Genomic DNA, 144179 nt, shown 5'->3' with positions numbered 1-144179 from the left:
TTAGGATCAAAATACTACCAAAAAAATAACAAGTGTTGGTGAAGATGTGAAGAAGTTTGAAGCTTTGTGTACCATTGGTGGGAATGTAAAATGATACAGCCACTATGGAAAACAGTATAGCATTTCCTCAAAAAAATTAAAAATAGCATTGCCACACATGCAATAATTAATTATGTATGGTGATGAGTGTTAACTAGACTCATTGCTGTGATCATCTCATAATATACACAAATATCAAATCAGTATGTTGTACACCTGAAACTCATGTAATATTGCATGTCGATTATCCCAGTTTACAAAAAACTAACAATATATGGACTGAAAAATTACATGTGGCCTAGCAATTCCGCTCCTGGATATATGCACAAAGTAATTGAAAGCAGGCTCTCAAAGCAATATTAGTGCAAGCACGTTCACAGCATTCGCAATAGCCGAAGTGTGGAAGCTACCCAAATGCCCATCAAAAGATGAACGGATAAACAAAATGTGGTGTATATATACAATGGAATATTATTCAGCCTGATAAAGGAAGGAAATTCTCACACATCTAGAACACAGATGACTCCTGAGGACATAGCACCCTGTGAATAAACCAGTCACAAAAAGACAAGCCCTCTGTGACTCCACTCATCTGAGGTTCCTAGAGCAGTCAGATTCATAGGAATGGAAGGTGGCTGGGTGGTTACCAGGACCTGGGGGGGAGGGAGGATGGGGAGTTGTTGCTTAAAGGATACAGAGTTTCAGTTAGGGTAGCTTTTTAAAGTTCTGGGTAACTACAATTCTGTGATGTCTGTTTTACACAAAATTTATTAAAAAATTAATTTTGTTTAACTTTTTCCATTTAATCATGTAAAATGCTGTTTAATGTAGGGAAATATGAAACACCTAACAGAATTATCTAAATAGTATTTCAGTCTCATATATTTAGGTAAGAAGAAGGTCATAAACTAAAACTCATGCTGTTTTATTTATTACCACTAATAAACACAATAACATGTTTTTTATTTATTTGTTTTATTGAAGTATATAGTTGATTTAGAATGTTGTGTTAGTTTCAAGTGTAGAGCAAAGTGATTCAGTTACACACACATCTATATGCTTTTTCCCATTCTTTTCCAGTATCGGTTATTGCAAGGTATTGAGTATAGTTCCCTATGCTATACAGCAGGTCCTTGTTTATCTATTTTACATATAGTGGTGTGTATAAGTTAATCCCAAAATCCAAATTTATCCCTCTGACCTCCCCCCCCCCAGCCCCTCTGATAACCATCAGTTTGTTTCTATCTCTATGAGTAATAGCAAAATGTTTTCAAAGCCCTGGAGATAGATGGTTGAACAACAGCATGAGTATACTTGTTGTTCGGTTGCTAACTTGTGTCTGACTCTTTGTGACCTCATGGACTGCAGCACGCCAGGCTTCGTTGTCTTTCACTATCTCCCAGAGTTTGCTCAAATTCATGTCCATTGAGCTGGTGATGCCAACCAACCATCATATCCTCTGTCGCCCCCTTCTCCTCCTGCCCTCAATCTTCCCCAGCAGCAGGGTCTTTTCCAGTGAGTCTTCACATTATGTAGTCAAAGTATTGGAGCTTCAGATTCAGCATCCGTCCGTCCAGTGAGCATTCAGGGTTGATTTCCTTTAGGATTGACTGGTTTGATTTCCTTGCTGTCCAAGGGACTCTCAAGAGTCTTCTCCAGCACCACAGTTCAAAAGCATCAATTCTTCGGTGCTCAGGCTTCTTTATGGTCCAACTCTTACATCCATACATGACTACTGAAAAAACCATAGCTTTGACTGTACGGACCTTTGTCAGCAAAGTGATGTCTCTGCTTTTTAATACACTGTCCAGGTTTGTCAAAACTTTTCTTTCAAGGCGCAAGAGTCTTTTAATTTCATGGCTGCAGTCACCATCTGCAATGATTTTTGGAGTCCAAGAAAATAAAATCTGTGCCATTAAATTGGGCACTTCAAAATGGTTAAGATGATAAATTTTGTTATGTGTATTATATCACAATTAGAGTTAGCATAAAGTGAATTAAATGAAATGAATATTTTTCTGATCCCTCTGCCTGCTAAGCAAAGGTCAGGCTCTTCAAGAGGCATTAAACATTGGCAGGACTGGCACCCAGTAATGCCTCCTCCCCTGGGAACTATATCACCTCTCAGGGCTGCAGCACTAACAGGGTTAGTGGGAGGGTAGGTAGGTAAGTTTCTGACAGTATTGACTTTAAGGGGGAGCCTCGCCCAGGCACTGGTGGGCTTTCTCCTTCTCTAAATTCCACTTGGAAAACCAGCAGGGTAGGGCTATGGGAGCTCTGAGCCTCTTCTCCCAGGGTTGCCAGGGGGCAACAGACACCTCTGGGCTCACCTGCAAGCTGGTGGTGGGAGGAGTTGCAGGGCTAAACACCTGAGGTTGCCTAGGGTCCCAGCCACCTGTCACTCCAGAATGACAACTCCCAGAACCATGGAAAAAGCCCTGGGGGAGGAACTGAGGGCTCAGGGAGAAGCAACTTCCAGAATCTGGGATAAAATCTGAAGGAGAAGTCATCCAGGTAAAGAGCTCGGTGGGGTCCCAGTCTGGGGCATTTGAAGGCTGGGGAGGGGCGTATCTTGGCAGAAAAGACAGAGGCCAGTGTGGCTGGACGGAGGGGAGCAGGCAACATGGGCTGCTGCAGGAGGAGGGGCTTAAAATCTGGCTGAGAATTGGGGCTTTTCCCCAAAGAGCTGCTGAGAGATTTCCTGCTTGTTAGCAGAGTCACAGGGACAGATTTGTCTCTTAAACCTCCCACTCCAGCATCAGAGGGAATGATAAATAAAAGCAAAGAACAGAAATGGGGACAGTGGCAGTCTGGACTAGGAGGGGGGAGGGAAATACAGGGAGAGGATGATGCATTTCGGATTCGGGATCCAGGGACGGGACGAGCTGATTGCCTGCGGAGATGAGGAGGAAAGAGGGGGCAGACAGAGACCCAGGGTTCCGATTTGAGCAGGTGCCGCTGCTGCATGGACATGGTGGGCAGGGGTGGAAAGAGAGCTCCAGAAGGCAGTCTGGGGCCAATTGACACCTAGACCTTTATGAGATTAGATCATCTCTGATCCACTTTCTTGATGAAGTCACTGGGAGAAGATGCTATTCAAGGGATTTTGAGCAAGGCTGAGGATCTTGTTACTCTAGCTGACAAAATCCTCTTGCTCCTGGTGAAACTGACTCTTTTCACTGGGGTTGGGCTAGGAGAAAACATTCCAGCCGGCCTGTCTTGGGGAGAGGCATTCAAGGACAGGAACATAAAGGCATCAGTAAATGAGATTGTCAAATGTCTCTGGTGATGGCAGCCTGTCCTCTGCCAGCCTGTCCCTGGGCCCCTATTTGTCCAGCAGCCAGAGAAGCCAAGCCTGCCAGGCTGTGTGCCCCGTGAAGGCTGCCGTCTCTCTACAGCCAGCACTGTGGTTATGAGACCCAGCCAGACTGTCTGGGTCTGTCATCCCAGCTCCAGCTCCTATTCCCTGTATGACCTTGTATCACCATATTCTCACCTCCTAGGCCAAGGCTGGAATCCCTCTCCTCGAGTTTACTCTGGAAATTAGAAACCCTAAAATCCTAGGAAGCTCTTGCCCGTCCCTCTCTAGGCAGGAGTCTTCTTCCGGCCTCCAGAGAGTGAGCACTGGTGCAAACACACACATACACGCACACAGATGTGCACAGTGACACTGAATAAGGCTTATGTAATATGATCAGAAGAGGGATAGAAAAAGGGAAGGGAAAAAGAAGCAAAGGATTGGAGGTACAACCTACATGTGCATCACTCCCACATTTTTTGAGTTCCTATCACACCTATCCTGGAGAAGAGAATGACTACCCACTCTAGTATCATTGCCTGGAGAATCCCCATGGACAGAGAAGCCTGGCGGGCTACAGTCCATAGGATCACAGAGAGTCAGACCTGACTGAGCAACTAACACAACCCAACTCTACCTAAGGACATCCTAGAACATGCTAGAATCATTCCCCCAGTGCAGGTGGGAGACAGACAGGCCTTAAGAGACACAATGCCTTATCCAGGGTGGAGATGAGGCACAAACGAGGAGATGAGTCTGGACCCCAGGTTTCTCCTTGGAGTCACACACAGACCCTCTCTGGGGACTGTGGAGAGGGCTGCGGGTGTAACTATGTGAGATGTGTGTCTGCGTGGAGAAGGGGCTCAGGAGTCTGCAGCCCAGAGGGCTATGTGTAGAGGTGTTGTATGAGGAGGGGATTCCAGCAAGGGGACCCCAGGAAGTGAATTCACTTCCTGACAACAGATTCCAACAGAACTCAGAACCCCTATAACCAGGCACCCACATTCTAGTGACAGCCCCATAGCCAGATCACTTGGCTGGAGACAGTTCATAGAGAAAGATGTTCTCCTGCTGTGTTCTGACTCCCCAGGGGTTCTGCTTCAGGAAACTCTGGAGTGAGAGATTTTTCAGATACTCTGGAAAAAAAATTAATAAATGAAAAGAAAGAAGCATCTAACCTACCTTTCCTCTATGAACTGTTCTGCCAGGTGACCAAACAGTAGATGAAGGGAAGTGTCTCTCTATAAAATTAATCAAGCTGATAAGTGAAAAAGAAATGATGTTGTTAGAATGTCATTTTCACCCCCAACTGGATCAATGACTGTCAGCATTGAACATCATCTCTGCTAACATCTCAAAAAAAGACAAACATGATACACGGACCTTGATGAAAGAGCAGATCAATTCCTAGAGTCTCATCAAAAATCTCTGTCCTGAGCCTGATCAAGCCTCTGAATACACTTGAAAATCTGCAGGAAATGTAGAGAACAGATGGATGTGCTGAACTTCATCCTGAGAACACAGTCTGCAAAATCCTTGCTGGAAAGTTCTATGGGGGCAAAGGCTCAGGTTCTTTCATGGCTACATTGTAAGAAAGGGATGGAGAAGGAACTTACAGACTAAAAGAGATTTAAAAGACATCAATAAAATGAGCAAGTCTCATCCACAGGGTCTAGAGAGCCCATTGGATAACAAAAACTATAAAGAAACTCAAGGAGGTGAATGACCATAAAAGTCAGGACAGTGAGTCTCTTTAGAAGTAGGGAGGTGGTTGAGGTTGGGAGGGGACAGAGGGAGGGTGTTCGGGGGTGGATGGAAAAGTACAATTCTTGGCCTGGATGGTGGGTTACAAGAGTGTTTTTTTTTTATGGAAGTATAGTCTATTTACAATATTATACTGGTCTCAGTATTCAACATAGTGATTCAAAATTTTAGAGATTATACTCCATTTAAAGTTATTTAAAATATTAGCTATATTTCCTACATTGTAGCTTGTTTTTAAATCTCAAAATATTTATGCTAAGTGAAAGCAGCCAGACACAGTAAGAGGTCATTTATATAAAATACAGTGTTATCCTAGTGGAAGAAAGCAGATTAGTGATTGCCTGGGGATGGGAGGGAGAGAGGTGTGGATTACGAAGGGGCATGAGACACTTTTGGGGGTGATAGGTATGTTTTTTATGTTAATTCAGCTGATCCTTTTCTGGGTATATACATATGCCAAACTTCATTGAACTGCACACTTTATAAATATGTGCCAATTTTTGGTACCTCATTTGTACATCCATGAAACTGTGAATAGAGAAGCAGAGAATGAATGATTACAAGCAGTGTTTCCCACTCTTTACCGGTAGCAAGAAGCCCCTGGTGCCCTGGAAAGTCCATCCTCCTGGTCCTGCTGCTGAGTCTGCCATAAAGCACCAGGTGAATTGTGCTTCTCATGATCAGAGAAGCAGGGGAAACACTGGTATGAAGTGAGTGGTAGGGGAGAAGGACCAAACCTCGTGACCAAATCACCATCAGGTGAAGCCAGTTGAAACTACCACCATCAACAGCCAAGGGAAGATGAATCTTTGACTTCCTAGGGTTTCACACAAGTATATAATGGATATCTACCATATAACAAGGATTTGTCCCCAGTCTCTCCTTGAAGAAGCTTTCTCAGCCCCCTGCATCTTATATCATTGGATTAATTGGAGAGAGCTAAGCTTTCTTAGCTCAGCTAAGGCATAAAATGGTGCCTCCCTTAGAACCCATGTGATTGTAATTATCCAATCAAAATCCTGTCTCCTATATGAAAAACACAAAGAGCTGTGCTCAGCATTTCATGTTGAAGAGTATGCTGTAATAGTTTCTGTTGTGAAAGAGGTGCATTTAATGCCAGGTAAAACATGCTATAATTTTGAGATATTTATATAAAAGTGCATGACTGGAAATCACTAAATGCTGTTTTTATTATGACTTGCTAAGGTCAGAGATGTCTTTTGAGACCAGAACATGGCAATTCCTCAGATTTGAGTTTTCTGTTCTGCCTTTCATCAGTTTTCCTATTTTTTTCCCTAAATTTGTGGGATTCTTTGTATGTAATTGATTTTAATTGTTTGTCTTATCTGTGTTGAAAATATATTCTTCCATTTATCACTTACTATAATTTCATTCCTGGTTTCTTTTTTGCTTCATGTTAGCTGTTCGTCTTTTTTTTTTTTTTTTTGTAAAAACCTGAACTTTTTTTTAGCAAGATTGAGATTATACAAGACATGCATTCGAGCTAAGCATTGAAAGCAAACTTTTAAAGATTGGAAATAGTTGAGGAATATAATTTGGAAAATCTAAAATAACCAATTAAAAAGCAAATACTATGCTTGATGAATACAACTAAGTCCTGGTTTCTGGAAAAGCAAAGTATTGGTTTTCTGTTCAGAAGTAGATGAACCCTGTCAAGCCAATAAAAATTAGTTTACTTTTAATAAAACAAGACATACTGTACCAAAAAAAGAATTATTAAAAAAGTCAGTGAACAACTTCCTGCCTATATACTTGACATGTTAGGCTACATGAATAACTTTCTGAAAAACAAAAGTAACAAAAATTCAATGGAGAAAAGACAGAAACTCTGAACAGAACACTTTCTTGAAAGGTGACATACTCACCCAGAAATGGCCCAAGGAGGTGATTCCCTTGAGCTCTTAGAAAGCTTTGCAATTATTTGACAATAGTAGCTTTACTCTAGCCCTGGCATCCAGAAAAATCCCTGCAATACAGGACTTTGTTTAAATTTAAAACATACATATAAAATTCATAACAACACACAGCTTATTTATTTTCCACATACTAGTTTGTGGCTTTTAATCCTTTACCCCTATCCAGTCCCTCCCCTTCCCTCTCTCAACTAGTAACAGCTAGTTTGTTCTCTACATCTGAGTCTGTTTCCATTTTATTATATACAATTGGTTGTTTTATTTTTTAGATTCCACATATAAGTGATAACATACAATGTTTGTCTTTCTCTGTCTGGATTATTTCACTAAGCATAGTCTCTTCCAGGTCATTCCGTGTGGTTACAAATAGCAAAATTTCATTTTTCATGGCTGATTAGTATTCTCTTCTATATAAACATATCTATTTTATTCATTCATCTGTTGCTGGACACTTAGATTGCTTCTATATCTTAGCTATTGTAAATAGTGCTGCTATGAAGATTGGGGTGCATATATCTTTTCAAATTGGCTTTTTCTTTTCTTGAAATATATATTCAGGAGTGAAACTGCTTGATCCTATAGTAGTTTTATGTAATTTTTTGAGGTGCCTCCATACTGGAGAGATTTCTCAGACAATGGTTCCACCCTCAACCCCGATGCCTCGGGTGGTTTACCGGGAGGTCACCTAAGGAAACAGGAGGTGGCCCCGAGCAGGCCAGTCCAAGCCTCACCACCTCGGGGAGCCCTCTCTGGGCAGCTCCACATCCCCTCACCTCCTGTGGGGGAAGGGGGACTGGAGGGGAGTTTCCCCTCTGGACAGGAATGGGTTGGTGAGGCCTTGGTAACAGGTGGTCCTGTCATGGTCACACCCAAGGACAGGGCTGGCAGCGAGGAAAAGATTCCTGAGGTGCCTGTAATCTGTGCCGGTGTGAATGCAAAGCCCCCAGGTCACCAACTTTTTTCCGTCCTTGAGGAGGTCTGTGCAGAGGTGGGGTGTGTCTGTGCAGAGCGGAGATGTCTGGTGGACCTGAGAACCAGCACAGACAGCCGGGCTAGGCTCTGACTGCTGGGCGCTGTGACCACAGGGCTCCACACAGGAGAAGGGACAGGAGTCCGTGCATGGAGCCCCCTGCTCCCTCTCCCCGCAGGAGGTGCCCCACACCAGCCACGGAGCCCAGGGCAGGCTCAGGGTGAGAGCCAGGGAGGAGACTCCTCACCCAGGAAGGCCTGGACCCCAGAGCCACCCCGGCCTCTGGGCTCCCGCCTAGAGTCCCGCTCCCAAAGGACCCTGGGCCCCCCCCTCCTCTCCCCCTGTCTTCACAGCCCAGGCCCTGCCTTGTCCAGATGCCGTCACTGTCCACATAGTTGACAGGATTCCCTTCATATGAAGTCAAAGGTGTTTCTGCATTTTTCTACAGATTATTAACTCCATCCCCAGGTGTCCTTGTTGGCCTGACAATCCTGATCCCTCCCACCCTGGGATCAGCCTCTGTGTTCTTTCCCTGGAATGGTATGTTTTGATAACAATCACAGGGATGATGCAGTTAATACAGGAAGGAGCTCTCACTATTGTGCCACAAATTACCCTGAGAGCCTAATACACTGGATTGGCCTCCTGCCAGTTCCACTGCTGATGCCAGTAGAATTCTGCTGAAGGCACTCCTGTCCCATCTCTTAGCACCAGTCCCTGAGGCTTTAGGGACTTGCCCCAAGCCTCCTGGTGTCCGTGGTGCTGCCTCTGACTCTCAGAGGAGGAGAGTCCACCGCAGGGGGGAAATGCGTCCCCAGTGAACAGACAGAGGACCCGCACGGTGTGGGGCATATCCAGGGACGCAGGCTGGAAAAGCTGGCAGGCAACCTGGAGCCTGCCTTCCTGGGCAGCCACCCCTCCTCCCTCCCCCTGCTCCTGAGCACCTACAGAGCCTTTCAACTACCCAGCAAGTGCTGCTCCTAAGGTGAGCTCTCTGCCCCTCCCGGAACATTGGCCGCCTACTAGCTGTGAGAAGTGGGAATGTCAGCCCACTGTCCGAGCCTCAGCTTGCCCCTCTGCACACCGGGGTGAAGGACCAGCCCCCTAGGGTGCCTGTAGGGACTAAGTGGGTCCTTCATGGAAAGTGCCTCTGGAGACCTGGCCCCGTGGAAAGGTCTGCCGGAGGGGCTACAGTCATGCTAAGTTGTCATTTTCCCGTGAGGGAAATGAGGGAGCCTCTGCCTCATTTGTCACTGAACTATTGACTGAACTTGACTGAGCTATTTTTCCATTTGAGAGGTGAATCCCATTCAAGGTTCCCTGTCCCAAGTGAGTGACAGCAGGAATCCCTGGGGGCAGGTAGTATAGCCCAGACCACTGAGATATGTGTGACGGGGACAGCTGGGCTTATTCATTCTTCAAAGAACTAGGAAGGCCTACTAGGTGCAGGCATTTTTCTAGGAATGACCATCACTAAGGCATGAGCAGAGAGCAGTCCTACCCTCCAGCGCTTCCATCCCCCTGAGGGTCACATTGTCACACTGACCATTACATCCAGGTGTGTCCTCAGCATGGTCCATGTGACACCTTCCTAGCCTCCTCTAGATATGAGTGCACCCTGCCTTACTCTGATGAGGATGGGGGACCCCTGCACCAGCTGAAAATCCAAATGGGCTTTGATTCAAAAGGGGGGGATGCCCTTCCCCAAAGAACTGCATGGAGATGTGGGGTCTATGGATGGACAGGGGCTGACAGAGCCCTGGACTGTGCACATCACCGTAGGGGAAGGATAGGCCAGGCCTCTGACTCTTTTTCCCACCTGCCTCCCCCCAGGACCATGTCCTCCATCTTGGGTAACTAACCGTACTGTGACCCTATGGATTTCCATCAGTCCCTGGAATTTCCCTGCATGAAGAAGCTATTAGCTTCCCTAGAGCTCAGCATGCCTGGCTCAGACCTGGAGCACCATGCCTACCTTCTCCTGGAGCACCTGGAGCCCACTGAAGCAGAGGGTGATGGTGAGGAGGACTCTGGATGGTTGATGGAAGTCAGTGGGTAGGGGAAGGCAGGCACTGGGCCAGACAGAGCAGAGCCTCCCGAGGCTGGGATGGGCCAGGAGCAGCAAGGAGGCTCAGATCACTATTGCCCTGGACTGCAATCTGGAAGACCTCGTGGCATCTTGGATTGAGACTTCATTGATTGGCACTGAGAAATTTCCTGTCTCTGGAAGGCATGTGGAAAAGCAGTCCTATTGATGTTTTCTCTTCTTGGAGCTACCACATCAGCTGCAGAACAAACTCTGGAAGCCCCTCGAGACCTGGAGCACCCCTGCACCTCTACTGCCCACTACAGCTCCAGAGCCAGAGCAAGCTCAAGACACAGCCCTCATTCAAGGTCAAGGGCCAGATCAAGAAAATACACTAGTTCCAATTCCGGAGTGAGAGGGCTTGCTCCTGCCCTTGTTCTCAGTTAGGCTGAAAGCTAGGAAAACACCTACACAGGCTCCAATTCTAGATCCGGACAAGATACCAGCAGCAGTGCTCATTCCGTCCTCAGAGCGTGAATCGTCAGGGAAACCTGACCTCACACTTCCTCTGCAACCTCAGCCAGCTTCCTCAGGAGCCTCAGTTCAGAGCTGAAGTCACCCCAGCTCCAGAGACATCATGGCTTTGGCACCAGCTGTTGGCCCCAAAGGGTCATCCAGCTCGTTTCTGACTCTAGAGACCACAGCAGAGCCAGTTCTGTTTACTCAGGTGCCACAGCCAGCTCCTCCCCTATCATCCCTGGAGCTGCTACCAGATCAGCCAGGAGCACCTCACGTGCAGTCTTTGGGCCCCTGCCCCCATACCAGCAGCAGCCCTGGAGGCTTCCTCCCCTTCCCCTGTTATTCCATTTTTTAAATGGTTTTAAATTACATATACTAAAGGGTTTATTTTATGATATAAAGTACACTTACAATTTAATTCTTCGATCATTTTATATTGTACAAGTAAGTGGTATTAAGTACATTCACAAGGTTATGTAACTCCTTTTCTGTCTATTCCAGAACATTTGTATCCATGGGAAACTCTGTATGTATCAGCCACTCCTCATTCCTCTCACCTTCAGCACTGAGACACCCCCAATAACCCTTAACTGTCTATGGATTTATCGATTCCTGATTTTTCATATCAATGGTGACATATAACTTGTGGCTTGTTGTATCTGGCCAAGTATGTATGAGGAGACTGATGAACATTTGATTTTTTTTTTTTTTTTTGGTTAAATGGAAACGTTAAAAATTTTTTTAATTTATTTAAAGTTTAAAAATTCTAAATTTGGTTGAATAAAAAAGTCAGAGCCATGGCCTTGGATGTATTCCATTCAGGGGAAGTTCTGAGTGGAATTTGTGTAAGCAGAAAGGGTTTTTGTTTGTTTGTTTTTTTATTGGAGGATAATTACAATATTGTGATGGTTTTTGCCATACATCAGAATGAATTGGCCATAAGTATACACGTGAACCCCTCTTGAACCCCTCTCCCACCTCCCTTCCCACCCTATCCCTCTAGGTTAGTACCAGATCCTATGATCCCAGGAGCAGAAAGGGTTTTATCAAAACATAGCAGGTGCTCAAGGAAGCTTCAGAAAAGTCAGAGCCTCAGGTCGGCAAGCTCAGGACCGAGCACAGGCCTCACCCGCCCCGAGGCTCCTGTAGCAATGATCCACTTGCCCACCCCTGTTCTAGCCCCCAGAGCTGAAGGAAACTCCAAGCTCTCCCTTGAGGAGGGAAGACTGAAGCCCTCAGTTAAGCTTGGAGCAGCTGAAGCAGATGAGGGGACCAAGGGAAATGGCTGCTTGGATTGAGGGACCACCATATGGTTTAGAAGCATGGCTCTGTGTTGGTCTGTAGGAAGTGGCCAGGAATCATCTCATCAAAGTCTCTGTACAAAACCAAATTCACCTTCAGAGAATACTGTCACTGCTGAACCCCCAAACATCCCCTAGTCCCTGGAGTCTGTGGAAGCTTGAGATGCTGTCTAGTGAGTGAGCAGACAGGAGGCTTGTGGACGGGATGTCCCACAGAGTTCAAGGTTGTCTGCCTTGGCAAGGAGTGACCACCGTCATCTCAGGCCCATATTTCCCTAATATAGCAGAAAACCCAGAATTCCACAAGCACAGGCAAGAGGAAAATGTCTTCCTTTCTCACGAATGTAAACTATTCCTAGCAGTGTTAGTTACTCAGTCATGTCTGACTCTTGTCGGACTCTACAGTCCATCGACCCCATGGACTGTAGCCTGCCAGGGTCCTCCGTCCATGGGATTCTCCAGTCAAGGATACCAGAGTGGGTTGCCATTCCCTTCTCCAGAGGATCTTCCCGACCTAGGGATCAAAGCTGGGTCTCCTGCATTGCAGGCAGATTCTTTACTGTCTGAGCTACAGGGAAGTCCACTGACCCTCAACTGCATACCACAGTAGTCAGCCCATATCTATCTTTCTGCCCCAGTATTTTTAGCTAGTGCCCAACCTCAAGGCTATCTGTCTCCTTGGCACAAAATGGCTGCTGGAGGACCAGCCTTGACCAGTCACCATGTCTTCATTTCTGAGGCAGGAGAAAGGGAAAATGAAGGGCAAAAAGGCCCATTCAGCTGTGTCTGCTCTAAACAGCCTCCCCAAAGTCCACACAATCATTTTGCTCACTTCCAATCTTCCTAAAGTTCATCTGGCTACTTTTAGCTGCAAAAGAGGTTAAGAACTCAAGCACTGAGTTTGGTAAATTTCTGTCCTAAATTTGACTGCTTTTCTCTTCTTAAGGAAAATATAATGAAAACCACATGGCGATAGCCTGGCTTTTTTCCCTACACTAAACACCAGGATAAAGGGGGAGGAGATGGAGTGATTTCCGGAAGAATTATACATTCATTTCCCCACCACAGACCCTTTTCCTGGTGTCTCTTTATTCCCAGATATTAGAAATGTGGTTCCTCACCACCTTTTGAGTGGGAAAGATTCAATTCCTAGGCAAGTGACTGGATCCACTGCATGGCTTTTTTCTGCCTGTACCTTGAAAGTAGCTCTGAGAACATCCTCTTCTCTTCTCTAATGAGATGGGCAGAATGGGTGGATGTGGAAACTTTGGGGCAAGTGTCCCAAAAGCTGGATCAAAATCAAATCACTGTTTTCTTCTTTTTTTTTTTTTTAATTTTTATTTATTTATTTATTTTTGTCATACATTGATATGAATCAGCGCATACACTGATTGGACACAAACCTTTCAACATTAAGAACACTTGCTCCATTATGGAGATTATTAGTAGAAAAATAATCCACACCATATAAAACTCCACATGGTCAAATGTATTATTGACTTAAGGTTAATGGAAGAAAAAAATCATTTTGAAGATTTTTGATAGCTGATATTTAACTCAGGTCAGTGTACTGAGTACAAATAATGATCACTAAAGAAATCTAACAAAGAGAGACATAATCAGTCATTAAGATTTGATGTGAACAAAAAAAACTGTCTTTTTAAAAAATTGATCCTAACTAAAATACTCTCAGTTAATTGAAAATAAACATAGATAAACTATAGTTCACTGTGCTATATTTTCAAAGCAGGATCAGGGATTTAAAATGTCAAATTGAAATTTTCCCTGTAAAACATTTTCTCAATGCTATTTTTCAAATACTGTTATAATTCTAATTGGAATGTTTTTTAAGCTCAGAATAAAAATTTTTGAGCAATCAAAGTTCTCTAAGGTCAAATGACTAGGTCAGAAGAGCAGGGTTAAACTAGAGGGTGAAATTAATAAGGCAAAATTGATTTTCATAATTTTAAATACACTGGATTGATGCCTATTTAAGTTGATGCTATGATTAAAATTTTGTATATGTATTAGCTCATGCTGAATTACCAAATTACTCCCTAAATTTCAGCAGCACATCTCTCTATTTATTTACCATGTTATAGTTCACACTGGGGAGACTACATACCTTTACCTGGTCAGTCAGGAACCCAGAGTCTCCCATCCTGGATCTCCTCCATCTCTAGGACCTCATCTCCATGTGCATCCAGCAGCACAAATGTGGAGAAATGCACATGGGAGGTGATAATGGGCCGGGTCTGGCCTATCGGTCCCTCTTTTGCTATGCTGGTAATGACATGGTCCTCTGGTCACAAAGGAGGCTGGAAGTATTCCAGAAGTGCACCCCAAAAAGGAGGATGAGTGTTCATGACAGTTCACACTGTCAGCAACAGCAAGTAATTCATTTAGATTTATTGTGTTTTCAGGTTATTTTTTAAGTTTTATTTATTTTATTTTTGGCTGTGTTGTCTCTTCGTTGTTGCACACAGACTTTTCCCTAGTCGTGGCGAGCAGGGGCCATTCTCCAGTTGTAATACACAGGGATCTCACTGCAGTGACATCTCTTGTTGTGGAGCATGGGCTTTAGTAGTTGCAGCTCCCAGGCTCTGGTTCAGTAGTTGAGGTGCACAAGCTTAGTTGCTCCGGGTTGTGTGGGATCATGCCGGATCAGAGATAGAACTCATGTCTCCTGCATGGGCAGGCAGATTCTTTACCACTGAGCCACCATGGAAGCCCTCAATTATTACTGAATATTTACCATATGCAAAGTGCTGTGCTGAGAGTGGCCTGAGAATTGATTGCGCAGCATTTTGGTCTGGGAGAAGCTCTGAGTCCACAGGAGAGAAGACATAGAATGAAGTGCCTTGCCATCCTAGGAGAAAAGGATGACGAGAACCTTCTCTGCAAGTTCAGGGAATGAGTCGAGATTAGGCAGCTTCCTGGGGATGATAGGATTTGGACTCCATTTGCAGACATGAACAAGATACAGCTGTGGAGGAAGCTGGCCACAGGCGCTGTAGAAGCGGGTCCTTTAAGTACAAGAATGCTGAAACTATCGCACAATTGCACTCATCTCACACACTAGTAAAGTAATGCTCAAAATTCTCCAAGCCAGGCTTCAGCAATACGTGAACTGTGAACTTCCAGATGTCCAAGCTGGTTTTAGAAAAGGCAGAGGAACCAGACATCAAACTGCCAACATCCGCTGGATCATCGAAAAAGCAAGAGAGTTCCAGAAAAATATCGATTTCTGCTTTATTGACTATGCCAAAGCCTTTGACTGTGTGGGTCACAATAAACTGTGGAAAATTCTGAAAGAGACGGGAATACCAGACCACCTGACCTGCCTCTTGAGAAACCTATATGCAGGTCGGGAAGCAACAGTTAGAACAGGACATGGAACAACAGACTGGTTCCAAATCGGGAAAGGAGAACATCAAGGCTGTATACTGTCACCCTGCTTATTTAACTTATATGCAGAGTACATCATGAGAAATGCTGGGCTGGATGAAGCACAAGCTGGAATCAAGATTAACAAGAGAAATATCAATAACCTCAGATATGCAGATGACACTATCCTTATGGCAGAAAATGAAGAAGAACTAAAGTGCCTCTTGATGAAAGTGAAAGAGGAGAGTGAAAAATTTGGCTTAAAGCTCAACATTCAGAAAACAAAGATCATGGCAGCCAGTCCTATCAATTCATGACAAATAGATGGGGAAACAGTGGCTGACTTTATTTTGGGGGGCTCCAAAATCACTGCAGATGGTGACTGCAGCCATGAAGTTAAAAGATGCTTACTCCTTGGAAGGAAAGTTATGACCAACCTAGACAGCATATTAAAAAGCAGAGACATTTCTTTGTCAACAAAGGTCCTTCTAGTCAAGGCTATGGTTCTTCCAGTAGTCATGTGTGGATGTGAGAGTGGGACTATAAAGAAAGTTGAGCGCTGAAGAATGGATGCTTTTGAACTGTGTTGTTGGAGAAGACTCTTGAGAGTCCCTTGGACTGCAAGGAGATCCAACCAGTCCATCCTAAAGGAGATCAGTCCTGGGTGTTCATTGGAAGGACTGATGTTGAAGCTGAAACTCCAATACTTTGGCCACCTCATGTGAAGAGCTAACTCATTTGAAAAGACCGTGATGCTGGGTAAGATTGAAGGCAGGAAGAGAAGGGGACAGCAGAGAATGAGATGATTGGATGGCATCACCGACTCAATGGACATGAGTTTGGGTAAACTCCAGGAGTTGGTGATGGACAGGGAGGCCTGGTGTGCTGCAGTCCATGGGGTCCCAAACAGTTGGACACAACTGAGTGAACTGAACTGAAGTACAAGAAATCGTAAAGAATATTATGCAGCCATTAAGTTCATAAATTCTAAAAGTTTAAATGGATGGAATAATTACTCCTATTAAGTGACTGGTAATATAAAGTAATCCCATTTTTTAACTCTGTATAAGTTTGGATGATTTTACACAGATATGTTGAGTTACAATTTTCTAATTTTCTAAAATCTCTTATTGTTAATAAAAACAGAAAAGTGTCATCAACTTCTTTGTGCAGATATACTAGTTTCTCCTCACCAGACACGCAGAACTGGGATGCAGACAAGAGAACCCAGGACATTCCCACCCTCCCACTGCAGGGCCCCTGAGACAGCTACCTCCTGTTTGTTCTCTGCTGCGGACCCAGGGTCTGGTACTCAATCAACACTCCCTGAAATAATGTACTTGGGAAGTGGCCTGTTGTCATAGTCAAGACAATGACTTCCACTAGAAGGTACGTCCAAAACTTCAAGTCTTACAGAATTTGGTTTGCTCTAACAGCAGACTGCGAAAGTCTGCTAAGCTTGCGAGCTGGCTTCTTTGGCCGGCAAAAAGGTGGATCCCAGAAGCACCATGCCATATCTCACAAGGCCACCAGAGGGCAGTGTGTAGCTGCTTATGACAAACACACCAATCCAATCCAAAAGTGGTCCTTTTGAAGTTAACCTTCATCAGAACGTTTCATAAACTTACAATATTTCTTTTAGATATATCCATTTTCTTCTTCCAACTCATTTTGAAGTGAATGAAAATCCACCATAAATAACAAATGTAAAGTCAATGAAGTTCAAGTTCAGTTCAGTTCAGTCGCTCAGTTATGTCTAACTTTTTGCGACCCCATGGACTGCAGCACTCCACGCCTCCCTGTCCATCACCAACTCCCAGAGTTCACCCAAACTCATGTCCATTGAGTCGGTGATGCCATCCAACCAGCTCATCCTCTGTCGTCCCCTTCTCCTCCCGCCCTCAATCTCTCCCAGCATCAGGGTCTTTTCAAAAAGAGTCAGCTCTTCGCATCAGGTGGCCGAAGTATTGGAGTTTCAGCTTCAACATCAGTCCTTCCAATGAATATTCAGGACTGATTTCCTTTAGGATGGACTGGCTGGATCTACTTGCAGTCCAAGGGACTCTCAAGAGTCTTCTCCAACAACACAGTTCAAAAGCATCAATTCTTCAGTGCTCAGCTTTCTTTATAGTCCAACTCTCACAACCATACATGACTACTAGAAAAACCATAGCCTTGACTAGATGGACTTTTGTTGGCAAAATAATATCTCTGCTTTTTAATATGCTGTCTAGCCTGGTCATAACTTTTTTTCCAAGGAGTAAGTGTCTTTTAATTTCAGGGCTGCAGTCACCATCTGCAGTGATTTTGGAGCCCCAAAAAATAAAATCTACCACTGTTTCCCCATCTATTTGCCATGAAATGATGGGACCGGATGCCATGATCTTTGTTTTCTGAATGTTGAGCTTTAAGCAAACTTTTTCACTCTCCTCTTTCACTTTCATCAAGAGGCTCTTTAGTTCTTCTTCACTTTCTGCCATAAGGATGGTGTCATCTGCATATCTGAGGTTATTGAAATTTCTCTTGTCAATCTTGATTCCAGCTTTGCTTCATCCAGCCCAGCATTTCTCATGATGTACTCTGCATATAAGTTAAATAAGCAGGGTGACAGTATACAGCCTTGATGTACTCCTTTTCCTATTTGGAACCAGTCTGTTATTCCATGTCCAGTTAATGAAAATCCACTATAAGTAACAAATGTACGGTGACCCACTGCCTGAGAATTCTCCCTTATGGCATGTAAAGACATGTAAATTTATGCATCCAACCTCTTATCTCTGTGCTCTTTTGTTTCTTCTCTTCCTCCATCCATCTATAAATATCTCTCTGTGTAAAACATCTTTGACAATCTATGCATTGCATGAGATATTTTTTAATCATATTGTCACATCTTTGAGAATTGAATTTTTGGGTGGCAAGGGGTCTGCTCATAAGACAGTAGAAATGACCCTGACTCCCGAGGAGACAAAATGAAGGGGGGCAGTAGGTCTCGGTGGGAGTTGGTAAAGTGAGAGATCTGTGCAGGACAACCAAAGTCTGGACCTCACTGTCTCCTGGCCCTAACTGCTATGGCTAAAACTACCAGTGCTATGTTGCATAGGAGTGGTAAAAACCTAGCATTCTTATATATTTCCTGATTCTCAAAGGAAAACTTGTCACTGTTTAACCACTGAGTGTGACAGCTCTGGGTTTTACATATGGCATTGATTATGTCAAGGTAATTTCCTTCAAACTTGTTGAGTGTTTTTTATCATGAAAGGCTGTTGAATTTTTTCAGTTGCTTTTTCTGCACTAGTTGAAATGGTAGTGCTTTTTCCCTTCATTCTGTTAATGTGGTGTGTTACACCAAAGCGTTTCCCTAGGTTGAAGCATTCTTGCATTCCAGGAATAAATTCCACTTTTTCATGGCTTATAATTCTTTAATGAATAGATATGAATAATTATTATATAAATAGCTGCAATGCACTCCCAACCTCAGTTCAGGCTTTCTGAACCCTGGCAGATTGGCAGGTGATATTCAGGATACAACACTGAACCGCAGAGATTTATGTCTTCTAATCAGTCATGATTATTATTAATAATCCATGATTATTTTACACAGTCAATGACCTGCACTCACTCATTTCCTGCCTCCACATCTCTTTACTCCACTCCTTCCTTCTGGGACTCATTTACTTCTTTAAATACATCCTTCCTCATTCTCAGTGAGAGCGTGAGAGAAGCAAGCACTCTTACTCTTTTTTATCTGAAAAGATTTTTATTTTGTTTCTATTTCTGAGTGATTGTTTAGAATGAAAAACATCTGTTTCCCTTGGTAGCTGAAGATGTCATTCCTTGTGTCCTGCCCTGAACTGTGACTGCTGACTGGTCTGCTGTTTGCTGTCACAGTCAGACTTCCCTCCTCTATGATAAAGTCCTCAACTGTCTTTAATATTCCATAGACCATTACTGTAGGGCAAGGTTCAAGTTTGTATTTATTTTGTCTGCTCAGGACTAGAATCTGCAGATCCCTGGTTTTCAAAAATTCTAAAAACTTCAAATTCTGTCCTTTCACCACTCCACTCATCCTAAAATCCAAAGTACATTAGACTCTTTATATACGTATTTCATGTATCTATTTGCTCTTGCCCTCTCTTTATTTTCCATCACTGTATCTCTCTGCAATATTCTGGGTCACTACTTCTCCCTTCAACCTTATTTAATCTGCTATCTAATCCATCCAGTAGAGTTCTAATTTCCATGGCACTGGTTTTCAGTTTTAGAAATTGTTTTTATCTCACTAATTTTCCTGTGTTTTTTTTCCCATAGTATCCTAATCACTTATGGCTCTCATACGATTTTTAGGCCTTTAACTAATTTCTAGGAATTTCTTTTATAGCTTTATCAACTTATTCTAGCTCATGATGGTCTTGGGGTTCTAATCCTCCCATTTGTAGTGACCGCTGACTCTTGTTCATGGTGAGATCAAGGCACATTTTGGGGACAGTGGATCCTTGCTGGCTTTGCATGCGTGCTCAGTCGTTTCAGCTGTGTCTACCTCTATGTGACCCTGTGGACAGTAACTCACCAGGGTCCAAGAATACTGGAGTGGATATCCATTCCCTTCTCCAGAGAGTCTTCCCAACCCAGGGATCAAACCTGGGTCTCGTGCATTACAGGCAGATTCCTTACTGTCTAAACCATGAGGGAAGCCTATATATATATATATATGGGCTGCTAAGGACATTTTGACTTATGGCCATTTTTTAAAGTGCTGTTTCAGTTTTTAATCAGAAAAGGATATTTGAATTTTCTCCAATACATTTTCAGTCTTTATGGAGATGAACATATAGAATTCTCTGTAAATATTATTTCACTCCTGTTCCTCCCAATATAAAGACTTCACTTATCACCCCAGTTAAAACAAAGTGACCCCCCCCCCCACAACTCTACCCCCTTCCTCTGTTTACTAATATTGATAGCACTTAGAATCAGACACTGACTGCCTGAATCACAGTCTGTCTTACTCTGTTTGGGCAGCAGTAACAAACCACAGACTGGGTGGCATATAAACAACAGAAATTTATTTCTCACAGTTGTAGATGCTGGAAAGTCCAAGATAAGGTGCCTGGAGATCCCCGTCTGGTGAGACCCACTTTCTGGTTCATGGGTTCATACTTCTGGTGTGTCCTCCCCTGTCAGAAGGGACAAGAGGACTCTCTCAGGCCTCTTTTATAAGGACACTCATCCCTTCATGATGACTCTGCCTTCCAACCCAATCGCCTCCCAAAGGCCCACCTCCTAATACCATCACCTCAGGGGTTAAGATGTCAGCATAGGAATTTGGGAGACATAAATATTCAGTCCACAGCACAGACCTAGTGATTATCCCCTCAGAGGCGTCTCTTTCCTCCTCACCCAGAACCTAGATGACAGTTTCCTCAATGAGTGGAATGTTTTCTACTCAACCTTCTATTAGGGGCACAATTCACCAATAGACTTGGCTTTATACGTGTGTGTGTGTGTGTGCATGTGTGTGTGTGTGTGTGTGTGTGTGTGTGTGTGTTGGGGGGTCTCCATTCCTGATCCCTACCTCCTCTCCCATCAAAAGGCAGTGAAACTCAGTCACTCACTGCTCCATGGACAAATGGCAGGACCCCACCCTGGCAGCTGAAACCCTGGATCACAAATTTGTACCTGGTTTTCCCTTCCCCTCTTCACTCACAAGGCCTTTTCCATTCTCTCCTCTGAGCTTGGCCAGGTGATCACACATCTGGGTGTTTACAGCACAAGGGTATTTAGACTGCCTGGTCTACATCCTGTCTGGACCAGGAGCTGTCACATCCCAGGAGTTACAATCTCCCTTGTCAACAGTGAGAGTATGCCTAGGCCTTGAGCAAATAGTACTCTTTTGTTGGTTTTTTTAAAATGTGTTTTTTATTTATTTTTTTTTTTTTTTTTTTTTATAACGGTGGACCAGGATCGATGAGGCCTCATGGAGCTCGGTTCCATCGTAGACCCCGCATCCAGACAGCACCACTGCAACCCTGGGCCCGGGGCGCGGCGCGGAGGCGTGGAGGGCCGCGCGCGAGGAGGGCGCCGGTCCGCCGAAGGGCAGCGGCCATAGGCTGGGACGCGGCGCGAACCCGGGGGTCACCGCCAGCCTGGACGCGGCAAGAGCCCTGAGTGCCGCCATGCTACGCGAGGAGAGCAGGGTCCAAAATGTGTTTTTTAAAATGCTTTCTGTACATAAAAAACAATTCTGGTTCCCCATTTTTTTCTTTTAAAATATCCTTTTTAAAACAAAATAAATTTAAGAATTCTGAAAAGATGGCAGTGTTCATGGAAGTATAATTTTTGTTGACCAGAATCCCCACGTAAACATTGCTGTTTTTCAGTCATTCAGTCGTGTCTGACTCTTTGCAACCCTATGGACTGCAGCATGCCAGACTTCCCTGTCCATCACCATCTCCTGGAGCTTACTCAAACTTATGTCCGTCGAGTCGGTGATGCCATCCAACTATCTCATCCTCTGTCATCCCTTTCTCCTCCTACCTTCAATCTTTCCCATAATCAGGGTCTTTTCCAATGAGTCAGTTCTTCACATCAGGTGGCCAAAGCACTGGAGCTTCAACTTCAGCATCAGTCCTTTCAGTGAATATTCAGGACTGATTTCCTTTAGGACTGACTGGTTGGATCTCCTTGCAGTCCATGGGACTCTCAAGAGTCTTCTCCAACACCACAGTTCAAAGCATCGATTCTTTGGTGCTCAGCCTTCTTTGTGGTCCAACTCTTACATCCATACATGACCATTGGAAAAACCATAGCTTTGACTAGACGGACTTTTGTTATCTTTGCTTTTTAATATGCTGTCTAGGTTTGCCATAGCTTTACTTCCAAGGAGCAAAAACACAGATGGAGCAATGAGATCTTTAAACCACAATCCAGCGGCAGTATTCACAACAAGACTAGATGACAGAGTATCCCCCTGATTCCACAAAATACAAATGGGGGGCACAACAGCCATGACCCTCCCCAGCATCACCATCAGTGCGGGGAAAGTTGAAGGAAGCAGCAGTGAACCTGGACACCTGAGGCCCTGCGCATGCTCAGTACAGGAGGAGAGCGAGCCTGCACCGCCCCTTTCCCAGCAGAGTCCCACGCATGCGCAGGACAGGAGCCAAATGAGGACCTTCGGCAGAGCCTAGAGCTTGTGCTGGGCAGGATCCTGGCCAGGACTTGCAACTGAGCCTGGAGGATTCTGCAAACTCCACCCTGAGTGAGGCAGAGTCTAAGGTAAGGCATGAAAATCTCCGAATTCTCACTGCGCCTTTAGGGCTTTATTGAGACTGAACCCCACAGTAGACATGAACTATAAGGAGTGGAATCAAAATTAAGTAGGATGGGAGCAGTAACGATTAAGGACTGCAGAAGCTCCTCTCCGGGTTGGAACCTGGGAAGGCAGGAAGGGCACTGACATGCCGCACAAAATTTCATGGGCACCAAACCACTCCATTATCAAGATAAATGAGATTTTAATGGAATAATTTTTCAAAAAGCAAAATTAATGCCAAAAACCTTGATGAGCAAAATATCAAAGTTTTAGATAAAGGTAGAATTAATAACAGTTTGATGCTAAACCAACCTGGAGCCTTGAGGCAAAAGGGAAAAAAAATAGTGGTCCCATCTTTATTGCTGTGTTTTGGTAGAGTGTTCCAGAGCCCTTTGAGTCTGCTAAAGAACCAGCTTCAGAAACCAAAGTAACTAAAGAGACATTGCAGCAAGGATTAGTGTGTGCAGTAAATGTATAGTTATTCATAGAACTAAGATTAAATGAGGGTTAAAAAGAGATTATACTGTGCAATTAATAGTGTTTTGGGTCCTTGAACTCATCAATCAACAGAAATTGGTAAGGCACCACAGAAGGAATTCAGGCAAGGCTTTATTGGGACTCATGCTATAGGATGAAGGAGCAAAAACAAGTAACAGGTGCTCTTGTTTGCTCTTTGAGGAGGGCAGACTGATTCTCTAAATGGGTAAGGGTGGGGTGCATTGGTGGGGCAGGCCAGAGGGCTGGCCCAGGGAGTCTGCCCACCACCTTGGCGTTGCTATGTGCAGGGACCATACGCAGTTTCCAGCTTTTGCTGCTGACACCTCAGAAGTGGCAGTTGGCTTGCAACCTTTTTGTATTTTCCTGTTTATAATTGCATATGCATGCAGTTATTTTTCTCCCTTGGAGGTTTTTTGTGTTCTGTTGCTCCAGGAGATGTTTGTTACGGTGCAAGTGCTCAAGTAGTGGGACCCGGGTCCTAGCCGCTCCTGATGTCCTGAGAATGTAGATAATTGTGCAAACAAACAATTGGAAAGGGAGAAGAGAATTGAAATGCCACACAGAAAAAGTTTTGCCTGTTTTCAGAAGTCACAACTAGTTCTGATATTATATTTTTCCTAGGATATCATAGGGTTGTTTTTGTTTTTTTTTTTTTGAGGTATAGTGACATATAACATTGTTAGTTTCAGATGTACAAACATAAGGATCCGATATTTGTATATATTGTGAAGTAATTACCAAAATAAGTCTCGGTAATATTGTCACCATATATAGGAATGAAAACTTTTGTGATAACTTTTAAGGTCAGAAAATCAATTTTCACCCCAGAATGAATTAACATTGAACGTTATCCCGGCTAACATCTCAAAAAAAAAAAAAAAAAAAACACTTGACATTATGTTCACCTCAATGAAAGTGCACTTCAATACCTAAAATTTCTAAGATACCTAAAATGCCAAAAATTTCTTCAAAATTTTTGATCCTGAGTCTGACGAAGCCTCTGAATAGAGTTGAAAATCTGCAGGAACTGTAGAATCCTAATCTACAGAGTCTAAGGGTCACACTTGGGAGACAGAAACAATGAAGAAACTCAAGGAGCGTAAGGAGTATAATAATCAGGACAGTGAGTCCTTTTGGAAGTAGAGAGGCGGGTAAGGTTTGGAAGAGGCACCGGGAGGGCATTCTGGTGTGGATGGAAAAGTACAATTTCTTTGCCTGGATGGTAGTTACAAGGGTATTTTTTTTTTTAAGTATAGTTGATTTACAACTCATTTCTGGTATAAAACATAGTGATTTGAAATTTTATATGTAAAGCAATTACCCTTTAATTAAAAATAAATTATTTAAAATGTTATAGATAATACTCCATTTAAAGTTATTTAAAATATTGTCTATATTCCCTGGCTTGTAAAATGTATCCTTGTTGTTTATTTATTATTTCAATCTCTAAATATGTATACTGAGAGAAAGCAGCCAGATACAGAAATGTTATTCATATGAAATATACACACTGCTATATTGAAAATGGATAACCAACAAGAACCTGCTGTATAGTGCATGGAAAAATGAATACAGTTTAACCTTGGGACAAAAAAAAATTTTTTTTAATGCAGTGTTATTTTTAGTGGAAGAAAGCAGGTTAGTGGTTGCCTGGGGATGGGAGGGGAGGAGGAAAATGTGGATTACAAAGGGGCATGAGGAAATTTTGGGGGGTGATGGATATGTTTATCTTAATTAGGTTGATGCTTTTCTGGGTATATACATATGTCAAACCTCGTTGAATTGTACACTTTCAACACGTGCAGGGTTTTCTACCTCATTTGTGTATCCATGAATCTGTGAATTAAGAAGCACAGAGTGAACAATTAAAATCAGTATTTTCCAGTCTGATAGTAAGAAGCCCTGGCGTGCTATGGAAAGTGTATCCTCCTGGTCTCGCTGCTGAGTCCTCCATGAAGCACTAGGTAAGTTGTGCTCAGGAATGTAGGGAAACCCTGGTATGAAGTGAGTGGTAGCTGACAAAGAGCCTTCCCCCCTCTTAACCAAACCATCATCAGATGAAGCCAAATGAAACTCCTATCAACAACAACCAGGGGAACACAATTCTGTGATATCCTGGTTTCGTACAAGGGCGTGATGGTTAACAAATATATAACGAGGTTTTGTCATCAATCTCTCCTTGAAGAAGCTTTCTCAGCCCCCCAGAATTTTATATCATTGGATTAATTGTGAGAAAGCTAAGCTGGTGAGTGAAATGACTCTCCATAGCATCTTATCCAATCAAGATTCTGTCTGTTAAAGAAACACAAAGGATCTGTGCTTAGCATTTCATCTTGAAGGGTATTTGCTGGTTCCTGTTGTGAAAGAGATATTTAATGCCAGGTAAAGCATGCTGGCATTTTTAGATATTTGTTTAAAAGTAGTGGTGTGATTGGCACTCACTAAAATGCTCTTTTTATTATGACTAGGTAATGTCAGGGATGCCTTTTGAGATTCGCTGAGCATTGCAATCCCTCAGATTGAGTTTTCTGTCATGCCCTGTGTTAGGTTTTCTATTTTTCTTAATTTGTGGTATCCTTTGTATGTTATTGATTTTAACTCTTATTGTGTTATCTATGTCAAAAATATATTCTTCCACTTATCACTTGCTATAACCTGGTTTATAGTGTCTTTTGGTGTCGTTTCTGGTGTTTTTCCCTTTATGGTAGCTGTGCTTTCCATTTTACAGTAAAAACTTGAACTTCTTTTCTTTATTTAGCAAGACTAAAACTGGACAAAGAATTGAAAGTAAAGTTTTAAACATTAGAAATGGAGAAATGGAGAAGGAATTTAATATGGAAAACCTAAATAGCTAAATGGAAGGCAAATGCTGTGCTTAATAGATACAAAAAATAGCTACTGTTTGGAAAGGGAAAGTATTGTCTATTTGGAAATAGATGAACTCTGTCAAGCAATAAGAAATTAGTTTTTGAGTAAGATAAGAAATACTGTTCCAAAAATATATTATAAAAATAATGAACAGCTTCCTGCCCATATACCTAACATGTTAGGCTACATGAATAATTTTCTGGCCAACAAAGGTAAACAAAATTCCGTCGATCAATAGAACAGAAACTCCAAACAGATCACTTTCTTAAAAGAATTTTTAAAGTTGGTCACGTGTTCACCTAGGGATGGCCTGAGACATTGATTGCTTGGAGCTCTCAGAAGGTTTGCAATTATGTGACGAAGGCAACCTTACCCTAGCCCCAGCATCCATAAAAATTCCCACAACAATACAAGGGCCTTAAGTCTAAAACATACACGTGAAATTCCTAACACATACTAATTTTATACATAGTAGTTTGTGTCTCTTAATCCTTTACCCCACCCTGTCCCCCATATCCCTCTCCCTACTACAAACAACCAGTTTATTCTCTATATCTGTGAGTCTGTTTCTGTTTTGTCATATACTTTTGTTTATTTTTTAGATTCCACATATAAATGATAACATACAGTATTTGTCTTTCTGTGAGTTCACTAAGCATAATATCCTTCAGGTTCATCCATGTTGTTCCAAGTGGCAAAATTTAATTCTTTTTATGGCTGAATAGTATTCCCTTATGTATATAAATATATCTATTTTATCGATTCATTGTTGCTGAACACTTAGGTTGCTGCCCTCTTTTGGCTAGTGTAAATAATGTGGCTGTGAACATTGGGGTGCATGTATCTTTTTGAAAGGTTGAATTCAAACCTTTTCTTTGAATATATACCCAGGAGTTTAGTTTATGGCAAATGACCAAACAGCTCCCCAGATTTCAGCAGCATGTTGCAATATATTCCCCACATGGTAGTGCTACCTGGGTGGTCCCACTGGGAAGACTGCACTTCTTCATGTGATTATTCAAGAACTCAGATTCTCCCATCCTGAGTCTCTTCTATCCCTAGGACCTCATGCCCATCTACGTCCATCAGCAGAAGGGGCAAGAATGTGAAGAAATGCTTGTGGGAGGTGATAACAGGCCCAGTCTAGAAGAACACACATCAGCTCCTCTCCTGCTCCATTGGCAGCGACATGGCCCTACCGCCACAAAAGAGGCTGGGAAGTCTTTCAGCTATGCTCCAAGAAGGGGAACAGATTTTCATGGACAATTAACATTATCAGTGCTAAAGTATCATCTCCTAGGAAAAATAAAAATGAAAGAAATCCCCTAGGGAAAGTACATAAAAAATGGACCTGGTGTGACTAACAGAGACCAAAAACAAAGTGGAACCAAGCAGTGATGACAGACCTGGGGCTAAGTGATGTGCTCTGAGTTTTTAGAAAACCACAAAAGCTCTGACTCTTGATTCTTCTAAGGGTCCCACCTGGAAAAGCCCCAGAGGTGAAGTTCCAATGACAGCCAAACATCACAAACTGCGGTCCAGCTGCGAGGACTTATGGTCAGGCTGCAGGGGCCATACAGCCCTCTTACAAGTCTCCCAACTGTGTATTCTGTGGATTTTGCTTTTTAAAATGTCTCACTCCCATCACCTTCTGGGAAACTACTTTCAGTTACAGGCAAAAGATGTGTACCCCAAGATTGCAAACCTGCCAACAATAAACCAGTCTTTGGCCTCAAGACAACCTTGATGTTTTCTGAGATTTATTTCTAATTTTAGGAGGAGATCAGCAGTAGTGAGTAACTCATTTAGATCTCTTTGTGTTTTCAAATCTTTACAGACTATTTGTCATACACCACTCACTGTGTGGAGAAAAGACAGAACTGACTGAGCAGCGTCTAGGTCTGGGAGAAGCTCTGAGGGGGCTCTTCTCCAGTTGTGGTGCACAGGCTTCTCACTGCGGTGACGTCTCTCGTGGCGGAGCATGGGCTCTAGGCTCTCGGGCTTCAGTGGTTGCAGCTCCCGGGCTCTGGTTCAGTAGCTGAGGTGCTCGGGCTTCAGTGGTTGCAGCTCCCGGGCTCTGGTTCAGTAGCTGAGGTGCACAGGCTTCATTGCTCCGCAGTGTGTGGGATCTTCCCGGACCAGGGGTGGAACCCATGTCTCCTGCATGAGCAGACAGATTCTTTACCTCTGAGCCATCACGGAAGCCCCCAGTTATTATTGAATATTTACCATATGCAAAGTGCTGTGCTGAGAGAGGCCTGAGAATTGATTGCGCAGCATTTTGGTCTGTCAGAAGCTCTGAATCCGCAAAAGGATAGAAGACATAGAATGCAGTGCCTTGCCATCCTAGGAGAAAAGGATGATGAGAACCTTCTCTGCAAGTTCAGGGAATGAGTTGAGATTAGGCAGCTTCCTGGGGATGATAGGATTTGGACTCCCTTTGCAGACAGGAACAAGATACAGTTGTGGAGGAAGCTGGCTGCAGGCACTATAGAAGCAGATCCTTTAAGTACAAGAGATCATAAGGAATATTATGGAGCCATTAAATTCATAAATTCTAAAACTAAATAAATGAGATAATTACTCATATTAAGTGATTGTTAATATAAAGTAATCCCATTTTTTTAACTCTATAAATTTGGATGAATTTACACAGATATGTTGAGTTACCATTTTTTTAATTTTCTAAAATCTCTTATTGTAAATATAAACAGAGAAGTGCCATCAACTTCTTCAGTTGGATAAACTAATTTCTCCTCACCAGACACACACCAGCTGGGATGCAGACAAGGGAACCCAGCAGGTTCCTACCCTCCCACTGCAGGGCCCCTGAGACTGCAGCCTCCTGTCTGTCCTCTGCTGTCGACCCAGGGTCTGACTCAGGGCCTCAATCAACATTCCCTGAAACAATGCACTTGGGAAGTGGCCTACTGTGTTATAGTAAAGACAATGAGTTTCACCGGAAGGCACCCCAAACATTGAATCTTGCAGAATTTGGTTTGCTTTAACAGCAGAACTGTGAAAATGTCTAAGTTTAAAAGTTGGTTTCTTTGGGGGACAATGCAACGGAGCCCTGAAGCGCTCATGCCATATCTCACATGGCCATCAGAGGGCAGTGTGTAGCTGCTTATGACCAACACACGGCTCTATTCCAAAAGGGATCCTTTTCAAACTAGCCTTCCTCAGAACATGTTTTATAAACTGACAGGATTTCTTATATTTACTTGCTTTTCTTCTCCAGTCTCCTTTGGAAACTCGTGAAAATCCATTACAAGTAATAACTATAAGTAGAGCCACTGACTGGACGTTGTTCCTTGTGATAACATTGTGGGCATTTAAAACTCTGTGTCCGGTCTTTCCTCCGCTGCCGCTAAGGTGCTCGGTTCTTTCGAGGAAGCTAAGGGCGTTTTGGGGTGAGGCCCTCACTTCATCCGGCGACTAGCACTGCGCCCCGCAGCCCCCCCACCTAGCACTCGCCCGCACCATGGCCTCAGTCTCGGAGCTCGCTTGCATCTACTCTGCCCTCATTCTGCACGACGATGAGGTGACGGTCACGGAGGATAAGATCAATGCCCTCATTAAAGCAGCCGGTGTAAATGTTGAGCCTTTCTGGCCAGGTTTGTTTGCAAAGGCTTTCGCCAGTGTCAACATCGGGAGCCTCATCTGCAATGTGGGGGCTGGGGGACCTGCCCCAGTAGCTGGTGCTGCACCAGCAGGAGGTCCTGCCCCAGCCACCGCTGCCCCAGCTGAGAAGAAAGTAGAAGCAAAGAAAGAAGAATCTGAAGAGTCTAATGATGACATGGGCTTTGGTCTTTTTGAGTAAACAAACCTTTAGTAACACATTCAATAAAAAGCTGAGCTGTTAAAAATAAATAAATAAAACTGTGCGTCCAAACCACACCCCCATCTAAGTGTATAAAACATCTATTGACAAACTAAGTGATGTATTGGAGATATTTTTCAATCATGTTGCCCCTTTTTTGTGATGTGAATCTTTGGGTGGCAAGTGGTCTGCTCATAAGATAGTGGGAACGTCCCTGATGCCCTAGGAGACACTCCTAGGTTGTTTCGTCAGTAGGTCTCAGTGGGAGTTGGTAAAGGGGGAGATCTCCTGCTCAGCACAGCCAAGGTCAGGTCCACACTGTCTCCTGTTCCCAAAGCACTGAGTCTGCTTTCCCCTCCCAGAAACTTTGCTAAAATCCTGTATATTCTGAAGGAGCATCAGGGCCAGAATCACGAACAATGGTTATAATAATTTGGGGAGAGAGATAAGGTTATGTATTTTCAGTTCTTTGCGTTAACGTTTGTAAGCAGTATTTGCAGAGGTCCAGCCTCATTCCTCTCGACGTGGATGTTATGTTCCCCCAGCATATTTTGTGGACCATTCTGTTTTTCCCCCGTTGAATTATCTGCCACTCTTGTCAAAAATCATTGACCACATACATGAAGGCTTGTTTCTGGGTTCTGAATTCTATTCCACTGAGAGATAATTCTGTCTTTATGCCAGTACCAAACTATTTTGATTATTGTAGCTGTGCGATGTTTTGAAACCAGGAAGTGTGTGTCCTCCCAACATGGTTTTTCTTGCTTAAAATTATTTGACTATTTCGGGGTCTATTAGGTGTAAAGTATTTTAGGATAGGCTTTTTGATTTAGGATGGAGTTTTGAAGGGATTGCATCGAATTACAAATTACAATGGGTAGTATTGAGATCTTAGTAGTCAATTGTCTAAACCATGAAAATGAGATTGATCTCATATAATCTCTTAACAAGTTTGGCAAGTTTGTTTTGTAGTCTTCACCTCCTTGGTTAAGTTAATTACTAAGTAGTTTATTCTTTCTGACATATTTGTAAATAAAATTGTCTTAATTTCCTTTTCAAGTTTATCATATTTGTATACAGAAATGCAAATGATATCCAGTGTTGACTTTCATATTATTTGCTGAATTATGATTTATGACATTATTTTTGTGGCATCCTTAGGATTTCTAAATAGGAGATCATGTCATGTGTGAAAAGAGATAATTCTACTACTTTTAAAATTTGAATGTAAGTGATTTATTCATTGATTCTGTTATTGATGTGTTTCCTAACTGCAGTGGCTATAACTACCACTTTTATGTTGCTTAAAAGTAGTAAAACCCAGCATGCTTACATGTTTCCTGATCTCAAAAGACAAGTTTTCAGTCTTTCACCACTGACTGTGAGGCTGACTGTGCATATTGCATACATGGCATTAGTTACGTTGTGGTGATTACCTTCAAACCTAATGTGTTGAGTGTTCTTTTTTTAATCATGAAAGTATTCTTGAATTTCTTCAATTGCTTTCTCAGCATTAATTGTGGCGATCCTGATTTTTTTTCCTTCATTCCATTAATGTGATGTATTACACCAATGCATTTTCCTAGGTTGATGCATCCTCTCATTCCAGGAATAAATTTCACTTGTTCATTATTCTAATTCTTATTATATAAATAGATTCAAGTGATTAATGTCTAAATAAATATATGTGCACTCCCAGCCTCAGCTCAGGCTGTCTGAACCCTGGTATGTTGGCAGACAGTTGCCAGGATTCAACACTGAATCACAGAGGTTTATGTCTAATTCCTGATGGCTGTTTTACACAGTCAATGACTGTCTGACTTAGACCAGCATTCACCCATTTCATGCCTCTGTGTCTCTCACGCTCCATTCCTCCCTTCTGGGATTCATTCACTTCTTCCTTAAATACATCCTTCCTCACTCTCAGTGAGAGCCTGAGAGATACAAACTCTCATAATCTTTTTTATCTGAAAAAGTTAGTATTATACTTTTATTCTTGAATGAGAGTTTAGAATGAAATCTACACAGACATTTTTGTGATGTTTCCCTTAGCATCTGAAGATGTCATTCCTTGTGTCCTGCCCTGAATTGTGACTGCCAGCTGGTCTGCTATTTGCTTTTACTGTCGTCTGACTTCCCTCCTCTGTAATAAAGTCCTCAATTGTCTTTAATTGATTTAATTGACCGTCTTCAATTAAATCAGGAAAGGAGTACATCAAGGCTGAACATTGTCACTCTGCTTTTTTAATTTATATGCAGAGTACATCATGCAAAATGCCAGACTGGATGAACCACAAGCTGGAATCAAGATTGTCAGGAGAAATTTCAATAACCTCAGATATGCAGATGACACCACCCTTATGGCAGAAAGTGAAGAAAAACTAAAGAGCCTCTTGATGAAAGTGAAAGAGGAGAGTGAAAAATTTGGCTTAAAGCTCAACATTCAGAAAACTAAGATCATGGCATCTGGTCCCATCACTTCAGGGCAAATAGATGGGGAAACAGTAGCAGACTTTATTTTTGGGGGCTCCAAAATCACTGCAGATGGTGACTGCAGCCATGAAATTAAAAGACGCTTACTCCTTGGAAAGAAAGCTATGACCAACCTAGACAGCATATTAAAAAGCAGAGACATTACTTTGCCAACAAAGGTCCGTCTAGTCAAGGCTATGGTTTTTCCAGTGGTTATGTATGGATGTGAGAGTTGGACTATAAAGAAAGCTGAGTGCTGAAGAATTGATGCTTTGGAACTGTGGTGTTGGAAAAGACTCTTGAGAGTCCCTTGGACTGCAAGGAGATCCAACCAGTCCATCCTAAAGGAGATCAGTCCTAGGTGTTCATTGGAAGGACTGATGCTGAAGCTGAAACTCCAATATTCTGGCCACCTGATGCCAAGAGCTGACTCATTTGAAAAGACCCCGATGCTGGGGAAGATTGAGGGCAGGAGGAGAAGGGTACGACAGAGGATGAGATGGTTGGATGGCATCACTGATTCGATGGACATGAGTTTGAGTAAACTCCGGGAGTTGGTGATGGACAGAGAAGCCCGACGCGCTGCAATCCACGGAGTGGCAAAGAGTCAGATACGGCTGAGCAACTGAACTGAACTGTCTTCTATAGTCCCTTACTGTAGGGCAAGGCTCGAATTTATTTTTATGTTTCCTGCACAAGACTGGGATCTGCATACTCATGTTTCCAGAAATTCTAAAAATATAAAATCTGTTCCTTCACCAGTCCTCCCCTTTCTCATCCTTCAATCCCGCTTGCATTAGACTCTCTCTCTCTGTGTATGTGTGTGTGTGTGTATATGTGTGTATATGTAAGTGTGTATGTGTGTGTATATGTGTGTATATGTATGTGTGTATATGTGTGTATATGTGTGTGTGTGTGTGTATATTTCATGTGTCTCATTGCCCTCGCCCTCTTTATTTTCTATCACTTTGTATCTCTGCAGTATCCTAGGTCACTAATTCTGTCTTCAGCCCTGGTAATCTGCTATCTGATCCATCCAATAGAGCTCTAAGTTCTCTGGCACTTTTTGTTTGTTTTAGAAGTTATTTTTATCTTGTTTTATTTTTCTAAATTTCCTTTTATTTTTTCATAGTATCTTATTCAGTTATGGTACCAATATAATCTTTTAGGCCTTTAACCAATATACATGAGTGTTTTTTTTATAGTTTTATCAACTGTTCTATTTCATGAAGTTCTTGGGGTTCTAATCCTCCCATTTATAGCATCTCCTGATTCTTGTTCATGGTGAGATCAGGGCACATTTTTTTGATAGTGGATCCTTGCTAGCTTTAGAATATATATATATGTGTGTGTGTGTGTGTGTGTGTGTGTGTTGTCATGTTCAGGACATTTCTACTTATCGACAGTTTTGTAAAGTGTTATTTTGGGGTGTTTTTGTTTTTGTTTTTGTTTGGTTTTTAATCAGAAAAGGATATTAAATTTTCCCCAATGTATTTTCAGACCCTATGGAGATGAACATATAGAATTCTTCTTAAATATCACTTCCTTCATTTTCCTCCCAACACAGAGACTTCACTTATCACCCCGGTTAAAACAAAACATCCCTCACTGTCCACCTCAACCCCCTTCCTCTGTTTACTAATATCAATAGCACTTAGAATCAGACACTGGCTGCCTGAATCACAGTCTGTCTTACTCTGTTTGGGCAGCAGTAACAAACCACACACTGGGTGGCATATAAACAACAGAAATTTATTTCTCACAGTTGTAGATGCTGGAAAGTCCAAGATAAGGTGCCTGGAGATCCCCGTCTGGTGAGACCCACTTTCTGGCTCACGGGTTCATACTTCTGGTGTGTCCTCCCCTGTCAGAAGGGACAAGAGGACTCTCTCAGTCCTCTTTTACAAGGACACTCATCCCTTCATGATGACTCTGCTTTCCGACCCAACCTCCTCCCAAAGGCCCACCTCCTAATACCATCACCTCAGGGGTTAAGATGTCCACATAGGAATTTGGGGGACATAAATATTCAGTCCACAGCACAGGCCTAGTGACTATCCCCTCAGAGGCGTCTCTTTCCTCCTCACCCAGAACCTAGATGACAGTTTCCTCATCTACTCAACCTTCTATTAGGGGCACAATCCACCAGTAGACTTGGCTTTATATGTGTATGTTAAGGGAAGGGGCGTCTCTCCCCTCCCCTTCCTGATCTTTGCTGCCTCTTCCATCAAAAAGCAGTGAAGCTCAGTCACTCACTTTGTTCCGTGGACCAGTGGCAGGACCCACCCTGGCAGCTGGATCACAAACTTGCACCTGGTTTCCCTTGCCCTCTTCGCTCCCAGGGCCTGTTCCGTCCTCTCCTCTGAGGTCGGCCAGGCCATCACACACCTGGGTGTTTGCAGCACAAGGGTCTTTAGACTGCCTGGTCTACATCCTGCGGGGACCAGGAGCTGTCACCTCCCTAACAGTTACCATCTCCCTTGCTAGCAAAGACAACATACTTAGACCTTGAGCCAACAGTACTCTTTTGTGGTTTTTAATGTATTTTTGAAATGCTTTCTGTACACACACAAAAAAAATTTATGGTTTTCCATTGTTTTCTTTTAAAATATTCTTCTTAAAATAAATTCTGGAAAGATGGCAGTGTTCATGGAAGTATAGCTTTTGTCACCCAGAATCTCCACATAAACACAGATGGATCAATCAGATATTAAAACCAAAACCCATGGGCAGTATTCACAAGACTAGATGACAAAGTATTCCCCTGTGACCATAAAATACAAGTGGGTGGACAACAGCCAAGACCCTGCCCAGCATCACCATGAGCGTGGGGCACGTGGAAGAAAGCAAGAGCGGACGCCTGAGAGGCCTGCGCATGCTCAGTACAGGAGTGGCGGGAGCCGGCACTGCGTTCTTCCTGGACAGCCCGAGGCGTGCGCCGTGCAGCAACTGAACGACCCACGGCGGAGCCTGGAACTTGTGCAGTGCGGGGGCCTGGCCAGGACCTGCTGCTGAGCAGGAGCGGGACTCGGCCAACTCCACACCGAGTGAAGCGGAGTCTAAGGTGAGGCATGAAAGTCTTTGAATTTTCACACGCATGCTAAGTCGTTTCAATCGTGTCCAACTCTTTGCGACCCCTTGGACCATAGCCATCCAGGGTTCTCTCCAGGCAACAATACTGGAGTGGGTTGCCAGGCGCTTCTCCAGGGGATCTTCCCAACACAGGGATCAAACCCGTGTCTCTTAGTCTCCTGCATTGGCAGGCGGGCTCTTTACCACTAGTACTACCTGGGAAGCCAGGTGCCAGAAATCCACTGGGACTGGGTTCCCACAAGGGACATCAGCTATAAGAAGTGGAATCAAAATTAAGCAGGATAGGAGCAGTAAAGATAAAGGACAGCAAAACTCCTACTCAGGGCTAGAAGTGGGAGAGACAGGAAAGGCACTGGCAACCTGCACAGGATTTTAGGGACACCAAACAACTCAGATATCAAGATAAATGAGATTTTAATGTAACAACTTTAAAAAAAAAATTTAATGCTCAAAATCCTTGATAAGTCACATATCAAACTTTTAGATAAAGGCAGAATTAGTAACAGTCTGAGGCTGAACTATCCTGGAGTCTTGAGGCAAAAAGAGAAATCTGTAATACTGATCCCTATCTTTATTACAAAAGAGTGTTCCAGAGCCCTCCTTGAGGAATCTAGGAAAGTACCAGCTTCAGAAACCAAAATAACTAAAGAGACATTGCAGTAAGGATTAGTGTGTGCAGTAAACATATAGGTATTTATAAAATTAAGATTGAATTGAGAGTCAAAAGAGATTATACTGTATAACTGATAAGATAAGTCTTTGGATAAGATAACTGAGAACTGATAAGTCCTTGGACTTGTTAATCAACAGAAATTGATAAGATGCCACAGGAGGAATGCAAAGGAGGCTTTATTGGGATTTTAGTTTGCTGCAGCACAAGGGAGCGAATACAAGTAACATGTGCCCTTGCTCACTCTCACAGGAGGGTGGGCTGGTTCCTTAAATGGGATAAGGGTGGGGGCAGATCGTTGACTCAGGCCACAGGTCTGGCTCTGGGAGTCTGCCCACCGCCTTGGTGGTGCTGTGTGCCGGGATCATGTACAGTTCCCTGCTTCTGCTCCTGACACTGCAGAAGTGGCAGTTGGTCTGGGGCCTTTTGTATCTTGTTCCTAATTGCATGTCAGTGCAGCTATTTTCAGTCCCTTGGAGGTTTTTTTGTGTTGTGTTGCTCCAGAAGATATTTGTCCAGATGCAAGTGCTTAGGTTGAGGGTCCAGGTACCAGCATTTCATAATGGCTTCATGTTCAGAGAATGTAACCATAGCACAAAGGAAAAATGAGGGAGAGGGAGGAAAGAATTGAAATAGCATGCAAAAAGTGTTCACTGTTTTCAGAAGCCACAACTAGTTCTGATATATTTTTCCTAGGATATCACAATGGGTTTTTTGAGGTAAGTTGACCTCTAACATGATTAGTTTCAGATGTACAACATAGTATTTTGTTATTTGCATATATTGTGAAATAATCACCACAGTAAATCTAGATGAGATTTGTCACCATGCGTGGGTATGAAAACTTTTCTCTTGTGAGAACTTTTAAGGTCTCTTAGCAACTTTCAAATATGCAACATAGTATTATTGACTATAGTCACCATACTGTGTCTTACATCTCCATGATTTATTTATATTAAAATTATGTTAGTACCTTTTTGCCTTCACTCATTTTGCCATTTCACCTCCTGCCTCTTGTCAACACCAATCTGTTCTCTGTATCTCTGAGCTTGGTTTTTGTTGTTGTTGGGATTTTTTTTTTTTTTTGGAGGGGGGAGGGATGTTGTTTTGTTTTTAAGATTTCACATATAAGTGAGATTATGTAGTATTTACCTTTCTCTGAGTTATTTCACTTAGCATAATGCCCTCAAGGTCCTTCCGTGTTGTCACATGGTGTGATTTCATTCTTTCATTTGGCTGAGTAATATTTAATTGTATACCTATATCAAAATTTCTTTATCCATTCATCTCTCATTGGACACTTGGATTGGTTCCATAGCTTGGCTATTGCAAATAATGCTGCAGTGAGCCTAGGTGTGCATATATCTTTTCTAAGTTAATGTTTTCCTTTTCTTCAGATAAATACCAGAAGTGGAATTGCTATGTCTTGTGGTAGTTCTGTTTTTAATTTTCTGGGTAAACTCCATACTGTTTTCCATAGTGACTGCACCAATTTACATTCCCATTAACAGTGCACAAGGGTTCCTTTGTCGCAACATTCTTTCCAACAGGTGTTATTTGTTGTCCTTTTTGATAATAACCTTTCTGATAGGTGTGAATTGGTGTCTCATTATGGCTTTGATTAGCATTTCCCAGATGATTAGTGATGTTGAGCATGCTTTCATGTACTTTTTGACCATATGGATATCTTCTTCATAAAAATATTTATTCAGACCCTCTGCCCATTTTTTAATTGGAGTGTTCATTTGTTTGTATGCTATTGAGTTGTATGAATTCTTTATATGTTTTGTATATTAGCCACTTATCAGATACATGATTTGCAAATATTTTCTCCCATTCCAAGGGGGCCTTTTTGTATTATTGATTGTTTCCTTTGCTATGCAGAAACTTTGTAGTTTGATAATAGTCGCACTTTTTTATTTTTGCTTTTGTTTCCTTTCATTTTGGAGTAAGACCCAAAAAATCATCACCAAGACTGAGGTCAAGGGGCTTACTATCTGTTTTTTTTCTAGGAGTTTTATAGTTTTAGGTCTTACATTCAAGACTTTAATCCATTTTGAGTTAACTCTTGTGTATGGTGTAAGACAGTGGTCCAGCTTCATTCTTTTACATGTGGATGTCCAGTTTCCCCATTACCACTTCCTGAAGAGACTGTCCTTTCCCCATGCTGTATTCTTCACTGTTTGTCATAAATTAACTGACCATATATGCATGAATTTATTTATAGGCTCTCTGTTCCATTCACCGGTGTGTTTGTTTTTATGACAATATCATACTGTTTTCATATTTACAGTTTTGTAATATAGTTTGAAATTAGGAAGTGCCTCCCTATTTATCCTTCTTGCTCAAGATTGCTTTGGCTATTGAGTGTCTTTTGTGTTTCCTTACAAATTTTAGGATTGTTTGTTCTATTTCTGTGAAAAATGCCATTGGAATTTTGATAAGGATTGCATTCAGTCTGTAAATTGCTTTGGGTAGCTTGGATATTTTACCTAATTCTTCCAATTTATGAGGATGGAATATTTTCCCATTTAGTCCTGTCTTCAATTTCTTTCATCAGTGTTGGCTTTTTTTTTTTTTTTTTTGGTTGCATAGTTTTACTTATTTATTTTTTAATTGAAGGATAATAGCTTTACAGAATTTTGTTGTTTTCTGTCAAACCTCAACATGAATCAGCTATAGGTATACATATATCCCCTCCCTTTTGAACCCCCCTCCCATCTTACCCCTCTAGTTTGATACAGAGACCGTGTTTGAGTTTCCTGAGACATACAGCAAATCATCAGTGCTTTTAATGGCATTATAGATATTGTTAATCTGAACTTATGTGTGCATCAGTTGAGAGGAAAAAATGACTGATTGGGTATTCTAATTCAGTTATTCCCTGTGTCCTTGAGAACACAGTTTGGAAGAAAGGAGATACAGATGTCACAGAAGAGATAAAGTAAAAATCTTACAGTTCTCAATTTGAATTGGATGTATCTGTATAAACTATTAGAGTGTTTTATCCTGTATGTAATATCTAGCTCTCCAGACTGAAAAGACGTAGAAACAATGGCCAAACTAGAAGCAAGGAGCATCCCTAACATTTCAGTGTTCAGTATTTAATATTCAGTATTATTTCCCACTAAAAGAAACCAAGGCTTCTTGGCAAAATTACTGATTCTAGTCCTGGGCAGGAAATATACAAGATGAACTTAAAACATCTGACTAAACCAGATATCAAAAAGCATTCAGACTATTAGGGTCAGTTCAGAATGACGTGAAAGATGGGACAGTTTGAATATCAATATATGTAATAACTGTAATGTATTAAAATCCATCATACATGTTTTAATCCTTGACTTTATCATTTTTAATTAATTTATCATCTTTAAAGGATGACAGGGTAGCAATTCATTCTCTTGATAATGGATAAAGGAAAAGTAGGAAACATCTATCCTGCCCTTCCTCTATAAGCTGTTCTACTAGGTGACCAAATAGTAGATGAAGAGAAGTATGTCTTTATAAAATTAATCCAGGTGATAAATGAAAAAAATGATGTAATTAGACTATCATCATTTTTCACCCCAAGTGGATTAATGAATGTAAGTATTGGACATCATCTCTGGTAGTATCTCAAAAAAAAAAAAAAAAAAACAGACACCTTGAAATATGTGCCCCTCGATAAAAGAGCACATCAATACCTAGAGTGTCATCAAAAATCTTGATTCTGAGCTTGATCAAGCCTCTGAATACACTTGAAAATTTGCAGGAAATGTAGAGAACAGAGGGATGTATTGAACTGCATCTTAGAATACAGTCTGTAAAATCATACTGGAAAGTTCTGTAGGGGGAAGGGCTCAGGTTTTTCCAGGGATACAGTGTAAAGAAAGAGAAGGGGTTGGAGGAGGAACCTACAGACTAAAAGAGATTTAAAAGACATCAACAAAATGGGCAAGCCTAAGCTATAGGCCTGGAGAGCATGATTTGGTGATAAAAACTATAAACTCGGAAAATAATGAGTATAAAAATCAGGATAGAGAATATTTTTGGAAATAGGGAGGTAGTTGGTACAGGGAGGGTATTCTGGGGTGGGTGGAAAAGTACAGTTTCTTGGTCTGGGTGATAGTTACAAGGGTGTTCTTTTTTATTGAGATATGTGCTCAGGATTTCATCTTGAAGGTTTGCTGGTTTCTATTGTAAAAGAGATGCATTTAATGCCAGATAAAGCATGCTACAAATTTTTAATATTTATACAAAAGTACTTGTGTGATTGGAACTCACTAAAATGCTCCTTTTCTTACGAGTTGGTAAGGTCAAGGATATCTTTTGAGATTTAGTGAGCTTTGCAGTTCCTCAGGTGTGAGTTTTTGTTATCCCTTTGTCAGTTTTTCTATTTTTTCCCTTAATTTGTGGTATTCTTTGTATGTTATTGATTTTAGCTCTTTGTTTTATTTATGTTGAAAATATATTCTTCCACCTGTCTCTCACTATTGCCTTGTTTCTGGTGTCTTTTTTCTTTTAGGGCAGCTGTGCTTCTTCTTTTTTTTTTTTTTAGTAAAAACTTGCACTTTTTCTTTATTTACCAAGGTTGAAATTACATAAAGCGTGCATTCAACCTAGGAGTTGAAGACAAAAATTTAAACACTTAGGGAGGAGGAATTTAATATGGAAAACCTAAAACAACCTTGCTCCTTGGAAGAAAAGTTATGGCCAACTTAAACAGCATATTAAAAAGCAGAGACATTTCTTTGTCAACAAAGGTCTGCCTAGTCAAAGCTATGGTTTTTCCAGAAGTCACGTATGGATGTGAGAGTTGGGCTATAAAGAAAACTGAACACTGAAGAATTGATACTTTTGAACTGTGGTGTTGAAGAAGACTCTTGAGAGTCCCTTGGACAGCAAGGAGATCCAACCAGTCCATCCTAAAGGAAATCAGTCCTGAATATTCATTGGAAGGACTGATGCTGAAGCTGAAGTACTTTGGCCACCTGATGTGAAGAACTGACTTATTTGAAAAGCCCCTGATGCTGGGTAACATTGAAGGCAGGAGAAGGGGATGACAGAGAATGAGATGGTTGGATGGCATCACCAACTCAGAGGATGAGATGGTTGGATGGCATCACCGACTCAATGGACATGAGTTTGAGTAAACTCCGGGAGTTGGCAATGGACAGGGAGGCCTGGCCTGCTGCAGTCCATGGGGTCGCAAAGAGTTGGACACAACTGAGTGACTGAACTGAACTGAAAACAACCTTTCCAACTGAAAACAGTTGGAAAGCATACATTATGCTTGATGGATACAACTAAATCCTGGTTTTTGGAAAAGGAAAGTAATGTTTCTATTTGGAAATAGATGAACCCTGTCAAGTCAATTTAAAAAAAATAGTTTATTAGGAGTAAGACAAATACTGTACAAAAAAATAATCATAAATAAGATAACGAACAACTTGATACCTATGTCATTGACATGATACATTAGGCTTCATGAATGAAAGAGAAAGTCACTCTTTGCGACCCCATGGACTTATAGAGTCTGTGATTTTCTCCAGGGCAGCCTTTCCCTTCTGCTGGGGATCTTCCCAACCCAGGGATCAAACCCAGGCCTCTGGCATTGCAGGCAGATTCTTTACCAGCTGAGCCACAAGGGAAGCCCAGGCTTCCTGAATAATTTTCTGGAAAACAAAAGTTACTAAAATTGAAAAAGAACCAAAACTTTGAATAGACCACATCTTAAAAGAATTTTAAAAGTCAGCCTTAGATTCACTTAAAGATGACCTGAAAACCAATTCCTTTAGGCTGTTGGAAAGTTTGCAGTTATTTTACAAAGGTAGCTTTACCCTAGCCCCCGCATTCATTAAAAAACCCCATGACAAAACTGGGGTCTTGATTAAGTGTAAAACATATTTGTAAAAATTTGTAAAGTAATTAGCCTCCAACTAATAAAAATAAATGAAAAAAAAAAATTCCTGACAACACATAGTTTATATTATACATAGCAGTTTGTGTCTCTCAATCTTTTTTCCCCACCTTGTCCCTCCATCCTCTTCCTACTGGTAACAACTAGTTTGTTCTCTACATCTGTGAGTCTGTTTCTCTTTATTATATAAATTCGTTTGTTTCATTTTTTAGATTCCACATACAGTATTTGTCTTGCTCTGACTTATTTTACTAAGCATATCTCCCAAATCTGTCCATCTTCTTGCAAATGGCAAAATTTCATTCTTTTTCATGGTTGAATAGTGCTCTGTGTGTGTGTGTGTGTGTGTGTGTGTGTGTGTGTGTATGTATATAAGGCTTTCCTGGTGGCTCAGATAGTAAAGAATCTGTCTGCAATGCAGGAAACCTGGGTTCAATCCCTGGGTGGGAAAGAGATCCTGGAGAAAGTATGGCTACCTATTCCAGTATTCTTGCCTAGAGAATCCCATGGACAGAGGAGCCTGGCGGGCTACTGTCCATGAGGTCGCAAAGAGTCAGACATGACTGAGCAACTAACACACACACACACACACACACACACATGTCTATATACACACATACATACACACATATGTAGTTTACATATATATTTTATTTATTTATCTGTTGCTGGACACTTAAATTGCCTCCATAGCTTGGCTATTGTAAATAATGCTGCTATGAACATTGGAGTGCATATATCTTTTCAAGTTGATGTTTTTGTATTCTACAAGAGTTTCTTTTTCCCCATATCTTCAAGAACATTTGTTATTTGTTGTCTTTTTGATGATAATCATTCTTGCAGGTGGGAGGTAATATCTCATTGTGGTTTTGATTTGCATTTCTTTGATATATTGTTGAGCATCTTTTCACGTGCCTATTGGCCATCTGTGTGTCTCTTTGGGAAGATATCTATTCACGTCTTATGCATATTTTTAATCAGGTTGTTTGGGTTCTTGATGTTGACTTGTATGAGCTGTTTATGTATTTTGGATATTAACCCCTTATCGATCATATTGTTTGCAAATATTTTCTCCAGTTCAGTAGTTTGTCTTTTTGTTTTGTAGATGGTTTCCTTGGCTATGCAAAAGCTTTTAAGTTTAAGTAGCTCCCATTTGTTTATTTTTTGTTGTACTTCCCTCCTCTTAGGAAAGAAATTATTTTAAAATTGCTACAATTTATGTCAAATTTATGTGTTCTGTTTGCTTTCTTCTAGAAGTTTTATGGTTTCTGGTATAACAATTAGGTCTTTAATTCACTTTGAGTTTATTTTTTTATATAGTGTGAGAAAATGTTCTAATCATTCTTTTACATGTAGCTATCCAGTTTTTCCCAGCACATTTATGAAGAGCCCTCTCTTTTCCCCATTGTATATTCTTGCCTCTTTTGTTGTAGATTAACTGACCATTTATTTATGGGTTTTATTTCTGAGGACACTCTGTTCTTTTTCCATTGATCTATTTGTCTGTTTTTGTGCCAGCATCACACTGGTTTGATTACTGTAGTTTTGTTGTATAAAGTCCAGGAGCATGATACCTCCGTATCTGTTCTTTTCTCTTAAGGTTGCTTTGGCTAGTTGGAGTCTTCGTTTCCATACAAATTTAGAAATATTTGTTCTAGTTCTCTGAAAAATGCTGTTGGTGTTTTGACGTGGATTGGATAGAACCTGTAGTTTGCCTTGGTAGAATGGTCATTGTAACAATATTAATCCTTCCAATCCATGAACACAGTATCTCTCTCCATCTTTTGATATGATCTTCAGTTTCTTTCATCAATGTCATATTCTTTTTGATGTGGTAGCAACTGTGATTGTTTTCTTAATTTCTCTTTCTGATAGGTCTTAGTGTATAGAAATGTGACAGATTTGTGTATGTTAATTTTATATCTTGCAACTTTACTGAATTGATTGACGAGCTGTACTAGTTTTTTGATGATGGCTTTATGATTTTCTATGTATGGTATCATACCATCTGTGAACAGTAACAGATTTACTTCTTCCTTTCCATTTTGGATTCCTTTTATTTTTTGTTTTGTTTTGTTTTTTGTCTGACTGCTGTGGCTAGGATTTCCAATACTGTGTTGAATAATAGTGGCAAGAGTGAGCATCCTTGTCTTGTTCCTGATCTTAGAGGAAATGCTTTCAGCTTTTAACTGTTGAATACAATATTAGTTTGGGCTTATCATATGTGGCCTTTATTGTGTTTAGGTATGTTCTCTTTATACTTACTTTCTGGAGAATTTTTATCATAAATGTATTTTTAATTTTGCCAGAAGTTTTTTCTGCATCTATTGAGTTGAACATATGATTTTAATTCTTCAGTTTGTTAATGTGGTATATATCACATTGACTTGAAGATACTGAACCATACAAGCTTATTCTTTTTGTAATAATTCACTAAGCTTCACATTTATTTTTGTGTCATTTTCTATATATTGGATATTTGATACAGACTAAGAACTTCTAACTCCCTCACCTGAGGATACGCCCACAGAAGCCAAGTCTGTCAGGTAGGAAAAAAAAAAAAAAAAGGCTCCAGGGACCTCTAGTCAAGGCAAGGTTGGGAAATGGCTACCGTGCTGGAAACTCACTGGGGTGCTGTAATCAAGGAAAGGACTGTATTTCTTGGACCTGACCCCTGCAGAGCCCAGAGGCCTCTCCAGTCCAACCCAGAAGTGGAGAGGAGACATGGAGGAGGGCTTTGGAGATCTGAGCCCCGCAGTTGGTTGGCAAGCCCAGGGATCACACCGGCAGGCCTTGGCGCGTGGCCCTGAGCAATCGGAGAACCGGCCCGGCCTGCAGCCCTATGCAAAAGGGTAGAGGCCTGCAGTCCGCTGAGCCCCAGGCAACAATCTGGACCTGGGAGGAGGCGGCCCATTCCGCGTGGCTTGTCCCAGGGACTCCTTATGGCCAACTCCCGTTTCTCTCTGGGCGTCCCCTTGCAGTTGCCCACATTGCGGACTTCCCCAGTGCCCCGCTCACGTGGACCCCAGCCTGACTTGGGCTCTGGAGCTGTTTGCACTGGTTTGGGGTCAGCCTCGCCACCCACCAAGTCACACATTCCAGGCCCAGAAGGAGCTGATCCAGGGCAGTCAATCCAGAGACGATGGGCTTCCCTAGGGACTTCGGGGAGTGAGCGAGATGGATTGGCCCTCCATCCCTTCTCTGAAGGCTGGGAGTGGGCTTGAATCCGGGCACCAGCTGCCTCCTAAGGCGCGCCCTGGTGGTGGCCAGGGGAAGGAGCACGCAGGAAGAGGTTCCTGGAGGCGGTGCCTATGCCAGGACGTGTCACCCCGCGCACCTACTTACCCCAGTGGTGACGCCGGCAAATCCTGGCCCCGCGCCCGCTGGGCCCGGCATGCTGGCGAGAGCCCAGGGAGAGGTCAGACAAGGACAGGCAGACGCAGGAGCCTAAGGCGGCCCTTAGAACCCGCCTGTATCAGATTCCTCTCCAGGTGGTCCTTGGGCAGCGTACTCCTCCTGGGGCCTCCAGTGCCCCGCTGGGTGATGGGAGCTAAGTGGAGCGAACTTCCACCTGGTTGGGCTCAGGGATGAGGTTTCCTCCACCATCCGCTCAGAGGTGCGGGCAGGGACTGGAGCCCTGGATTTGGAGTCGGCCAAGGGCAATCTCCCACCCTCCTTACTGCTACTTGGCAGCTTAGAGCGGGCCTTGGGGGCAGAAGGTTGAGTCAGTCAGCCTGCTCTGCAGCCCTCAGAAGAATTTCCAGTGCTGGGCCTGCGGATGAGAGGGGAGGACACACCAGTATCTGAAGTAAGAACAGAAGAAGCAAGGGCTGGAGCAGGGGATGAAATGCCGGGGGTCCTTGAATGCCTTGGGGAGGTTTTCAGACTCCAGAGGGGATGGGCAGCCACGGCCGGTTGGCGGGTGGGAGAGGGGGAAGTTTCAGAGCTAGGCTGCACACTAATATGTCTGGAAGTTGGGGAAGATAGTTTACCTAAGGGTGAACCTAAAGACTGGTTTGGCATCAGCACAAGAGCCCTAGGGGGACATATATTTCTAAACAAAACCACATTAGAGTCCTGTGAGGAACTTGACAGGCAGATTCTGAAATTTATCTGGAAAAGCAAAGCCCTAAGAAGAGTAAGTAGCCAAGACATAGGGAGGAGGGGGATGAAGGAGGAGGATGCTTTACCAGGATAAATAGTTAAGCTACTGTAATTAACAGGTGGCGCTAGTGGTAAAGAACCCACTTGCCAGTGCAGGAGATGTAAGGGATTGGGGTTTAATCCCTGGGTCACGACGATCCCCTGGAGGAGGGCACGGCAATCCACTTCAGTACTCTTGCCTGGAGAATCCCATGGACGGAGGAGCCTGCTAGGCTGCAGTCCACAGGGTCGGACATGACTGAGCTACTTCACTTTCACTTTCAGTGGAGCAGAATAGAGAGCCTAGAAAGCCTCAGAATAATATGAAACCTTGATATATGACAAAGGTGATGATGAAAACTATATTAGTTCCCATTGGCTGCTGCAGCAAATTAGCAAAGGCTATGTGGCTTAAAGCAACACAGATTGATTATCACATAGCTTCGGAGGTCAGAATTCTAAAGTGTGCCCACGGGGTTTTGTTCCTTTTAGAAGTTCTAGATAAGAATGTGCTGTTAGCCCTTTTCCACTTTCTAAAGACTGCCTACAGACCTCTGCATCTGTCCTAGTATTTCTCTGACTATATGTCTATTCCCCCCTCTTACGAAGATCCTTCTGATTGCATTGGATTCACCCACATAATCCAAGATAATCTCCCATTCTTTTTTTTTTTTTTTAAAGTTCATATTTATTTATTTGGCTGCGCTGGGCCTTAGTGTGGCATGTGGGATCTAGTTTCCCGACCAGGGATCGAACCCAGGGCCCCCGCATTGAGAGCACAGAGTCTTTAGCCACTGGACCACCAGGGGAATCCCTCTCCCATTCTTAAGATCCTTAATCAACACCTGCAAATTCCCTTATGCCATAAAAGATACCACATTCTCAGATTCCAAGAATTAGGAAGTGGACCTCTTTGAGGAACCATTATTCAGCCTACTACAAAGACCCAATAGAGAAGGAAGACCTGTCAAACTAGGACAATTGGTTATTCATATGGAAAAAAAATGAAGTTGACATTTGAAGCACAGAATCAATTCCAAATCAAACACTTAAAATATGAAAGCAAAGTTTAATACTTTTAGAAGGTAATACAGATGAATGTCTTTATCAATTTGAGTAGAGAATTGTTTACTAAATAACATTTTAAAATTCTGGGAGCTCCCTGGCTGTCCAGTGGTTAGGACTCAGTGCTTTCACGGCTGCAGCCCCTCATTCTGTCCCCAGTTGGGAAACTAAGATCCTGCAAGCACGTGGTACAACCAAAAGGAAAAAACTCTAATCATGAAAAAGACTAATAAAGCAACTACTTTAAAATCAAGAACTTCTTTTTGTTAAAAGACAGTGAAGAACGTGAAGAGTCAGTCTACAAGCTGCGGGAACATTTTCATAACATATCTAACCAACAAAGGAATACTATTGAGAATAAATAATTATAACAATAAATAAGGAAAAGATAACCCCAAAATGGACGAAAGACCGGTGGTCCATAAATATGCTCCAGCTCATTAGTAATGAAGAAAATGGAAGTTAAGATGACAATGAGATATCATTTTATACCCATTAAATTAGAAAAAAAATTAATACTTCAGTGTTAGGGGAAGTATGGAGCAATGGGAGTACCTTTAATGCAGGTGGGAGTATAAATTGATACAACCACTTTGGAAAACAATTTGACAGTGTTTTGCAAAACTGAATATGACCACATCCTATGAGCTGTATATTCCACTCTTTTGTACGTACCCTGGAGAAACCCTTGAACAGGTGCACAAGAAGATATTTGCAAGATGGATCCTAACAGCATTCTTTGAAATAAATAAGTACTGAGAACAACCTGTATTTCCATGGGTGGGATAATGCATAAATAAATTGTGAAAAAAGATCATGTAGCAGAATGTTATCCAGCTGTGAAAAATGGATGACCTACAACTACATGCAGAAATAAAGATGAATCTTGGAAACATAAAGTGAGTAGGAGGAAAGAAAAAGAAAGCCTAAGAAGACACACACTATGAGACTGTTTTTATAAATCTCAAAAGCAAGCAAGTGGAGCAACAGGTTGCTTAGAGATATATCCGTATTAGGTAACAGTATTTTTAAAAGTATGAGAGTGATAAACACAAAATTCAAGGCAGGAATTACCTCTGAGGGAGAGGCAGGGAGGGAGTAGTTGACTTCAAGGGTAAGCTGCTCCAAAGCAGGAATCATGTTCTAGATCTGAAATTTGGGGTGGGTTTGCATGTATCCCTTTTATTATTATTGTAATTTATGTATACATCATATTTTTTAAAAATAACTCTTGGATGATTAAAAATAAATATTAATGTCAAGCAAAAGATTTCATTAAGAGGCAAGCCAGAAACTAGGAAAATAAATTTGTAACACATCAATCTGACAAAAGAACACCTACGTAAGAAAAAGTACAAACAACCCAATTAAAAAATGGGCAAAAAACTTGAACAGGCACTTCGTAGGGCTGCCCTGGTGGTCCAGTGGTTAAGAATCTGCCTTGCAATGCAGGGGATACCAGTTCTACCCTGGTTTGGGAGGACCCCCACATGCCTTGGGGCAACTAAGCCCGTGCTCTGGAGCCCGTGAGCCACAGCTACTGAAGCTTGCGTGCCCTAGAGCCTGTACTCCACAACAAGAGAAGCCATTGCAATGAGAAGCCCGCGCACCCCAACCAGAGAGTAGTGCCAGCTCGCCGCAACTGGAGAAACCCTGAGCACAGCGACAAGGACCCAGTGCAGCCAAAAATAATTTTTTTTTTTTTTAAAAAAAGGTCTTGAACAGGCACTTCATAAAGAGACTTCCAAATGGTAAATAAGCATTGAAAAAGTGCTTAACCTCATCACTCATGTGGGAAATGCAAATTAAAACCTCAGTGAGATACCAATTACGTACCAGACAAAACAGCTAAAACATAGAAGTCTGACCATATTAAGTGCTGAAAAGGATACAGAGCACCTTTCATTTTCAGAGTGAGAGTAGATCATCTTATTCTCTTCTGAAACTGTTGGACTTTATCTACTAAAGCTAAATATATGCTCAACCCTATCATTCAGTAATTTCATTACTAGGTATTCACCCAAGAGAAATGAAAGCATATGTCTACAAAAGACATGGATGAAAATGTTCATGGTAGCCTTATTTGTAATAGCCCCAAACTGAAAATGACCTACATGTTCATCAACAATGTATGTAAGTGTTGACATATTTGCATGATAAAAAGAACGAATTACTGATACAACATAGACAAATCTTTGACATTATGTGGAGAAAAAGTCAAATACACACATGCTGCATATTTCCATATGTATGAAGTTCAAGAGCAGGTTAGTTAATCTATGATGATAGAAGTCAGAGTAGTGGTTGCCTCATGGTACCTAAGAAAATACACGAGGGAACCTTTGGAATGATAGAAATGTTCTGGATATTGATCTGAGTGGTGATTGTATGGTGTATACATGGGCATGTTACTACATACACATTTTATATTGTTGAACAATTAAGATTTGTCTATTTACCATATGTAGGTGATATAATTAAAAAAAAAAATTCTTCATGTCCCCTTTCAACCCAGTTTCTCTTCCCCAGAATGCCCTGTATAAGAATTCTGGAGCCCTTGACATTTTGCCTGAGGAAAGCCACTTGAATCGCAGTGAGCAAACACAGCAAATAAATTGAGTATTATTAGGGACACAGTATGGCTCATAGATAAACAAGAAACCAGCTGAACATTCCTCTCAACCAGTTGAAAGGAATGTATTTTTCTGATGGATAGATAAGTAGAACGGGAAAGCTGACTGCCTCATGAATTCATCTGTTTATTCAACAAATACTTTTTTAACTTCTGCCATGTGCAGACGTGGTAGGAAGTTCTCCTCTAAGGATCAGGCCATCTTATTTATCCCTCAGCAACAGAACTAGCTTCATCCTACCCTAGTTTGTTTCCCTCTGTACTTGCCTCAGTCCTTCACCTTTTCACCCTCTTTTCTGTGGATCTTTTATGTCTTGAGTTTAGGTTGCTTGGATTCAACCTTGGCCTATGACTGTTTCCAACTTAGGCTCTTCCCAATAAAGTTCTGTCTCAGTCAGCTATAGCTGTGTAACAAAGTATACTAAAACTTAGTAGCTTCAAACAACAGTTTGTCAGTTATAATTCTGTGGGCCAGAAATTTGAGCAGGGCTCAGTAGGCATGGCTTCTTCTCCATGTTACCGGTATCATCTATGAGTGAAAGTCACTCAGTCGTGTCCAACTCTTTGCGACCCCATGGACTATACAGTCCATGGAAGTCTCCAGGCCAGAATACTGGAGTGGGTAGCCTTTCCTTTCTCCAGGGGATCTTCCCAACCCAGGGATCGAACCCAGGTCTCCTGCATTGCAGGCGGATTCTTTACCAGCTGAGCCACAAGGGAAGACCAAGAATACTGGAGTGGGGAGCCTATCCCTTCTCCAGCTGATCGTCCCAACCCAGGAATAGAACTGGGGTGTCCTGCATTGAAGGCAGATTCTTTACCAACTGAGCTATGAGGGAAGCCCAGTGTCACCTGGGGCAGCTCAAATAAGGGCTTCCTCTTCTTAATATGTCTGCAGGCATTACTTTAATACATCATTTCCTTTCCCATTGAGCTCTTGTGAAAGTTGCAGATAATGGCTGCCACTGTCCCTAAAACAAACATAAAAACATGTTAAACCACAGCCTTGGGCTTTGCACCAGTATGAGGTATCCTCTGTGTGTCTAAGAAAACTTGCTTAAGGAAATACACAGAGGTATCATCCATTCTATAATTGGGAGATTAAGATTTTTTACTTCTTTTACAAAAGGAAACTTTATTTGGGGGTAAACCCATATCTGGACAGTTACGTCAGTCCTCTCTCTTGAAACTGTTCCCCACTACACCTAGCTTTCTCCTGGATATCTCATTCCGGCTACATCTTCAAAAAACCAAAGTATTATAAAAAATGTAGATGGAGCAAAACAAATAAATTGTGAAAGGCTGCACATAAAATATGTCAATCAGTCTTCTAAACCAGTAGATAATTTCAGAAAACACCCATGGAGCTCAAGCAGGGCATAACTTCCCTTCAGAGCTTGCAGACTCAGGGAGCATTGCTGATACAGGGCAGGCTTAGAGAATTGGGTTACAGTACTGACTTAGTCATTATCTGCTAACTGCATTCAGGCTGCAGTTCCTCCTAGTGTGATGATTAATGAGGCACTGCATAAAGCCCCTAGCACCATACAGAGCACCTTGTAGATACACAATAGATGATTGGCTTCTACTGGGACTGCTGGAGCAGCGCAGTCCTGTAGACGGCTGTGCCCAACCACTTTATCAGCTGTCACGGAACCATTCCCTGGTAGGCTGTCCGCACTTGGCACTGTCTTCCAAAAGAATTGTTCATTTTTCTACTACATGAGGCTGTACACTCTTGTGGTCCAGCACTGGTGGGTCATTTGACCACATAGAAGATTTGATGAAAACATCATCATATATTAACTTGATGTACAGAAGAGGGCTACATACTGTTAAATACATCATAAATAATTCATTAACTTCCAAGCAAGGCTGAAAGTAAGCCTCCAATAGCTTTTTACCTTCACACTGCCTAAAAATTTAGTTAAAAATTAGCTTGTTCACACTTTGTAAATTCTTCAAGGATAGATTTAGGACCCCAGAACTGAAACATCAGCTCTTGTGGAAGTATCTAAACATTGAACACTGTGCCAGGCACATCCTAGATGCCCAGTAAAGGTTAGCAGTTTATATTAAAACATCACTCAAAATGTCATCCTAGGTTGGAGAGGCAAGATGAGGTAGTCAGTAGAAAATTAACAGGTGCTTTAAAAATATGGTTTACTTTATTCCATTTTAGTTTCTCTTGTATGATTTTGCCCAGTCACTTACTCCTAAAACCCTAAAAGTAAATGTTGTATTTAATATTAGCCCACTTAAGCTATTTCTGGCTGGTCGCGGTAGGTTGTGCAGTCATTCATGCTTACCGTTTCAGAAACTGTTCAGTGATCCAAAGGTTAAAGGCAGGAAGTGGTTTATTCAGGGTCTGGCACAGATACACTGAGTGTTCAGTATAGGTGAGTTCTTTTTATGAAAATTGTGCTTACATTTTCATCTTGAATGACAGCAGCAAAAATCAGAAAAGGTTGGAGTAGCAGTATGTGCTTAAGTAATATTTGATTTGTGTTGTTTTATTTTCCATGATGTGCTGTATGGCGAGAGTACTAATAACCTCAGTACTGTAACCCCAAACACTTATTTTTGTTTCAGTTTAGTCACCGAAAATTATTTGATGCTCCACATGGCTAATCATGTAGGAATTCATGCTCAAGTACTTCAGAAACTGTTCCATGGTCTAAAGGTTCAACTCAGGATGTGGGTTACACCCTGAAGACAGTGCCAGCTACCACTCACTTTATAATTTAAGTTTTATCTCTATCAAAGTAATATATGTATGTACCTTAAAAGTCAGAAGTTTTACAATGGAAAAGTTTACAGTGAAATAGATCAGTTCCTTTGTCTCTCCTCCAACGCACCCCAACCAGTTCCCCAGAAGCACCCACTTCCTGTTCTTTGAGCTGTTTCTTCTGCCCGTTACCTCCTTATTTCTAAACAATATTCTTGTACTGCTATTTCTGATTTTTTTTCATCAACTGGCCACCCTGGAAGACTGGGATTCCCTCTCCTATGGCCCCCACCCCACACTTAGCCTTCCAACCTACCTATATCACAAGTTTTGGTGAAATCAATATTCAGTATTCAATATTCCTAACTATTATGTAAGTATTATTCCCAGATGAGTTGTATATAATATACCTTTATTTCAATTTTTGTAATCAAGTTCCTGCACAAGAACTTTGGTAACCAAGCTAATAATAATAATTAGCTTGGTTTTCTAAATACCTATCTCTAACTCATCCCAAATTGCCAACTGAAATGTAAATTGCTTCTCAGCACATTCAAACTAATGAGGTATCCAGCAGCCTAATTTTTTTCCTTAACTATGTCCCTCCTAGAGTCCTACTGCTTCTAATTACTGTCTTCCTTAGAACTTTAAATGGTTTCTTCTTTGCTCTAAGAAATCAGAATTTATTTTAGAAATTGGTTGAGATATAAATAGTTATTTTAAGCTAGTTTCATCAGGACCTTGAGCATTCAAACTTAAGTAAGTCGTAGTTCATGCTCTCAATAAACTCAGTCTGAATGAGGAAACCCATGAAACAGAAAGATGGAGACACTTGCAGGGAATAAAAACAAGAGGTCATCCCAGGTAGAACTGGGTGGGTGCTTACCTTTGGGATCAGGCAGATGTGGGTTTGAATCCTGATTCTGCCCCTTGTGGGACCGCTGGTAACCAACTTAACCTCCCAGAGCCTCAATTTATTTCTCAGTGAAATACAGATACCATTCACCTTTCCAGGATGTTGGAGAGATTATATCAGAGAAGAGACATGGGAAAGCACCTATTACTACTTTGGACCATAGCAGTCACAGAAAAACTCTCCAAATAAAATCCAAGGTTCACTTACCTTAGGATTTGTGCCAACATTAATTTCATATTGCAATCATTCTCCCCCAAACCACCATACAAACTTTGGGCTCTTACAGTTTTGTAGCTAGTGGAATGAAAAGCTCAGTTAAAAAATTTTTTCTTGGCCTGTGCCTTGAGGCATGTAGGATCTTAGTTCCCTGACCAGGTATCGAACCTGTACCCCCTGCATTGGAAGCATGGAGTTTTAACCACTGAACTGCCAAGGAAGTCCCAAATGCTGTTTTACTGGATGATAAACCCTTTGTTGTAAGTCATCCCCATTTCAGAGCTCAAGTCAAGTCAAGTCTTGCATGTCAGAAATTCCTTGCAGTGGTTATGAGAAAAATTGCCCCAGTAAAACTTCTGATCTTTCATATTCTAAAAGACTTCTTGCCTGGAGAATTCCATGGACAGAGGAGCCTGGCAGGCTACAGCCCATGGGTTGCAAAGAGTCATACATGACTGAGCAGCTAAAAAATTAGCAGGTTTCAAATCAGTCATCAGGTAGTATTTGTTGTTGTTCGGTCGCTCAGTCATGTCCAACTCTTTGTGACCCCATGGACTGTAGCATGCTGGCCTTCCCTGTCCATCACTATCTCCCGGATTTTGCTCAGATTCATGTCCATTGAGTTGATGATACCATCCATATCACCATTAAGTCTCTTTGCATCCTCTGCAGACAGTGACTAGGTAGCAGTGGCAAAAATACCAACTTTGTGTCTGTTCATTTGATTTTTCTAGCCTTTCAAATCTATTTTTTAATTTATATAAAATGAATAACTTATTTTTTTAAAAACCCAAATGAATACCAATTAAGCAAAATTCACCTTGACATATCCCTTCATCTCATCTTCCCACGGAAAAATCATTTTTATGTGTTTGATTAGTAGCCTTCTAGAGTTTTTCTGTCTACGCATTCTTAAGCATGATTGGGCTTCCCTGGTGGCTCAGATGGTAAAGACTCCACCTGAAATGCAGGAGCCCTGGGTTCAATATGTATATATTGATATATATATATATATATTCCTGGATTCAATTTACTTACATGTTTTAAAGGAATTTAGTGTCACAATAGTTTTCAGTGGGGTAATCCTGCAATTTTCATTTTCCTTGTTGTCCTTGTCTTATTTTGTTACCAATGTCATATGTACTTCATCAAGTGTTTATAGAGGTGTTCCCTCTTTTTCAGTGCTCCAGAAGAATTTGTGTAAAATTAGATTTCTTGAAAGCTTAGTGGAAATAACTTTCAATATATATGTTATGGAATTTTTTAATGCTTTTTTAGAAGTTATAAAGCTCTTTTGCTTTCCATTTCTTTTTGTTCACTTCATTTTTCTAATTTGATAACTTCATTTACATTATCAATTTCTATTAACATATCTATTCAGAGTATTCAATTAATGTCTTTTAAATTTCTATCTCTGTACTTTTTTATTTTTATAGTTCATTTTAAATATGTACTTTTTCCTTCTTGGTCAGTGTCCCCAAAGCTAATTTCCCTTTTCAAAGTCTATTTTAGGCCAATTAAAAAAGTTTTTTCTATTACCTTCTTTCTCCTTATCCAAGGTTTATTGTATTGCTCTTGTTCTATTTTTAAAATGGAGACTTGTCTTTTAGAATTTTCAGCCATTGTTTTTCATATACTAACATTTAAAGTCAAACATTTATCCTTAGTATGGTTTTGATACATCGTAAGACTTTTGTTGTTAGTCCTAATTTTTAAACATTTTCCACCATAACTTCTCTAACCCTTATCAGGTTAGCTTTTAATTTTCTAAACATAAAAGAATTTTTCACTTAACTTTTTGTTATTGTCTTCTAAGTGAACAGTTGTGAATGTTTTCACCTTAGTTTTCTATAAATTTGTGTCAGTTGATTCATGCTATATGTTGTTTATTTGGCTTCTTCCACTCAGCATTAAATATGAGATTTATCCACATTTCTGATTGAATTAGTAGGTCATCCCTTTATTGCTAAATTCTATTGCATAAATACATAGTTTATCCATTGCCTGCTGATGGACAAACATTTGTGCTTCCAGTGTTTGGCTACTATTAATAAAATGGCTATGAACTTTTTTTTTCACAAATTTATTGTGAAAATTTTTTCACAACCATCTGTTGAATGCTTTAATTTTCCCTGCATAAAAAGCAAACGCTGAGTTGAAGGAGAAATGTATCTTTACGTTTACAAGCAACTCCCAAAACTTTGTTCCAAAGTGGTGTTATGATTTTACATTCTCACCAGCAACATTGACAAAGTTCCAACTGCTCATTTTTGCAACATTTAGTGTTACTGGTTAAATTTTGGCTGTTTTGCTGAATAGGTAGTATCTTGTAATTTTTCTTTTTTTTTTTAGTATCTTTTAATTTAAAAGTGCATTTCCATGATCACTAATGATGTGGAGTGTTTTTTAAATGTGTTTATTAGTTACTCATGTATCATCCTTTGCTAAGTACCTATTCAAGTCCATTTAAAAACTGAGCTGTTCTTTATTGAGTCCTTTGTCAAGCAAATTATTTGTGGATAAAGTCCTTTGTCAAGCAAATTATTTGTGAACATTTTCTCCCAGTCAGAATGCTTTTTCACTTTCTTATCATGTATCTTTATGAACATGCATTTTTGATTTTGATAATCAGTTTTGGTTTCTGTATCTTGTCAAAAAAAATGGCCACTCCCCAAATGATGGGAGTGCTTTTAAAATTGATGCTTTTAAAAGCTTTATAGTTTCAGCCTTTACACCTAGATCTATGATTCATCTGGAATTTTTGTGTTTGATTAAGAGGTAGGGTCATTTTTAAAAAATGGGTATCTAGTTGTTTCAGAACAATTTGTTAAAAAAGTACTTCCACATTAAAAATCACTCTGGTGCCTCTGCCAAGAATTATTTGGTGATGTATCATATGTGCATCTGTTTCTAGACTGCTGTACTCATCTGTTTGCCCTTATGCTATTATCACATGGTTTTAACTACTGTAGTTTTGTAGCAGAACTTGAAGTTCAAAAGTGTATGTGAAAGTCGCTCACTGACTCTTTGTGACCCCAAAGAGTCTAACTTGCTAGGCTCCTCTTGTCTGTAGCGTATACCCTTCTTCAAGATTGTCTTGCTCTTTCAGGTCCTTTGCAGTTCCGTGTGACTTTTAGGTCATTTTGCCAAGTCTCCTTAAAAATGTTTGTTTTGCTATTGTAGGAAGTAAGGTATTGTGGACTTAGGCAGCACCTCAGACAGCTCTGAAAAACTGCTCCAAAGAGGTTGGGTGGGGAAAGGACAGTATATATTGATTTTGGTGAAGGGTGAGTACATGCAGTCAGGCACACATTTTTCCAGGTTTCTGCTAGTCTCATGAAGCTTTCTGCTAGTCAAGATGAACGGTTATCGGGTGGAGAGGGAGGTGGGAGGGGGGATCGGGATGGGGATACATGTTAACTCCATGGCTGATTCGTGTCAATGTATGACAAGACCCACTGCAGTGTTGTGAAGTGATTAGCCTCCAACTAGTGAAAATAAATGAAAAAAAAAAGGAAAAAAAAATTTCAGCAGGTAAAAAAAAAAAGATGAACGGTTATCATTGTGAAGGATTTTAGTGCTTTTCTCCATATGAGGAGATACAATTAGGCTAATAAAATCAGCTCCTGAAATATCTATCTGAAGACCTGTTCTGCTAAGGCCCCAGTAGCCCCCACACCAGCACAGAGCGCCTCATTTCTGTGCACCCTGAATTCCTTTTAGTGGGTGTTGAAAATCAGCAGCTGCAACAGCACATGACTTAATCCTTGTAGAGGTAGATTCAAGTGCCAATTTGTAGTTGACATTCTATTTACCCATACCCTCTGTTATACAACTCTGGATAGCAGACAGGTCCCTTTAATCTAGGTGGTATACAGGTATGGTTTTCCATTTTTGTTCCTTAAGCCAGTGCATGACCTTTGGAGTATTCAAATTGCAGACATATAAGCAAAGGAAATAGAGGTTTGATCAAAACATTTAACAGTATTCAATTTTTTCTTCAGTTTAAAGAGTTTCTATATCAAATTACTTATCTATGCATCCTGTATGAGATCATTAACTGACAGTGAACTGTGCAAACCTCTTCTGGTCCTTCTTTCTAGTGTATAAAAACTTGTTTGGAACATTTTAATGATCACTTATTTCGTTTCCCCCTGCTTTGTTAGTTACTACCAAGATATTAATTAGAGATTTCCTGTTAAAGTAATTCAAACCCAATGCCCTCAGTGATATGAAAAGCTATTATCTCAGGTGTTTAAAATTATCACACTATTCTCCTCTGTTCTTTACATTTTAATTTCCTGATGGAGTGAAAATTGTTTGATAAAAGCTACTATTTACCAAGACCTGTTTGAAACACTGCTAATACTTTATGTGTACCATCTTGATCTTCACAGCACTGAGGTTAAGTACTTACTGGGTTGGCAAAAAAAAACCCCATAAAAACCAGAACAAATTTTTTGGCCAACCCAGTACCATCCCCTATTTCTGGTTGAATAAACAGAAAAAAAGTTCAGGAATTTGCTCAAAGTCCATAAACATCAGCAGTAATATTCAAAATTTACACATGTGATTTAAGATATTTCTATCTCTTTAGCCTGCACTCTTAAACATGGTTATATACTTGCCTCTATGTGTATAAGAGGGAAAAGCAGACAGAAGCTCCCAGGACAGATCGTTTCATCTGGGTTTATAGTTAAAAGCATTCAGTAGAGGTTGAGGAACCCACTTGAAAAAGTACAGGAAACTTAAAGGCTGACAACTAACGAGAACCTGAAAAACTAAAAAGCAGCTTTCAAAACGCAAATGCAAAGGTCATATTCAGAGGTGCAAAAGGACTGAAGCAACTTAATAACATACCAAGGGCACAACCACTCAGCCAGAAAACCGCCATCCCTCATGTGTGAGTCGCTGAGTTGCCATTACATTCAGATGAGTGTTATTAAAAACACATAGTGTTTTTATATACATATAAAACATATACATAGTGTCTAACAAAAACTGGTTAAATTTTTATGTGCATTTTCAAAGTGTGAAATTCACTTAAGTGACACATCATGTTTCCCATTAGTCAGCTGTATCAAGTTTGTGTCTTCTTCCTCCAAAATAGTTCAATAGATTTATGTTAAAGACAACATGTGTATTGAAAGTAGCAATTTTATTTGAGTTAAAATTATTTACAAAAACCCAAAGACATACTTCATGAAACTGGTACAAACTATTTTTTTTCCTGCCGTTGGCTTTTGCTCCAAAGATCACAGCTGAGAAATACTGTATAAAATAAAAATAGGATTGGATTCAGAAAAGTACTCTACCTTCTAGTTTCCAATTGGTAGTATTTACAGAAATATTTACAATGGAAAAAAAGGTTACTTTAAAACTTTAGTTAATTTGCAAGTCAGCCTCAAGTACCCTAAAATGCAGAGTTCTCTGAGGGTTAAAAACACACAAATGCACTGCGTTTGGTGAGGTGATTTCTCCCCCACCACTCCCCACCAAAATCTGCATCTCTATCAGTGCTTGACAATTAGTTATTATTTAAAAAACAAAACAAAACAAAAAACTGTTAAACACTGAGGTAAATCAATTCTCAAATGATTACCAGTGTAACAGAAAAATGTAGTTCGCCCTGATTGTTCTTATCCAAATGTTTTATAATATCCCTAACCATTCAACAAGTCAGTTTTACTAAGAATCTCCTCCTTTTCCTAAATCCAATGATTAATAAATATCAATGTATTTTAAAATAATTTAACTAATTCAATTTTATGGATATCATTTACCAATAAGCATTTAAAATAGTTTGCTAAGCTAGCTTGTATACTCAGGGCAAATACAACCTCAATCATTCCCAAGTTACACTGGCATACTATGCTCTTAAAAGGTGATGGGTGGGGGACTGGGGTGGGTAGGAGAAGAAGAAAACAATTTGACTGGAATCAGTTACTTCCTTATAGATTTCCCAACAATCTGCATTATCAAAAATAGGAAGACAATAAAAGGCAGCCACTGCATTAAAAAACATTACAGCTGGCACTGATCCAAGAGCCCCGATTTGTCACTTTATACAAGGAAATAACAAAGTCTAAATGGGTAAAAATTAGACTTTTAGCTATTTCCCCCAATACACACCAAACTAATATTTTTATGGCTTCAAGTTTTACAAATCCAATGAAGAAACATGATATAACTACCTGAAAGGTATTTTAAAGTATTAAATGAAATCTCTGGAAAGCCTGTATTCAGGCCCAATCAGTAAAAAAGAAAAAATGTATAACCAGTGGTTTGAACAATAATACAATAAAAATTTGCAATGTTGTAAAATTAAATATATAAAATATGTTACTGTGTGCTCCAGACAACACAATGTTCTATGAACTAAAAGAATCTGGATGAAGAAAAAGGATCTTCTCTAAACCAACAATTTAAGGCTTTGCGTTTATGCATTTGATCCTGTCACTCTTATAGAAGAATATACATGTTATCTGGAAACATGAATTCCACATTGGTGTTTTAGCTTCCTTATATTTACTGTATTGAACATTAGAAAATATATCTAGAGAGTTCTCCCTCAAAACTTAATCATGTTTCAAGAGTCTTCCCTAACTTTAAGGGTAAACTACCCTGGGTTTGTCTATTTTGCTTCATCCTTTAACAGGGCACATCATCTTATATTCCCTCAAACTGTTATTTGTTTTCTTGCATCTATAGCTATGACTTACTATGGTATGATAATGAATATGGTCATGGTCTCAAAGGTGAAAAATACTTCAACAACCCAAACCAAATCAAGAATAAAAAAATATACTAATCCCTTGTGTCTTTGGATTCCATCTAATTTTAAATATAGACAGTAGTTCAGGGAACAACAACAAAAAAAATTCACAAAATTATTAAAAGCTTTATTTACGATTGGAATCATTCAACAAAAAAGCAAAAGCAAATGAGCCTGAAAAAGGAACTAAGCTGTTGTCTAGAATGTCCTCAGAACATTCAATACCTCAGTAGCTAAGCTGCCTCTGCACCTGGCTGGCATGACAACAGTGGCTCAACATACACAGCAGTTGCACTAACAGCAGCACAAGTTTCCCCTGAAAACTTGCCCAGAATGAAGCAAGAGGACGAGGGGAGCGTATAAATTCTGCCAAAGTGTGTTTAAATACTGCGTGGAACTGTTAACAGCCTGAACCTTTTCCCTCATTTTTGATAGTTGCAGATTGATGTAGTAACTGTCATTTAGCAAATGCAGAATGCATGACGAAGAAATCAGGTGGCCTTAAAAATCCAAATATGAATGATACTGATGAATGTTCTTGGTATATCTTCAAGGGCTTCTCTCGTGACTTTTCTTTGTCTAAGTATAGCTCCAGCATTACCGAGCACCTGAAGCAAAGGTAAAGCAGCTAGCAGTGTTCCAAGTATTCAATCACTCTAGAGATAGACTTCTGGCCTGTGGTTCCAACAGCACACTGGAAAGGGAGGAGTGGAGGTGGGAGGCGAGAGGGGGTGGGAGTGGAGAGGGAGTAACAGTTAATTTTCCAAAGCACTGAATCAGAGCTTAAACTATTTAGCCTTATTAAACCAAACATTATGAATCAAAACAAGGTGAGATTAAACTACGGCTTTCATAATACTATCAATATATTTGGCCCTAATAATTCAGTTACCTTAAAGAAACCACACAATTATTAAAAGAAAATCATTTTTTTTGCTTCTATTCATGATGGCCATGGTACTTGTATTTCTACCGTCATTTCTTAAAAAGTATTTATTGAAAATTTTTTTTAATTACAGTATTGTTTATGTTTTGGTTTTTTGGTTGCAAATCATGTGGGATCTTAGTTCCCTGCCCAGGGATTGAACTTGCACACCCTACACTGAAGGTGCCGTCTTAATCACTGGACTGCCAGAGAAGTCCTGTACTTCTACTGTCATTAATGTGTCATATGCAAAACCACAGAAGCTGCAATGGAAGTTACTTACGGTAAGATTCATGAAGCTCAGGAATTTTTTGAGCATCTCTGTCATTATTGAAAAGTCCCCTTCTGGCAGATACTCCCGCACAGTGGTCACATTGATCTAAGGAAACAAATCAAAGGAACACTGGTCAGGTGGCAGAAAACATGAGTTTGAACCTTGCACTGTGTTGTTGGTTTTGGCACACATCCTATTTCAAACTTCTACAGGGTCCTTAAACTCCTTGGTTAATATGCAATTTCCCTTTCCACACTCTAACTTTTGTGACCCTGTGAATCCATTCCCTACCCCACCCTATCCCATCCTCAGAAAGAAGGGAAAAAGATAAAGCTGCCAAAGACTACAAAGAAACATTTATGTGCATATTTGCTTTTGTAAATGCACAGAAAAATGCCTGAAATAACAAAATGCATTGTTGGGGGGTGGGGCGGGGTGGGTGAGGATAAGAATAGCAAGGAAATGCAGACTGAGAATGTATCCAAAAAGCTGATTAGGAATATAAAGAAAAAGATCAAGGAAAATTCTTCATGTAGGCTAGGAATTAACTGTATCTTTCCAAAGGAAATCTAGTATCATCTATAGAAAGAAAATGTAGGCAATGTCAGGACAGAAGATTAGGATGTTTCCCTCCATTATTAGCAAGAAGCAGCTAAACTGTATATAAACCAGTTTATTGTAAGAAAAATACATGGCCTGCTTAAAATGTTGTTCTATTTCAATATGTATTTAAAATGCTTTAAAGATTCATAAAGAATAAAAGGAAAACCTCTTCTAAGGAGGCTCACCTATAATAAAAAGCACATACCAAAAAAAAAAAAACAAACAGCACAGGAAGAGGGACGCTTTTGGTTTCATTTTTGTTGATGAAGACATGGAAGAGTACATGTTACCCTCTTAGGAAATTTGCAACCAATCCCCTCTCTCCCACTTTTATGGCTACTCAGTAAAACCTTGCAGCTAAAATCCTGAGAGATTTTACAATCTTTAAATACTTGTATTTTAAAAATATACTGAGAATATACTGAAGAATACATCGTGAGGGCAATAGCTATGGTAACTAACTGCAGAGGTAAAGGAATGCTGGATTTAAAAACATCTTTATCCAACTGCAAGGAAAAGGACATGACAGCACAGTGGTGGGAAGAATAGTATGTTGTCTACGAAGATAGCTCAATAGAAAAGTGTACTTCTCTCATTCAGAATAATTAGATCCTAGGTTTCAGGTGAAAGCTTCTCAACAACTCAAATCAAATCCTTTTCTATCAACACATTACAGAGAACAACAAAATAAGGAGCCGAGGCATAGGAAGGAGGGTCAGAGCATTTATTTTAAAACAGTGTGCAATAAATGGTAATGTACAGGAGGTAAGAAAAGGTGTGAAATGGCATGGCCTATTTCAGAAATTTAGAAAAGTAACCAAGGGGTATGACAGATTTTAATACTGGATCAACTATACTTCAATAAAATAAAATATTGGAGAAGCATAAGTTTGGAGTCTTACAGCAGTAAACGAAGCTATCATTTCCTAAATGACAGTGAGTTAAGAAAGATTGGCGAGAGTGAGACTGACGAGAGTTAACATGATCAGATGTGCTCTCAAGGAAGTTAGCTGTGGTGGTGGTATGCAGGATTTCAGGAATGGAGAGTTAAGAGCAGCAAGAACAGAAAGACCAGAGAGAAGACTGACCATTAAAATGCACCAGATGTATCCTGGGTAATGGAAAATAACACGAGTCTCCTGGGCTTCCTAAACATGCTGCACTTTACCTTAAAATAGCACTTACTGCATATCCACCTGCTTTCTTGTCCTTCCTCCACTTAAACACTGGGCAAACCAATTTCTTTTACATTCTGTGGAATCAGCTAGCTTTTTAGGGTTAATCATAATGATCCCTAAGGTAAGAAAGACATCCTGGGCTCTATAAATTCACAATATTGTCTACAACCTAACCTCTCTTTAGACACGAGAGAGAAATAATTCACATCTGAAAAAAACTCAATTTTAAGATTCATTATTTAAGAACATAATTGAAACCAGGGTGTATGCAAAATATGTAAAAATCTTTAAATAGCATACCCACTCTTTTTTTGGGGGGGTGGGGGGGCGTGCTTTCCTCCTTCTTTTTGCTTGGTGCTTCCCATTTCCCTAAAAATCTCTCAATTTAAAGGAAATAAGGACAAGGGCTGAGCTTGAAGAGAGTCCAGGAAAGGAAATAAAAGATTTGCAGGGCCTCCAGCGCCACAGTAAGAACTCTGGTCTCGATCCTGAAAGCAGTTGTGCCAGCAAGGGGCACAACGAAGTGGGCCAGTGTGCACATAGATCAGAGCCTGTCTACAATATAGAATAAATGAACAAGAAAGATCCAGAAAAATACACAGGACTTAAGACAAATAAGGTACACAGGAAGAACAAAAATGACAATGCAGAAAACTCGATGGCAAAAATGAGGAAATGTGGGTGGGTTGATAGAAGCCCTTCATATCATGATTATGTTCTTTTCTTCTAGCCCTCTAGTCTTAAGTAAAAGAGAAACTAGCAATCCCACTATACAACAGATCTCCTTTCTTGCATCCTGAACGCCCTTGATTGTAGGGGGAAAAAACCCATCTCTCTTCTATTTTAAAAGTTGGCTCTTCTACTGGGTCTCTCTGTTAAAAATAAATAAATAAATAAATCCTATGTGTCCTCCATTTTAAAGCAGACTGTTCAAATAGCCAGAAATGTTCACTTCTGTGCTGATTCAGCCCAACTGTGTACACATTCACATCCTTTTCGTAGTTAAATCATGATCTAAATCTCACACAGTAATCCCATTTCCCCAGCCAATGAGTAGATCAAACAAAGCCATGTGAGCCAATGCTGGCCAAGGTGAAGGAAGTCTGCTTTTTGCATTGGGTGTGGAGAAGTCCTAGGGAATAGAAACCATTGCTGTTTCAGAGAAACAAAGAGGCCACATTCTTCTGCTGGGCATTATTTAACTAGGTGAGACACAGAGTCAGCATAGGTGCATGAAGAAAGCTAGCAAAAGACAACACATAGAGGACAGCAGAGTTTAAAAGTAGAAATTATGAGTCCTTGATATCACTGAGGCTAAACTTTTCCACCTTAAGCCAGGTGAGCACAGGTCTCATATGATGCTCTTTTACTTCAACCAAAGACATGTGAATTGATTCCTCTATCAATCTGGAACTTTCTCATCAAAACCAGTATACTCTTACTTTGAAATGTACTTTCTAAAGTTCACCCAATATTTAAAAGTTTTTAACAGGAGGGAAAAATAAAGTAACAAGTTAATTAAGTAACGATGTGAAGTGGCTGCAATGAAATTCTTTTAGGATAACATAAAACACCACAGAACTCTTACTTACTGGACTCTCCTGGCAGAGACACCCAAGAAGCAGTGCTGTGTATGAGGCCACAATGCAATCCTCCATGTGTTTGCCAGCATGCTGAAGGGCTGAAAGTATTAAAACAGAAAACTAATAGTATGCATGTGCATATATATATAAACACCAAAAACTACAACAAACAAAAGCACCCAGGAAACCAGCAACTGTGTCATCTTTACTTCAGGGGGAAAAAACCCCACATCTTTAAAAAATAAACCAGTCAAAATAAATATACCTTTATTGAGGTCAAGTTCTTCATCGTCCTCCTCCTTCTTATTTTTCTCTTCTGTACCATCAGTCCTCTCAGTTGATACCCACTGTATTTCTCCACTTGTTTCTTGCCATTCTCCACTCTTATCATGCTGAGTGGTGGGAGCATCTTTGATCAATTCATCTGTTTTACTTTCTGCCAACTGTGCTGCTCGTTCTCGCTCGAGGAATAGCTGATAAACATTTTTGAAGATCATTAAAAAGGGATCACCAACATCAAAGTACCCAAATATAAGGCTCTATTTGCTTTTAAACATCAGTACCCCTAAGAAGCATACTATCTGGTAAAAAGGCTAAGTATCAGTAAAAGCTCTAGCTCTACATCCAACTGAAAGACAAAACAAAAATATAAATGCTGCTGGGATTCAATTAAGTAAATTATCTACCAATGATGTATGCAGTCTATTTTTAAGAATGAAAATCCCAACATTTTCCTTTAATTTGGATAATAACGGGCAGGAAGTTCAAGCAAAAAATACAAATTAAAGTTAAAATTAAAACAGTTAAAAATTCTTTAAATCCAAGCAGCCTGGATAAATTAACTGGAAGGAAGAAAGGACACTGAATAAAGTTTCATAATATTGGGGGAAAACAAATGGCTTCTTTAAAAGAAATTTAAAGAAATAAAAACCAAAGAAAGTAGAAAACAAGTTCTCAGAGAAAGACTGAGAACTAAATCTCAACTGCTATATTATCAATAAAAGTATAGTGCTCACTTCAGCAACACATATAATAGAGAATATCAGCATGGTCCCTGTGTAAAGATGACACCAAATTCATGAAGTGTTCCGTATTTTTTTTTTTTTTACAACCAGAGATTATCACACTAAATGAAGTCAGTCACAAAGAGAAAGACAAACGCCATATGATATTATTTTTATGTGAAATCTAAAACATGACACAAATGAACCGATCTACAAAGCGGAAACAGACTCACAGATATAAGACTTGTTGCCTACAGGGAGGGGGATGGGAGAGGGAAGAACTAGGAGTTTGGGGTTAATAGATACAAACTATTACATACAGAATGGATGGACACAAGGTCCTACTCCATAGCACAGGGAACTATATTCACTGTGATGGGATAAGCCATAAGGGAAAAGAATATGAAAAAGAAAGCTATGTATAACTGAGTCACTTTGCTGTGCAGCAGACATTAACACCGTAAATCAACTATATTTCAATTTAAAAAAAAAAAATGCAAGTACAATTGTCAGTGGAAGTATACACCAAAAAGTCTAAAAAGGAAACAAACTCTTGCCTTCACTTACTTATTTCCCTGTGCTGGCACAATGTTGAATGTACACAAAGCATTTCATATATTTGCTGATATGATCTGGAGAAACCCTAAATTACTGATGACAGCTACCAGAAAACTAAATGCCAAGTATATCTCAAAAACTTGCTGAAATATACAGAAGAATGGTATGTAAACTTTAATACCCTTAAGAAAGTAAAATGTAAGTTTTATATTAAGCAGTATTTCTTAAAATTAGGTTCAAGGGGAACCCAAGATTCTTTCAGGGAGTACGTGAAGTCAAAACTGCATTCATAAGAATATTAAAAGGTCAACTGACTTCTTTCATTCTCTCATTACTGTATGGTGGAGTTTTCCAGAATCTACACGCTATGTAATTATGCTATTGTTTCAATGGCTAATAGAATGTGTGCCTGTATTTTATAATTTTCTCAGTTTTGACTTCTAATTTAGTAAATATCAACAGATAAAGCACACATTAACAAAGCTCTTTTGAGTCCCCAATAATTGTTAAGAGTATAAAGAAGTCCTGAGATCAAAATGTTTGAAAGAGAATGACGGGCATCTAGTTGCAGATTATTTCCTGAAAACACAGTTCAAGCACTTCTAGTTTCAAAAGACAAAAAGGATTAAAGATTAGCAAAGACTTTAGAAAAAAATAAAAAGGATGGTTCATTATTACTGTCACTTAAGGAAATGACAAAAGTAGCTTGCAAAAAGACAAAAACTGTAATGCCAGTACTGTCAAAAAAAAAACCCCCAAAACTCACATGTCGTTTTGGGAGGAAATATAAACAAGAGGAAAGGGAGTGTTTGGGGTGGGGTGAGTTGGGAACATCAGTTTTAACATATTAGTACATATTCTGACAATTTCTAAGTTAGGAAATTACTCCAAAGATATACAAACTTTGCAAAGTATGTCCCAGTATTCAGGTGCACACAGTTCTGGGCACGGATCAGACCAGTAAATGCTGAAGGAATTGAACCAGATGGGCTAAGTCCTCTATCCCACATGGGATAGAGGACTAGGGCTAGAAGTTAATTCCTAATTTGTTGTTAATAATCTATCTTTGAGTCATAAACAAATGGGCCTTGTTTCTGCTTTTTGCTAACAGTGTCTAATGAGTGACTATCATAGCTGAAAACAGCAGAGTAAATGAAGTAATGGTACACATTCTAACCTCTCACTGAACTGGTGAAAACAGAAAAAGAGAAAGGAGGTTGAAGGGAGACAGAAGATGCAAGTGATCAAGAATTTGGACAGATGCAACAAAGGGTTATGGTTTTAAGTTGTTGCTTACCTGCACTAAAGCCTGAACTGCATGAACTTGTCCAGCTATCCTTAAACTATCATCTCCTTCTCCACTATAGAAGGAAGAATCAAAAGAACATGATGTTTCCATATTGACAAGACAGTGCCGATTTCGAGCACTATATTCCACTAGATTTATCAGTAGACCTAAACCCTACAAAAATGAAAACATGCCAGTTACCACAGGTGAGGATTAAAAGCAAATGAACACAATATACATAACTCTTAATGGCAGCCAGAAAACTAGCCAGTGCTCTACCATCTACAAAATGGTTAAAAACCAGTATATAAAATAATGATCTTCCAAAACAAAGATGATGTTTTCATCTAGATCAAAGATGTTGTTTTACTATATCAAGCACGTATTTATAAAACAAGTCACTTAAACTCACCAGCACTCGAATATCAAATCTCTGCTCCTGAGGTAGGTACTTTGGAACCTGAAGCACACAGTTCATGGCTGTGCCAATCAAGCCATCCTGTTCTCCTGTTTTGGTGCTGCCCCATTCTGAAATGGGGAATGGGAAGAGTATGAAAATTATAACTGACTGTTATTTATGACAAACTATTAACATGAATATTAAAAACATATAGCTTAAAAAAGAATAGTTATTTATTAAATTATACTGTTGACTGTAATATTTCTAAGCCAAGCCACAAGGCAGGTTCTAAAAATATCAGCTCTTAAAAGGAGTTAAATCTATACATGAATAAGTGAGTTACATGACAGCTATTATAAAAATCACTACATTGAGAGAAGAAACAAGGAAATTAACTTATTTTTACATGTAATATTGTACAATCTATCAGTGAGAATACATGTAGGAAATATGACTTACCATTATCATTAGTTAAATTGAGCAACACCCCTATGATGGCCCTCATGCAGTCTTCCACTGCTTTGCCCACGTGATTAGTTACATTCTGGTGAGGCAGAGGCTTACTGTCAGGTAAGCATATACTGTTCTCAGCACGGTTATACTGCTTAATCAGCTCTTCACAATGTTGTAATGCTCTTAAAAGAAGACAAAATACAGACTATTATGCTCAACAAAAATAGTTATATTAAGAACTTCTACTAACTTGGACCTTAATGCTTTAAATCTGTCATAAAGGCTGCCAAATTAATCTTTTTCTACTCCAGAAGTTATGTGAACTATCTAGTCATGTATCAAACATGTCTGATATCACACTAGGTGCTAAATTTTATTTTGGGAAACTTGATAATATAAATTTTCCTAAGCAAAGTGAAAATTATAAACTTGATGCAAAAGTTTATACTACCAACAGCTGTCCCCAATTTTCCCAATCTCTCCAACATAACAAACCTACTATCCCACCTCACCCAAGGTAAAACCATTAAAAGCCAGCACTAGACACTTCTGAATTTCATTTAGATGTTTGTCCTTTAGAATGTAAACTCTCAGCAGGTAGAGAATATTGTTTATATTAATATTGCATAATAACCTTATATAAACAGATACTAAATACTTCATAAACATTAGAACATTTTTAAAAACATGAGGTCATTTAATTGACATGTTTGTCTCCTGGCAGTCATGCAAGGGTATCTATCAGCTACATCTAAGGATTCACAAGATACTACCCAGAGTAACAAGGAAATGTAATCTTTACATGGTTCCAGTATTTCTGAGACTCTAATTCACCAAGTCCATTAACTTAATATCTACGAGATAATGATGAAATCCATGAACTGTGAATTGATTCTTCATGTATTATATACTATGCAAAACCCTTAAAACTATGTCTAATTCCCCTCTAGCTGCTTTTTAAAAAACACTCTCTAGTTAGGAAGGTATTCGTGTCTAACCTAAAATAATGTGTTCAGATGTTTGGGGATGTTTGCCAGGATTACCATGCTGTTACTGTTAACTGCCTAAGTAGCACTGAACTAAATCTGTTGGGAGGTGAGAAGAGAGTAAGGGTATATTGTTTAATCATTCAATATACTATCCTTGCATTTATCAGCATTCTACTGAAAGCTTCAGAAAGTCTGAGAAGTGGTCTTTCACAAACATCCAATTCTAATGTCTACTGACACTTCTAAGACATTTGACACAAGTTCCTGATCACAAAGGTTCCTAACGTTGTTTTAGAAGGCATCTGTCAGGAGTCACTAAGTATACAGGAGACATTTTAAAAATAAGATACAGATTTAACTTGCACAAATACTCTTTGGTGAGAGAGTAAAACACAGTAATAAAACAACTAGAACACATACCTTAAGGGTATTAAGTATGACACAGAACTCACAAATACAAGGTGGAGGGAAAACCTACAGACTAAAAACAAGAATACTGGGAACTAGAGACTATGAGAAATTTGGGATCATGGGAGAACTGAATACTGATTGGACTTACAATATTAAGCAATTACTAATTTTTAAGAGATGAAAATGCTATTATGGTTCTATTTTTAAAAGAGTCCTCTTTTACAGATTATATACTCAAGTATTTATGGATGAAACTATATGAAATCTGTAATCTGCTTCAAAATAATGTAGAGGGCAGAATGGATAAGGTTATATATACATGGTAACATGACTGGCCAATGTTTGATGATCACATTCAAGCTGCATGAGGTGTACATTGGGGCTTATCATATTATTGTCTACTCTTATCTCTGTGTGAAATTCTCCAAAACATGAAGTTAAAAAACAGATAAACTTGAGTCAGGCTATAGTGGGCCTTTGATACTAAGGACTTTGGGCATACATCCAAAGACAAGAAATCACATAGATTTGGAATTTGGGATTATTTTTACAAAACAAAAACCTGAGGAAGGTTAACCCACTGTGGTGTAACGTTGGACAGGCTATAGGCCAGAGTACCAGGGGAGAGATAACAACTAAACAGACATATTAGTAAGAAGCTGCTGTTAATAAGCTAGAACCAAGACTGGAGACACACTTGGAAACTTTATACACACCGAGGTGGTATCATTAGCCCAATGTTAGGAAAGCTGGGCGGAGTGTGTGAAATGAAGGAAGCTACATATAGATCTGGGAAAAAATAAAAAGCAGAAAGCAGCTAGTAAAATTCATTTACAATAAAAATAAGGACTAATGCTTACTAGTATATGCCAAGCATTGTTTTAGGCTTTACATATGTATATTAACTCCTTATATATATTGTATATAATCTATATTATATACAATATACAAATGATATTTTAAAATCTTTTTTAGAATTATTATTTAAAATACACATTTAAAATATGTATCACATGTAACTTAAAATACATTAACATATATACTAATTCTTTTACTGCAACAACCTTGGGTAGGTAGACACAATTATTACCCCCCTTCTGTAAGAACCTGTAAGTTCAGAGCTATAGGGCTGATGTTCTGAAGTTAAGATCCAAACTCAAGCCATTCTGGCCTCAGAATCTGTACTCCTAACTTTTGTGCCTTACTGCACTGCTTCTTGTTCACAAAATTTGACAGACAGAAGTACTTTATGAAGAAAGGTGACAATGGCACTTCCTTTAGAGTCAATCCAAATGCTTTAACAGCATGACGTTTCAGAAAAACTTACTTAGCTGATGAAACAATGAGTTGTGAATCTTTATAGGCAATCAGGTAGCTTTGATTCTCTGGATTATGCACTGTTACCTAAAAGGGAAAATTTTGAAATTTTGTGGCAATCCATAACATTCATTCATTCACACACAACACAAAGCCTCTAAAAGACATAAAGATGAGGAAGAATTAGCCCTTGTTGTCTAAAGGGAGTAACAACCGACATGTTCTAAATTTAAAATAACAGAGCTACTGCTTTATTACAAAATCAAAACATCACTGTTATAACTGCTTGCTCACTGTTAATATATTCGGTACTATACATTCATTGTAATGAACTACCAAGCACTTTAAATGTCAGAAAAGTGCTGTTACTAACTTAATAAACTAATATTTTAAAGTTCTTAAGTAGATTCATTTAGACTTAAAAAATTAGATGTTTAATGTACTTGACACTCCAGAAGAAAAAAGGAACAATGTGAATTTCATCTGTGCCAAGAACTTTTCATTCACACTAAACTGTTTTCCCATAGATGTCTCATAAAGTACTCAGCTAATCCAATCTGGTCAACACAGTCTATGCATCCTGAAATTCACTGGCAGCATAAATTCTAATCTACATTGAACTAAGTCATTCATAAAAGTCAAAAAACAAACAGGCTGCACTACAATCTCAATTTGGATTAACCAAAGTGAAACTCTAGAGATATATAAATTATGACAGTCTCATATAGCACATTTAAGATTAGATCATTTTCTTCAAATAGCTGTCCATACTTACACTTTCTAAAACTCGTAAACATCTCTCTGCTCCCCATAATGAGGCTACTAGTTTCTCTTCATCCTCATCTTTACTTAAATGATCCACACATTCTTTCACTAGGAGAAAGGAAATGGACACAGATTAATACGTCTCATCACTTTAATACTTACCTCCTTTACTAACATTAAAAGTCATCTGTATACATGCTATCAATGTGTTGGAACCTCTCTGAACATTTATTCTTAGTTTTATACAGTGAGATGCTGAAATGTATAAGACTCTAATTTATAATAATTAACTTTCCAATATCAAACTGTTAATGGCCTTTTCTATAAAAGTTAGGATTTTTAAGATGCTACTAAAAGGAAGAGATCCTTTCAAACTGATGCAATTATTCTTTGAAATATATAAACAGAATATTCAGGTTTTAAATTAAAAAATGTTGTATGTGTAATATATCATACCTTTATCTACAATATGATCCAGACCACCCAAAAGCCGTAGTTCTTCTTTAAACCAGTCTCCTGCTCGTTTAGAAGTAAGGGACAGTAAAGTCTCCATAGCTAAATGCCCAGTCTGAAAATCAGAAGCACCATTAACGAATATTGACTCTGAGTAGTAATTCTGAGGCAACACTTTTAGAGATTGCTTTTTAAAAAGAGGAAATTGCATGCTACCAGCCCACAGTATTTTTTTAATACAGTAAATGCTTTTTAAAAGTAAAACTAGTTTAAAACTGGTATCAGAATAGTCTTAAGCTGAAGAAATGTTTTTATCCATTGGCTTGTTTTCAGAGAAGATCCATTATTTAAAGTAGTCTATCAGTCTATCAGTTCTGCCAGTTCGATAAAATATATACTGGTACCATCATATAGGTAGGCTCAAGGGCGAATCAAAGGGTATATTTAACTGTAGATCAATACACTGGACTAATTTACCACAAAGGTTGTAGCAAGAAATACTCCAGAAACAAGGTGTGGGTGTGTCAAAATTTTTGTCCACTGGTAAAAATTGGTATCTTATTGCTTTGCTTTATGTTTTCTAACTATAACAAATGAGCTTATTTTCACATATTTTATCAGTTACCTGTAATTCTTTTACTGTAAGTCCCCTGTCAAATATTCTTCCCTTTATATTCATGTAAAGTAGCTTGTCTTTTTCTTACTGTTCTATATATTTTCTTATCTATTCTGAACAAAATTCCTTTTTTAGGGTTTCATATTCACCAATTTCAAACTTTATACTACAGGGTTATTAGCAGCTTGGATACTTTGGCCTCTATGGCAAAATGATATATAAACAATGATTTAGGACTACTATTGGAGGAAGCAAAGAACACTCAGAGCCATCTTTATAAACCAGGTTAGGTTTTTTCCATCCCTTCATTTGCCTTCAATTGTTAATTTTACTTTTTACTGCATTTCTTTTAAAAAGGGCAACTTGGTTCCTTTGACAATAAAGGAACTTTAGTATAACAAAAGAAATGCTTTAATGTAACAAAGCTGAAAAGACCTGGTTATCTTCCCAAAGCTTACCGCTTTGAAAGATGCAAGTTTACAGAAAGTCCTGCTGGGCTATTTTGAACTGAATATAAATTAGATTTAGAAATGCAAAAAACACATCAGCAAAAATCTTAATATTACTGATTTAGAAGAGATTTTATTTTATACCTTACAGATTTTACTCTGTACTTTAAAAAGAACAAGGTTGATGTCCAAGGTGACAAATACAGATCTAGAATTCAACACCACAATAACTGATTTAATTTTGCTCAATTCTCATTCTAAGTCCTTGAAAGAGTAATGTAATAAGATCAGTTTGGGCAGGGTTAGCTCTTGAGTCACAGCAGTGAAAATGAAGACTAATGAGGCTTTCTTTGCTTAGGAAGAAAGGGGCATAGTAATTTGATGTTAATACAACAAACATTCGTTAAGATCTGATGCAAAAAAGCAATTTTTTTGTTTGTTTCTATAGGCATAAAAAGGACTGTTTGGTATTTTAGGCTACATTCAGTATATGTTAGTATTTTAAAATAGCTTACAATTCAAACACTTTATTTGAAACTGGAATAGTTCTCAAAGAGTTAAAACACAACCAAATCACTAATCAGAATATTATTCAGCAATTGTGAGCTCAGTTATCTGAATTATATTTTAATATTATAATATTAATATTTAAAAATATCTTTCCATGGTACATTAAGAATAGCAACATATTTCAAGGAACAGGTTGAATAATGAATAAAACAAACGATGTGCAGGAGACAGTCACTGTACAAAACAATGCCTACTGTTAAAATTTAAAACAAACACAATACTGAGGATTAGCTGAAGGGGGGGTGGGCCACATCCTAATATTAGCAACTGTGTGTTCTGGTTTTAATCATGTGAGTTAACTACTTAACATAGCACAGTTATTATACTGGTATTTACCATCCTAGTAAATTCAATAAATGATGGGAAAAAATTCAACAAGCAAGTTTATCATCTTTATTTAAGAGCAAATGCCTGGAAAGAATCTAAATGTTCAACAATATGTGAGACAAAATTATAATGATGATAGTAACAATAATTTTTAAAAGCTGTATTTATTCAATTATGCAGCAAATAAAAATTATAGGCTCCAACTTAAGCCTTTATAGCATTAAAAAAACAGTATATATGTTCTAAAAGTGTTAAAATTAGAAGTATGAATGAATTTTATTTTATTTTTTTATGAATGTATTTTAAAATTAGGATACAAATAGTTTGGTGAGGTAGAACAACTATTTATCCACACTTTGAGCATAATAGCTCTTTTCTAATCTTAATAAGTGAAAGTACTAAATAGACATCAATTTTGTATCCTGTCTTTTAATGTTAACTTGCTTTGCCCCTCAACTCCCACTCTACCTGAATCTACTCCTTACTCTACCTTAACTAAGAAGATTAACAATCCTAAGTCATTATATGGCTAGCACAAAGCATTCTGTAATTTTTGAAAGCAAATATTGCAGTCTTCAGTTTAGTGGAGAGTAGAAAAACCAACAATTATATAATGTTGCAACTGTCTGAAAGTCATGTATATATAAATAAATAATCCTATTTTTTTCAAAATGACAAGGCCAGTTATCTTCCACTAGCCTACTAATCTTTGGGGATATTCTAGATTCTACAAGTTTTTTAAAAAAGCCAGAGGAAAGTGAAACTTAAAATCAACCAAAAGCAACATAATCATCTTAAATGGTGAGTTGTACTGAGCATAAGCATAGCCATGGCCATGACCCTGAGTATGAAGGACAATGTTCTACGGAGCAGTTCATGCCTAGGAATCCTCTTTTTGAGTCTTGGTCCCTTGCAGCAGTAAATCAGACATCCTGAGATACTCTGAAATAAATGAATGCTCATTGAATATGGCTCTTTCTGAAGATCCTTTAAATCTTTATTCCTAAAACCCATATAGTGTTAAGAATTCAAGTTCCTAATAGCCTAAATGTAGTTCCTACATTTTAAAAAAACTGACATTTTCATTTTACAACCAAAGGAAGGAACTCACCGTTATATTTTCTAGATCAAGGTGCTTATTGTGTACAGTTTCACAAAGCCTTCGAATTTTTTCTTTGATTTTGTTCATGTCTTTCTCATTCAGCAGCTTAGCTGAAGAAGCATCTTGTTCCAGTTCTAGAAGTCGAATCATCAGATCTAGGCTAGCTCTATCAAGATCCATGTTTAAACGATCTCTACTCAGTATGTACATGAGGGCAGCTGTACAAAGGGACAGATTCTTCAACAGACCCAAAAAGGGGAAAAAAAGTTAATGTAAGCAATTAGTGACAATTTCAGGCAACAAAAGACTATTGTGACATTTGTTTACATTTAGAAACCTTGAAAATGTTTTATTTAGTGAAAATCTCCCTCTTAAAATATTCTAGAGAAATGTGATTTCAATAAGTACATAAAGCACCACTGCTTAAAATTTTCCTTTCTACAGACATTCCCTATACGAATGTCTCAGAGCTAGAAATGTTTAAGTGGAATTATATTTTTTCTGGCCATTCTGTGCTAAATGAAGATTTTACAAGACATTTTTCAGTTATCTAATTCTACTTTATAATATACTTCACTCTTTGTTCTTTATGATATAGTGAAGTCAAATTTCCATTTAAAATCAATAATGTAAATGTGTTTTAAAAAATAAACACAGCTGGGTTTGTGTTACTACATAAACTCAGGATGCTCAAAGAAACATATTAGACTCATTTCTTTAAAATAAACCTATCAGGTCTGGTTGAACCAAGTAGTTTTTTAAAAAAATCATTAATATCATGAGCTCTCAAAATCATTCAGATCAGGTAGTTAACACATTCAGCTTATAAAATCTACAAGTACCGAAGGTGATATAGATAAGCATTAATAGAACATAAAGGTCTATGTTAGAATAATTCCCAACATTTGGGATATTCTGTAAACATTTTTTCTATATATCTATTTTAACTGAAGCGTACTCGATCTTACATGAATTTCAATGCACGGAAACACAATTAACTATCTAAAGATTTAAACTTTAAATCCCCAAAATTCAAACTAGGTTTCTAATTAACTGCTTACAGAGCAAAATATATTTGGAAATAAGGCTTTGGAGATCCACTGCCACTAAAAATACACATTAATGCCTTGGTCCTCTCATAACTTCATAAAAAAGCACATTAATTCTTATTTCTCTTCTCCCTCATTGTTTTGAACCTGCTACAACTTGGTAACTGACTTATCTTCATTTGGGCTTAAGTGTATTGCTTTCAGTTTCAGAAGACTCAGTATTAGATTCTGTCACCTAATCTATACTTCAAATATAATTTTCCTGAACAAAAATATTATAAAGCCATTTCAAATTACCACCACTGATGATTAATGATTTTTTTCTAACTTTGAAAATGTTAACCTAACCTTTATAATGTAAATATGCTCTATTTTTTAAGAGAAAGTGTCAAGTCATAATGAAACTGAGGATGTGATTCCTTTTCACAATGGGATTCAACATCCAAACAAAATATTTAAAATTTTAATATCCAAAGTTTTTATTCATGCTATTAGTATCACAAAGTACTAAAAGTTGTCCCCCCCCCCCCCACCCCAGTACTTTCTGATTCGAGGTAATCAATGCTTACAGAACTAAATATCCAGTATGGTAGGTATGTCATGTCATACAGTGGTTAACAGTATAAACTGACAAGGAGGAAAAAATGTTGAGCAAATAGTCTGAAATGATTCATCAAGCAAAAAACTCTGGCATTAAGTTTTTCTAAACATTTAACAAATATGGGGCTTCACTGGTGGAGGTGAAGAATCTGCCTGCCAATTCAGGAGATGCAGGTTCAATCCCCAAGTGGGGAAGATCCCCTGGAGAAGGAAATGGCAACCCACTTCAGTTATTTTTGTCTGGAAAATCCTATCGAAAGGAGACTGACAGGCTACAGTCCTTGGGGTTGCAAAAAGAGTTGGGACACAACTTAGCTACTAAACAACAAAAACAAATTTAGTAAATATAAACTAGAATTCTGAAATAATGCTTCTCAACCCCAGAAACTTAAATACCTGATGATGCTGGGAATCATCCAAGGTTTTAAAGACCATTGCTACCATTCCGTGTGCTCTCAGGTGCATTCGAAAACTGGGCATGGCACATTTAGTAGCCAAACTAATAACACTAGAAGAAAACAGACTCGGTTAAGGGGACTGAAAATAGCTAGTGTGTTTTTTAAATTTGCATAATACCTAAATAAACAACAGAGTGCTCGGGGGTGGGGGGTTTATGTGTGTCAAAGCATTGCCCATGCAAATCACAATATAAAGACATGGGCAAACCAAATTTATTAAATACTTACTGATGCACAGTATGTGATTAGGTATGCTATATTAAAAAAACACAAATAATACATGATTGTCTTCAGTGTACTCTTTATATTACTGCTACCATGAAAAGCAAAAAAATCTCAGGTGTCTTCCATGTCTCTGATCCATAAAAATTATAAATATATAATTGGACATATTCCAAATGACTGGATAATTCAATCAAACCAAGATATTCAAACCATTATATATGCAAAAGATGACCCAAATCAAAACATGCTTACATCATTTATCACTTGCATATATAAAATCTGGTGCTAAAAAAGAAAAGATTCTTTGGCATAACACTTTTAAGCATCTGGAAACTGAAGCCTATGCTATGCTAAAATGCTGTATCATCCAACTTTCTTTAGTCCATGTAGGATCAAGTCCCTTAAAAGAAATCAATCACATTTTAACATCACTGGCTATAACCTACACCTATGATAACACAAATTGCAAATGTTTGGCTCCACTGAGCTAAACAATTTTAATGAGAAGGAGCATGTATACAATTTTCAAATATAAAAATAAGATCTTACCTAAGGCAACGTGTGTTTAGAGGCTGAGTGCTCTTTAAGCCACTTAACAAGTACTCAATGTCATCAGTGAACTCTTGGTTTTCACCAAATTCCACCACATCATTGAAGTGCTTCACGTGCTGAACAACAGTATACAACTGCCAAGAAAAAATAAGCCCACCTCTTTTGTAACTATGAAGTAGCATATTTAAATCTATGAACTTGCTCTGCTTTATTTAAAAGTGTATAAAGTAAGTTTATTAGATAGCAACCAACAAGTGTTTTAAAAACATTGGTAGCAGTAGGACAAGGTAAGTTTGTGGTTCAAAACTCAGTATCAGTTTACTGATATGTGCTCAAGACATCAAAAGGCTAAATTACATACAAAATTCTATCCACATGCAGCAGAACTGTACATGGACGCTTACTTCTTTGTCTTCCTTTCTGCATTTCAGTGCAGTAACTATATCTTGGTAGGGCTGAGTAGGTATTGTCACAGTTTTTATCACTTTGGGTGGTGGTGCAGGAGCCTTAAAAACTCCATCATCTTTTTGATTTTGCTCCTTTGAAGACAGCCTCACCTATTAATAAAGGTATTAAATTAGTTGCTCTAAATAAATATATAAAAATAGTAACATCTCATCTACTTGGTAAATTTAGTTTAAGAGTAATAAAACCCCAATTCTCCCCCTCAAAGGTAGGGGGAGACCTCTGAAAGGTCATAAGGGATACTTCAAAACTTTCATGCACTATAAGGTAAGACTTGTATGTGTTTTACTCACAAAGAACCACTCAGGAGCTTATTCTGGTCTTTTCAACCTAACATTTCATACAATTAGTTATCCATCTCCAGAATCATTAGAAGGAATAAAGAACCAAAATGACATACATAAATAGCATTAACAAACAACTCAGGATAGACAGGAAAACTACAACAGATAGACAAAAGAACTTTTAAAGTATAGGAGTCCACAGTTCATGGTAGGAAAAGTCAGCCATAAGAGCATGCACAATAATACCTAATATGCATAATAATGGCTTAATACTAGTAAAAGGAGCTTAATTAATATATCAAGAAGACAGAGAACCGTACATTACATTTTAGAATGATCTCTATCCCTGTTTTTTATTGTCTATAAAGAACTCATTCTTTGACAGCTCCATATGACTGAGGTGTCACTATTAATCTGTAAGTATTAATGCATGATCCTACCAGTTATTCTGGAGCAAATAATTTGCTAAAAATCTTTTTCAAATGTGTTTTGAATTGAAAGGTATTACTATAATGCAAGAAAAAAGTTCTGCTCTGAAAAACAAATTAATCACTCAAAGCCACTGTAAGATCAGTGTAGGATATGCTGATATAGCTCTCAATCATTTAAAAATTCCATAAAATGAGGATCAAGAATTGTCCAGTATTTTTAAGGCTTTCATTCATAACCTAGTAACACCAGAATTTCTGTTGTCCTGCCCACAATCCTTACTTTGCCAGTGAATTAAACTAAAATCACTAAATTTCAGTGAAGTTGAAAATAAACTATTAAACAGAAAAGCTAGAGACTTTCAAATTATGAATGAAGATAGCAACTGCTTAATTTAATATTCTTCATACAAACATGAAATTAAAAAGCATATTTCACTTACTGTGACACTCTGAGGCTTTACTACTGGTGGCGCAGGTAGTTCTTCCGAGTCTGGATGATTCCAATGTCTAGCATTATATACGGCTTTTGTAGGAGACTAGAGGAAAGAGAAAAAGATCAACTATTTCCATCTTACTCTGCATCCTTATAAGATTATCACATTTTAAAACTAAAAATCACAAAGAATAATTTATATAAATTGGACTCTTTACCATTAGCACCAACTGGGAAACCAAGACACACAGTATCTGATTTATATTACCACTAGGCTCCTACCATGCCAAAGGCAGATACGGAGCCACTGTCCTATTGTGATACAAAATCAACAATCAGTGTTCTGGGCAACTCTTACCAACCAAGAAAAGAAATTAAACCTCTTGTTTGGCTTATATTAACTTACTAATCAATACAGTTAATTCAACCTGTTCTTTATTCCTCATACTACTGATTCATGCCCTACATTCTTCCAACAATGAAAATCAGGCAGCTTACAACAAGGGATAAAAGTCCTTATTCATTTAGATGAAACTGGTGAGTTTTCAGATGAGTGTCATTATTCAAGTTTTCAGGTTTTATATGAAGGTAAATACTGTATGTATACCAAATATTACATAACACAGTGGAATCTAATTCAGTACTACACACTAAAATATATGCAAAATGTATAAAAATGCATACCGGGTGGGATAAAGATGTAAATCACCCCACCCCAGTACAAGTTAGTTTACTGCCAAATCAATATACTATAAACTTTATGAAAAAGACCTTTCAGCTTTAACACTTTGAATTTAAAAACTGAGGATAAGTGACTATGAGCTTGCATAATCAAATCCACAGAATTAAATCTGTATTAAAAGGAACAAATCTTCATTTTCAAAAGGAACTGATTAAACAGACTGATAACATTTTCTCCATCATTTACAAAAGTGATGTTAAATTATGTCCTTTAAACTTCAAATAATCTCATTAGAGATTTTTTGTTTGTAAGAGTATAATTAATAATCTTTGTATTTTCAGTATTACATATAAAAAACAAGGGAGTACAAGAAAAGAAACATACTTCAAGGCTGGCCAAAAATCCACATAAAAAATTAACCATCTTCCTTTACTAGCCTCAATGAAGTAACATTACTGGAATTAAGCATCATACAAAGTTATCTTTTTATATAAATATTTTCTTCAAAATAACCATGCTGTGACAAAAACAACTGTTTAAGCTCCAGAAGAACTGGTTTTTCAAAAGACAGAGCTTAAACTAATTCACATACTAATTTTAGTAGAAAATCTTAATGTGAAAAGGAATCTACTGTGAAACTTACATAAAGCAGAAGGTCTCACTTGTACTGTGTATACAAACACATTAGTATTCTTGTATATTAGCATAAAGTAATGCAGTATTAGTAAACTAAAGCAGTTTATGCAATGACTTGATCAGGCCTTGTGAGGCACAACCACATAGAGCAGACTCAACATAAATTTTTAAACCTCTATTCCTCACTATTTTTCTCTCAATATCTATATAATTTACATGCCTGCTAGTTGTTAGATCCCTCATTTCAGCAACCTCAAATACCCAAAGCACAGCCATAAGCCCAGGAAGATAACAGACTTTTTAAAAGAACAGGTGCCTCAAACCTGAAGCACTTATTTTTAAAAAGCACTTATTTCAAGTAAGAATATTTTGGATAATATAAAGGTTATCTGGTTCCACCAGTAACAAAATAGCAGAAGCCAACGTTCTAAATTAAACAGACTCTGGAGATAGGGACTATTACATATAAAACATACACACTACTACACATAAAACAAATAACTAAAAAAAAAAAAAACTAGTTAAGAGCTTACTGTGTAGCACTGGGAAGTCTACTCGATACTCTGTAATGGCCTATATGGGAAAAGAATCTAAAAAAGAGTGGATCTATGTATATGTATAACTGATTCACTTTGTTCTGCACCTGAAATTAACACAATGCTGTAAGTCAACTATACTCCAATAAAATGTTTTTAATTAATAGCAAAATATAGATATATATTAAACAGACCCCCTTCTAGTTAACTGCAAGTGGCAATACACCTAACAGTTACAAAGGAGAGACAGCAACCAGATGGTGTGGATTAAAATCCAGATAAACAGTAAGTTCTACTACTACTTGTTACTAAATATTTTTCTCATCTATAAAATAGCATTCATAACAGTATCTACTGCAAAAGGGTTGTTGTGAGGATTAAATGAATATATGTAAAACACATATTAGAGTGCCTGAAACAGTATGTACTATACAAGTATTATCACTGATGGTACTAATTATAATAACTATTATGTGATGATGTGCAAGTCTGAGTTCAGCATCTATATAAGAAAATTGGAGTGTATATTTATATATATATGTGTATATATATACACAGACATCTACTCACATAACAGAGGACTGAAATAAAAGGGATAACTGCCATAAACATACTCTGTTAACAAATATTATTATAAAAAGCAGACTGGGATATACTGTTCTAATTCATCTCAAAATTCAACAATATCCCTGATAAATACAGAGGCAAAAATCCTCAACAAAACACTAGAAAACTAAATTCAATAGCACATTAAAAGGATTATACATCCTAACCATATATAGGATTTATTCCTGGGGTGCAAGGTTAGTTCAACACATGAAAACCAACCAATGTGATACACCACCTTTATGGTGAAGGACAAATATCACATAATCATCTCAACTGGTGCAGAAAAACCACTAAACAAAATCCAACTCTCTTTAATGAAAAATATTCAACAACAGAAACTGAAGGAAATTATCTCAACAGAGGTCATATTTTAAAAGGCCCAGAGCTAACATCATACTCAACAGTGAAAAAAATGAAAAGCTTTTCCTCTGAGATCAGTAACAAGGTAAGGATGTCCACTCTCACTGATTGAACACAATACTGAACATATAACAAAAGTAATCAGGCAAGAAAAAGAAATAAAAGGCATCCAAATCAAAAAAAATTTTCTCTGTTCACAAATGACATAATCTTGTATAAAGAAAACCATAAAGATTTCACACACACCCAAAAAAAAAAACACCGTTAAAACAAATAAAAATGTATTCAATTAAGTTGTATTTGAGCAAACTCTGGGAGATAGTGGAGGACAAAGAGAGGAGCCTGGCGTGCTGCAGTCCATGCAGTCAGAGTCAGACACGACTTAGTGACCGAACAACATGATACAGAACTTATTTGCATTTATACACACCAACAAAGAACATCAAAAGAGGAAGTGGAAGAAAATTCCATTCACAATAATATCAAAAAGAATAAAATGCTTAGGAATAAATTTAACCAAAGAGGCAAAAGATCTGTTTGCACGGAGGACTACAAAACACTGAAATTAAAAGACACAAAGAAATGGAAAAACACCCTTTGTTCATGGATTAGATGACTTAGTAGTTAAAATGGCCATACTACTCAAAGTGATCTACAACTTCAATGGAATTCCGTTAAAATCCTAGTGGTAATTTCTATAGGAACAGACCAAACCTAACACTTATATGGAATCTCTAAAGACCCAGAATAGTCAAACAATCTTGAGAAATAACAAAAAACCCAGAGGCCCCATATTTCCTGATTTCAAAACATTACAAAGCTACAGTAATCAAAAGAGTAGGTAGGGTACTGATGCAAAGACAAATATATAGACCAAGTGTACAGAATATAACACCCAGGAATAAATCCACATATATATGGTCAAATTATCTTTACCAGTGGAGACAGTCTCTCCAACAAATGGTGCTGGAAAAACTAGATATCCACATGCAAAAGAATGAAACTTGACCTTCATCTTACACCATACACAAAAATATTTTTAAAATTTAAAAGTAAGACCTGAAGCTAAAACTCCCAGAAAACATGGGGGTGGAGGGAATACTTAACAGTGGTTGTAGCAATGACTTCTTGCCATGAAGCACAAGGAACAAAAGCAAGCATAAACAGCTAGGACTACATCGTGAAAAGCTTCTGCACAGCAAAGAAAACAATTAAGAGTGAAAAAGGCAACCTACAGAATAGAAGAAAAACCTTCAAACCATTTGTCTGATAAGAGATTACTATCCAAAATATACAGGGAACTCCTATAAATCAATAGCAAAAAAAGAAAAAGAAAAACAGGCAACGGACTTGAACAGAACACTGAGCACCAAAGAATTGATCCTTTCAAATTGCAGTGAAGACTCTTGCGAGTCCCTTAGACAGCAAGGAGATCAAAACAGTCAAGCCTAAAGGAAATCAACCCTGAATAGTTATTGAAAGGACTGATGCTGAAGCTGAAGTTCCAATATTTTGGCCACCTGATGCGCAGAGCTGACTCATTAGAATGGACCCTGATTATGGGAAAGACTGAGGGCAAGAGGAGAAGGGGACAGAGGATGAAATGGCTGGATGGCATTATCGACTCAATGGACATGAATTTGAGCAAACTCTGGGAGATGGTGAAAGATAGGGAGGCCTGGCGTGCTGCAGTCCATGGGGTCAAAAAGAGCTGGACACGACTGAGCAACTGAACAACAAGTATGATCCTGCAATCCCACTTTGAAGTCTTTATTCAAAAGAATTAAGAACAGGATCTCAAAGAAATATTTGTACATCCATGTTCAATGCAGTATTTTTCAAAATGGCCAAAAGGTAGAAATAACCTAACTATCCATCAACAGAGAATAAAGAAAATGTTACATATCCATACAACAGAATATTACTCAGCCATTAAAAAAAAAAAAAAGGAAATCCTATCATATGCTATAATATGAACCTTCAGGATGTTACCCTAAATGAAATAAGCCAGTCACAGAAGGACTTGATACTGCATGATTCCACTTATAAGAATTCTAGTCAAACTCATAAAAATAGAAATGGTGGTTGCCAGGGGCTGGAGAGAGGCCAAAATGGGGAGTTGCTATTCAATGCGTATAAAGTTTCAGTCAGGCAAGATGAAAAAATTCTAGAGAACCATGGTACAATATTGTGCTTACAGTTAACAATAATATACACTTAACAATTTCCTATGAGGTAGACCTCATGTTGTAGTTTTTATCACAATAAAAAAAAAAGAATTTTGAAAAGCATTTGAAGCTTAACAGTATACAGAATAAACACTCAAGTTATATTCAAAAGATACACATGAACATTTTGTTTACTCTGTTGAATAAGGTGGCTTAGTAAACACTATTATTTTATAAGTTTTGACAAGGTTTTGCCATTTAATTTTTTTTTCCATTTATTTTTATTAGTTGGAGGCTAACTAATTACTTTACAATATTGGTTTTTGCCATACATTGACATGAATCAGCCACGGATTTACATGTGTTCCCCATCCCGATCCCCCCTCCCAGGTTTTGCCATTTTAATGCTAAAGACTAATCTAAAAGAGTGAATCCAATGAGAACTGTTGTTCCCTACTGTTAATTATTTCAAAGTTTTACAAAGTTAATATAAGGGAGCAGGATGATTTGAGGATACACCCTACTATTTAAAAATTAAAATAAAAACACATATGCACGTGGTTAATACACACACACTGGGGCATGGGTCAGAGGTAAGACATGACCAACACTGACTCTGAGCTCTTCACATCATTCCAAATGGTCTAACAACTTCACATGCACCTAAGTGCATGTCACACAGTGAAAGTGACTGTGCACAGTATCTACAAAAATACCTGACAGCAATCAACTTTTCATGGAAAACAAAAATCACTCTTATCATTTAGCAACCTAGCTAAATTTTAACTGGGTCATTTCTACCAGGCTTATCTTAAATCTTGTTCATTTTTTTTTCTGGTTTAAAAAGTAGATGTATCATATTAACTAGATTCCTTAACTTTTCAGTGTTAAAGTTATTTGTGGATTCTATTTCTTCTGAAATCTACTCCAAAGAATACTTAAAAACAAAGCTCTTAAGACTATTCTAACATCCTAAAGATTTGGAATCATTTTAGTATATTTCAATCCTAGTAATCTTAAACATACTAACATACCATACTATTCCTTTGTTTCAATTCTCCAGGTGCATGACAAATAAGAAGAACTTCAAACGTAACACTGTGTTATAGCTAAGGAAAAAATATGCCAGTGATAGACGCAGGGAGCATTTATCTATGAGAGAGAATTCAATTTCTACAAAAACAACGGACAAAAATTGGTTTTTACAATTATAATGCAAGGCTATGGTTAACAGATTGGCTTGCTGAATCACAATTAGAAAAAAGAGGTAAGAGTTCTTTCATGAAAAGCTAAGAAGAAATGACAATATTATGGTATTCTTTATTGAGCTGGCACTCAAAGGGGGAAAAAAATTGGAATAACTGCTTTTAAGCCACGTAAATTTTTTAGCAGTACCAAACTTATTTCTGAGTTTTAATGAGTACTGTGTACTAAATGAGGACAAATACAGTAAGCTGATTAGAATTCATCCAGCCTTACCCACACAAGGATATCATAACACAATTGCACTCTCACCAGTAATTCTATCAGCATGCGCTACAACTAAACGATTTCTGAAAAAGCCAAGTGCCACAATGCACAACTGTGCATGTGTAGCACTTTAGTGACAATTCAGAAAGGGAGAAAATTAATCTGGATTTGACTTTTTTTTTAATTCTTAAGGTTTCTTTTTGTTTAAGATGGGCAGTAGAGACAGAGTATTTGAGGAAGAAAAGTTCCACAAAGATTAGGGTGCGTTTTAGCTCTTTAGAACTTTCTTTTAAACATAATGCTATAATCTCAGATTGTCTTAAACTATGACCAAAACAGCCTTAGAGTAAAATTTTCTTATTTGTTTAAATATTCAGGACATAATTTGAGGAAAAACTGCACCTATCCCTAAACTAAAACCAAGAATGTCTCTACTGCTAAGAACTAGACATTAAGAAGTGTTAAGATGGAGCACTAAGCAAAGATATAATCTACCCGTACATGGGATAAGTAGAGCTGAAAATTTTTCCGATTCAATTAAGCCCTACAGATAAAACTTTCAAGATACAGTTATTTTTATGAATAGATTGTCAACTCCTATCCACAAGAACAATTTATCTGCTACTCAGTTGTTTTAACTTCAAAAGGATTTGTAACAATTTTATAAAACTTTGTAACAGGTATTGCCACATCAAAATATCATCTTAAAATAGCATAATTTGAGCATAAGCTCTAAAAATTTTAGTAAAACGTTATAAAACAGGTACTTGCACATCAGAATATCACCCTGAAACAGCATAACCTGAGCATAAGCTCTAAAAAGTCCAAATAACAAAACATAAAATAAAATACTTGACACTCTGAAAACTACTACTGTTAAGCCTACAGCTCAACAATTATTAAAATAAAAGATACTAGGATGAGCCACGATTCAAAAAAAAAAAAAAATCAGCTGAAATAAGCACCAGTTTTACAACTAAAACTATCACTAAATATAGAATGAACCAGTTGTATTAGGGAGATGACTTATCCAATTTAGAAACACAAAAAGAGAAGCTGAAAATATCTTGAAATATGGCTAGATAACATTCAATCTCCCCTTCATTTTCCTTTTAAGAAAAGGACACATGCTTGCCATGATTTTCCAACATCTCTTGCTACATGTGTGGGCATATGACCAGGTTCTAGTCAATGATACATGAACAGAAGTGCAGTACACCTTCTGGATCCTGGCCTTCTAGAGATGCTGAATGCCTCCCCTTCCCATTCTTACTATTCGTATTCAATACTCTATAGAGATGGTAGAATACTACAACAGAGGAAGATGGGTCCCTTACAATATAGCAATTTGAAAACAGTCCAGAGATAAACAGCCAAGGACTGGTAAGCCAAAGAAAAATAAGCTAGCTACTGAAAACTAATTTGAGATTTCTTTTACATTAGCTGAGTCAAGTGCTATTGAAATTAGTTAGGACTAAATAATGATAGGAATCTAATACATACATAAAATTTTGCCAACACCAGACTTGTATATATGTATCCTACACACATATAGTCTTAAAAAGAAACAATCTGAAGGACATAAAGAACATCTGCAAGAATAGAACAAGGAAAAAACACAATCTAAAGTTGACTTTTCTTTAAAAAAAAAAACTGTTAATATATATATACTCTAAGGAAGATCTCTATGAACTTACATGGTGTGATTTCTAAGAATTACTTCTAAACAAAAATTTTAAAAGAAAGCTAAGTGCAAAAGTACACATATAGATGCTACCTTTTACTATGTAAGAAAGGGGGGAAATAAGAAAATGCATGCTTTTTTTTTTAATGCTTGTTTTTATACAAATAAATAGAGAAAAGATAAAGCAGAGAACAATGAACAGTTTCTGACCAGGGGTGGAAGACAGGCTAGAACACTGCTCAACGAAGTGACTCTTCATTGAATTTACCTTTCTGTATTGACTTTTGGAAGCATGTTAATGTTGTGCATAATCAAATAAATTAAATAAATACAAATGAAAGGGAGAAAAAAACCTAAAAGTGAAAGCAAACCAGAACAAACAAACCTACTCACCATTCAAATGAACGGCAAATACAACGAAGGGAACAGAGAAAGCCCAAGAGACAGGCAGACAGAACTAATCTCAGTAACTTATGAGCACAGCATTTGTCTTTACACCTCGAGACGGGGAATGCAGGGTAGGACAAGTGCAGGATTACAAATAAATTCTAAACACATTAGCAGAGTTATTTATTGTAGTGGAATGGACAAAGCAACTCTGTACCTATTTTAGACCTATTACAGGTTTGAGTAAAAGTGTTGATATTGCTGCGAGTCAACACAGAAGGCAGGAGAGAACCCTTTGAGTCGGTCAGTTCAGTTGCTCAGTCGTGTCCGACTCTTTGCGACCCCATGAATCGCAGCACGCCAGGCCTCCCTGTCCATCACCAACTCCTGGAGTTTACTCAAACTCATGTCCATCGAATCGTCGGGATGGGCTATTATTGAAGTTAGTGTGAACTCATGATTTCTAGAACAGATATGTGCAGGAAATCTATATGCATATGCATACATATGTAGGAATCTATATGCGTTTAGATGCATATTTCCTATCTCCATCTCCAAAAAGGGCCAAGACGTGAAGACCATGTCTATTGTCCCAATCTTGGTCTCTACTCCTCACTAAAGCGAATAGAACTCCTCAGAGAATGGGCCTGATTCCAGGGCTGGAGCAGAGCACGTATGAGATGAATCTCGAACACTGTGTTATGCCAAAAAGTAAGAAAGTGCTCCCAGAATGATGGGGGTATGTCACAGTGACAGAAGAGCCACACTAGCCACATCATGACAAATGTACTTATAAAATAATGAATTATGAACCATTTTTTAAAAAAAGGTAGTGATTCATGAGTCCATAATGATAGAAATAAAACAACCAATTGAATAAAAGTAAGTAAATAAAACAAATGGGGAAAGGGGTGGGTTGATGCTTACAGCAGTGTTGAGAACTGACTAAATGATTATTTTACAAGCAGCACAGTTAAACACTGAATCAGAAAGGCATGATCATGCATATTAAATCTAAGAGTATGAAGAACAAGGTAGTTGAACAGTCTCTTCAAAGACTGCATTTTAGTTACAAGAGGAAGAAAATAATTATACAGCAATTATGTAAGGGCCGACCCCTTGAACTGGGTGATTATAATTAACCTCTATCCAGAAGTGGTACACTGAACAGAATGCATCATCACTTACACAGTACTTCAGCCCAGAGTGAATAACCTGAATCTAATCATGAGGAGACTTCAGATTAAACCAAAATGAGAAACTACTTTTTAAAGGGAGGATCAGGGAAATGTCAATGTCATAAAAAACAGACTATAGAAATGTTCCTAGTTAAAAGAGACTAAAGACACAGCTAAACAGCTAAATAAAATACCTCACCCTAGACTGGATCCTGTACCACAGAGGGGAAAATGCTACAAAGCACATTACTGCGTCAACTGACAAAACTGAAGCACAGATTAGGTAAAAATACTGGAACAATGTTAAATTTACTAAAGATGATTACTATGATGTGGACATTAACTAGAAAATACACACTGTATTTAGGAGTAAAGGGCTAATGATACATAGGTACATACACAAACTCACTTAAATATTCAGGACAAATGAAAAAGCAAATATTAAGATAATCAGGGTAAGGAATGTTCATTGTACAATATTATTTTTGTGACTCTTCTGTAATTTTTAAATTATTTCCAAATATAAACTATTTAAAAAATTATTTCCAAATAAAAATATTTAAAAAATTTTAAAAACTCCCTCAGAAAACTTGTAAAATAGAAAAGGTATAAATCATCATTCTTTCAGTTAATATTTCAATTTCTATGAAACAACTAAATCAAATTCAGACAAGAGTAAAAGAAAGAAATCAAAGAGTAATAAAAAGAATAATTCAACTTCAATATAGGCAATCGCTACAAAATGGGAAGGAATAGATATCCTTTATTTATGTTCTTAAATAAAATGTTAAACAGTCCATCATAACAAATGAAAGTTCAACAGCAATACTTCTCAGCTGAAGCACAGAAAAAGATGAAAACATAACCTATACCTTGCCCAAAGTTAGTAAGAGTCTTCTATTTTTAATGGTTTTTCCCTAAAAAGCCAATGGGCCACTGACAGTCTTCTTTGCCCTGGCTTCTAAGAAGCTCATAGTTGTATTTGTGGTAGGTCCCTAGGAAATCCATCAAGACCAAAGGGCTTGAATTTTGGCTTCAACTCATCTAATCTTTGGGACTTCCCTGGTGGCTCAGACAGTAAAGAATCTGCCTGCAATACAGGAGACTTGGTTAGATCCCTGGGTTGGGAAGATCCCTAGAGAAGGGAATGGCTACCCACTCCAGTATTCTTGCCTGGAACATCCCATGGACAGAAGAGCTTGGAGGGTGCAGTCCATGGGGTCACAAAGAGTCGGACACAACTGAGTGACTAACACATCTATACTTTTTCTTAGCACATTTTCCTCCTGGTTATTTTTCAACCTGGTTCTACCAAATTCACCTCTTTCCACTATACAAACAGATCTAGAAACAACACAGATGACAGAATTAGGTGACAAAAGACACTGAAGATAACTGTGACCATATCCCACACAGGTACAAAGGTAAGGGAGGCAATTCTGTTAAGTAGACGAGAAAGATATACAAAGACCCAAACTAAACTTTCAGCAATGAAAATTACTAAGTGGGATTAATAGCTAACTAGACAGTGGGTAGCTCAAACAGTAAAGAATCTGTCTGTGATGAGGGAGACCTGGGTTCAATCCCCGGGTTGGGAGCATCCCCTGGAGAAGAGCATGGCAACCCACTCCAGTATTCTTGCCTGGAGAATTCCATGGACAAAGGAACCTGGTGGAGCCTACAGTCCATGGATTCACAAAGAGTCAGAGATGAGTTAGCGACTAACACACATAGACACTGTTGAAGAACCTGAAAATGGTCAACAGAAAACTATCTAAACTATCTAACCAAATGAAACCAAGACTGAAAAAATTAAAAAGATGGATAGAATGGCAGCACACACTGGGAAAAGTTTCATCAAGCCCAGTAAATAAATGAGAAGGTAAAAATTAACTCCCTTCACAGATAGCACCACTTTGCCCTGAACTTCTCAAATACTATTTCATTTAAATTTCACTTAAACTCCCCAATTCCCCCAAAATTCTATGAAAATTTTTCTTTGGTAAGATCTCCTGTGAGTGCAGTATCCTTTACTGCAATAAGTCAATAAGCCTGATTCTGTTAAGACTACAGGCTATCTCTGCTGATTTTAGGCTGATTCAAAGTAAGACCAGTCCCCAGAGAGGGAAAAAGAGCCAAAAACTATTAGAAGAATATTGGCTAAAATTTCCCCAAATTTGATGCTGACCAATTGTCAAATATAAAAAAGCAAATATTTAGTACTATACACATACTTTGGATTCCCTGATAGCTCAGTTGGTTAAGAATCTCCCTACAATGCAGGTGACCCTGGTTCAATCCCTGGGTTGGGAAGATCCCCTGAAGAAGGGATAGGCTACCCACTCCAGTATTCTGGCCTGGAGAATTTGGACTGTATAGTCGATGGAGTTGCAAAGAGTAGGACACGACTAAGCAACTTTCACTTCACTTCACTATACACATTCTTTGCAGAAAGATACTTCCAAAAATCTTAGAAATAAACATTTATGAACACTTTCTATAGCTCAGACACTAGGAACTTAATGCTGGGGGGAAAAAAATATATGGTCACCATCCTCAAAAAACTCCCAGTGTTATATATCTGATGCTAATTTATGGTCATCATTATGAAGTCACAGGAGTATCAGTAAATTCAGCAAAGAGTTTTCTAGATGTCAGAAGCCCAATGAACTCTAAATAAAATGTATTACAAATTGGAAAAACAAATTCCAAACTATAAACACCCTAAAACACACACACACACACACTCTCTCTCTCTCTGTGTATGCTTAAGTATCAAATGTATGACAGAATTCCCATGCTCTTGATTAATTCATGGCTACATTTTCTCAATTTGAACTTCATTTTCTGGGAAATAAGCTAGAGTGAAATATTTTGAATTTTCCAATCTTAAAGGAACTTGAACTAAAGAAAACAAAAAGATTAATGGTACGTTCATGCCTTATTAAAATCCTCCCAGAATAAAATATTAAAGGAAAAAAAACACCAGAATTAGATCACATAGAGAAAATAACTTACATTTTCCTACATCTTTATAGAATGCAGATCAATGATTTAAGTACATGGTTTAATGTTTAAGTACATGGTTTAATGGTATGTAAATACTACCTATATAAAAGTAAGAGAGATATGCTTGCTTTGGAATAAATATGAAATACTAAGACTACTCAAAAGTTTCCATGGGGAAAAACATTCTATTAATACCTCACTTTCTAAGACATTTATCTTTCTCCTTTTAATACCCCCAATACCTAGCACTGTGAAATGCATGTAGTTATGTGCTGAATTAAAACAATGACAAAGAAAAGCAAACTAAAACTGACCCTCTTCCATATCCAGGTTCAACCAGAACACACTCAGCTTCAACAACTCTTTGACTCACCACCCTGGGAACAGTGGCTTTTTATTTTTATGCTCTGGCCAACAGTCCTCTCATCAGCAGACCAACAGCTAGAGTCTCTTTTTCAGACTTCACATTCATCTATATCTCAGATCTCTAGTCCATGAGAATATAGTAAATCTCATACTGTTTTGATGACTGAATCCTGGGATGGTCAATGAATCCCCAGACACAGAACAAAGGTAACCAACAATGTGAAGGAAAAATAAGCTGCTTCATCAGAGTTCTGTTAGAGAAGAATACTATAAATGAACATCTGTTCTTCAGTGAGAGGTGTCCTTTAAAATCACTTCAACTTTAAGATTCTGGTTTTAAGTTGATTGACAACCTATATAAACTCATTTTATAAAACAACAAAAAAAAATGAGTTTACAAAATTATAAAAACTACACTTTAAAACCACAGCTTTACACAATTTTAACTTTCAAATACAGCTAAGTTTATTAACAAGCTGATAATCAAGTTTTAATTTACTTACCCAAAAACCTACTATCCTGTGTCATATTGAAAAACAGAAGGGAATTTTAAAAAAAAGTCCAAAATGTTCCTTTGAGAGTCAAACAAAAGACACTACCAGATGGGCCCAGCATAAAACCACAGGGAAATGATGAAAGTGAAGGTATAAATATTTGAGAATTGAAACTGAGACTGACATTATGGTTAGTTTCATCAATGACCCAGCAATAATCTTAACTGGCAAAATAAGATAGCCGAAGCCTAAGGTAAAATATAAGCACTGAAGGTTAGTTAGGATGATTATATGGACAATCCCTTAGGAAGAGAGCAAACTGGCAACAGCTGAATGGAAAGGTATCAAAATCAAAGAACAGATCAGGCAAAAGAAATGATCTAAGTTTCTCAGCACATATATGGCAACAACAAATAATGGAATTCAGGGAAACTGTAACCAGTGATGAGAAATAAGACAGCACTGAAAAAAAAAATTTTTAATTACCAAATGATCAAATAAAACCATACAAAGAAAAAACAGGTACTTAAAACCAGGTTTATTTTGACTTAATCCCTCAAACCATGTCTTTACTTTTTCTGCCTTCCAAGCAACAACTTTTCTGAATAATCATTTTAAATATTTTCTTACCAGAAATTTTCTTTACCTTCCTCATCTTTCTGACACATTTTTCACCCAGCTAGCTCTCAATTCTGTTATAATCAACCCTTCTTTACATTCCTGGTGAAGTTGGGGAAAGTTCTCACTGCCAGCAAGCTTACAGAAAGTTAGTGTTTTCTAACACGGGAAGATAGGTAGAGGAAAGTGGGACCTCTCAGCTAGTGGCACTAAAGTTGAGGACATGGCCTGTGTGGTCAGGAAACTGGCCATATACAAAAGGACGGTATTAAGGATACTGGGAACCAGATTCCTCAATACCAGAAAAAAGAAGTAAAATTCGGAAAGTGGGAAGGCTGGAATAAAACATGGTGTTGCACTAGAATTGGAGGTATCTAGTGTGAACTCATGTTTCTAAAAATACACAGATATGAAATAAATGTGTCTGTGTGGTGGGTGCTAGGGGTGAGAGAGAGGAAGAAAATGCATATATTCACATGTTTCCTTGCTCTGCTGACTTAAAGTAGGCCTAGAAGCAATGACACCCCAGAAGAAATGACCATACCTTGGGATCAGATTTTATTTTTACAGATCATTCTCCACTAAGAAAACAGGGGTCCCTGGAGAAATGGCTGCTTCCAGGTCTGGGAATGTATCACAAGCCCAGAACATTTAGTGTGTCATTAGTAAGGAAACGCAAAACAGTGGGTCACGTTAAAAGCCAGTCTGAAAAAACACCCACAGGCCAAATCTAAGAAAACCTGAGTACTGAAATAATGATAGTACTACTATTTAAATAAACAGCAGTAACAAGTGACTGAATAAAACAGAAATCCATGTTCATATTGACATAAAGAAATTAATATATAAATGAATATGTAATAATGAATACATAATGTATATATTATATAAGAATATATAAATACATATATTCTCTATATACAAGAGCAAGAGGGGAAAAAAAAAATCTACCTTACAGTAGAAGGCCAACTAATAACAACTATGGAAGGAACAATACAATTAAAAGAAAAAAACACTCAACAACAATCAGAGTAAAGATTGATTCATGAAAAACTCAATGCTAAAGCTAGTGGGTAGGGTTTCCCTGGCGGCTCAGTGGTAAAGAATCCGCCCGCCAATTCAGGAGACACTTGTTTGATCCCTGACCCAGGAAGATACCACATGCTGTAGAGCAACTAAGCCATGAGCCACAACTACTGAGCCTGTGCTCTGAGCCCAGGAGCCTCAACTACTGAGCCCACATGCTGCAACTATTGAAGCCCATGCACCCTAGAGTCCATGCTCAGCAGTAAGAGAAACCACCGCAATGACTATGCACTGCAATGACGAGCATCCCTGCTTACCCCAACTAGAGAAGAGTCCACACAGAAACGACCCAGCACAACCAAAAATAAATTAAATTAAAAAAAAAAAATACTAGTGGGTAAAAGCTTGATAAGGAGTTGAAGAACCTGACGGACTTCAGGGGATAGTGAACATATATATAGTTTTGATACAGACTGATGTTGTGTGCTACCTGGTATGATGCAGTTAAAACAGAGCGTCTCTTCTGAGGTATTTCCACCAAATACACATAACCTAAATCTAACCACAAGAAAACAAAAGATAAGCACAAATTGAGGGACACGCAACAAATAACTGATTTTAACTCTTCAAAAATGTCAAAGCCATGGGAAGACTAGGAAAAACACAGATATTCCAGACTGAAGAAGGATGGAGACTTGTGACAACTAAATACAACATGCGATTCAGGACTGGATCATGGGAGATTGGGGAGGGGTGGGATTTGTTCTGCTATAAAGGCCATTATTCAGACAATTGGGAAAACTGAACAGGATATGTGGATTGCACTGAATTACTGTATCAGTGTTATTAACTACATGGTTTTGATGGGTATACTATAGCTATACGGTAAAGTACTCTCATTTCTATAAACTAAGGTATTGTATTGGCCAATGCAATACCTGATGCAGAAAAAAAATTGAAGGCAGGAGGAGAAGGGGACGACAGAGGATGAGATGGTTGGATGGCATCACTGACTCAATAGATATGAGTTTGAGCAAGCTCCGGGAGTTAGTGATGGACAGGGAAGCCTGGCATGCTGCAGTCCATGGGGTCGCAAACAGTCAGACACGACTGAGCGACTGAACGGAACTGAACCCAGTATTTGGGAGTAATCAGCATTAAGTCTGCAACTTATTCTCAAGCCATACATGACAGGCGGGCCCATTTAGAACCCCAGAGGACATTTAGTAGTGTCCAAGACAGTTCTGGTTGAAAACAGGGGCATGGGGGTAGGGGAGGAATGGGACCAGCCATCTGTTGGACAGAGGCCAGAAATGCTGCTAAATATTCTCCAACGTACAGGGCTACCCTCCATAACAAAGATTTACTCAATCCACAACAGCCAAGAAAGCCTGATAGGTAAGGAGGAAAATTTGCCACTGCAAGACGTGGGCCACCTTTCCACCACTCAGAAACGAGGTCATTAGTGCCTTTAATCAGATTAGAGAAAACCCAGATACTCTCATTGACCTATCAGTCATGCCAGTGAATACCAGGGGGTATTCCTCTTATAACAGAGAAATGGAGCAACTGCTGAGGACACCTCCTACACCCACTACCTAGTGACCCCTCCTTTCCTTTTTCTCTGGAGATCTGGGGGGTAACCTACATAAAAACTCCTTGAAGAACTGAGCTTGGCTTTTTTACATCAAAACATGAATCATAATTTCTTATATAGGAAACAAATCTATTCTTTCCACTCAATTTATAAATGCTTAAAACTTTGACCCCATTTATTTGCTCTATTCCTTTATGCTCATCGAAACTCAACAGGTTAGATTTCAGTTTTTTCTGTTTCTCAATGGTTCTCTCCTTTTAAACAATTCAAGTAGTTCTTTAGCTGTCTTGAACACAAATGGATGACCTACTTCTTATTAAGACCTAAGGATTTTATACTGCTTAGCTTCTTGTTGCTCTCTTGCTGACGTAGACTTCTAAATTCTTTAGATATTTCATAAGGATACATAACTTCCATGGGATCTAAAGCATTGTTATTACTTTTCATTAATGTACTATAACACTCAGGATCAAAGTCTCATTTTTGAAGCTTACTAACCCACCTAAACAGTAGTAATGTCTAAGTGAAAAAATTCTGACACAATTCCACTTAAAACGGGTTTGGGGCAAACCTTTCAATAGGAGGTTAAAAATGAAATTAAAAGTTTACTTAAAAAAAAAAAGTTTACTTAAGCCTCTTTGGGGATTAAATCAGCACTACTGTTTTAAGACAGGGTTTTACCTATATTACATCTTTCAAATGAGTTCAAACTCATAGCTCTTTTGGTTTCATAAACTAATAACGATTGTTTTAATTTTCTTCTGACATTATCCATCAACAGTAAATAGGTCTTCTGCCTACTTGGTTCCATGACCTGATTTACTTTAGGCCGGAGAGATACCTTCATAATTGGGTCAAGTACATGTACACTGCTGCCTCCTAAGTCATGCTAGTAGCAAAGAAATGAATCCAATATAAAGTTTAAAACTAAGATAAAGAAATGAAAGTAAGTACAAATGAACTCAAATACTGAATTAAAACATACAAAATAAAAATTACCTCAAAACTTTCGAACACTACAGCAGAAACACAACACTATAAAACAACTCCAGTAAAAATTAGTTAAAAAAAAAAAACCTTTTGAACACATTACTACCACTTCATCCTTCAAGAAATAGTTTAAAGACAAAAGGAACTAGAAAGAAATCATAAACTTCTTTCAGTGTATTTGCTGTTCATAGTAATACTGGTATTATAATTTAAAAAGTAATGTGTGCTACAGAACAAACCAAGAAAGCTAAGTACAAAATTCTGAAATGTTAAATCTGAAATGAGACTATCAGTATGAACTCAGTTTATTTTCAGTGTATTTCATAGCTCTATCCAATGAACGAGTCTAGAGGCAATGAATACACACAGCACTTAGTTCTGGGTTTCTAAGTACTAATCCCCACAGAAAGAACTGATCTTTAGATGAATGAATGATTCCATGACTGAAAGTAAACTATGGGTCATCATCTGTGCAGAAAACAGAAAAAGTGCTCAAAGATGATGGGGCTATATCAAAAGGATACAAGAAATAGCTTGAAATGGTTGTGTTGGCCAAATCTAATGGGGAATAGAATATTCACATGGCACCAAAGTAACACCCAGAAGTTTACTAACTAAATTATAAAAGGAAAAATACACTTTTATTTTTGAGGATCCAGTGATCACAACTGCATAGTTGTGTAGGTAGTCATCTATCCAGTAGTTCAGTAGGTAGTCAATATTAAGTAGAATAACCAGATGTTACACAGCTTCCAATGTGATACAACATACACAATATTACTTTTGAGGTATTCTTGCCAAAACATGTTTAACCTCAGTCTAATCAAACATACAGACTTAATTCCAGTGTTCTATGACACTATACCATTTTAATACAGTGGGGTAATGACTTCTATCATCAGGAAACAATCAGATAAATTCTGAATGTGAAAACACTCTACAAGACAGATATCCTGGGCTCTTTTAAAAAAAAAAATCACTGTCATGGGGAATTTTAAGAAGATGAAGAGACTGCTCAATATTAAAGAGACATAACAAGTAAATCAGTTCAGTTTGGGGGAAAAACATATGTTTCATTTTAGAGACAGTTGAGAAAAACTGAATATGGACTGAACATCAGGTTATATCAAAGAATTACTAATCATATAAACACAGGTAAGAAGACTGTCCTTTTTCTTGAGAAATGCATGTGATCTACAGCTTCACAACTTACTTTCAAATAGACAGGGTAAAATGTTATGTAATACACATATGCAAATGCACGCACTCACACACACACATGGAAGAGGGAACAGGAAGGTGACTGTGTGTAGTTACAACAACTGGAGGGGTCAACCTAGGTAGAGGAATATGGTATTCATCACACTGCTTCTTTCACATCTTGTGTAAATTTTAACTTTTCATAATAAAAAGTTGAGGGAGAGGGAAATAAGGTAGAATATTATAAATCAGAAGTTTTCAAACTGTGGTTCATGGACCTCTAGGGATCCAGGAAACTTTCAGAGTGTCTACAAAGAAAAATCCACTTTCAGAAAAATAATATGTTGTCTGCCCTTTTCACTGTCTTGATATCTGTAGGGATGGTGCAAAAGCAATGCTGGGTAAAGCTGTTGATGTCTTAGCATGAATCAACGTCTTAGCATGAATCAACGTCTTAGCATGAATCAACGTAGGGGCTCTGAACTGTATATAAGTAGTTATATTCTTCAATGGTACATACTCCACAGTTATAAAATAAAATGCCAGTTTCAAACTAACATACATTATAAAGCAACTACATCCCAAAGGAAAAAAAAAAAACAATCAAAATAAAATGCCACTGTCACGTAAGAAAAAAGCCCTTGATGAATTAGGTAAAATTACTGATTAAACTGTAACCCTTAAGTGCACTAATGATCTATGTGAGAAAAATCAGTGTACCTAAAACACTTCTGTTGCATACAAAGTGTGGTTGTATCATACAAAGTGTGGTTGTATCAAAGAAAAAACACTATTTACTGCTGAAGTTTCAAGCTGAACTAGCTACTTTTTTTCTGAACACCATTCTTTATTTGAAAGACTGACAAAACTGCTTACATAGACCTGGGTGTTAGGCAGACATTTTCTCAAAAATGAACAAAGTAGGCCTGTCACTGCCAGTTGTTTTCCCTGAAGTATTTTCTTCCAATGAAAAAAATTTCAACTTTTAAGCAAAAACTAAAATTTTGGAGAACTTTGATCTACTATTTTGAACTTGACAGCTTCAGTCTGGCAGTGATATTTTTGATACTGTATAATACAGTGTGTCATCATATGAAAGCTGGGATAAACCAGTGTAAACAGTATTTTCCAAAAAACCAGTGTATGATGTTATAAAGCACTCGTGTGTAAAAGATTCATTCAAAAGCAGGACAGACCAATAGATTTTAATGTAACAGTATGAAAAGTTCACTGGCATGGTTTTAGGTTCCAAACTCCAATTAATCTTTAAGTAACTCCTGCTTGTTGCATTTTGATGTAGTATCAAAGCAGAATGTCCATGATTACCTGAAAAGGCTACTTAAAATACTGCTAGGCTAGAATTTCTTCATACTTTTCAACTAAAACAATATAATAAAAAGTACTGAATGTAGAGGATATGAGAATCTAGCCGTCTCTTAAAAATTTTTTATGGACGTAAAGTTGATTTACAATGCTGTTATTTTCTGTTGTACAACAAAGTGACTCAGTTATACATATACATTCTTTTTCATATTCTTTTCCATTATCGTTTATCATGGGGTACTGAATATAGTCTCCTGTGCTAAAGAGTAGAACCTTGCTGTTTATCCATCCTAAATAGATTAGTGTGCATCTGCTAATCCCAAAGAACCAGAGATCAAACTGCTAACATCTGTCAGATCTTAGAAAAAGCAAGGGAATTCCAGAAAAACATCTACCTCTGCCTCACTGACTATGCTAAAGCCTTTGTGTGAATCACAACAAACTTGTGGAAAGTCCTTAAGAGAGATGGGAATACCACACCACCTACCTACCTGTCTCCTGAGAAGCCTGTATGCATGTCAAGAAGCAACAGTTACAACTGGACATGGAACAACAGACTGATTCCCAATTGAGAAAGGAGTACATCAAGGCTGTATATTGTCACCCTACTTATTTAACTTACAATACAGAGTACATCATGCAAAATGCCAGGCTGGTTGAGTCACAAACTGGCATCAAGATTTCTGGGAGCATTATCAACAACCTCAGATATACAGATGACACAACTCTAATCACAGAAAGCGAAGAGGAACTAAAAAGCCTCTTGACGAAGGTGAAATAGAGAGTGAAAAAGTTGGCTTAAAGCTCAACATTCAAAAAATGAAGATCATGGCATCCAGTCCCATCACTTCATGGCAAATAGATGGGGAAACAATGGAAACAGACTTTATTTTCTTGGGGTCCAAAATTATTGCAGATGGTGGCTGTAGCCATGAAATTAAAAGACACTTGCTCCTTGAAAGAAAAGCTGTGACAAACCTAGACAGCCTATTAAAAAGCAGAGACATTACTTTGCCAACAAATATCCGAATAATCCAAGCTATGTTTTTTCCAGTGTCAATGTACGGATGTGAGAGCTGGACCATAAAGAAGACTGAGTGGCAAAAATTGATGCTTCCGAATTTTAGTGCTAGAGAAGATTCTTTAGAGTCCCTTGGATAGCAAAGAGATCAAACCAGTCAATATTAATAGAAATCAACCCTGAATATTAATTGGAAGTACTGATGCTGAAGCTCCAATACTTCAGCCACCTGATGCAAACAGCCGACTCATTAGACTGAGGGCAGGAATGAGAAGGGGGTGAAGGAAAATAGATGGTTGAATGGCATCACTGATTCAATGGACATGAGTTGAGCAAACTTCAGGAGAGAGTGAACGACAGGGAATCCTGGCATGCTGCAGCATGGGGTCACAAAATGTCAGACACAACTTAGTGACTGAAGAACAACAATCCTGAAGAATCTAGCTGTCTTTTATTAAGTCAAACTTTATAGATTTGCAAAAAAATGTAAAACACTGCTACTCATCTATTTCATTTCTTGTTTTAAGAAAATAATTCTCACTAAAATGCTATATTAATAATGGATTATTATTTTAAGCAAATTTTAAGTATCTTTGATATACATTTTCATTTTCTATTTGGTAAATATAACATATATAATCAAAATCACTTTGGGATTCTCAGTAAAATTTTTAAGACTGTAAAGTAGTCCTGAGACCAAAACATGTGGTAACTTTCACACTAGAAATCAACACATGCCATACACAATTTTAGAAATCAAACTCTCACCTAAGAATTAAGGACCACAGTCCTTAATACCATAGCCCCTGGCTCCAGAACAAGTTAGCTCCATTGAAATTAGCATTAAGCACTTTTCCCCCCCCTGCTGGGAGGTGGGCACATGGGGGTACAAAAGTATATTTTAACACAATCACCCTAAAAAGATTCCTATCTGGCTCTTCAGAGGTAAAAGACTTAAAAATAAAATGAGGCCAGATATTATAGACACACTCATTTTTTAGTTGCTTAAAAGTAGTTCAATCTACAATAACAAAACTGCATAACATTATATAAGCTATTTAAGTAAAGGAATTTTTAAATACAAAGGTAAAGTCAAGCAAATTATTCTCAATACCTATGCAGGACCATATTTAAAAGACTTATAAAATGCATAAGAATGAACTTACCCTTAACACTATATACAAAAATTAACTCAAAATGAAATCAATGACCTAAATGTAAAACTTAAAACTATAAAACACAGAAGAAAACATACGTGAAAAGGTACATGACATCTAATTTCACAATGATTTTAAACATGACACCGAAAGTGCAGGTAACAAAAGAAAAAAAGATGAATTGGATTTCACTGATATTAAAGCACACTATCAAGAAAGTAAAGAGACAATTCACAGTATAGGAACATTTATGTGCGAATTATGTATCTAATGAGGCGTTAATATATAAAGAGCTCCTATAACTCAACAAAAAAACCAAACTACTTAATTAAAAATTGGGCACTAAATAGACATTTCTCTAAAAAGGTGTACAAATGTCCAGTAAGTACATGAAAAGATGCTCAACATCATTAGTAAAATATAAATCAAACCACAATGAGATACTATTTCCCACACATTAGGATAGCTATTATCAGAAAACTCAGACAATAGCATGTTGGTAAGGATGTGGAAAAATTGGAAACTTATGCACTACTAGGAATATAAAAATGGTACAGTCAAGGTGGAAAAGTCTGGCAGTAAAACATAGACCTGGGCTTCCCTTGTGGCTCAGTGGTAAAGAATCTGCCTGCCAGTGCCAGGAGGCACAAATTCAATACCTGGTCTATGAAGATCCTACATGCTGTGGGACAACTACTTGTGGTCCAAGTGCCACAACAACTAAGCCCACATGACACAACTACTGAAGCCTGAACGTTCTAGACCATGTGCTCCACAAGAAAAGCTGCTTCAATGAGAAATGTGTACACTGCAACTAGGCAGTAGCCCCTGCTTGCCACAACTAAAGTTCACACCGCAATACAGGACCCAGCACAACCCGATAAATAAATATTAAAAAAAAAAAAAGACACAGACCTACCATATGTCCTAAAAATTCCATTCCTAAATATCCAAATCAATTGAAAGCAGGGACTCCAAACAGCCAAAAAGTGAGAACCACCCAAGTGTCCATCTACAGATGAGTAAATAAACAAAATGTGGTATACACATATACTGTAATATTATTCAGCCATAAGAAACAAACAACATCCTGATACATGATATATCCCTACAACAGGGATGGAACACCTTGATGACAAATGCTTAGTGAAATAAGCCAGACACAAATAGACAAACATTGTGTGACTCCACTTACATGAGCTACCTAGAAGAGGGGAACTTACAGAGACAGAAAGAAAAATAGTATTTTCCAGGGGTTGGGCAGGTCAAGGTGGAGTTATCATTTAATGGAGCTATTTGTTAATGGTTAATGTCACTGAATTGTATACTTGCATATAATAAAGAGTATGTTATGTGTGTTTTATCACACTTAAAAACATGGTTACAATGCTTTTACAAAATGACTTCCATATAGCCTTTGAAAGACAAAATTATATTGCCATGATGTTTGTTGGTAATTTTTAAATTAGAAAATTAAGAGTTAAGCCTCCAACAACAAATAATACAAATCACTGATAGGGCTTTACTTACCCGTTTGGGGCCACTAAAAATCTTTCTGGTATTTTCCTTTGATTTATCTCCTTGTTTATTTGGAGGCTTCTTCACACTTTCAGGCACACCAGGCAAGTCCTCTGTAAAATCCAAGTTTTCTGAAATGGTAATCAAAACTAGCTAGCTTTGTATTATTTCAAATCATCTACCAGACAACTTATGAACATTATGAGGAGAAAGAAGCATACTGTGGGGAAGCAAAGATAAAAACAACACATAGCTGACAAAATACTCCAATGATGATATTCTCACTCTCCCATACTCACTCCCTACTCTAGAAGAAAATCAGAAACTTAGTTGCAGTGTATGTGCTCCAATTTTATCAGCAAAATCAATTCTTTTCCAGAATAATTTGTTCTTCAACGTTCATATAACTGCTCATTTCCTATCAACATTAAAACCGGCAGTCTAGTTTAAAATACACACATGCACACACCAACAAGTGGTATGTACCTGTAACATTTTTCTAGAATTAAAGTACACTGAATCATGTTGGCCTTCAAGGAATGCCTAACATCTACAGAAGCCACATTAAAAAAAAAAAAAGGATATAGCTATCCTTGGCAAAAGATACAGAACGACCTAGTACAATGTAGTTCAATGGTCTGTGGCATTCTCACGAAAACCAACCAAAGGATTAGATTCCAAATGGTTGTATTTTTTCCCTACCCTAAACAAAAAAAAAGAGGGGGAAAAAAGATGGGACACTTTTCTCTATCCTAACTCTTAAAACTGTTTGCTGTTTCAAACACTGTATGAAGACTTAGATTCCAACTTTGAATATATCAATCAAATGGTCTCTAATTTTTAAACGTTATTTGGTATCAACCTGACGTTTCTGAAAGGGAGTCTAATGATTTAGGATAACTTGCCATCAAGGTTAACACAGAAGCTAACAGGTCAGGAGTACAGGTTTCAGTATGCAGTTACTAATCATCCTCCTGAGAAAGCAAATGTAAAAGCTGTCTGCCCAGTCATAGCTCACGTGACTAGCAAAAATGCAGCAGACTTCATTTCTTCAGAAGCGATTCAAGACAACATGGGATGAATTCTGAAAATAGTCTTATTTTTTCCAGTGGGGAGTAAGGCAGGCTGCTAGGGGGTACTCCTGTTTAATTCTAGTTTTGAAAAGAAGAATGATTTTAATCTAGCAAAATTATTTTTAGGTCAACCGAAGCAAAATGGTAAGCAGTCTCAAGTATGACATACTCTATGAGAGAATCTATACATAGAAACACTATGATAGCGCTAACTCACCATGATTCTTGTTCCATGACCCTAAAAGGGCAAAAGCTTTAACAAGTAAACCAACATAAGAAAAATAAATAAATATAAGCCCCTGTATCGCAAAGGCTTTCACATACTCTTTCTTCCTCACTCAACAGTCAATTCACATCATAATGTTCTTGACAAGTAGTGACTTACTCATAGCGAGGCTAACCTATTTCTTTTGTCTTTCAGTGGAGACTATCAACTCCTCAAGTCATTACGAGTCCTACTATCCTAAGGGACAAATTAATTTCACTGATAAGAATGTAAAAACATTTAGCTAGCATCTTTCAATTTTATTAAGTCAACTTACGAGGGTGATCCTTATTTTATAAATTTAAGGTATTTCCCTCATTTCAACCATCTAATATCAATACAATTCTATATAACCAAAGTCTATCCTTCTCTCTCCATTGGGTTTAGTTTTTCAAAGCTAAAACATCAAGATGTTTGATATCTCTGTGTACACACAAATATACACAATTTTAAAATTCTCAAGTGCTAATGGCAGAATTAAAACACAAATATGAAGACTCCTCAATTTACAAATTGGTTCCTTACAAGGTGGGACTTTATTTACATTTAAAATGCTGTATCTTTCGATAAGGTAATCTTTGGCACTGAATAGGTATTTCTGTTAAAATTAAATGTAGTAACAAGTTACAAGCTATCCAGGAGAAAACTAAGTAGCTATTATTTAAGCCTGAAAAATACATTTACTTTTAATTTTTTAGTCTTACCTGCATTATTACTACTAGACTGACTGTCCTGGGAATTATCATTGCTTTCTGGAGGAGGCTGCAAGGAGGGTGATGGAGCTGTTTTAGTTCTTTTTTTGCTTGTCTTTCTTTCCACTTGACAGTCATCATCTTCATCATCTTCACTTTCACTGAGATCATCAAAGCCAAAATACTTAATTTTGTAGTTAGAACTCCCAGAACCTCCCTCATCACCTCCTGTCTCATCATGATCTTCAAAACCAAAAAATTCAAGTTTAACATCCTTTTTAGATTTAGTATTACTAGGTCGAAATCTAGTAGTGGTCTTAGATGTTGCAATATCTGCTTTTTTTCTTAGCCGGCCAGCTTCTCCCAAATCTGCAGGAGTTGAAGCAGTGAACTCATCCATGCTGCGTTCCATAGTATCCTGTATGGTAACATTACAAACTGACAAGCAAGATGGATGTAAAACAGTATAATCTCTAGTCCGTCCAACCGTCCCTCTAAAACTGGTCCCACAACTTACACTGCCTTTCTTTGCCTGATTCAGGCCATCTTTACTTGATTCACTGTTTGCTTTGGCTAAGGCCTGACTGGTGCCGTCCATTAGCTTATCAAAATTTGATGCTCCTTGTGAGGATTTTGCTTTATTGGCCCTACAGTACGTCCTACAGTTGCTTGGCCTAAGAACACTTTGCATCATGTCTTCCTCAATGGCTTCATTTAGATTTTCCAACCGATTTTTAAAATCCTCATCCTTCATCTCCAAAAGAGGATCACTATCCAGATTTAAAATACAATCTTCGGATCTGCTATCTTCAAAATCATTATCCCATTCATATAAACCAGTTCTTACAGATCCCTTGATTGACGATGTTTCTGATGGCGATTCTGACCTTTTTCCAACTTGGGAATTCCAAGTATCATTTTCCTTGATTTCATCAGCTTTGTATCCAGAAGCCACTGTAGTTTCTGCATTGTGTTTCTTAGTACTGTCTTCAGCATTTTTGTAAATATGATGACTATTCTTTTCATGTTCTTCACTAAAGTTCTCCACTTTATCTATAAAAATGAAAAATAGGTCAAAGGATAAAAATATGAGTGGTATCAATGTAAAAGTTAATAAAAGGGACATCTGGTTAATTAATAGAAGTCATTTAATTCTGAAATAATTGCAGTAATTTTAAATTGTGGAAAAAATAAATGTTTATGTATCTGACAATTTATCCTTCTACCTTTTCAGTATATAGCTCTCATGTCTTCTAGTGACCTCTCCCTAGGCATCCAAGTCCCTTAAAATTGTTACCCTCAACTTAAGAGATTTCAGCAGTGTTAAATAACAGAATCAATTCAGAATGACATACACATAGTCAAACCTTCTCAGAGGTACAATGGATTTTTCAAATAAAAATGCATAAACTAAAAATTATTTAGTAGAACCTAAACAGTGTAACACAATTAATAAAGACATTCTGGCAGTGCCTATTTCTCTGGAGTAGAGTTGACCATATGGCCTGTCAGGTCTGTCTAGAAACCTGTTCCAGATTCAGGTTTCTGTAGTCAACTATGCTTTTCATTCCTTCTTTTAATCGTAAAAGCCATATAATTTCAACGCTTTTTTTTTAAACAATGCCTCTGATGCCTAAGTTTCATGGCTACAGTGGTTATTTATCCATATCCTGTTGCAGGCTCAGTCACTTCAGTCGTATCCGACTCGTACCCTGTGGACTGTAGCCTGTCAGGCTCCTCTGTCCATGGGATTCTTCAGGCAAGAATACTGCAGTGGACTGCCATGCAATCTTTCAGGGGAATCATCCCGACCCAGAGATCGAACCCAGGGCCTCCTGTGTCTTCTGCACTACAGGCAGATTCTTTACCACTGAGCCACCAGGGAAGCCCTTATTTATCCATATCAGCCAGTGGTAAATCATGAATTGCCTATTTATTTTATAGCTGGGGAATCCATTTCTGTTGTCTTTAATTTTGACATTAGAAATATTTTTTTAATCTTTCTAAATAAGAGATGGAAATGTAATTCAAACTGGTATTACAATTAATTCTCCAAGCACTTGTTGGCAGAAAAACCCAGGTTCAATATTTATGATAAATTAATGATGTTACAAAACAAAAAAACCTACATTTATAAAAGTCCTTTACAAATCTCAATTAACAAACCATCAAATACAAGCAAAGGGATGCTTTACATGAATTCACTATACAATTTTTAATGCTACTCAATAACTGTAAATGTAATTTATATTTACTTACTTCTAGAAGGCATCTAATTTACAGGTATACGTGCTTTATTCTTAGATACTTCCCAGCCAAAGGCAAGGAACTATAGTTTTCATAATCTCAGAAGTATCATTTCACTAAGCATAAAATACTGAAAAGCTAACAATTAATAGCTGACTCTGACATCTGATACATTCTTAAAAGGGGCTGAAACAAAGCCAAGTTTAAAACCAAACCTTAAAAAAAAACACAACAAACCTTAAGAAATGATACCACTGCTTTTGTAACAAGTGGAAAGAGCACTAGTAGCTGAATCTGGAGACTTGTGTAGGGCTCAGAGAAGACCCTTAACTTAGGGATTTTCCTGAGGGTTTCAATTTCTTCCTCTGTTCAGAAGGGAAGCAACTGACCCATACTACTTTACAGCATTATTAATGGACTTATTTGCTAACAGTGCCTACAGGAATGCTTTGTATGCTTAACTACAAAGATGTGTATGAGATGTCATCAAATATACCACACCATTTTTATAGCTGCACAGCATTGTCTTAATGTCACAAAATTTATTTAAGCTATTTCTAATTGTTCTATGTAAACACATCCTTTTGACAAAAAAAAGTTTTATAACAATATACTTTATTATTCATGTTTTTAAAAATTACTACTTCAAGTTTTACTTACCACTCCCATTTCCCCTAAAATCAGAGTATTCTCACGGGCTGCCTTTCACATGTAAATCTAACTCTGCTGTGAGCATACCTTTATATATTCAAGTGCAAAGAGTAGTAAAGAGCCCTACAGAATGAAGTACTGTCACTAAAAGTTTTGTCACTAGCAAATATAATTTATTCATGTATTCAATTACATGGCATAATCTTACAGATGAATTATAAAAGTATACTATGTAATTTTTAAATTTATGAAATACATTACATAGATAAAAGCTAAGTAAATCAGCAAAGAGTTCTGCACAAGAAAAGCTATCTAAGTTTTCTACAACAGTATTCTAATGTATAAACGGAATACTTTCTACAGTCCTTCACCATTTAGGTCTTCAACAAATACTCTCAACTATACCTTCAGAAGACAGAGCAAGGCTATCCTGTCCTAAAATGCATAAGAGCAATTACTTTCAACTATCCTTCCTCCTCAAACAGACCCCAGCTTCCCTGTCAGATAAATTCAAGTTATATCTCAAAACATCAAGGCAGGGAGAAAGGGAGTAAAAATTGGGCTGTTTTTCTTTTTTCTTTCTTTTAAAATGGCTTGTACTGAGACAATTTTAGGGCTTCTGTAACATTTCTATTTGGAAATCTTCCTTATTTCCAGTTCTTATATGGCTAAACTCTTTTGCATATGCCAACAGGGTTCACCCACACCACCTCAACAAGAAGGCATATTCATCTATCTTTATTCAAATGTCCAACCTAGTACACACCCTCAACTTTTTTTTTTTTTCAAACAGAGAAAGTAAGTATTAACTCTGTTTTAAGCTAAACCTGTAAACAGAAATGCATTTCTAGCAAAGATAAAGTTTAGGAGTTAAATGGGTAAGTGCCAGCTCTGCCACTTACTGGCTAAAATGACCTTGGGTAAGTCACCCTAAGAAGTGGGGACAATTTCTTCATCTGAAAAAATGAGCTAATAAAATCTGTCTCAAGGACAATTTGAACAGATAAAAGATGATAATGTAACTAAGGATACTTGCAGGTTAAAGAGCACCACACAAATGCAAACTATTATTAACTATTGTAAAAACTCTGCCAAAATATAGAGTATATTTTTAACAACCTTTTAGTGAGACATTTCTTAGTGGAATTTAACCTGTATGTTCATCAATATTTCCTTAGGACCCTGTGTCTATCAGCTTCAAGGAACTAATCCAAAACTACATTCTAAGGCCTACTGTTCTTCCTTAGCCTAGAGGGTGAAGACTGGATTATGGAGAAAGTTTTCAGAAGAAGACTTAGCCTACGACCATCTTCAAAGAAACTTAATAAATGCCTTTTAATATCACTAGATTTTAGCATCACTATGTAGGTACCCAGTCTTTTATATATTAGGTAGCATATGAGGGAGGGAATTTAGCATAGTAACACAGACTACATGGAATTTGGAATTTGATAAAGATGGTATTGAACCACACACCTAAGACAGTAATTAGATGTGTAAAAATTTGGCAACTCATATTTCCTCTCTAAGCTTCATTCTGCTTATCTAAAAGACAGTTAGCAAACTTACACAGAAGTTTAATTAAATGTCTACTATTTCCTTAAGATTCTTAATTTTGAAAGGAAATAGAGGATTTCTTTTAAAATAAAAACACACCAGTCCTTACAATAATGTGAGTATATATGGTTTTATAAAGGAAAATACTCAAGGGGGACAATTTAAGGCTTCCATGGATGAAGTGAATGCTGGAATACTTAAAAAAGCAGGAAGGGAGGTTTGATTAGAGGTTTATGAATGATCTCATGGTTTCCGCATATCTTGTGAAACTGTGTGAAAATATTGTCTGTGCACACAGTTTTCAGGGAGAGTATCTATAATTTTAGCAAGTTTTCAGACACTCCTAAATATATTTTTTAACTGATAAAGGACAAGGAAAGGAGCAAAATATCTTTGGGAAATCAGTATATGTTAATTGTAGAACTTCATATGTCTATGGGAAAGATTATTAAATAACACATTCTGAAACATCATTTATCTTCAACCATAAAGCAAAAGAAATTTCACCAAAATTAAATGTCCATTAAAAAACCACTAACGTGCTCACTCTGGCAGCATATATACTAAAACTGGAGTGATACAGAGATTGGCATGGCCTCTGCACAAGGATGACATGCAAATTTGTGAAGTGCCCCACATTTTAAAATTTCTCCAAAGAAGATGCACCATCATCAAACACGTGAAAAGATGCCCCACATCACTCATTATAAGAGAAATGCAAATCAAAACCATAATGACCAGAATGGGCATCATCAAAAAATCTACAAAGAATAAATGCTGGAGAAGGTGTGGACAAAAGGGAACGCTCTTGCACAGTAGGTGGGAATGTAACTGATACAGCCACTATGGAGAACAGGCTGCTGCTGCGGCTGCTGCTAAGTCGCTTCAGTCGTGTCCGACTCTGTGCGACCCCATAGACGGCAGCCCACCAGGCTCCCCCGTCCCTGGGATTCTCCAGGCAAGAACGCTGGAGTGGGCTGCCATTTCCTTCTCCAATGCGTGAAAGTGAAAAGTGAACGTGAAGTCGCTCAGTTGTGTCTGACTCTTCACGACCCCATGGACTGCAGCCTACCAGGCTCTGTCCATGGGATTTTCCAGGCAAGAAGTACTGGAGTGGGGTGCCATTGCATTCTCCAGGAGAATCGTATGGAGGTTCCTTAAAAAACGAAAAATAAAACTACCATATGATGCAGCAATCCCACTACTGGGCATATACTCTGAGAGTATCATAATTCAGAAAGATACATATACCGTAAAGTCAGTCTTATAAAGAGTAGTCAGAAAAAGAAAAATATCATAATTAATGCATATATATGGAATCTAAACAAATGGCAGAAATAGAGGGCAAACATGGTAGAAACTGCTGGGCAGACATGGAGAACGGCCATGTGGACACAGAACAGGGAGGGGAGGGCAGGACACACTGAGGGAGCAGCGCTCACACACACCACCTGTGACACAGACGCCTAGGGTGAGGCTGCTGGACAGCACAGGGCCTCAGCTCAGAGCTCTGGGACGACCTAGAGGGTGACACACGGGGTCGGGTGGGAGCTTCAAGAGGGAGCGGGTGTATGTATACACATGGCTGATTCCCTGTGTTGTACAGCAGAAACTAACACAGCACTGTAAGGCAATTACACTCCAATTAAAAAAATAAAAATAAAAAAACACTGTTTAGGGAATTTCCTCCCAGTCCAGGATCCTGTATGCTGCAATGTGCCCCCCCACCCGCTGCCACCACAAAAAAAGAAAAGATTAAAAACTACAATGCTTTTTAAGAGAACTACCCATACTAGTGGGGCAGGGGAATTACAATGCCTACAACTCAACAATAAGATATCAAATAAAAATAAAAAACAGAAAAATGATCAAGCAATTTGATCAGCCCCTTGATTTTAAAAAAAAATATTCAACAAACATATAAAATATATTAAAAGACATTTAATTCATTACTTATTAGGAAGATGCAAATTAAAACCATAATGAGATGCTACTGCACAACCACCAAGAGTTAAAATTCACAATGCCAAGTATTTTGGAGAATGTAAAGCAACTTCAACTGGTCATAGCAAAACAGGGAACCACCACTCTGGCATTACCTACAAAAGCTAAATTTAACAGTTATCCGCAGTTAATTCAGTTCAGTTGCTCAGTCGTGTCCGACTCTGTAATCCATGGACTGCAGCACGCCAGACTTCCCTGTCCATCACCAAATCCCGGAGTTTACTCAAACTCATGCCCATCGAGTCGGTGATGCCATCCAGTCATCTCATCCTCTGTTGTCCCTTTCTCCTCCTGCCCCAAATCCCTCCCAGCACAAGGGTCTTTTCCAACAAGTCAAGTCTTCTCATGAGGTGGCCAAAGTATTGTAGTTTCAGCTTCAACATCAGTCCTTCCAATGAATATTCAGGACTGATTTCCTTTAGGATGGACTGGTTTGATCTCCCTGCCGTCCAAGGGACTCTCAAATCTTCTCCAGCACCACAGTTCAAAAGCATCAATTCTTCGGTGCTCAGCTTTCTTTATGGTCCAACTTTCACATGCGTACATGACTATTGGAAAAACCATAGCCTTGACTAGACGGAATTTTGTTGGCAAAGTAATGTCTCTACTTTTTAATATGCTGTCTAAATTGGTCATAATTTTTCTTCCAAGGAGCAAGCAATCTTTTAATTTCACGGCTGCAGTCACCATCTGCAGTGATTTTGGAACCCCAAAAAATAAAGTCTGACACTGTTTCACTATCTATTTCCCATGAAGTGATGGGACCAGATGCCATGATCTTAGCTTTCTGAATGTGGAGCTTTAAGCCAACTTTTTCACTCTCTTATTTCACTTTCATCAAGAGGCTCTTTAGTTCTTCTTTGCTTTCTGCCCTAAGGGTGGTGTCATCTGCGTATCTGAGACTATTGATATTTCTCCCAGCAATCTTGATTCCAGCTTGTGCTTCATCCAGTCCAGTGTTTCTCTTGATGTACTCTGCACATAAGTTAAATAAGCAGGGTGACAATATACAGCCTTGACGTACTCCTTTCCTTATTTGGAACCAGTCTGTTGTTCCATGTCCAGTTCTAACTGTTGCTTCCTGACCTGCACAGAGATTTCTCAAGAGGCAGCTCAGGTGGTCTGGTATTTGAATCTCTTTGAGAATTTTCCACAGTTTGTTGTGATCCACACAGTCAAAGGCTTTAGCATAGTCAATAAAGCAGAAGTAGATGTTTTTCTGGAACTCCCTTGCTTTTTCGATGATCCAACGGATGCTGGCAATTTGATCTCTGGTTCCTCTGCCTTTTCTAAAACCAGTTTAAACATCTGGAACAGTTCAAGCACTGTTGAAGCCTGGCTTGGAGAATTTTGAGCAATACTTTACTAGCGTGTCAAATGAGTGCAATTGTGCAGTAGTCTGAGCATTCTTTGGCATTGCCTTTCTTTGGGATTGGAATGAAAACTGACCTTTTCCAGTTCTGTGGCCACTGCTGAGTTTTCCAATTTTGCTGGCATTTGAGTGCAGCACTTTCACAGCATCATCTTTCAGGGTTTGAAATAGCTCAACTGGAATTCCATCACCTCCACTAGCTTTGTTCGTAGTGATGCTTCCTAAGGCCCACCTGACTTCACATTCCAAGATGTGAGCTCTAGGTGAGTGATCACACCATTGTGATTATCTGGTTATGAAGATCTTTTTTGTATAGTTCTTCTGTGTATTCTTGCCACCCCTGCTTAATATCTTCTGCTTCTGTTAGGTCCACACCATTTCTGTCCTTTGTTGAGCCCATCTTTGCATGAAATGTTCCCTTGGTATCGCTAATATTCTTGAAGAGCTCGCTCGTCTTTCTCATTCTATTGTTTTCCTCTATTTCTTCGCACTGATCACTGAGGAAGGCTTTCTTATCTCTCCTTGCTATTCTTTGGATCTCTGCATTCAAATGGGTATATCTTTCCTTTTTTCCTCTGCTTTTCCCTTCTCTTCTTTTCACAGCTATTTGTAAGGCCATCTCAGAAAACCATTTTGCTTTTTTGCATTTCTTTTTCTTGGAGATGGTCTTGATCCCTGTCTCCTGTACAATGTCACGAACCTCTGTCCATAGTTCATCAGGCACTCTATCAGACCTAATCCCTTGAATCTATAAGGGAATTTATTTAGGTCATACCTGAATGGTCTAGTGGTTTTCCCTACTTTCTTCAATTTAAGTCTGAATTTGGCAATAAGGAGTTCATGATCTGAGCCACAGTCAGCTCCCAGTCTTGTTTTTTTTTTTTCTGTGTAGAGCTTCTCCATCTTTGGCTGCAAAGAATATAATCAGTCTGATTTTGGTATTGACTATCTGGTTGATGTCCATGTGTAGAGTCTTCTCTTGTTTTGTTGCAAGAGGGTGTTTGCTATGAACCAGTGTGTCTCCTTGGCAAAAACTCTATAGTCCTTTGTCCTGCTTCATTCTGTACTCCAAGGCCAAATTTGCCTGTTACTCCAGGTTTTCTTGACTTCATACTTTTGCATTCTAGTTCCCTATAATGAAAAGGACATATTTTTTGGGTGTTAGTTCTAGAAGGTCTTATAGGTCTTCACAGAACTGTTCAACTTTAGCTTCTTCAGCATTACTGGTCGGGAATACAACTTGGAATTAACTGTGATACTGGTTTGCCTTGGAACAACAGAGATCAGTCTGTCGTTTCTCGCGATTGCATCCAAGTACTACATTTTGGACTCTTTTTTTGACTATGATGGCTACTCCGTTTCTTCTAAGGGATTCTTGCCCACAGTAGTAGATATAATAGTTATCTGAGTTAAATTCACTCATTCCAGTCCATTTTAGTTCACTGATTCCTAAAATGTCAACGTTCACTCTTGCCATCTCCTGTTTGACCACTTCCAATTTGCCTTGATTCACGAACCTAACATTCCAGGTTCCTATGCAATATTTACAGCATTGGACCTTGCTTCCATCACCAGTCACATCCACAACTGAATGCTGTGTTTGCTTTGGCTCCTTCTCTTCATTCTGGAGTTATTTCTCCACTGATCTCCAGTAGCATATTGGGCACCTACCAACTTGGGGAGTTCATCTTTCAGTGTCCTATCTTTTAATTTTTTCATGCTGTTCATGGGGTTCTCAAGGCAAGAATACTGAAGTGGTTTGCCATTGCTTTTTCCAGTGGACCACATTTTATCAGTGGTCCTATTATCCTATGACCCAGCAATTCCATTTCAAAGTACTTATCTAACAGGAATATAGGTATACATGTACTGAACAGCTTATTAAACTTAACCATATGAAACTTCCACTTTTAAATCAAGTATTAGCAATTCCACATGGTTCAACATAATAGAAGTACACTTAAAACATCAATCCAAAACCAGGAAATATAAATATACATTAACAGTACAATCAACAGAGTGATCTATTAAAACAAATACTGCAGAGCAATAAAAATATTAAAACTACATTTCTGTAGGAGTGTATTAGTACAATGATTACAGAGAGCAATTTGGCAATACTTTTTAAAATTAAAAATGTACATGTGAGAAATAAACTGACTCTGAAGCACACAGTTTTATTTACTCTACAAGTAACTTTCCATGAGTATGAATAACATAAGTAACAAGGAAACTCACTACAACATTGTTTCCTGATTGCATACAGCCACATATCTGAATACTATGTAGCTGTTAAAAATAATAAGGCAAGTCTATATTATGTACAGATAAGGCTGATCTTAGGAAAAAAGGATGAACGAAGGGTAAGGGGGAAGTGTTCCATACCACTTGAATTGTACACTGTCTACAGTCTACTTAAAAGCCTTAAAAGTAAAAATTAACAAAGGCACATATTAATTACCTTAAACTGTAACAATGATATTACAGCTATCTTTTTTGGAGTGCTGAGCTGTTAAAGAATTATATTTACGTAGGAAATTCAGTGTCAGTTTGCTTCAACATAATCCGCTGGTGAAAGGGAGTAGGTGGTGAAAAAAATGGAGACTAGCTATGAACTTATGTTACTGAAGTTGGATATACACACACACACATCTGTGTTAACTGTATGCTAGTCTCTATACAAACAGCATATATACTACCTTCACCCTTCTTAGAAGAAAGTGAAGATATCTTTCACTGTTCACCAAATCCAGCATTATACAGATGAAGAAAAGGCAGCCCAGAAATGCCAATGACAACAAATGTTGCCAACTGAACCAATGACCAATTGACCTTACAAAAATAACCATATCAAATTCTAATGTATTACACTACCTCTAGTGGTGGCTGCTGAAAATGTAAATACTAGATAAACCATCTTAACCCATATTAATAGAAGTCCAGATGAGATGAAGCTAAAAATCTTAATGCTGGACAGAGTGCAATGAGTATCACATGATATGCAGATGTCTATATTTAAACAAAATCTTTGACTTCTAAGGAGACTGTACAGATCACAGAAAAGTGGTTTTGGAGACCATTACCCATGAAATGCAGTTGAGGTAACCAGAAAAGTTTAACCTGGGGGGAGAGGTGTGTCACTGTTACATGGGAAACTGCCTCTTGATATCTGCATGGCTGTCAGGCAAAGAGGGAACAAACTTATTAAATCTATAGACATCATTCAATTCATAGAAACTAGAAGGACTGATAAGCAACAGCATTAAAGATTAACTAGAGTTGTCCAACGAAGGGGATGCCTAGGGAGGAGAGTGTACTCTATTGTCATAAAAGAAATACTTGATAAAATGGGACTTGATCAAAACAACTAACTTCTGCCCTGCAAAAAACACTGTTAAGAGAAAGCAAAAACAAACCACACTCAGAAAATATCTGCAATAAATGTCTGATACAATACTTGTATCGGAAATAAAGAACTCTTAAAGTTCAATGAGAAAATAAGCAACTCAATTAAAAATGAGCAAAGAAATGTGACAGTACATCAAAGAAACTATACTGATATCAAAAGCAGCATGGAAAAGGATCATCATCAATCATTAAGGAAATAGAAAAGGCTTATTTCCTTAAAATAGTGGTGTCATAAGAATTCTTATGCATCAGTAAGTCAGTCAATGTTCCAGCAGAAAAAGCAGGAATAGACAGAGATCAATAGAAAAAGAAATAGAATGAATTAATAACTTATGAAAAGATACTCATTTTCATTCACAATTAAAAATCAAGAGTAAACAACATTATATATTAATTATATCTCAATAAAGCTGGAAAAAGAAAGTAAAACAAAGCTGAACTATATTTATACTTACTAAGCCCTCAGTATGTGCCTGGTACTGTCCCAAATACTTTCCATCTATTAATTCATTTGATCTCATAGCAACCATCTGATGTAGGTACTATTACAAGTTCACAAGCCTTTATCCACAGTTGGAACATCCAAAAATCTCTGAAAACAAAGTTTTTTGATAATGTGTTTTGAAGCAAAACCTGACCTCATCTAAGTAAGGCTACTGATAGTATTTTCTTTTTCTGAATAAACACTTGTCTTTGAATAGAGTGCTGCCGAGCACCTGACGGGGGTTCATATTAAAAAAAAAATACTTTACAATTCCAAACTAACCCCAATTCCAAGACAGATCTGGCCTCAAATGTTTCAGATAAGGAAATGTGAACCTGTCTCCCATTCTGCACGAGGGACAGTAGATTTCAGCTGCTAGACGGTTAACAGCCACACAGTTATTAAGTGCTGTTTACTGTCTAAAAAATAAAGCAACTTTTTAAAGACAACAAAAACACTGGAAACAACCCAAAGTCTCACATCTACAAGGAACTGGCTAAGAAATTACAAAAAAAAACATAGGGGGAATTGACATACCACGAATGCAACAGTATTTTTAAATAAAAAAGAGAAGGAGGCCGGAAAGAAAACCTCCATATATTGACATAGACTTATTCCCGAAACATATTAAGTATAAAAGCAAGGTATAAAACAGTATGTCATCATTTTGTAGATCTAATATACACACGAATTTGTAACTGCTTGAACTTCTTGTAGATACACAACATATGTCAGAAAGGGTAACAAAAGTAATTATGAATGGTCAATCACTCCAACAACAACTGGCACAACTGGAAAAAGGAGGTGGAAAGCTTTTAACCACTATAATTTTGTACCATGTGCAGATAATTTTATTTACATTAAAAAAAAAAAAACTGCACATATTCTAAAGTAGAAAAAATTAAACCCCCAAATAAAGAAGACATTTTTTCCTATCTTTCAGCTAGACAAACTCCAAAGTTCAGTAGAATGATGCTAGGGGAAAAAAGCCAATGTCAGTGGGAAATACTGCAATATCAGCTGAATATTTAAATATTTATGCTCTTTCAATTCCACTTCTAGAAACATCTTCTACCACTATATGTGAGAACATGATGTTCAAACATGAAAGTAGAATGATGCTCCAAATAGCATTTCTTTGTTAACAGCAAATGACTAGAAACAGCCAAACTATTATTACGTCTCCTAAGAGACTTAAGTACAGTATATTCATATAATAGAAAACCGTGAAGAACAAGGTAGATTTTATAAATACTGATGTGTATGACTTAATGACTTTTCTGTACACACATACATACACAGTATACACACGTACATACCACACTGTCATTTATGCACTTGTATGTTTAGGGATATATAGATTTACATGCTGTGCATATTAAAGATTATGAAAATATACATAAGAAACTGTCAACAGCATGCTTCTATGAATGGAAACTGATTTTTCACTGTCAACAAAGGTGTGTGGCTATTTATAAGGGGCACCTAAGAAGTCACAGGAAAAATATGGCACATCTTCCTCAGTGGATCAGTTTTACTCAAAGATTTGGAAGGTAAAAAGTATTTGAAAAAAATGCTAAGTATTTCAAGTGGTAATTTCAATTATATTTTATAATTTTTTAATTATTTATAAAACATACCTATCAAACACAAAGTCTATATGTAATGTTAAAGATAAAACAACTCCAAAAGAACCATTCGGCTGGGCCCACTACACACAACAGTCCAACTCAATTCTCATTCCCTATCAACAGCTGCCTATGGAGAACCGTATGGCCCACTGCCATTGCCCACCCACACGCCAAGAAGCTTGTTTGTTCCCATGGCCTCCTGCTCAAGCTGCCTATTTCTGCCCACCCTTGCAGAAGAACAGGGAACACACCCACATACCCAAGTCAATCCTCAACCAATGAGCCACACAGAAAACTAACTCTTCCAACTATATACACAGACTCCTGGAGTTATGGAAAGGCATTCCAAAACATACAAAGGCACAACTAAATTTTAGGGACATTCATTTCTAAATCCCCATCTTCCTTATATACATGTATGCTCAGTCACTTCAGTTGTGTCCAACTCTGAGAACCCATGAACTGTAACCCACCAGGCTCCTCTGTCCATGGGATGATCCAGGCAAGAATACAGGAGTGGGTTGCCATTTCCTCCTCCAGGGAATCTTTCCAACCCAGGGATCAAACCAGTGGCTCCCGTATTGGCAGGCAGATTCTTTACCACTGAGCCACTAGGGAATCCCAAGTTTTAGGGACATTCATTTCTAAATCCCCACCTTTCTCATACACTGTGGTCTAAAAACTGATGTACCAACCCACCTGGGATTAATAATTATTCTCCCGCATTACAAATAATGGCATATCACTCACTTCTCCCTAATCTCACTATGAATATTGCTCCTACTCTGGCATGACAGTAAAGAAATAATATGATACATTACTGGCATCCATGCTTAATACCTGAGTTACTCTAATGTCCTGGAAACAAATCCACGGCATGTCAGGTGGTTCTAATTACTTATTGCTTTCCAAATAGAAACTACTATAGCAAAAATCTTTCCACTCTTATTTATTATCAATGTAGTACCTCCATATTTACATGTATTAAAAAATAGGAACAGACTGATGTCAGAGCTTTTTCTTAATTCCAGCAATAATATTTATCCATATATACATGAAATAAGGGAAAACAGCAATACCCATATCATTAAGAGGTACATTTCCAATAAACTTTGCCTTTAAAATGCAGTTGACTAATTACACACTATTAGACTTCCCTGGTGGCTCAGATGGTAAAGTGTCTGCCTACAATGCAGGAGACCCGGGTTCGATCCCTAGGTCAGGAAGATCTGGAGAAAGAAACAGCAACCCACTCCAGTACTCTTGACTGGAGAATCCCATGGATGGAGGAGCCTGGTGGGCTACAGTCCATGGGGTTGCAAAGAGTTGGACACGACTGAGCGACTTCACTGTCATGCTATTAATCAATTTAACACTAATTTGATCAATTATACACTAAGAATTGTGGTGTTAACAATCTAGAAGAACTTTCAAATACTCTGAACATTAGAATCACAGAAAATTCTTAAAAGTTTACATTTAAACTTATATATGGGGCTTCCCAAGTGGTGCTAGTGAAAAAGAAGCCACTTGCCAATGCAGGAGACATAAGAGATGCAGTTCCATCCCTAGGTGAAGATCTCCTGGAGTGGGGCACAGCAACCCACTTCAGTATTCTTGCCTGGAGAATCCCACGGACCAAAGAACCTGGTTGGCTACGGTCCACAGGGTCACAAAGAGTGAGATGCAACTGAAGTGACTTAGCACACAAACTAATACACAAAAAATATATGTATTTTGTACTACAAAATTATGAAGAGATGACCATTAACAGACATGTTCATTAGGGTAAAATCCTAAAGGGGAAGTGGCACAGAAATACAATTTCAAGGGATTTCCCTGGCAGTCCAGCAGTTAAGATGCTACACTTCCAAGGCACAGGGGTCAGGTTTGATCCCTGGTCAGGGAACTAGGATCCCACATGCCACGTGGCAAAAAAAGAAAAAATACAATTTCAAAAAAGAAAAAGGGTGCTGTAAATCTTCTGGTTATTAAAGAAAAACTTCCTCTCATTTTTTTTTTCATCTCATTTTTTTAATGTGACTCCATGCTTCCAATGCAGGGGTCACAGGTTGGATCCGTGGCTGGGGAACTAAGATCCTGCATGCCACAGGTGCAACCAAAAAACAAATGAAAATAAATATAATATTTTTAAAAATCAAAATATATAAATAAATATAATAAAATCCAAATATTTATAGGAAATTATTTTATTATTTTGCAGAAATTTTATATCCTTTGCAACCATTTAAATTTAGGATTAATATTTTCATGATCAGCAACCCACACCTAGATGGAACTGGAAGCAACTTCATTCACAATCGCCAAAATCTGAAAACTCAAATGTCTTTCAAATAGTGAATAGATTATGGCACATACAATGGAATACTACTCAATGATAAAAATACTGATTCATACAATATGGAATACTCTTTAAAAGTATTATGCTAAATGAAAAGCCAGGCTGAAATTGCTACATACTGAATGACCCTTTGTATAGGAAATACTGGAAAAAACAACAAAGCTACAGGGGCAGAAGACTGATCAGTAGATGCCAGGGTTGGAGTTGGGAAGAGTGACCCACCACAGAAGAGCTTCAGTGCAGCTAACCCAGGCTAGGCTTTCCCTAACATTCCTTACTCGCCTTTCTAATTAGCCATTATAAAAATAAATCTGTTAAGAGCCTAACTGGGGCATGCCATGTTTCCAGTTGGGACCTTGACTGATAAATCAAAATGCAAACTTGCCATCTACCTCCTCCTGTACTATAACACTCAAAATGTACCTATACTTCTTTCCCATCTTCTATTCAACAACCCACTGCCTCCCAACCACCCCACAGCTTTTAAGTCCAGAGTATCCAAGCCTCAGTGATCAGCACATTCACATACACCTGGGGCTCATGCCCTCTACCACTTCCTTGCCCTAACTGAAATAAGTGAAGTGAAGTCGCTCAGTTGTGTCTGACTCTTTGCAACCCCATGGACTGTAGCCTACCTAGCTCCTCTGTCCATGGAATTTTCCAGGCAGAGTACTGGAGTGGGTTGCCATTTCCTTCTCCAGGGGATCTTCCCAACCCAGGGATCGAACCCAGGTCTCCGGCATTGCAGGCAGACACTGTACCATCTGAGCCACCAGGGAAACCCTAACTGAAACCTGACTAAGAATGCCACTTCTCTTGCAGCCCCTTCCAGTATCTCAGACAAGGATGGTTTGCAGTTACGCATATGTTGGCTCTCCAGAGCCTTTTATGAAACTACTACTATCCCCTCTCTTCTAAAAAGTCCATTCCTTTGAGGCATGTGCCACCTATCTAGACACCCTATAATATTCCTCTTACCTGTCATCTAACAACCTCTTATTCTTCATTTAAGGGTTTTAAACAAGATCTATAATCTACCCCTTCCATGCCACTTCTGCTATCACCCTGAATCCCACCAAATTCTAACCCCTTGAATTCCCAGCTCCTTATTCTCCCATCAAGTCTTCTACATTCGATCTTAGTCACCAGTTCACAATTTCATCCAGGAACTTGTCATATTCTAAAATGCTTCAACTCTTAAATATCAGAATAAAACAATCCATAATTACTACCAACTACCCAACTTGCTTGTCTCAGGAATCCTAGTCTCAACTTTTATTAAGACTCTCAGTATACTGACCTCTCTTCTCTTTTTCCTATCCACCCACCCCTGTCCAGTTAGTCAAGTTTAAAGTGCACAGTTCATCATTTCAATTACTCTTTGGTCAATAATCTAAATTCTCTTTCTTCTCTATCTGTTCATTCCATATCTAGTCAGACAAAATGCCAATCCAGCATAATTCTCATTATTCTAGCCAATATTCTATATTTTGTACAGATTCTGGCTAAAAGGGCCTACTAAAGGAGAGGGGAAAACACACTTAAGTTTTCGGTGATAACAAACTTCAACTAAGGCATCAATAATGTCCAGAAATTCTACTCTCTCTAAACAGCTCCTTCCTTTTCCACCTTCTCCAAAAGCTTTTTGAACACTTGCCTCTCCCCTCCAGCCACCACACACATCCTTTTTTCTTTCTCCCTTTCAGAGATGACCTCCTTTGTCACTTTGTAAAAAGAAAGGATGGGGGGGAGCAGTTTTGGTTCATAAACAATCTTATCTTCCATCCTCCCATTAAACTCACATTTTCACCCCCCTTTCCTCCCAGCCAAGAAATGCAGCATCCCTTCTCCCAAGATCACTCTCCCCCTCTGGGCTTTGGATCCTATGCTTCAAGACTCATGCAATCAAACTTTCCAGAACCCCTCATATATCTCTAGCTGCCCCTTTTCTTCTCTCCTTCAAACATCTTTAACAAGTTGTGTACACATGCCAAGCTCATTTCCCACTGTGTACACACTGCTCACTGTGTGCTCAGTGTACTCACTTCTATTCAAGCTATATTAGTGATTATCTGCACTTGTGTTATTACTCAAACCCTGAGACTGAACCTCCTTTCACTAAGAAAATCTTTTACAAGAAACTAAAGTTCTACTTTAAAACAAATCTATTTACTTGAAAAATTACAGTGTCTCTTTGAGAACTTGCATATTGTTAAATTTCCATACAGAATTTTTAAAAATTAGCAAACAGAGGGTACCTATTAGCAAAAATTAAGGTCAGCTTTCTTCAGTATTTATAAATGGTTTGGCCACGATTCTTACTAAAAAGAAAATCATTTAAACAGAGGCAAGAGGTAACACATAATTTGTTATTTGTCCAAGTTATTTCCAAGTTCAAGAGAAAACTCGTACAGTGACAGCCTGTTATTTTAAATATAAAGCTTTAAATATGATCAAATTAAGTTCACTCACATCAGAATACAGCAGCACTGTATGAAAAGAACACTTAAAGTGTTTCTCAGATCTTCAAGTTATTCAACTTCTTTGAAATATGCTCTACCTCCTCTAAAACGGGAATAAAGCCTGCCTTAAATAGTTGCGATTAAAGATCAACTGATATAAAGGGCTTAGCACAAAGTAACAACAGGCATCTTACCCTCTTCCCTTACAAGAAGCTGATTTTAGGAATGACAAGTATATTCTATATGACAAATACATTCAAAATCTAAATGAAGGCAGGTAACTCTTACCAAGGCTATACTTGCAGAATTCCTTAATCCTCATTAATCACCTGTACTTTATCCAATGAGTAGATGACAATCTCCTCTCAGGTCACAAGTCCCTGGCCTACTTTAAGCTTTCAGGAATAGAACAATTCATTTCCCTTTCTAAAAACGATCTTCAGTTCTAAAATCAAAGTTCCTAATTTCCTGACAGTAACAGCCCTCTAACTTATACAAATACTCAGTACAGTTTTAAGCAAATGGAAAAAAAAATTGGCTACAAAGTCAGGCATGCAAATTAAGAGCCTATGCCATAGTTATCTCAATATTTGGCAGGATATGTAGACTGAATCCCAGCTGGCTAGCAAGAAAAGTGTGCCAAGTAGAAATACAAGTCTTTGCACACTTTATTCTAGAACCCAGATTAAAAACCTGTAGCAGAACACACAAAGATGGAAAATAGGAGTAGCTGTATATAAAAGGCAAGAGAAGCTTTCTTTTACCCCTAATGCACAGAGCTCTGGATGCCAAACTTTATAAGAATACGCCAAGATCTCTCAAAAGGCCAAGTTTTTAGGTCCTGTTAAGTCATTTTTAAGTTTCACACTTGTGTGAGATTTCACTGGTTTTAATGAAAACTGCAATTAAAGTGTCTACAGATAAAGTAAGATATCCTAAATCTGCTTTAAAATAATCCAGGAGACACAACAGTGTATACAATAGATGGAACAAGATCTGCCATATATTGACAACTGCTGAAGCTAGAAAACAAGCACATGAGGTTCTTTCAATGTTCTATTTTTGTGTGTCTAAAAGTTCCACACTAAAAGTGTGTGGTTTTTTTTAATTAAGATTAGGATGTTTTAGCAACTCAATCCTTCCCTGCAGTTCTCGTTTAGTTTGTACTCTTGCGTGGGTAGTAATCCTGATGGGTTCCCTTGCCCATCAAGCATTTGGAAAACAGCAACCACTATATTCTATCATGACCTCACTCTGGATTTCCTCTTTAAATAAGCCACAATCTTAAAAAGCACTATCTGGTATAAAACATTTAAAACAAAGAATTTTAGTAATACCTAAAAGTTAACCATATACTACCCTCCAAAGAGATCCACTTTAAAACTTAAGGCCAGGAAAAATGATATAAGCTTGAGCTTGGATAAGTCCTTTTCACTGATGTGATATAATTCTGCATCAAAAAATGGTATGAATGAGCAAGAACATCCCACTGGAAGGATACTAAAGAACCTAACTTGTGCACTTCGAACAGAATGATCATAACATTCCTAACAGAAATAAAATACCTGTAAATGACCTCCAAAGAATTTCTGAGACCTAAATGGGTACACTTAATCTCAAGTCCAAAATTTCATCATTCTCAAAAGATCTCTAATTCAAAAAAAAGTTTTGGAACTACTTTAGATTTATAGAGACCCCTTTTATCCAAACCTTAGGTCTGAATCTCTAAACTTCCAACTAAAACCGGAAGGCTTAGAATACTAGTAAAAGCAATGACAAACTGACAGACCTAATGTAAAAAAAAAAATCTAGGCACAGAGAGATGCCCAAATTTTAAAGGCAAAAAAGAAAGGTCATAAAGTTCAGAAGTATTCCCTGAACTTATTAACATAAACTTATAAAAAGTTTATCTTTTACATGCTAGGGATAGGGTAAGACCATCAGAATTCGAAGTACTCCCTCAAAGTTCCCTTCTTATCCTACAGCAAGCTACCAGGGGTGCTGTGGCTCTGGATGGTCACAGGAGAGGAGAAAGTAAATATTCACATTGCTACACCATTCCCTTCCAACTAATGCTGCCTTGTGAAGAAAGAAGAGCAAGATGTTCTTGAACGTCTATTTTCTGTACTTTAGTATACCCTTTCCCCTCACAAACCCGTTATAATGGAGTTTGGATTCCCAGTCAGTCAAAAGGATCAGCACCAGAACTACAATTTAGCTACATTAGACTGGCAAGCTAAAACCTCATTTTCACAGAAAAAGTTGTTTCCAGTTCTCACCGAACAACTTCAAATGGCAGTCTGCACACGTGTAGGTTTAACAACAGCAAGACTACATAAGCAATTGCTGCCTCTGAATATTTCACTTCCAAGTTCCAGTTCCCCCATACCTAAACATTTACCCCATTGATACCCTCTGCCTGCCAGTGATGCCCTTCTTTTTTCCAAACATGGTGCTTGAGAAATTTGTGTCTGTGTACCTTAACCCACTTCACCACTTCTCCATCCTCATCTTTCTCTCTCCAGCCTATCTGCCTCATACTGAGGACTGAAACACTAGATAACTGGCATGGAATAGCATTTCCAGAGCCTAACACAGTGGAGAAAACAGAGTAGGTGGTCAAAGTTTGGAAAAATCAATAAATGAATCTCATTCCAATTTTGCCACTACCCAAAATGAACTGTTACTTAACCTCTTTGAATCTCATCTATGAAGCTAAGAGAGCTGAATTCTAGTTAATTTTGGCTCAGTGGTTCTATGATTAGAAAACATTTTAAGAGCTGATCTGGGAAACTGCTTTTCTGCTCATTTTTAATAAAAATTGAACCTAACCTTAAGTTATGAACAATAGCTCAGGAGAAATGTGGGCAAAGGAAAAGAAGAGCCAAATAAGAATTAACCAGGAGATCAAGGGAATGACAGTAACAGCTGGCTCATCCTCTCATCCAAGGGTGAAAAAGAATGAAAAATGTTCAGCATTTTTTTGTGGAACCATGCTAGGCAAAGTATTTGAGGTGCCTTATAGAAAGACGGTGCCTTATAGAAAGACCCCAAAGGACAAATTCCTCTCAAGAAAACTAGGCAGTTTTGTCTTTACATCTTTTTAAAATATGAACACTATGTAACCTTTTATTATCACTGAATTTTTCCAAGAAGTCAAGAACTAAGGTTTGCTTTAGACCAAAGTGTGAGCCTTATTGCTCAGCCCTATACTGATACAGTCCACAAGCTATCTCCCTTGCCATCTCCAATCTAAGCTCTACAGTCTTTTAATTGCACTTTTTTTATCATTTATTACTCTAAGTCTCAAATCCATTACAAAAACGAGTAAAATATATTGTTTTAGGAATAAACACTAGATGCCAGATTTACAGGCTAACATTTTAAAACTACAACTGGTTTTGTAGATGAAAATCTATTAATACAAATTACTACTGGCACCAAACCCCCAACTAATTTCAAATTGCAGTCAAGTTCAATTCTACATTTCCACTTAACACTTCTTTAATCTTTCTAGTTTTGGAAGAAAGTCTAACACCCCTAAACTTTAACCTTATTGTAAATGCCTATCTCATTTTCATTATCAGTAACCATCCAAATCCTCCACAGTAATAGAAGTGAGATTTTGTGCAATCCTAACACAACAAAAAGAGATGTTTCTTAACAAGAACTGGAGTACGGACAAATCAAAGATCATTCCCAAAATGTACAGTCTGGAAACTCCCAAGTAAAATTTCAACTCCTAATTGGTTTCTTTAATTTCTTAAATCTCTTCTACAAAATTATCTTTGGTCCCCATTAATTATAAAGGCAGAAAGAAAATTTTAGAGGTGTAATATTTCCGAATCTAAGTCAAAATCATTTGACTAAATTACACAAAACTCTCCTGTCTCAGAATAAAGAAAATCATTATGAAGAAGAGAAAAGAAGAAAACCAAAACTTACCTGAAGTCATTAACCTAGCACAGCTACTTCTGCTTGCATCATCTTCTAAGACACGGTTTGTGCTCTTCTCTTTCCCAAGCAAAGTATCCTCCAAACGTAAGCATTTATCAGATACAACACTGTCTTCACCCATCACATGACTAATTTTGCTATTAGCTTCAAGTACAGAAGTGACGTCTTCCAACTGAGCAGCTTCACTAGATTCTGTATAAGAGGAACCTTTAGCTAAATTCTTTGAAGAAACTGGTAGAGATTCATCATCACTATCAAATCCAAAAGGATCTCCAGTATTTTCTTCTTCTATCTTAGGTTTCTTCGGAACTTCTTGGATATCTGGTTTGAAATTGGGCCTCTTCTGTCCTAATTTAGCCATAAATGTGGTTTCTCCCCACTTTGTGCTAAGCGTGGTCCGTTTGTTGGAAAAGACTTCATCAAACTTTGAACTTCCATTTCCTCCTTTCCTACTGTATGTTTTCCCAAATCTGGATGTCATTTTGACACCTGTTTCATATTCTCTGTGAGAAAAAAAAGTAAGAAAATACATAATCATCAAATATTTAACAAATGTTAATAGTGAATACAAAAATAAGAAAATAGGGATTCTCCCCATACAGCTTTTCCACATTCAAGATACAAATCTTTAAAAAGTTAAATAAGGGGAGGGAGTATAGAGAGGCTCATTTTTTATCCTATATATGTATATCAATCTTTTTCACAAGTACATATTCATAGGCTATTTTCAGAACAAGAAAGTCTAACAACTAACCAACTTATAACGGAACATCGCTTTTTAAAAAAAAAAGTTTCAAATGAATCTACTTACTATTCTATCAATTTTACCATAAAAAATAATCTGAATAGGCTAATTACCCTTAATATAAAATATTAAGCACAAAATGTTAATTTTTTTCAGAATCTTAGAGATGTCAAATAACTGACTAAATATAGTTCTTTGAAATTTCAGAGCATTTACTCACACGAGGGGTGAAAAGTCAGAAAACTGGTGCTATTTTCTCACATAATGAACCTGCTACTTTTAATCCAACCTCAAAGATCCTGAGTTTTGGTCTAACATAATATAAACTATGACTTGAAAAATATTCCATACTCGGTCATTTCCCTTAGTGCAAGAAACCATGCTCATTCTCCCTCCCTTGTCCTCAAAGTGCTGTGCTCATTTGCTGAACTACATTTTCTGAAGCTACTTAACTCCAGCATATTACACTGACTGGACCAAGGATTATTAAAAGAAAAAAAAAAATGTCTTTACTTTCCTCTCTGATTTAAGACAGGATAAAATGATTTATCTACATGCTAAGTACTAGGGCAAAAAAAAAATTTCAGGACAGTAAATAGAGAGTCAAACAAGTTAAGGTACTTTTTAAACATTATCAGTCCTTATCCATTACTCACACTTTGACCTTCTAAAGTTTAAATATCAATAAATTAAATACAACCAGGAAAAAAGGTGAACAATTGCCTAAGGGCTTAAAAAAAAACTTCATACTCTTGAAATTTGCAACAATCAGAATGATATTCTGACCTATATTTTTGAATGTTTTTATCTATTAGTTTATGTTTCCCTTTATTAACTTAATCCTCCCAGTTTATAGGGAATCCCTACATATTCAGCAGAGGAATTTGCCCTCCCGTATTTTGGTTAGAAGCCAATTCTAATTGAACAAAATAACACTTAATTTAGTCATTATACACATCTACTTTAAGAGAAAACTGTTTCTAATTTGTCTGGAGATCTTCTAAGATGTCAAAAAACTTTTTCCTGAAGGATATCTATTTCCCCTCTTACTGTAGATTTACACTAAAGAATCCTGTCTTTCTTGTTAAGCATAGCCTAAAAAAACTAAGTGTATTTGGCAGCTACAAGAAACACAAAATAAGTCATTTCTTTTCATTCCACCTTGAATGTACAGCCCTAATCTACAGACCTACATTTACATATACACCAACAAAGCTAAAATGTTTTGGATACACTAACATGGTAATTACCTAAAAATGCTGACTAAAGGCCAAACCAAAAACCTAGACTTGGACTACTTTAGGTCCACACCAAAAAAACTCAAGGTAAAAATGATCCTAGAACCATAAAGCACTCACTGTGACAAGCTGAATGTCTGCCGATGAATACCTGATAGCAAGAAGTTAATTATTTTAACTGATAAATTATGCTTTTTTTTAAAGAACCTATGCCTGCGACAAATATATATTGAAATACTGATGCAATAATGTCAGTGATTCTCCAACTTTAAGGTTTGTGAAATGGAAAGTGCAGACATGAGAAAAATTTGGTTAAGATTTAATAACTGTTGAGTCTGAAAGATGAATTACATGGGAGTTCATTATATAATATCCCCTTTGCTGGTCTTTATAGTTTTCCATGCCCTTTTTTTTTTTAAAGTCACTAGACAGACAATTGTAATGGTATTAATCTAAGTAAGACTAGAGTGTAAAGTATGTAGAAATTCAAAAATAAGTGTATAGACGTATTTGACTTGAAATATTGGCATATTTCAAGTATATTTAAGTTAAGAACACAGGCTATCTTGCTCAGGCTTCAAACTCCAAAGATTACCTTACCAAAAAGGAAAGAATGATTCACAACTAAGTCTTCTTGGTCGTTGGGCCTTTGCCTCAGCCCAAAGCTGGTCGAATTTTCGGGGAAATGCGCTGGAATAAATAAGTCCTCACACTTAACCCCCAACCAAATCCAGCGTCTTTCAGATCTCCACGGGCTTAGGGGCTTCCCTGAAGGAATGAAAGCCGGAAAGGCCAAACCTCACCACCCAGAAATCCTCACCTGGGGGCGGCGGTGCGCTAGGAGGTGGCGGGGAGAAGCGGCCCCCTCCCCAGAGACGCTCACGCAACTTTTCTCCTCCCCACCCCCACCTCCCAGGAAAGGGATGTTGCTTCCGACGCCCCGGAAGCCTCTGCCACCGAATCCCCAGGGTAGTGGAAGGCCTCAGTGGCGGCCAGAGGCGGAGGAAAGAGAGCAAAAGATTTCGGCCTGAAACCAACACACTTGACCGCGCCTGGGGAGGGAAGTAAATCAACCGTCGCCCAGAAAAAACTCAGAATAAAGGGGAAAAGAGGAAAAAGAGTTCTTCAGACCGTTCCGCTGTCCAACTTCCTCAGAGCCCGGGTGGGTGAGATAGAAGGACTTCCATCACCCCCTCCCAGACCCCTGCCTCCTCCACCCTCGGCAAGCTCCGGGCCTAGGCAGCCGCCCGAGACCTCACTTACCCTCGGCGCCTGGCGGGTGCTTTAGCCTCGGGCCGCCTCCGCCTCTCCCGCTCCCAACGGCCCACGGGCGGGCGCCGGAGCCCCGCGCGGGAGAACCGGGCCGGCTGGTGAGCGAAGAGAGGCAAGGGGCTCCGCCACCGTCAGAACCCGCGACTCCGCTCTCTGTAAATAGGAAACCCGGTGGAGGGGGGGGAGGAGCGGCGGCACCGCAACTTCCCTCCCCGCCTCGAGCGCCGCCGGCCGGACCCGGGCCTAGGCCTCCCTGGCTGCCGCCGCCGCTGGAGCTGGTACCGGAGCCCGCTACGTGCCCCCGATGGGCCGCCGTCGCCTCCTGCGCCGCCGCTTCCGTCGGTGAATGGTCAGCGCTAGAGTTTGAACAGGGCCCTGAACCATCTCAACGCCATTTGCGCTCCCGGCCCCCACCTCCTTCCTCCAACAGCCGCTCGCTCCGTCACTCCGCTTCCCACAGGCCCCGCGCGGCCGCCCGACCCCGCAGCCAATCGCGCGGCTGCTTACTCAAACCGCCGCGCAGGCGCCTCGCCCCGCATGCTCCGGCGCCCGCCATTGGTCCGGCCGTGGGGCCCGACGGGAGTTGTAGTCCCGGTCCAAGAGGTCTAGGTGCTGAGAGCCCCGCGCGGGAGCGGGCAGCGGGCGGAGCGGTTGTGGCTGGCCTGGCGGCCTGGGCTCGCAAGCGAGCGAGCTCCAGCTCCTGGCCCCGCCGGGAGACGCAGGTGCCGCGGGGGAGGACTCGGGGCTCAGTGCAGGCAGCTGTGTCAATCGTTTCCCCTCCAGGGACTCGCCGGTGTCTGGGGACGGTGGGTTGTGCAGCTGCGCCGGGCCTGCTGGAGTCGCCGCCTGGGGGCCGGGAGACCGGGAGCTCGCGGCTCGGAGCGGCTCTTGACCCAGACTGGCTGGTGCTGACCCGGCGCAGTTAATGACGGCGGGAACTGGAAGGCCCGGGTAGCAGGGCACCCAATCAATGACCGCACCCCGAAGTGATGTCGGTCTGGCTTTTTAATGCGCTTCTAGCATCCCCTCGATTCTTACCTTCGTCGTTCTTTTCTCCCTTAGTCTGTCCCGAAGCCATTAAAAGTGACCCCTGAGAATATTGGATGGTTGTTGGATGTGATCACGGTAATGTGCTTAGATTAAGGAGAGAAAGTGGGGAGAATGGCAGAATACTAAAAGTTTTGACAGATAAAATGATCAAGTGTCTGGGAAAATAACTCCTACAAACACTGGTGGAGGGAAAATAAAACAAGCCAGTGGGGTGTTTTTCATTGCTGATGCTGTGTTATTCATGAGCTTATTCCAATTTTTCTACTTGTATATCTGAAATTTTTCATAATAAAAAATTTTATGAACCAGTGATTTGTCTCTGGGGAAGGCAAGGAGGTAGATGATGGGAAGGAAGAAAATTTATTTTTCTCTATACACCATTTTGTGCTGTTCGAAGTGTTTTCCTTGTCAATGTATTACCTATTCAGAAAATTGTAAAGTCTTGTGGTGATGGTGTTCTAAGACTACGGTGGGAAAACAGCCTTTTAAAGAGTAACACAATTGGTTTCCTCCTAAGAGAGTTGCATGATTATTTGGGCTCTGATGTCCCTGCTGTTTGGTGAGGGGGTTAAATGATGATCCACTTGGGAAATTAGAAAACTACTAATTGTTTTCAGTGAAAAACCCACCTCTTCTTCCACATAAGGTAATTTGCTTTGAGTGCAGCCAGAAGTTCCCAAAATCCTTCAATATATTGGCAAAATCCAAACAGACAAAAAATAGTTCAGACATCCTGTAGCCCTTCCCAACAGAAATTTAAGGTGGATTTTAGCTTGACTGAGCTGTTTTACTTTTGCACAACTGCTTGCAAAATTTACATTCTGACATTTACAGTTTCTGAAATACATCAATACTTGATTGTTTCAGAACCAACTCTTAAATAACTCTATTCTAATGGAAGTTATAACAAGTCTGTGTGTTCCACAGCATGTGACTTTTATTTGGGTCAGTTTTGTCTTTTTAAAAAATTGGCATAGCATCTTGTTGTTTTGTTTTTTTTTTTTTTTTTTTTTTTTTTTTTCTTTTTTTGGGGGCCCGGCGGGCGGGGCCTGCCCGCGCCTTCGGACCCCCAGCATCTTGTTTTATCAGTTGGTTTGAAGACTCCCAGCAGAGGTGCAAGCTGCACTTACTATAATTATTTAGATGACATGGTGGTGGGTGCTAATTAAGGGGTAATTATCATCAGAGGCAAAGGCTAAGATCAAAAAGCTGAAAGTGGTGAGGAGGCAATTGCAGGATCTTTCTGTTAAAGAGTACTGTGAACCCTCTGGGACCAAATGATGCCCTCACACAGCTCATTACACCCTGGCCTCGCGGGCGCTTGGCACTTAGCTGGGTCAGTGACTTTGCACGAAGCTTAAGTGGAAAAGTAAAATTTTTAAAGAAATAGCTAGTCTGTGAAACTCCTTTTGAGAACTTTCGGTGCAGTAGTCATGTTAAATAATGGAACTCAATGTTAAATTCTTGCTACTTTAAAGAGTGACCCCCAGCAGCATAGTCAGAACCTGGAAGTTTGTTGGGAAAAGCAAGAATCTCTGTCCCTACCCCAGCTCCCCCAAAAGCAGAACCTGCACTTTAACAGGATTCCCCCAGGTGACTGGTCCACAGATTAAAGGTTAACAGTATTAGTTGCTCAGTCATGTCTGACTCTGCTACCCCATGGGCTGTAGCCCTCCAGGCTCCTCTGTCCGTGGGATTTTCCAGCCAAGAATACTGGAGTGGGGTAGCCATTCCCTTCTCTAGGAGGTCTTCCCGACCCAAGGATCAAACCTGGCTCTCCTGCATTGCAGGCAGATTCTTTACCATCTGAACCACCAGGGAAGCCCCAAAGGTTAACAAGTATTGTTTTAAAGTATATCCATAGCATTTGACAACAATCTAATTTATTTTTGTTAGGATGGGGGAGAACATTAAGAACCTACTATGCATTGGATACAATACCAGTCTCTTGAGGAAGTCTTTTACATCTATACCTGTCATCCCTCTTTTACAAGTGAGATAATGGAGATATTGGGATTTGCTCGAGGTATTGTAACTAATGAGGGAATCAAACTTTTTCTTAGGCATTCGATTCACATTATTACTTACAGACCTTCTTAAATCTGATATTGCTGAAGCCCAGCTGAAGAATTGATGCTTTTGAATTGTGCTGGAGAAGCCTCTTGAGAGTCCCTTGGACAGCAAAGAGATCAAACCAGTCAATCCTAAAAGAAATCAACCCTGCATATTTGTTGGAAGGACTGACGTGGAAACTTCAATACTTTGGCCACCTGATGTGAAGAGCCAACTCATTGGAAAAGACTCTGATTCTGGGAAAGATTCAGGGCAGGAGGAGAAGGGGGTGACAGAGGATGAGGTGGTAGGATGACATCGCTGACTCAATGGACCTTGAGTTTGAGCAAATTCCAGGAGATAGTGAAAGACAGAGAAGCCTGGTGTGCTGCAATTCATGGGGTCACAAAGAGTTGGACATGACTTCAGTTTAGTTGCTCAGTCGTGTCCAACTCTGCCCCCATGGACTGCAGCACACCAGGCTTCCCTGTCCATCACCAACTCCTGGAGCCTACTCAAACTCATGTCCATTGCGTCACTGATGTCATCCAACCAACTCATCCTCTGTCGTCCCCTTCTCCTCCCGCCTTCACCCCATGGACTGTAGACCACCAAGCTCCTCTATCCATGGGATTCTCCTGGCAAGAACACTGGAGTGTGTTGCCATGCCCTTCTCTGGGGGATCTTTCCAACCGAGGGATCAAACCCAGATCTCCTGCATTGCGGGCAGATTCTTTACTATATGAGCCACCAGAGAAGCTCTTCTGGACATGTCTTAGGGAATGAATAACATCTAGTACCTGATTCGAAAGAACTGTATGTGTGTGCATTGAGTCTGTGGAAGTTTGCTATACGAATACTGAAAAGAGCCGTGCTAGGGCTCTCCACCCTCATATGACCCCCACTAAAGACAGGTGGAGAGCTTGCTCACTCCAGGGCCCCTCCTGGGGGCAGGTCAGACTCTGGATGTGCAGGCTGTACCACCACTTTACCCCTTCCCTCCCTGGTTCCACTGAGGCAAACAAACGTGGCCATGGCCCAGAGTTCCACACCAAAGAGAGTGAACTGGACTGCAGTGTGGATAACACAAAGACAAGCAGCTTTTTGTTTTATTTTGGTTTCTTAGTTCCCTCAGCTTATCCTCCTGCCCATCCCCATCCCCTGGGTTGGTTCTCTTCACTTCATTTGAATCTGCTCACATACACACCCAGTAGGTGTTTTTTTCTTCGCTATTATGCTTCTATGCAAAGCTCTTAGGTGTCTGCTTTTTGGTTTCCATTCAATCTCATATGTATTCCAGAAACCGAAATGGACCTGAGCTAAGTGTTACCCTTTGATGCTTCAGGCTGTCCTTTGTGCCGCCTATAGTGGAGGACAGCATCCCTGCTACCTTGAGTTCCACTCAGATGGACTCTAGCTGAAAAGAGGAAATCCCACAAAGAAAACTAATAGAAGAATCTATTCTGCCACTGTTGTGCCTTTGTTTCAGCCCTGGCACGGGAACTGTCCAAACTGGAGTTGCTAAATAGAGCTGTGCTGTCTTTTTCTGATAATGTGTAGTAAAATGTATTACAATTTATATAATTCAATTCAGAGAACTACACATACTGGCTGGAGGAAATTTTTCCTTTTCACAAAATGTGGAATAAAATTATCTTAATAAATCGTACACTTAACATATCAGTGGTTGTGTCACAACAACCTGCAAGCTGTGGGACCAACCCTGCCTTTATCACTGATCCTCCCCAACACGTCTCTCTGTTCTGTGAATACTGGGCTGATAGGCCTTTTCAACTAATCTCCCCCTGACCAGCCTATTTTAAATTGTGACACACCTATTCTCAAATGTTCCCTCCTGCTGCTGCTACTGCTGCTAAGTCGCTTCAGTCGTGTCCGACTCTGTGCGACCCCATGGACGGCAGCCCACCAGGCTCTGCCATCCCTGGGATTCTCCAGGCAAGAACACTGGAGTGGGTTGCCATTTCCTTCTCCAATGCATGAAAGTGAAAAGTGAAAGTGAAGTTGCTCAGTCTTGTCTGACTCTTAGCGACCCCGTGGACTGCAGCCTACCAGGCTCCTCCATCCATGGGGTTTTCCAGGCAAGAGTACTGGAGTACTGCCATTACCTTCTCCAAAGTGTTCCCTATTTCCCCCTTATTTTTCTTTAGGGCATTTATCTCCTCATCCAACATATCACATATTTTGTACGTTTATTTTCTCTATGAGGGCATGGATCTTTGCTGAGTAAATAGCCCCATTTCTTTCTTTCTTTTCTGTAAGATTATATCCTGAAAGGAAAGTGATGAAACTAACAGTTTCACATAAACTGACTCTGTAAGTTGTTGACTGAGTTTTCCCAAGGGGAAGGGGGGCTGCTTTCTGGAGCTACCTTTTGTTCTTGCTTTGGATAGGTTTTCATTTTGAGAATTGAGACGATGAATACTACTATAATAACAATTACCTTGTTTTCTGGGATAATTGGAATATGTTCTTGGGAGGTGGTGACATCCTTTGGGGAATAAACTGCTGTCTAGGTAATTGAAAGACAAAGCAAAGGAAATTCTTAGGGGACAGGCTGCCTGATGAGGGTTGGTATCCAGACATCTCTAAAGGACTGGCTATTTGACCCTTGTCTAGAAACAGCCCTCTTCTCCCCAGGATCCTCTCCCCGAATGCTCTATGATACCCCTCCCCTCAAAAAAAGCCTCCTGGTGCTTTCCATCATCAAAACTAAAATCCAACATCCTTACCATGGCCTGTAAGGCCCTGCATGATCTGGCCCCTGAGTACTCCTATCCCTTCCCACTTTGCCAAGCCTGCCTCTGTCTACAACCAGAACCTGCCAAACCAGCTCCTGCCTCAGGGTCTTTGTACAGCTCTTACCTCCACTGGTCCTGGAGATAAGCACCGGACTCCCTCCCTCGCCTCTGCCTCTCTCAGGTCTTGGCTCCCGTGTCTCCTCAGTAGGACCTATCTTGTCCATACTCTTTGGTTTAAACCCCTCACCCTGCCATCCCACACTCCTTATCCTTTCCCTCTTGTCTTTCTCTGTAGTAGTCATGTTTGTTTTACATATTAACTTGTTTATTCATTTCCTTCCACTAGAATATAAACTCTATGAGGATAGGGATTGTTGACTTTTGTTCACTGTTATATCCCCAGCACACCTACAATAATACCTCACACAGAAAAAGCATGCCAAAAATATCTGTGGGCTAAATACCTCATAAATTATGTTGAAGTCTTCTATGTCTTTACTTATTATTTTACGTACTTGACCTATCAATAATTGCAAAAGTTACTTTAAAACCTCTCATGGTAAGAAGAAATTTTGTCAAGTTTTTTCTACAATTCTACTTTTGTTTTTATATTTTGAGGATATTTTATTGGGCACAGACAAGTTCAGCATTATTATAACTTCCTGGTGGTGTTGAAAGCTTTAAGTAATATGGGAGATGAATTGCCAAAATCGCCTGAATTTTCCCTCCCTCCCTATACACACACCTCTCGCAATGTGACTTTGCAGCTCCTCCCAGAATCTGGGCTGGGCTTGTAACTTGCCTCTGCCAAAAGAATGTGGCAGAAGTGATAAATAGTTCTGAGCCTGAGCCTTCAGAAACCTTGAATGCTTCCACATTTTCTCTTGGATCCCTGCCTTCACCATGAGAACAGGCCTGGGCTAGCCGGCTAGAGGATGAGAAGACATATGGAAAAGAGCTGAGCTCATCCTACACCAGTCAACAGCTAGCAGATCCCAAACAGGCAAGCCCAATCAGAATCAGCATAGCCACCCACCTGACCTGTAACTACTCACAGTTGCATATGTGAGCCCACCTAGGACCAGACAAACTGCCCAGCTGACTTATAGACTCGTGAGCAATAATAACTAGTTATTATGTTAAGCCTGTGAATTTTGAAGTGGTTTGTTATACAGTATTATTGTGTCAATAGATAATTGATGGTTAATGCCTCCTCATTTGGGTCTCAGCCCCGGAACAGCTTTCTCGACTACCCTGGCAATCTAAATCTGCTTCCCAGTCTCTGTATGATACACACTCAGACTCTCAGTTGTGTTCAACTCTTTGCGACCCCACGGACTCTACCTTGCAAGGCTCTTCTGTCCATTAAATTTCCAGGCAAGAATACGGGAGTGGGGTGCCATTTCCTCCTCCAGGGGATCTTCCCAACCCAAGGATGGAACCAGTCTTTTACCGCTCCTGCATTGGTGGGCAGATTCTTTACTACAAGTGCCACCTGGGAAGCCCCAGTATAATAGAGGTGTGTTATTTTCTCAATAACACTTGCTGCTCTCCAGAATGATTTCGGGACTTCTTTACTATCTGTTTCCCACACTAGACTGTCAATGGTGTGATGTCAGAGACCTTGTCCACTCTATTTCTCTGCTCCATCTTCAGCACCCGAGCACAGTACTTCACTGTCCATCTGTGTGTGTCCACTGAACACTGGAAATGTGGCTAGTCCAACCTGAGATGTGCTGGAAATATAAAACACTGGGTTTTGGAGGCTTAGTACAAAAAACGCATATAAAGTATCTCAATTTTTATATCGATAAAATGTTGAAAATATTTTAAATATACTGTATTAGGTAGAATTTGTTATTAAAATTAATTTCATTTCCTTTTTACCTTTTTTAATGTAGCTATTAGAAAAAGTAAATTTGTGACTTGCACTGTATTTCTTTTGGACAGACAGAATCTATAGAAGTTGCTATAAAAGTTTAGTAAATGTTTATTGAAGAAAAAGGTAAAAAAATATATTTATGAAAAGAAATGAGCTATCAAGCAACAAAAAGACATGGAAGAACCTTAAATACACATTACAAAGAGAAAGAAGCCAGTTTGAAAAGTCCATATACCACTTGACTCCAAATATATGACATTCTGGAAAAGCAAGATGAGTTGAGAAAGAGTGATTGCCAAGAGATTTACAAGGAGGGAGGAGGAGTAATGAATAAGTGAAGCAAGAGGTTTTTTTAGGTTAGTGAAAATGATTCTATATGATACTGTAATGGTGTGTACATGATATTATGCATGTGTCAAAACCCATGGAACTATAAAACACAGTGAACACTAATGTAAACTTGAGACTTTAGTTAACAATGTATCGATATTGGTTCATTAATTCTAACAAATACACCATGCTAATGCAAGACAATAATAAACTGGGGGTGGGAAGAGAAGTATATGGGAATTCTCTGTATCATATGCTCAATTTTTCTGTGAACCTAAAACTGTTCTAAAAAAAAAGTTTATTTAAAAAAATGAATTCACACACAGCCACCGGAATGATAATTTGTAAAACATAAATGGAATAAACCATTTACCTCTTTTTACAAACCTTTGGTGGCTCCCCACTGTCTACCAGAAGTGAGTTCACATCCATTGGTATTTGCAATGACATTGACTGGACCTCCCATTCTGCTTCCTCTTCTCTTTACCTGTATCAGACTACTCAAGGATCTCAAGCCCTCACTGCAAAACTCATTCAGTCCCCTCTGCCTGAAAAGTCTTTCTTCCTCTCCATTTGTGAAGAATCATACACTGTCTCATATAAGTCAGTCATTCTCTATTTCGTGTTTCCATAGTTCTAAATTAAAAGTAGATACAGTAAACCAGGCATGTGGAGTTTGGGCAGTTTCAAAGTTTTGTGCCTCTTTCTAGTAAGTTTGGAAAATGGGTATGATGGGTGTATGTATTAATCTTGGAAGTATTGAAAAAGAATTCTGATAGCCACAGGTGGACTAGAGATTAATATCCTTGAGATGGAAACAGTGGAAGCAGAACAGGGCTATTGAATGTCAGGGAAGATCTGCTTGGGCTCACCTCCTAGGCAGGAGGCAGTGGGATACCCTGTTGGGAGCAGGATCCATCCCAAACAGTGAGGTGGTGGTGTTAGCTGACTGCCTGGCTACAGTGACAGGAGACAGGCCTTTGGGTTGTCACCTGCTCTGAAAGTCAATCTGCCTCTGACTGCTGCTCACCCAAGCTAGGATGCCAGGGTGATTGGATTTCATGTATTTCACTTGCAGGGCAGATGATAGCATAATAGTGACATTACCATCTCTACTATCATACAGTAGAACCTCAGTAGAGTGTGTGAGAAAACAAGTGAGCAGGCTTCCAGGTGCACAATTCACAATACAGATTTCCCTACCTCTCCTTTTCAGGGATTTTGGTTCTATTATCTAACCACTATGCTGATGGGAAACTTACTGATTTGCCCCAGGTAACCCAGCTACTTAGGTGTCTGTCTCCAAAGGTCACAGGCATGAAGCATGTACTATCCTGGGCCCTTAATATCAGGCCACAAAGAGGAATGCCATTCCTTTGCTGTTGTTTCAAGCCAGAGGTCCAGGATACCTGGAGAAGTAAGAATCCGGTTGAGATTTTGAAGGTGTTTAGAGGAAGAGGCCAGGTTGAAGTCAGGAAAGGACTAGTCCTTGAAGGAAGATATAACAAATCTAGGAGACCCTAGGAGATATGTATCTGTGAACCCTGAGGGTCAAGGGGCAGACAGGTGTCTATAAGACCAGGCTTATTCACTAGTTTGGGGCCCACAATGCCTAATGTTAACCAGGTGATATACAGTCTCTTCCCACCCTGTCCACTGGGTCCTCTGACAGCATCCAAATGCTATTGCTGGGATAGAGAGTGGGCTCCTCTGTTCTACACTGTTCCTCTTCCCTTCCCTGAGTCCCTCAGCTGGCCAGCGAATCCACAGCTTGAGGCAGAAGAAATGCAGGAATTGGGGTTTCTAGGAAATGCTTATGAATAACCTGGACCAGGATTTCTTCTGGTGACGAACTCCAACTCTTGGGTGGGAGCCCTCCTACTCCCTATATACCCTAACCTGGCCCATAGTTTGGGCAGCTCTGAGAGTCTCCGGGCTGAGCAGCCTCTCCCAGGAGAGTGGGAGGTAATTCTTTCTTTTGTGTGACTTGCTTCATTATGTATGAGTGTTGTCGGCTCCCATAGTTGAAAAATGGATCATTCCTATGGTGGATTTTCCCAGCTTGAGGGAAAAGCAAAGCCTTTGAAAGACCGGGTAGCGCTTGCTTTGGAGGACTTGATGGATTAAAGAATGTTGAAGTTAGGGAACTGTGGGGGCCTGGCAGCGTTCCAGGTCCACAGCAGCGCCCCGGTGACCTCTGAAGCCCCTCTCCAGCACACACGAGCCCCCAGCCCTTGGAGTCATACCTGCACAATTGTAACCCCCATTTCCTATGCGCCTGCCCCAATTTGCTCTGGAGAGGACCAATGGGAGTAAGCGATGTACCCGTTCTAGAAAGAAGTGCGTCGATGACTTGAGTCACCTCATCACAAATTAATCCATGAGAAAGGCTACGAACAGTGACTGGCAGAGTGTCGGCGCGGCCAGTGTTCGCGGGTACCATTATCATCGCTAGCAGCTGGGCTGAGCAAAGAATCCAATTTGATTGGCAATACTTTGGCAATAACCCGATAACTATCGAATGTGAGGAGGGAGACACAGGCCAAGTACCGGTTGTGACAACCCTCTGTGTCCTCCCGGTGCGAAGGCCGGACTTGTTAGGCTCAGACATACGGGACAAAGACACACACCCTCGCGGTGATCCGGTGTTACCCGACGACAGCCGGAATTCCAGCGGCCGCTCCGCGGCGCAGCCTCGGGAGCGGATCCTGCCGGGCAACACGTGGGCGGGGGCTAGGCTTGGCTCCGCCCTAGCGCGGCCCCGCCCCGCCCCGCCCTCTACCTGTGGCCTGGATTCCTCCCGGCTCCTCTGGGGCCCTCAGCCCGAAGGGTGCAAATAAGGGTCTGTAGATTGGGAAAACGTCTCTCTCCTGGAATCGGTGCACAAAGGAGTCTTTCTAAAGCGACTGGCGAGGCTGTGTAATAATCTACCGGCGTTTGTCCTCGTACACCTGCCTCTCTCTGAGACCAACAAATGTTTACCCGGTTCCCACCCAATTCAAACGCCGGTTTGTTTTTTTGTGAAGCCCAGAGGCTTCACCCTTCTTTTAAGGAAACCGATCCAGTCCAAGAGGGAAGCTTCAAAACATTAACATTTCAAATGAATGCGCTCCGGAGTTGTGGGGGAGGGATGCGGAGTGGGGGCGGGGTTTCTCGGGCAGCTTCTCTCCCGGGGCTCCGCTTCGCCAGGGACTAGGCCTGGTATTTACAAGACAGAAGGCACGGCTTGGAGCCGCCTTTGTTGTGCAGATGACCTTGCGGGCACTTCCTGGACTGATCGATGGCCCAGCGAGGACGAGGGGCTACTCGGCAGTGGCCCGGGGAACGAATGGGGGCGGGCGTGATGAACCAAGGGGGGGGTCCTTGGGCTTCTGTGGGCCTTCGCTCTAGCACACCGGCTCTGCTGACCCAAGCCCTGCTCGGGAGCCGCTGGGGACCGTCTAGCAGCGGCAGGATTGGCCCCTCCACCCCCACCTGGGCTTTGATCTTCTTATCTGAGGTTTTTGAGTCCAAAAGGGCTTAGCAACGACGGGCACCGTGCCAGCTCGGATGAAGTGGACACCCGCGCCTTCGTGCCTACCACCCGCAGCGTCCTATCGAGGTGCGGCCTGTGAGGCTCAAGATGGAAGTGTGGGAGCGAACTCGCGGTCTGCAGCAGGTCCTAGGAGTCAAAAGGCAACGCGCGGTGCCCGTCACTTTTTTCCCAGACTCTCAGCTTCATTGTTTTCTCAGTCCTCCCGAAACTGACACAAAAAATCTGAGGCCTTTCGCCCGTGGTCTCTTCTCTGCCCCCAAACCCTTCGGTGACCCCGACTGCATTCCACAAACTTGTATTGGCAATTATAATTAGCTGTGTGCCCCTTGGGCTTCCCCAGGCCTTGTCTTCCCTTGGGACCAGGTCTCCCCTGGATAATGAATCAGGGTCTACTGTACTCACCTTAAGCTGTGTACCTCATTCTCTGGAATCAGGGAGATACCTCCAAGAGGACCCCCGGGGTTGTAGAAAAGTAATAAATTGTCAGTTTCAGTCAAATGAAACCGATAATACCAGTCCCCTTTCCCCCTCCAGGAAGGGTTTTAGGAGGCCCCAGTGAGTTAGAGGCCACTCGACTTGAGGCCAGGTTGATAAACTGTAAGTTCCCATCCCAGGCCACTTGAGTTTTAACTCGCTCTGCTCAGAAACAGCAGTGGGCCTCAACGTTTGAGAAAAGGATATATGCTCTGTTAACTGTGTCCTGGAAAATGCACACAATCTCTCAGCTTTGCACCCAGTTTCAGGGTCCAGACCACAAAATGTGTTGGGGCCCAGGTGTAAGAATCTCATTCCAAAACCTTCCCAGACACCACTTGCTTATTTATTTCCTTTCTCCTGTCAAGATGGCACCCTTGTTATTCCCTAGCATGTACCTGGGCTGTCTAGCTTCAGTATCTTTGTTAGCAGTGAGCTGCCCACAGGAAAGCCACCCCTTGCGACTTTCCCACCCCTCCCACCCTCCATCAGAGCCAGGGGTCATCACCTCATAACTGCTACACAACTGCTTGAC

General features: G+C 39.1%; 2 protein-coding genes, 1 long non-coding RNA gene, 1 other non-coding gene and 1 pseudogene across 8 annotated transcripts; 4 read left to right on the top strand and 1 right to left on the bottom strand.

The window, feature by feature from the left end:
• The first annotated feature begins 22405 nt into the window (after positions 1 to 22405).
• LOC122446213 lies at positions 22406 to 27647 on the top strand. Of its 2 annotated transcripts, none has more exons than XR_006270820.1 (3): positions 22406 to 22513; positions 24854 to 25012; positions 26979 to 27647. It is a non-coding gene; the product is annotated as an uncharacterized LOC122446213 (long non-coding RNA). The 2 variants fall into 2 exon arrangements; XR_006270821.1 differs by lacking the exon at positions 22406 to 22513 and adding an exon at positions 24081 to 24199.
• Positions 27648 to 29377: 1730 nt separating this feature from the next.
• Positions 29378 to 29739, top strand: LOC122446212 (60S acidic ribosomal protein P1-like). 2 transcript variants are annotated; one of them, XM_043476148.1, is made up of 2 exons: positions 29383 to 29471; positions 29547 to 29739. In XM_043476148.1, the coding sequence occupies exons 1-2, from the start codon at positions 29401 to 29403 to the stop codon at positions 29737 to 29739; spliced, it is 264 nt and encodes an 87-aa protein (XP_043332083.1). In that variant the 5' UTR covers positions 29383 to 29400. The 2 variants fall into 2 exon arrangements, with proteins under 2 accessions (XP_043332082.1, XP_043332083.1); XM_043476147.1 differs by having other exon boundaries at positions 29378 to 29739.
• Positions 29740 to 58715: 28976 nt separating this feature from the next.
• On the bottom strand, positions 58716 to 131686 carry WAPL (WAPL cohesin release factor). 3 transcript variants are annotated; one of them, XM_043476196.1, is made up of 19 exons: positions 131554 to 131686; positions 128296 to 128810; positions 106185 to 107225; positions 104155 to 104273; positions 80121 to 80216; positions 78905 to 79057; positions 78498 to 78634; positions 77662 to 77773; positions 75626 to 75853; positions 72556 to 72667; positions 72110 to 72207; positions 71345 to 71421; positions 68624 to 68799; positions 68177 to 68292; positions 67774 to 67938; positions 65180 to 65387; positions 64924 to 65012; positions 61560 to 61655; positions 58716 to 61045 (listed from the first exon to the last, which is right to left on the bottom strand). In XM_043476196.1, the coding sequence occupies exons 2-19, from the start codon at positions 128786 to 128788 to the stop codon at positions 60980 to 60982; spliced, it is 3582 nt and encodes a 1193-aa protein (XP_043332131.1). In that variant the 5' UTR covers positions 128789 to 128810; positions 131554 to 131686; the 3' UTR covers positions 58716 to 60979. The 3 variants fall into 3 exon arrangements, with proteins under 3 accessions (XP_043332131.1, XP_043332133.1, XP_043332132.1); XM_043476198.1 differs by having other exon boundaries at positions 104155 to 104255; XM_043476197.1 differs by lacking the exon at positions 131554 to 131686 and adding an exon at positions 130891 to 131070.
• On the top strand, positions 65923 to 66012 carry LOC122446904 (annotated as a pseudogene).
• Positions 111167 to 111270, top strand: LOC122446887. Its single transcript, XR_006271045.1, has one exon. It is a non-coding gene; the product is annotated as a U6 spliceosomal RNA (small nuclear RNA).
• Positions 131687 to 144179: the final 12493 nt, after the last annotated feature.

Source organism: Cervus canadensis, chromosome 8 (genome assembly GCF_019320065.1).
Source record: "Cervus canadensis isolate Bull #8, Minnesota chromosome 8, ASM1932006v1, whole genome shotgun sequence".
Classification (NCBI taxonomy): Eukaryota; Metazoa; Chordata; class Mammalia; order Artiodactyla; family Cervidae; genus Cervus; species Cervus canadensis.
This window is presented reverse-complemented; position numbering and strand designations above follow the sequence as displayed.

Excerpts from the sequence above, each read along its gene's own strand:
- LOC122446212 (XM_043476147.1), top strand. The coding sequence starts at position 29,401 with ATGGCCTCAGTCTCGGAGCTCGCTTGCATCTACTCTGCCCTCATTCTG.
- WAPL (XM_043476196.1), bottom strand. The coding sequence starts at position 128,788 with ATGACATCCAGATTTGGGAAAACATACAGTAGGAAAGGAGGAAATGGA. Across the intron at positions 75,854-77,661 it reads ATGATTCCCAGCATCATCAG|AATCTGTCCCTTTGTACAGC; the intron begins GTATTTAAGTTT and ends GGTCTGTTGAAG. Across the intron at positions 71,422-72,109 it reads GTTTACGAGTTTTAGAAAGT|GTAACAGTGCATAATCCAGA; the intron begins GTAAGTATGGAC and ends TTTCCCTTTTAG.